The sequence below is a fragment of the Acipenser ruthenus genome, chromosome 4 (genome assembly GCF_902713425.1).
Source record: "Acipenser ruthenus chromosome 4, fAciRut3.2 maternal haplotype, whole genome shotgun sequence".
NCBI classification, from domain to species: domain Eukaryota; kingdom Metazoa; phylum Chordata; class Actinopteri; order Acipenseriformes; family Acipenseridae; genus Acipenser; species Acipenser ruthenus.
The window spans coordinates 3,350,001-3,473,488 of record NC_081192.1 but is presented as its reverse complement, the minus strand read 5'-3'; the positions used below and the strand labels follow the sequence as shown (position 1 = coordinate 3,473,488).

At 43.1% G+C, this 123,488-nt stretch overlaps 2 protein-coding genes and 1 long non-coding RNA gene across 3 annotated transcripts; all 3 read left to right on the top strand.

Moving 5' to 3' along the window:
* The first annotated feature begins 10,427 nt into the window (after positions 1-10,427).
* On the top strand, positions 10,428-54,928 carry LOC131733282 (neurotrophin receptor-interacting factor homolog). Its single transcript, XM_059021161.1, has 2 exons — positions 10,428-11,103; positions 54,924-54,928. The coding sequence occupies exons 1-2, from the start codon at positions 10,428-10,430 to the stop codon at positions 54,926-54,928; spliced, it is 681 nt and encodes a 226-aa protein (XP_058877144.1).
* Positions 54,929-62,426: 7,498 nt separating this feature from the next.
* Positions 62,427-63,542, top strand: LOC131734664 (uncharacterized). The gene is made up of 3 exons (XR_009327063.1): positions 62,427-62,570; positions 62,669-62,719; positions 62,806-63,542. It is a non-coding gene; the product is annotated as an uncharacterized LOC131734664 (long non-coding RNA).
* Positions 63,543-83,760: 20,218 nt separating this feature from the next.
* On the top strand, positions 83,761-117,308 carry LOC117400645 (epiplakin). Its single transcript, XM_059021358.1, has 2 exons — positions 83,761-83,852; positions 93,616-117,308. The coding sequence occupies exon 2, from the start codon at positions 93,659-93,661 to the stop codon at positions 116,912-116,914; it is 23,256 nt and encodes a 7,751-aa protein (XP_058877341.1). The 5' UTR covers positions 83,761-83,852; positions 93,616-93,658; the 3' UTR covers positions 116,915-117,308.
* Positions 117,309-123,488: the final 6,180 nt, after the last annotated feature.

Sequence of the window (123,488 nt, the reverse complement as noted above, 5' to 3'; positions counted from 1 at the left end):
GCGGGGTATGGGACAGGACGTAGAGAGAGGACAGGGCAGCAGGAGTAACAGTGTTATCGGGACAGCCAGGTTTCAGTGAGAGCAAGGAAATCGAGTGAGAGGTGGGAGGCAAAGGCAGAGATGAAATCAGCTTTGTTAGCAGAAGAGTGACAGTTCCAGAGTGCACCAGAGAGTGTGCGGGAGGGGGGGAGAGGCAGAGAAATTAGGTTAGAGGGGTTGGAGGAGCAGCAGCGGAGGGAGGGCAGAGGACGAGGACGGGAGGACAGAACAGGGATGTGAGAGACAGTCATAGCAGGACAAGCAAGACAAAAGGCACAGTAGGAGCAGTAGGGTGGAGGGTACAGACCTGACTAGTAGATAGCTTCTTCTAGAGGCCCGTTAGGTTCGGATCTAGTCGAACAGCGTCTCTGCGCAGGCCACCCCTTGCTGGACTCCCACAGCTAGACTCCCGGCTCTTTTGTTGAGGCTCTTCAGTTTGCTGGCGCTTCGTGCTGGCGCCGAAATAAGCTGCTTGATTAAATGTTACACCTGCTTGGCAAATGAACCAACTAAACTGTGTGGAAACCAATCAAATAGCAAAATCAAATGCTAATCAATTTAGCCACTCACCTGGTACTACTCACACACTAACTCAGCCAATTCAAACACCACCTTACAATGTCACCAAATGTAGTTCGTTAAAATTACTAGAAGCAGGAACTTATCTAATCTGCCTCTGTCCCTGGTTACCTGTAGACTGAACTAATTACTAGATGCCCACCCTTAAATAACTCCCTTCACTTAGCAAGGGAACTAGCTGCTAACTTCTCTGGAGACAATAGTTTCACACACTATGATGGGATCACACAACTACAGGAGCTGTGTGGAGACCAATTCAAATGCAAACTGCTCTATTCAAGTTAAACCACCCTCCCTGATACAATTTACAAATGTATTACTCAAATAAACACACTGCCTGGGATAAAATCACACACTCCTCCCCAAATAGGAGCACCAGATAATGATACTTAAATAGTTAATTCAAAAATTACTAGGAGCAGGATCAATTACCTATCTTGCTTCAGACGCTGGTTACCTGTAGACTCCCACAGCTAGACTCCCGGCTCTTTTGTTGAGGCTCTTCGGTTTGCTGGCGCTTCGTGCTGGCGTGTTGGGTCCTATTTTCTTCCAGTTGGTTTGATTTATATATTTACTTTGATACTTTACTGCTGTTACGGGACAACGGAACGAGAGAACATATTCAAGCAAATGGCGACTCCCAACATTGTATGAACTGGAGGACTTGCACACGGATTCATTACAACCGGGTGAGATCGATCCTTTTCTATTGTTTGCTGCAGCTCGAATTACAAATATTTTTTTGAATGGCCATTCAGGTTTTTTGTTTGAAGAGCGTTCTTGTTGGGATTGCTGGATTGTTGTGTTGTTTTTCTGGAACTTTATTGGTTTGTTTTGTTTGTTTTGTTACTTTTTGGGTGCGTTTTAATATCAAGCCCGGGACTGAAACTTTTAAGTACTCATACACTTGGATATAATTATTGCAACTGCGTGGGCCATAGAATGAACAGCCTGATTATTGGTTGGCCTGCCTCTATTTTTTTGTTGTCTCCTTCCCTCTCTTTCTTTTTTGTTTACTCAAGTTCCAACAGCGAGGCAGATTACACTATGTAACACAATGTTTGTTCCTGGGTAGTAAGTTTTATTTCCTAATTGCTTATGCCTCAAAAGTATAGAAAATGGCTATTATTCCCCACGAACTTTGCTTTTGTGACCAGGACAGTGATATTTGAAATTTACCTATTTCCAATGAGAAAACGGGCGAATTTGTGTCTTTTCGTTCACATAAAGTCAGAAAAAAACAACATATGAATCCAAATTAACATGTATTTATACTAAAGTAATACAAAAATGACTACAAAAGATTTAGAAGCGAGTACTTTTTCAAGATTTACGATTATACTGTAAATCACTTTCACGAATCAGCCCCCAAATGTAGTCTCCCATCATGTTCTCGTTATACTGTCCTTGGTAGCGGCGTTCAAAGTCCAGTATATCCTGGTGGAAGCGCTCGCCTTGCTCCTCTGAGTACGCTCCCATGTTCTCCTTGAATTTATCAAGATGAGCATCAAGGATATGGACTTTGAGGGACATCCTACAGCCCATTGTGCCGTAGTTCTTCACCAGAGTCTCAACCAGCTCCACATAGTTTTCGGCCTTGTGATTGCCCAGGAAGCCCCGAACCACTGCGACAAAGCTGTTCCAAGCCGCTTTCTCCTTACTAGTGAGCTTCTTGGGGAATTCATTGCACTCCAGGATCTTCTTTATCTGTGGTCCGACGAAGACACTGGCTTTGACCTTTGCCTCAGACAGCTTAGGGAAGAAGTCTTGAAGGTACTTGAAGGCTGCCGACTCCTTATCTAGAGCTCTGACAAATTGTTTCATAAGGCCCAATTTGATGTGCAGTGGTGGCATCAGCACCTTCCGGGGGTCCACCAGTGGCTCCCACTTTACGTTGTTCCTCCCCACAGAGTACTCTGTCCGCTGTGGCCAGTCCCGCCTGTGGTAGTGCGCCTTGGTGTCCCTGCTGTCCCAAAGTCAAAGATAGCAGAGAAACTTGGTAAAACCGCCTTGGAGACCCATCAGGAATGCCACCATTTTGAAGTCTCCTATGACCTCCCAGCCGTACTCATGATACTTCAAGGCGTCCAGCAAGGTCTTGATGCTGTTGTAATCCTCTTTGAGGTGCACCGAGTGAGCCAGGGGAAGAGACGAGTACTTGTTACCATTATGGAGCAGCACGGCTTTGAGGCTCCTGGATGAGCTGGCAATGGAGAGGCGCCACTCATTCTGGTTACAGGCGATTCCGATTGCCTCGAATAGACTGGTCACATTGTGGCAGAAGCAGAGCCCATCTTGACGGGTGAAGAAGCTGGAAAAAGGTTGGTGACGCTTCCTCTGATCTGCGACTTGCACACTTTCATCCAACAAGTTCCACTGCTTGAGCCTAGACGTCAAAAGCTCGGCATTGAACTTGGTGAGATCAAGACCTCAGAAAAATGCATATATGTATCCACTTAGGCAGCTGGAACTAAACTGAACTGGTGGGCTTAAGGCCCCTGTATTTATACTACTATTTATATTACTGGAAAGTTCTAGAAAGTTCTAGAAGTTACTCCAAGTTTACTCAGCACTGAATCTATCTGGAATGTTCTGGAAAATAGGTAAATTTCAAAATATCACTGTCCTGGTCACAAAAGCAAAGTTTGTGGGGAATAATAGCCATTTTCTATACTTTTGAGGCATAAGCAATTAGGAAATAACACTTACTACCCAGGAACCAAAAAAAAAAAAAAAAAAAAAAAAATTGTTACACGGTGTTATTAATGGTTTTGCATTAGTATTGTAATTGTATGTATCGGTCCAAAGGCCTGTGCATATGATATATATATATATATGTGTGTGTATATATGTTTATCTTTTCCAATTGCCATGTTTATATGATTAGCATTGCAGTGTTGGTATGCTCCTTGAAGGGTTATCTGAAGATATACTGGGTAGATCCTTCTACTAATAGTTTTACTTGCTATTGTTCGTTCTACCAACCTGGATGGTTAGTTTTCTTACCATTGAGTCAGGGTGGATATTTGCCAGGTTTCTTATCTTAAGACTTACTGTTCTGATTACTCCAGGGTACACCTGTTCTTAGTACTATATACAAATAGATATAATAAACCTATCCTGTTTAAAATTTACTCCCTTGGTTCTCGTGAAGTCCTTGTTTTTTGCTGTACTGATTTACCTGCTGGGACTGTAGTATTGAATGTTTTATGCTCGGTGCTAGTATACACTTATGGCCTAGGTGTTTGGTTATTGTACACTAGGTAAGTTTGTTACAGTACTAGTGTGCAGGTATAGAGGTGATGCAGTGCCCAAACAACGACAACAAACAGTGTTCAAGTTCCAAACAGTTATTTAATTGTTTTCATGGTTTGGCACCTTTAAATAATAATGCTGGCAACTACACAGCAATATGTAATTGCACAGCCAAACAATACAGGGGTTAAGTCCGGAAATAATAATACAAGAATACAGGCAGGGCTCCGCGTCCTTTCTCGCGGTGCTCCAGTGCTGGTGGTGAATACAGTTATTTTGTGACTCGTGCAGTATTTGGAATCCAGGTGCTGCCTGGAACAGTAATTAACAAAGCAAATACAAACACTTATGATTTCGTTTTATGGTTCTTTCAGCGCTCCGTTTCGCAACCATTACAAAGGAACAGATCGCTCGGCCACATCATCTGATATACCTTCAGTCACGGCCCTTTTGGCCCTTTTGGTGCAATCATGTCACGTTACAATCATTTTACTTCATTTTCGACTCCCAGTTCCCTTCCCTCACTTTATGATTTTATTTGGTTAATTACTGTACAAAAATAAATGGTTTGAGCTTTAAATTTCATCTACTCACAGCTTCAGTCTCATTTCTGTCCCAGAAGAACCCCAAAACACTACATTGGTGTCAGAGTGTAATGCAGGTACCCAGGCATGCACTTGGAAGCCTGTAGCCTGGTGAGCAAGTCCGAGGGCAGAATTGAGGCTGGCAGTGGAGAGTGTAGCATGGGGTCAGGGCTGGTAGGTGACACAATCAAATATGGCAGCAGCTGGCTCATTTGTACAGCGGTATCGGCGCTATGCTTCAGAGCGGGAGGTCCTGGGTTCGCGTCCCACTTCCACCTGTAAGAAACCCCTGCCTGTGGGAACCGCGGTTCACCACATTGTTGTCAAAAGAAAGTGGGATAGGAATGAGAAGGTTCAGAAAGCTAGCCCTGGCCTGGGGAGAAGACTGAGGAGGTGCCAGACAGTTGGAGCACTGGGTCCGCTGACCCACAGTGACTCTGAGATGGGGAGGCTCCCGACGTGAAGCCGAGAAAGGCAGAGACCAACAAGCCTGAAGCCAGGGACCCTGTTTGACTACCGCGTGTACTGGAACTGCCACTTGGAAGCCCAATGCCCCCAGTCACCACGGGCCCAGGGGCCTCACGCTCCGCCGGCAGCAAAAGACCACGTGTCAGCCTAGGAGAGTGGAGGCCGGCCCGCAATATACAGCTTACTCCCACAATGAACCAAGACACTGTGACGGTGGGCCTAGTTGGAGGGAGCAGCCACATGCATGTGCCCTGCATGATCGGTGGGGTAGTGTGCAGAGCCCTGGTCGACACCGGTGCCACCATCACACTCATTCGGCCGGGAATGTTGCCATACTGTGGAGAAGCCAGCGAAGCCTTGTGGGCCCTGACTGAGGTCAGGACAGTTTCCAGCCAACTTGTGGCCATGCAGGGCCTTCAGGAGCTCGAAGTTAGCCTGGGGGGCATCATGTGCCAGCACCAGGTTTGGTTCGCAGACATCGGGGAGGAGTGCATTCTGGGGTCTGATGTCTTAATGGCCATGGGGACCACTCTAGACCTAGGATAGTAAGAACTGTGGGTAAGAAGGGGAGGTTGGCCAGCTACTGATGCAACCCAGGGGGGAAGAGGCCTACCAAGCCAGGGGCATCGCTCCGGCAATCACCAGCCCACCGGCTCACCAGCTCACCAGCCTTCTCACCAGCTCACCAGCTCGCCTGCCTTCTCACCAGCTCACCAGTCCAGCAACTCGCCTGCCTTCTCACCAGCTCATCGGCTCACCAACTTGCCTGCCTGCTCACCAGCCCACTGGCTCACCAGCTCGCCTGCCTGCTCACCAGCCCACTGGCTCACCAGCTCGCCTGCCTGCTCACCAGCCCACCGGCTCACCAGTTCACCAGCTCGCCTGCCTTCTCACCAGCCCACCGGCTCACCAGCTCGCCTGCCTGCTCACCAGCCCACTGGCTCACCAGCTCACCAGCTCGCCTGCCTTCTCACCAGCTCACCAGCTCGCCAGCTCACCAGCTCGCCTGCCTTCTCACCAGCTCGCCAGATCACCAGCTCCCCAGCTCCCCAGCTCACCAGCTCACCTGCCTGCTCACCAGCTCACCGCTTCACCAGCTCGCCAGCTCACCAGCTCGCCTGCCTTCTCACCAGCTCACCGGCTCACCAGCTCGCCTGCCTGCTCACCAGCCCACTGGCTCACCAGCTCGCCTGCCTGCTCACCAGCCCACCGGCTTACCAGCTCACCAGCTCGCCTGCCTGCTCACCAGCTCATCGCTTCACCAGCTCGCCAGCTCACCAGCTCGCCTGCCTTCTCACCAGCTCGCCAGCTCACCAGCTCGCCAGCTCACCAGCTCGCCTGCCTGCTCACCAGCTCACCGCTTCACCAGCTCGCCAGCTCACCAGCTCGCCTGCCTGCTCACCAGCTCACCGCTTCACCTGCTCACCAGCTCACCAGCTCGCCTGCCTTCTCACCAGCTCGCCAGCTCACCAGTTCGCCTGCCTGCTCACCAGCCCACCGGCTCACCAGCTCACCAGCTCGCCTGCCTTCTCACCAGCTCGCCAGCTCACCAGCTCGCCTGCCTTCTCACCAGCTCACCGGCTCACCAGCTCGCCAGCTCACCAGCTCGCCTGCCTGCTCACCAGCTCACTGCTTCACCAGCTCGCCAGCTCACCAGCTCGCCTGCCTTCTCACCAGCTCGCCAGCCTTCTCACCAGCTCGCCAGCTCACCAGCTCGCCTGCCTTCTCACCAGCTCACCGGCTCACCAGCTCGCCTGCCTGCTCACCAGCTCACCAGCTCACCAGCGCACCTGCCCTCTCACCAGCCCACTGGCTCACCAGCTTGCCTGCCTGCTCACCAGCTCACCTGCCTGCTCACCAGCCCACTGGTTCACCAGCCCACTGGCTCACCAGCGCGCCTGCCTGCTCACCAGCCCACTTGCTCACCAGCTCACCTGCCTGCTCACCAGCCCACTTGCTCACCAGCTTGCCTGCCAGCCCACTGGCTCACCAGCTCGTCTGCCTGCTCAGCAGCCTACTGGCTCACCAGCTCGTCTGCCTGCTCACCAGCTCGCCTGCCTGCTCACCAGCCCACTGGCTCACCAGCTCGCCTGCCTGCTCACCAGCCCACTGGCTCACCAGCTCGCCTGCCTTCTCACCAGTCCACTGGCTCACCAGCTCGCCTGCCTGCTCACCAGCTCACCTGCCTGCTTAACAGTCACCCTGGCTCACCAGCTCACCACCTGCTGACCAATTTCTCTTTGCTGCCTCTAAACTGCTCTGCACTTTTCTATGAAACACTTCTCCCCGCGCAGCCGCTGTTTGAACTGCCTTGCATTTGGCTGTGCTCCGGAGCCAGAGCAGAGCTGGAATGCTAGAGCTGGAGCAGAGCTGGACAGTTTTTTTTAGCTCTGCTCCGGAGCCAGGGAGGAGCTGGAGCTGGAGCAGAGCTGGATTCAGGCTCACCAGAGTGCTTCGGAGCCTGGAGCCGGAGCTGAGGTCCTGGAGCTGCTCCACTCTCTACTACTTTACATTAAACACTCAGATATATTAAGTACAGTTTACTTGAACTAACAGAATATGTAACTTCATAGGTAATGTTATGTGTTGGGGGTGATGAAATAAAAGCAGTTCTTAGTTCCAGAACTGATTCTATCATCTCAGTGCACATCTCTTGTAAAACGCTTGCAAAAGAAGGCAAGTCTATTTTCACTCTTCACTCTTCTAAGTATTTTCAAATGATGTAATTTTAACCAAACTCTTGCTCTGCCTAAATTCACCTAATTCTACAGCAATGTGTTTTCAGAAATGATGTGCTGACTTTTGATTGTCCAAAAGTTGGTTGCCAGGGAGTTAAGGTGACATGCTGAAGTCATGGGAGACCCCTGCACTTGAATTGCCACAGAAATTTGGGCAGCAATGTAGAGTAGTGGTTAGGGCGCTGGACTCTTGATCAGAGGGTCCTGTGTTCAATCCCATGTGGGAGACACTGCTGCTGTACCCTTGAGCAAAGTACTTTACCTAGATTGCTCCAGTAAAAACCCAACTGTATAAATGGGGAATTGTATAAAAAAAGTGATATCTTGTAACAATTGTAAGTTGGCATGGATGAAGGGCGTCTGCTACGAAATAAGTATTAATAAATAAAAATAAGGCCTCGCCTTCACTACTTGTTTACTTAAGATGAGAGACCTGTCTTTCAACTTTTGAGTGACAATCCCATTAGCCCCCACCCACAGATGCTCCAGTTTAACATGTTGCATCAGTACCACTTAAGTGTTCTCCATATGAACATGGCTGAGGCACAGGGAGAGCAAACTGAGGAATGTAGTAAAGATGTTGCCAGTTGTTTTCAGCATTTACAGCAGGGCAAAACACAGTGCAAACTGTGCTATGAGAATCCGAGTAGTTTGAAAATGTCATCAGAAAAACAAGATGTTGACAAAGCTATACTGGAGTGGATGACTCTTAATCTGCCACCATTTTGTGCTGTAGAAACACCTTCATTTAGGTAAGAAGTTGTAAATCACCTCACTTTATTATGTTAAAGATCTTTTTTATATACTAAATATGCCCAGTTTTGTGAAAGAGATACATATAGAAATAAATATTAAGAATGATATTATAATATTAATTAATATTGAAATACTCAATATACAGTATTGTTACATTATTATTACTGGCAACAGTATTCAATCAATTAATCAATCTATTTTATATAGTGCCTTTCATAGTGGCCCACCATCACAAAGCGCTTTACAAGATGCAGTAACAACAAGAAAATCCATAATACTTTAAATACAGAGAAATGTATATACATACTATACAGTAAAAAAAACAATGCACAATACATTAAATACAGTGGAAAGTGCATACTACATGATAGTAGCATAATACATGAAATAGTACATTAAACACAGTGGAAAGTGCATAATACATGAGATAGTAGCAGCAACACAGCAGCTAATAGCAGATATCAGGCTTAAAGAGCATGGAAAGCAAAGAGAACAGGCGGGTCTTGAGAGTTGATTTAAAGCGAGCGACGGTGGGAGCATCACACACCAAAGCTGGGAGAGAGTTCCAGAGAGTCGGGGCCATGAAGCTAAACAAGCGTTCTCCAAGTGAGGGGCACTTTTGCTTGGGGATAACAAGCAGGCCAGTCGGAGGACCTCAGCTTGCGGGGAGAAATTCAGGCCTCGATGTCTTGAATGCAAGCCGAGAGCCGGACCATGGCAGAGGGGCTTCTAGGGTCGAGTTTTAAGTAGAGCTGGGTGTCGTCAGCATAGGAGTGAAACATGAGGCTGTGTTGGCTGACGAGATGTCCAAGGGAAGCATGTAGATGTGGAAGAGAAGGGGCCCAAGAACAGATCCTTGGGGGACACCACAAGTGACCGGTTTTGCAACGCCACAGCGTCCAGCATAGAAAACAGACTGCATGGGTCCGGATAGGTAAGAGAACATCCAGGAGAGACAGGTTCCAGAGATTCCATTAGTGTATTAATTGTTCACAAATCTCCAGAGCTTATTTATTTAAAAACTAAATTGAGATGAAAAAGGTGCATTTTTTATTACATGTAAAAGTCTTTAAAGGTATGAAATCTGATTCTAAACAGTGTACATTAGTAAAAGTAAACCAACTGAAAAAAACAACACGAAATTGTGTTGGTCAATATGAAGTAGTTTAATTTTACTTTAGAACTTAGAATATAAGTACTTTATTGAAGATGTAAAACACACCAGTGTGGATACTGGCTTAATGTAACAGGGGGAGACCTGTGCTGACTCTGCTGGCGTGTTCACAGTGCTGCAGGAAGAGGGCAGCAGTCGTCCAACAGCCGCCTGTCAGTCATGGCCGTGACACGGGGAGGTGGGAGTGTGTGTGTGTGGACTCTCCCTCTCTCTGAATGGCTGGGAGGCGGGTCTTGGGGGGATTGTTGGCCCTATAAGATAATGCTCTACTGTTTCCTCAGGTCTGCCAGATTTTAATGAATGGGCCAGCAGAGACCCTACGGACGGACAGAGCGGGGCTGGAAGAGAGCCGCGCGCATCTTGAAAGAGAAAAACAAAGACGCCGCGCACAGAAAGAATAAGTGTAGCGGGGAACATAAATGGGCAGAACCCCAAAGTATATAGCGTAGCGAGGGAACAGTGGGAGTGTAGGACGGAGTCCCGGGCCGTGCGGCTAGCGACGGTTGGGGTTTGTTTTGCTGCTGAGTGCAGTACTTTATTTTGTAGGTTTTGAGTATTTGTTTTTGTTTTCGTTTGCCTTCTGTTTCTTGTGATTTATTGCCATGGCGTGTGCGCCATAGGTGAGCGCTGAGACACCTTTACCATCGTTGGTAACAACGGCGTCTCAGTGCCACCTGGTGGCGAGAAATAAATAGTGCACCCAAGGGGTGTTTAGAACCCAAAACTTTCTGTCTCCGGTGTCAGTGATTTCCCCCACCCTTCCACACGTGGTGTCAGAAGTGGGATTCACTGGCATTGCCCATTAAAAGCAGTGCAACCACAGGAGGTGCCAACATGGATGCCACACAATTTGCGGCGATGATGGACTTGTTACGACAGACCCTCACTGCTGCGGTGCAGGGGGCTGCTAGACCCGCAGGTCCAGATCCCAGGTTGCAGAGACCCACCAAAATGACGGCTGATGATCGCCCTGAAGCCTACCTGGAGGTGTTCGAGGCTATGGCGATCTCGGCCGGGTGGGACCAGGCACAGTGGGCTACCTGCCTCTTACCCCAGCTGACGGGAGAGGCACAGGCAGCCGCGAGGGCGCTGTCCCCGGAACAAATGCTGGATTACCCCACCCTAAAAGCGGCCATCCTTAATCGGGTGGGGGCCACGCCAGAGGGATATCGGCGAAAGTTCCGGGAGGCGCAGTTTTCGGCGGAGGAGCATCCCAGAACCATAGCCCACCGCTTAAAGGATTACGCTCTGGGCTGGTTGAACCCGGACGCGACCACCAAAGCCAGGTTGGTGGAGGTGATCGTGGTGGAGCGATTTCTGGAGTGCTTGGCTCCGGGACCTCGGCTATGGGTACAGCGGCAGGCCCCTGCCACTTTGGACCGGGCGGTTGAGTTGGCAGAGCAATACCAGGCGGCGGAGCCAACGCCAGCGAAACCGTCTGGACGAAGTGGGGCTACCGGATCGTTCCCTCAACTGGCCCCGGAGAGGGCGAAGGGACTGGGGGGACGGGGTAATCGAGTATTTGGTCGGGGGGTGTCGGCGGGCGCTCCCGGCCCGGGAACTGGGGCAGGGTGGGGTTACCCACGGGCTGCTGCGGTGTCGGACCGGGGTCTCGCGCGGACACCTTATCGGCGAGCCCCTGTTATGGCTCCGGTATTTCCACCTGCTGTCGAAGCCTTGGGGAGAGAAACTAGCCCACCGAGGTGTTGGACGTGCAGGGAGGTGGGCCACCTCGCCCGGGACTGTCCGGTGATGGAGTGTGACCTCGGCCGACCAGGTAAGCACGTTCAATTACCTCAGTCACTTCAGCACAAGGGTTTTGTTATTCCTGTGACCGTGGATGGTGCAAAAACCCAGGCTCTCCTGGATTCAGGGTGTGGTCAGTCTCTAGTACAGGAGAGCCTAATCTCACCGGGGCATAAACATATACTGGGACGGGTGCATATTAAATGTATTCATGGGGATGTACGCTCCTATCCCAAGATCAGTGTGAATATGACGATTGGCCAGCAAGTGACGCAGGTGCAGGTAGGATTATGTCCTCAATTGCCAGTGCCGGTAGTTCTGGGACGGGACTGTGAGCAGTTTAAAGATTGGTTAGCTGCCCTGACAGCCCCGTCCTCCTTATTGGCTAAGAAAGAGGAAGTAATTGGAGAGATTTTTCCCTTTCATGATCCGGAGTGGTTTTGTCATAAATTTAAACCCCGTAAAACTAAACGGGAGCGTCGGATCGCTAAGAATGAGGGCTGGCAATGGAGGGGGTCGGAGAAGTTTCAGGTGGGGGCGGTTGGTGAAGAGTCTGGGGGGGAGACCGCGGAGCCAGCGCAGGGGTCTGGCTCGGCTGCCTCGGCTCGGGACCGATCTGACCCCGAGTTGGAAGCCATGGGAGCTGATTTCTTAGCTCGCTCCCGTGACTTCCGACTCGAGCAAGGGCGTGACGACGTGCTGGGCAGACTCTTTGACCAAGCAGCGGTGGTTAATGGTCGGGTGGTCGAGCCCAGATGCGCCGCCACGTACCCTCACTTTGAAATCAATCGAGACCTTCTGTACCGGGTTGATAAATTACCCCAGACCGGGGAAGTGCGTCATCAGTTGCTCATTCCTCAGCCCTTTAAGGAGGATTTGTTGCAGCTTGCTCACGCTATTCCCCTGTCTGGTCATTTGGGAAGGGACAAGACTAAAGCGAGGCTCGTGACACGGTTCTATTGGCTGGGGCTGGATGGTGACGTCAGACGTTTTTGCGAACGCTGTGGGGAGTGTCAGAAAGCTAGCCCTAGAGCCGTCCCACGCGCCCCACTGGTGCCATTGCCCCTAGTGGAAGCTCCGTTTGAGCGTATTGGAGTGGATATAGTGGGTCCGTTAGAAAGGAGTGCGGCGGGATACACACACCTATTGGTTATTCTGGATTACGCTACGCGTTATCCCGAAGCCATTCCCCTCCGATCTGCGTCCGCTAAATCTGTTGCCAACGAGCTCGTGAAGGTTTTCTCCCGGGTGGGAATCCCCAAAGAAATACTGACCGACCAGGGTACCAACTTTATGTCTCGGCTAGTCCGCGGAACATGTAAACTTTTGGGTATTAAGACCATTAGGACCTCGGTTTTTCACCCTCAGACTGATGGTCTTGTGGAGCGATTTAATAAGACCCTCAAGAACATGTTGCGCAGATTTATTGATAGTGACGTGCGCTACTGGGACCAGCTGATTCCGCCCCTTCTCTTTGCTATCAGAGAGGTACCCCAGGCGTCCACCGGTTTTTCGCCATTCGAGTTGTTGTATGGACGGAGACCACGGGGTGTACTCGATCTGGTTAGAGAGATGTGGGAGGAACAGCAGGACAATTCGACTAATACTGTCCGGTATGTGTTGGACCTGCGCAAACGTCTGGAGTCGGTGGGAAAGTGGGCGCACGACAATTTGCAACAGGCTCAGCACAGACAGGAGACCCAATATAACAGGGGGGCTCGGTTACGCACGTTTCAGCCGGGGGATAAGGTGCTTCTATTGTTACCCAGTTCAGAGTCCAAACTCCTGGCAAAGTGGCAAGGTCCGTTTGAGGTTACACGCCGGGTTGGGGCGGTGGATTATGAGATCTGCCAGCCGGAGCGACGGAGAGAAAAGCACATTTACCATATCAACCTGTTGAAGCCGTGGTTACAGCAGGAGGCTTTGTTAGTGGCGCAAGCAGATGACGTCACGGACCTGGGACCTGATCTTTCTGTGTTGGCGAAAACAGGGTCGGTACAGATTGCAGAAAATCTGACACCAACACAGAAATGTCAGGCTCGGGCGCTAGTGGCGGAGTTTCCTGACGTGTTTTCTCCCGTCCCGGGGCAGACTCGAGTAGCCCATCATCACATTGAGATTGAGCCGGGGGCGCCAGTTCGCCAGAGGCCGTACCGCATACCTGAGCGTAAAAGGCAGGTAGTGAAAGCGGAGATTGATGAGATGCTTAGACTGGGTGTAATAGAAGAGTCCCAGAGTGACTGGAACAGTCCGATTGTGTTAGTGGATAAGCCGGATGGATCAACTCGATTTTGCATTGATTTCAGGCGAGTTAATGAAAAATCGAAGTTTGATGCTTATCCCATGCCCCGAGTAGATGAATTGCTGGAGCGTCTTGGTACGGCTCACTTTATGACGACACTGGATTTAACGAAGGGGTACTGGCAGATACCCCTGACTCCGGAATCCAGAGAGAGGACGGCGTTTTCGACTCCCTTCGGGTTGTACCAATTCAGGACCATGCCCTTTGGGTTGCACGGAGCACCAGCCACTTTCCAGCGGATGATGGATCGCATTTTGCGGCCCCATCAGCAGTACGCCGCTGCTTACATAGATGACGTGGTGATCCACAGTGAGGATTGGCCGGGTCATCTGTGTAAGGTAGCGGCGGTATTGCAATCCTTGCGGGAGGCTGGGCTCACTGCTAACCCAAAGAAATGTGCCATTGGGAAGAGTGAGTCGGAGTATTTGGGGTATCGAGTAGGGAGCGGCCAGATCAGACCGCTGATTGCTAAGGTGAAAGCCTTGGCTGACTGGCCGGTCCCTACGACCAAAACCCAGGTGCGCTCTTTCTTGGGACTGGCGAGCTATTATAGGAAGTTCATCCCGAGCTTCGCTACGCTCGCTGCTCCCTTGACAGACCTCACCCGGAAGGCTGCCCCAAATACGGTTCAGTGGACGGAGCCGTGCCAGAGGGCCTTTCTCGCCTTGAAGCGAAGGCTGTGCAGCAAGCCAGTGCTGTGCAGTCCTGATTTCGGCAGGAGGTTCACCCTGCAGACGGATGCGTCAGAGACAGGTCTCGGGGCAGTGTTGTCTCAGGAGGTACGGGGAAGCGAGCACCCGGTCCTGTATATCAGGAGGAAGCTCCTGCCCCGCGAGAAAAACTACAGTACCATCGAGAAGGAGTGTCTCGCGGTAAAATGGGCAGTCGAGTCACTCCGGTACTACCTCCTGGGACGACACTTCACCCTGATTACAGATCATGCCCCCTTAGCATGGCTTCACCGGATGAAAGATAACAACGCCAGAATCACGCGGTGGTACTTGGCCCTGCAGCCCTATGCCTTCAGGGTAGTCCACCGAGCAGGGAAACTGCATCAAAACGCAGATTTTTTCTCTCGGGAAGGCATGGGGTTGTAGGATTTTCGAATGGACCGGTGGTGCCATTCTGGGGGGGAGGATATGTAACAGGGGGAGACCTGTGCTGACTCTGCTGGCGTGTTCACAGTGCTGCAGGAAGAGGGCAGCAGTCGTCCAACAGCCGCCTGTCAGTCATGGCCGTGACACGGGGAGGTGGGAGTGTGTGTGTGTGGACTCTCCCTCTCTCTGAATGGCTGGGAGGCGGGTCTTGGGGGGATTGTTGGCCCTATAAGATAATGCTCTACTGTTTCCTCAGGTCTGCCAGATTTTAATGAATGGGCCAGCAGAGACCCTACGGACGGACAGAGCGGGGCTGGAAGAGAGCCGCGCGCATCTTGAAAGAGAAAAACAAAGACGCCGCGCACAGAAAGAATAAGTGTAGCGGGGAACATAAATGGGCAGAACCCCAAAGTATATAGCGTAGCGAGGGAACAGTGGGAGTGTAGGACGGAGTCCCGGGCCGTGTGGCTAGCGACGGTTGGGGTTTGTTTTGCTGCTGAGTGCAGTACTTTATTTTGTAGGTTTTGAGTATTTGTTTTTGTTTTCGTTTGCCTTCTGTTTCTTGTGATTTATTGCCATGGCGTGTGCGCCATAGGTGAGCGCTGAGACACCTTTACCATCGTTGGTAACAACGGCGTCTCAGTGCCACCTGGTGGCGAGAAATAAATAGTGCACCCAAGGGGTGTTTAGAACCCAAAACTTTCTGTCTCCGGTGTCAGTGATTTCCCCCACCCTTCCACACTTAATGTTCTGCAAAACAATATATTTACCAATACTTTATTTTATTTCTTTTTTAGTTATTGCTGTAACTTATCAGTACTTTTGGAATGTAAGTAGTTTGAAAGGATTACTGAAAAAACTTTCAGCCCTATTATTAATCAGTTGTTAACAGAAAATTAACCATAAATATTAATTGTGAAAAACTAATTTTCATTTGTCATTTTTATCTTTAGATGAAATTAAGATTTTTTTTAAAGTTTATTATCTCTTTTTTGTTTACTTTAGAAGGATAGAACTAGACTGTTATTGAATATTTTATCATTACATTTAACTTTTTTTTAAATAAAATTTGCAAAGCTTTTCAATAGGAATTACAGTATTGTTAAGCATAGTTATATTGCACAAAACAATTCTAAGCATCACCTTCATATTTAATGTATTACTGTTACTTATGAAAGCATTGTTTTTAAAGGACAATTTTCTAACTTTCATTTTGCATAAGAGATTTTGTAGAACGTGTTTGATTGGAACTTTAATCTTTTCAGTGCTTGGTATCCTGCTTTGTCCAGGATACCAAGCACCCTCAGGAAAAACAGTTTCCGGAACATTGCTGAGCAATGCATACTCGGCATTGTGGGTACTTTAAAACAAGAACGAACGTCTACATTACATGTTGCCATTACTTTTGATCTTTGGACCTGTACCAAAAATCAAATGCAGTTTCTTGCAATGACATGCCACTTTCTGACCAGGCGTGGAATTTAACTGTAAAATGTATTGGCTGCATTCCTGCTGATGAGTCCCATACTGGGGAGAACATATCTATGCAAAATCTGCTGCACTCATTTAACTTAAAGCAAGTGGTATGTGCTGTCACTGACAGTGGAGCCAGTGTTGTACGTGCCTGCAGTCTCTTGAAGTTGAACCACTGCTGTTGTTTGACACAACTCCCTCCACCAAACAAAGGATCCCCCCCCCCCCCCCCTTTAATCCCACGTGGCTGGAGCCTAATTAATCATCAATTATTCAATAAAGGCTCCAGACACATTCTCACATGTTTTTGGCATGGATAGGAAATTAACTCCATCCCTGCCAACCACCACCAAAACACCACAAACAATATTATTTGGGCCCTGCCACAGAAGGAAAGCAAGTTTCAGTAAAATAAATCTCTTCAGTGATTGGAAGATGTCGGTCCATAGCTACCCTTTTTAAGACGTCACCGAGTGCTTGGCATGCTTATGCTAAAGGGTATCTGACTGAAACTGGATGTGATCCACAGAAAATCCCAAGGGACTGTGTTACAAGATGGAAAAAGTGGTCCAGCAAGCTGAACAATTAGAAATTGCAGCTGTGAAACTGAAGAGACCAGCACTAAACATTACTACTGAACATAAGATGCTCCTAGAAGAAGTGTGTGAGATGCTCAAGCCATTCCAGGAAGCCACCACAACTCTCTCTGGAGCAAAGTATCCAACTGCATCTCTCATTGTCCCGAGGTGGTTGGAATTCACAGAGCACTTGGAAAGCTTGAAACTAAATCTGAATCTGGCTTGAAGGTGAAAGACTATCTTTTGAGTCAAATCTCAACAAGGTTATCAAGCTTAGAGAATGACCTTGATTGTCAGATATTAACCTTTCTCGATCCACGGTTTGCTGAAAGTGATCCAGTTCCACCCAAGAGAGCACGTACATCTGAAAGCATCTATGAGCTTTCTGACTGCAGCCATGAAGATGCTGATAACATGCAAGGATCTGCAAAGGTAGCGCTATACATAAGAAATAGTCTTCAAGCCCAGGTGTTACATCATGACAAAGAAAACAATGCTGAATCAATATGGGTCAGAATAATGGACACAAATTCAAAGGGCATAATAATAGGAGCATGCTATAGGCCGCCAAATTCAGATGCTGAGCAAAATAATCTGTTGTACAATGACATTCGAAATGCATGTAGAAAAGGAGAAGCCATACAAATGGGTGATTTCAACTTCCCCTGTATAAATGGGAAAACCCGATGGGGGGCAAGACGGATGAAATTTAAATGGTGGAAATGACAAATGACTGCTTCCTAACGCAATTTGTCAAGGCACCGACTAGAGGGGAGGCATGCCTTGACTTGGTCTTTTCAAATAATGAAGACAGAATAACTAAAACAGAGGTCAGAGAGCCATTGGCAAACTCAGACCACAACATGGTCTCATTTGAAATATTTTTTAAAACCCCAAAAGTAATGACTAAGGTTTACAATTTTAGAAAAGCAAACTATGAAGGTATGAAATAGAGACTAACAGAAGTAGATTGGAGTAAAATAGAGAAAACATCCACAGAAAAAGGATGGCTGTTTTTTAAAAATGTAGTACTAGAAGCACAAAACAATTACATCCCAAAAGTAGACAAATCTAAATCTAAAACAAAATGGACAAAATGGTTTAATAGATCAATTAAAAAAAATATTCAGCGAAAAAAGGCACTTTACAGAGCGTTTAAAAGGGACCAAAAACAAAGTACACAGAAACAGTACTTGGAACTGCAAACACAAGTCAAAAAGGAAGTTAGAAAGGCCAAGAGAGAGATAGAAATCAATATTGCTAAGGGGGCTAAAACCAATTCCAAAATATTTTTCCAATATTATAACAGCAAGAGAACATTCAAAGAGGAGGTTAAATGTCTAAGAGACACAAATGGCAAAATCATAGATGAAGGAAAAAAATAGCAAATATATTAAATGATTACACTATGTAACACAATTTTTGTTCCTGGGTAGTAAGTGTTATTTCCTAATTGCTTATGCCTCAAAAGTATAGAAAATGTCTATTATTCCCACAAACTTTGCTTTTGTGACCAGGAGTGATATTTTGAAATTTACCTATTTCCAATGAGAAAACGGGCGAATTTGTGTCTTTTCGTTCACATAAAGTCAGAAAAAAACAACAACATATGAATCCAAATTAACATGTATTTATACTAAAGTAATACAAAAATGACTACAAAAGATTTAGAAGTGAGTAGTTTTTCGAGATTTACGATTATACTGTAAATCACTTTCACGAATCAGCCCCCAAATGTAGTCTCCCATCATGTTCTCGTTATACTGTCCTTGGTAGCGGCGTTCAAAGTCCAGTATATCCTGGTGGAAGCGCTCGCCTTGCTCCTCCGAGTACGCTCCCATGTTCTCCTTGAATTTATCAAGATGAGCATCAAGGATATGGACTTTGAGGGACATCCTACAGCCCATTGTGCCGTAGTTCTTCACCAGAGTCTCAACCAGCTCCGCATAGTTTTCGGCCTTGTGATTGCCCAGGAAGCCCCGAACCACTGCGACAAAGCTGTTCCAAGCCGCTTTCTCCTTACTAGTGAGCTTCTTGGGGAATTCATTGCACTCCAGGATCTTCTTTATCTGTGGTCCGACGAAGACACTGGCTTTGACCTTTGCCTCAGACAGCTTAGGGAAGAAGTCTTGAAGGTACTTGAAGGCTGCCGACTCCTTATCTAGAGCTCTGACAAATTGTTTCATAAGGTCCAATTTGACGTGCAGTGGTGGCATCAGCACCTTCCGGGGTTCCACCAGTGGCTCCCACTTGACGCTGTTCCTCCCCATAGAGAACTCGGTCCGCTGTGGCCAGTCCCGCCTGTGGTAGTGCGCCTTGGTGTCCCTGCTGTCCCAAAGGCAAAGATAGCAGGGAAACTTGGTAAAACCGCCTTGGAGACCCATCAGGAATGCCACCATTTTGAAGTCTCCTATGACCTCGATGCCATCTCAGAAAAATGCAGATATGTATCCACTTAGGCAGCTGGAACTAAACTGAACTGGTGGGCTTAAGGCCCCTGTATTTATACTACTATTTATATTACTGGGAAGTTCTAGAAAGTTCTAGAAGTTACTCCAAGTTTACTCAGCACTGAATCTATCTGGAATGTTCTGGAAAATAGGTAAATTTCAAAATATCACTGTCCTGGTCACAAAAGCAAAGTTTGTGGGGAATAATAGCCATTTTCTATACTTTTGAGGCATAAGCAATTAGGAAATAACACTTACTACCCAGGAACCAAAAAAAAAAAAAAAAATTGTTACACGGTGTTACTTTTCACAGGTTTTTACAAAGGAGGACATGGACAACATTCCCCACATGTCGACCTGTTCCTATCCAATTTTAAATAACTTTAGCATAACAGAGACAGAAGTGTTAAAGGGACTAGGAGCTCTTAAAATAAACACATCCCCTTGGCTGGATAAGATCCTCCCAATAGTACTCAAAGAAATTAAAGAAGTTATTTACATACCGCTAACCAAGACCATGCAACAGTCTCTTGACACAGTGGTTGTACCGACAGACTGGAAAATAGCAAACGTAATACCGATCCACAAAAAGGGAGACAAAACCGAACCAGGTAACTACAGACCAATAAGCCTGACTTCTATTATATGTAAACTTATGGAAACTATAATAAGATCCAAAATGGAAAATTACCTATATGGTAACAATATCCTGGGAGACAGCCAGCATGGTTTTAGGAAAGGAAGATCGTGTCTAACTAACCTACTTGACTTTTTTGAGGATGCAACATTGGGCAGCAGTGTGGAGTAGTGGTTAGGGCTGTGGACTCTTGACCGGAGGGTTGTGGGTTCAATCCCCAGTGGGGGACACTGCTGTTGTACCCTTGAGCAAGGTACTTTACCTAGATTGCTCCAGTAAAAACCCAACTGTATAAATGGGTAATTGTATGTAAAAAATAATGTGATATCTGTATAATGTGAAATAATGTATAATGTGATATGTTGTAACAAATGTAAGTCGCCCTGGATAAGGGCGTCTGCTAAGAAATAAATAATAATACTAATAATAATAACATTGAAAATGGATAACTGCAACATTGAAAATGGATAACTGATTAGAGGAGAAACCTCAAAGTGGAGTGAGGTAACCAGTGGTGTACCACAGGGATCAGTATTAGATCCTCTGCTATTCCTAATCTACATTAATGATTTAGATTCTGGTATAGTATGCAAACTCGTTAAATTTGCAGACGACACAAAAATAGGAGGAGTGGCAAACACTGTTGAAGCAGCAAAGGTCATTCAAAATGATCTAGACAGCATTCAGAATTGGGCAGACACATGGCAAATGAAATTTAATAGAGAAAAGTGTAAAGTATTGCATGCAGGCAATAAAAATGTGCATTATAAATATCATATGGGAGATAGTGAAATTGAAGAAGGGAACTATGAAAAAGACCTAGGAGTTTATGTTGACTCAAATGTCTTCATCTAGACAATGTGGGGAGGCGATCTGATTCAAACATTCAAAATCCTAAAAGGTATAGACAATGTCAACCCAGGGGATTTCTTTGACCTGAAAAAAAAGAAACAAGGACCAGGGGTCACAAATGGAGATTAGATAAAGGGGCATTCAGAACAGAAAATAGGAGGCACTTTTTTACACAGAGAATTGTGAGGGTCTGGAACCAACTCCCCAGTAATGTTGTTGAAGCTGACACCCTGGGATCCTTCAAGAAGCTGCTTGATGAGATTCTGGGATCAATAAGCTACTAACAACCAAACGAGCAAGATGGGCTGAATGGCCTCCTCTCGTTTGTAAACTTTCTTATGTTCTTATGTTCTTATGCTTTGCACAATGAGCTGAAGGTGTATGCAGCAAAGAAGAACGAGCCTTTGAACTCCTGCCCTTTGGCTTATTGGAAAAATTGCAAAGATTCACTGCCTTTGTTGGCACAGCTGTCACATAGTTTCTTTTGTGTGCAACATCAGTGCAAAGTGAAAGACTGTTCTCCAAAGCAGGGGACCTGATCGTGGATATGAGAACAAGACTGAATTCTGCAAGTGTTGAAAAAATCATTCTGATAAACCGTAAACCTATCTTTGAGTAAGGACTGAGAAAGAGGAAACTCGAAAAAAGTCACCTCAGTGTCAGTCAAAGGGAGTGACTGCTAGAAGGCACCATAATTGTGAACATGAGTGTACAAAAATAACAGGTCAAACTAAATGGAAAAAATGTATATGTTTAATATTCTGTGTTACTATTTCCAATTAATAATGGCATATAAATATGTTCCTTTCTCTAGTATTTAATATTTTACTTACCCCTAACATTTAACAGGAAAAATATTTCACTGTTTTTTGTTTCTCTTTATTTATTATACTAATGTTTGAACAGTTAAACAGATGTTTTTTATGTTATAAATAGGTTTATTTTGTCAAACAGGCACCTAAAAAAGTTGCACAAGAAAATAAAACACTGAAGCTTTAAAACCAGACTTATCTCTTATCTCTTTTACTCAAAAACACATTTAATCATCTTGGAATATTTATATTTATAGCCAAGAAACATCAATTAAAAAAACTAATAAATAATGATACCACACCGACAGGAAGCTTCTCCCTGACACACACCGACAGGAAGCTTCTCCCTGACACACACCGACAGGAAGCTTCTCCCTGACACACACTGACAGGAAGCTTCTCCCTGACACACACCGACAGGAAGCTTCTCCCTGACACACATCGTCAGGAAGCTTCTCCCTGACACACACCGACAGGAAGCTTCTCCCTGAGACACATCGACAGGAAGCTTCTCCCGGACACACACTGACAGGAAGCTTCTCCCGGACACACACCGACAGGAAGCTTCTCCCGGACACACACCGACAGGAAGCTTCTCCCTGACACACACCGACAAGAAGCTTCTCCCGGACACACACCGACAGGAAGCTTCTCCCTGACACACACCGACAGGAAGCTTCTCCCTGACACACACCGACAGGAAGCTTCTCCCGGACACACACCGACAGGAAGCTTCTCCCGGACACACACCGACAGGAAGCTTCTCCCTGACACACATCGACAGGAAGCTTCTCCCTGAGACACACCGACAGGAAGCTTCTCCCTGACACACACCGACAGGAAGCTTCTCCCTGACACACACCGACAGGAAGCTTCTCCCTGACACACACCGACAGGAAGCTTCTCCCTGACACACACCGACAGGAAGCTTCTCCCTGACACACACCGACAGGAAGCTTCTCCCGGACACACACCGACAGGAAGCTTCTCCCTGACACACACCGACAGGAAGCTTCTCCCTGACACACACCGACAGGAAGCTTCTCCCGGACACACACCGACAGGAAGCTTCTCCCTGACAAACACCGACAGGAAGCTTCTCCCTGACACACACCGACAGGAAGCTTCTCCCTGACACACATCGACAGGAAGCTTCTCCCTGACACACATCGACAGGAAGCTTCTCCCTGACACACACTGACAGGAAGCTTCTCCCTGACACACACTGACAGGAAGCTTCTCCCTGACACACATCGACAGGAAGCTTCTCCCTGACACACATCGACAGGAAGCTTCTCCCTGACACACACCGACAGGAAGCTTCTCCCTGACACACATCGACAGGAAACTTCTCCCTGACACACACCGACAGGAAGCTTCTCCCTGACACACATCGACAGGAAGCTTCTCCCTGACACACACCGACAGGAAGCTTCTCCCTGACACACATCGACAGGAAGCTTCTCCCTGACACACACCGACAGGAAGCTTCTCCCTGACACACACCGACAGGAAGCTTCTCCCTGACACACACTGACAGGAAGCTTCTCCCTGACACACATCGACAGGAAGCTTCTCCCTGACACACACTGACAGGAAGATTCTCCCTGACACACACTGACAGGAAGATTCTCCCTGACACACATCGACAGGAAGCTTCTCCATGACACACACTCAAATAAACTGGTTGGGATTAAAATCCCCTAAATGATCTCCTCTTCTATGTTGCTGTTACCCCAGTCTACACAGTGATAACTCTCAATTGTGAGAGTTCACTAAACCACAAAGAATTTGCTTTTCCAGACCACTTTAAAGCAAGTGGCCAGGGGCTGACTCACAATCAATTCATCAATCAACACCTGTCCACTTTACACATGTGGATTCAGCCCCTGCCACAATGAGCTATATCACCACAGCATTTAATTGTGTGTGAATGCATCACTGAGAGGGGCGGGAGCAGATTTGACACGACCAGTCAGGGATAGGGAGTGTTGGACCAATGAGGAACGGGGAGGGACTTGGGAGTGTGTGTGGAGAAGACAGTCTAAAAGAGAGAAGCGGTGTTTCATGTTGTCTGTTATATGTATTGTAGTGGTGCACAGAGTGTGGGTTATGTAGCACAGGTGATGTAAAATGTATCATTGTATTTAGGCACAGGGTTTGCACACATTAAGTTCACATGCGGGGATTCAAGTGATAATTAAGTAGTAAGTGAATCCTGGCACAGTTGTAGATATAGATGCACAAATCACTTACTTGCGGTTGGGTGTACAGTGAGGACATGAGAGAGAGAGAGAGAGAGAGAGAGAGAGAGAATTAAAAAAATAAAACTAACAATTGCTACTCCTGCTGACATAGCTCAGCACGATACTTGTTTGTTTCGTGTTCGTCCAATGTTTGTTGGTTTGTCTATTTATTTTGTTTGTTTATTAAACTGCACAAGCAGCACATCCACATTCACTCGCAGTGCTGTGTGTGTGTTGCTTCCGGGTCTGACGTCACTGCACAAGCCAGCTAATGACCCAACAACAAAATGAAATCAAGATGCTACCCATGTACACAACTACGTAAAACGTGAAAGGCAATGCAATTCAGCAAAAGATTTAAAAAACACCAGTATTCAAAATTGCAGAATATAGTGCCTGATAAGGCCCTAATGTCATAGTTCACTTGCAAATTAAAATGCACAAAAGCAACTAAAGATCACAGATCTAAAAAAAATACATCACAGCATCTAAAACTGTTTAATGATTAACTGTTACATTACCATAGCTTGTCTCATTCACTTTGTTTCTGCTGCATTTTTGTCAGCTGAAATTGGAGGAAGCGCTGTGTAACTGCACAATAGACAGACTGATTTGGCAAGCCAGAAAAAAAGAAAAGAAAAAAACATTTAAGAGATGGGCTTTGTATCAGAAATATGTTACATATATACAGTATATATAATGGGGATTTGTTTTATTCTTAATACAAGGGTGGTAAAACGCGACTGATGTGTATCTGGGTAACGGCTATCCGAGTGCTGACTGTAGTTCACCTGGAAAGGGAAATTGGCCCCACCCATTTAGAGCTGTCATTCCTGTCAGTAACCAACCAGCTTCTTTTCCCCCATGCGTTGCAGCAAGTGAGGTGCTTTGACCCCAAAGACATTTCTGTGGAGCAGCAATAGACTTCCTGGAAGGCAAAGCAAGTGAACTGAAAGCTTTCTTTAGCCTAGTGTTGTACCAGATGTCAGGGTTTAAAAGGAAAACACCTCTTTGCTACAGCAGGTGCTTCTTGAGACCCATGTAGTGAATGGAAGGGCACGTCAGATAAGATCCATGATGTTATTTTCTTCTCTTCTGCCACTTTATTGTTGCAGAGAGTGTGTTCTCTATCATTCTCTACTGTGGTTTCTGCTTGGATCATTTACTAACTTACTAATATTCCAGCCCCAAAAAATTAGCTTTTCAACCACTGCTAAAAGCTGGATTTATGTATTGCATACATGCCAACAGTCCCTATATGGTTGGGACAGTCCCGCTTCCCTAGGAAATGTCCCGCATCCCGATACATAGGAAAACCACACGCTGTGCTCTTCGTGCGGCTGACACATCTGCTGATCACTAACTTACTGGTATACAAAGGTAAGAACGCTTCATTGTGTCTGTGTTTACTGTCATGCTGGAGTGTTTTTTGTGTGAGTATGATGTGTATAACACCCCCCCCCCCGCCCCCCCCCGATGATGAGCGTCCCGTTGAACAGTTTCCAAGTATGGTATTGGTGTGGTTTGAAGCAGTACCAATTAAAGATAAACACATATAGATTTGTTGGCAACATCTATTTATTTATTTTTCTTACTGGCACGACCATAGAGGGATTGATTATGAAAGAAATTCCAATTTCAATAAGCATTTGGGGATGGGTTCTTTTCATCATATACTGTAATCATCCTAATTGTCCACTTCTTGGCACAATGCAGATTAGGGTTACAGGAATCCTATAATTAACCTTTATTATGATTACACTATGGTGGCATATTCATCTGAGCTTTCTTATCATTTTAATGTGTTATTGTTCCTCTAAGACACCCATCCATCTCTCCACCCTGTAAAGCTAAAATGGCATGAGAGAGACATTCATACAGTGGGTGGACAGATGCTGTATAATCCCCATTGTATAACAGGCAAGAACCAAGCAAATGCTAGTTTTAATTATTCACACCCAGCAACCAACTCATACTAACTTTTGAAAACATTTAGCAACAGTTTTGCTACTTTTCAGAAATTATTTATCAGCCAATAGAAGAGGTATGCAAATGTATAATGGCACATAAATCTGAAATTAAAGATAATTTGTAGTGTAGCAGAGAAATGGAAAAAAGTCAAATATATCAAGAGAGGAGGCTCAAGTGAAAAGCAGCACTCTTTGAATCCAACTGGATTACAAAAATGCTAACAATTAAGAAAAAATTCCAAAGGCTGCAATGCTTGCCATGTTTCAAATACAGATGAAGCAGCCCTGCAAGACACTTCACACATATCCATTTCAAATACAGTGTAATTAATTGTATTTATATTGTGCCTTGTAAACCACAGTATCTCAAAGAGCTTTACTTTTCAATTAACATAGAACAAAAGTATGCAGTATCAAGAAGTAAAAATGATAATATTAATAATAATGATACAAAAATAAAACAATTGAAGAAAACAAGAAATTAATAAGAATGATAGCTAAAATACAAAAATCATATAAATAAACAAATAACAGATCAAAACAATTATGTTTGTAAGTCAGGTTAAACGGCTAAACTATAAAAGTAAGTCTTTAATCTTGACTTAAAAATATTGACTGCTGCAGTATTTCTAATTGAAAAGGGTAATGAGTTCCACAATTTTGGGGCATTATAAGTACAACTAAATGTACTTTCTCCTCTCATTTTCAATTTACCTTTGGGAGGCACAAAAGGCCTGAATTAGCTGACCTTAAAGGGCAAAGAGGTTTATATGGGTCAGAATCCCTCTTAGGTAATCCTGTGCCAAGCCATTCAGTGCTTTCTATGTCAATAATAAGATTTTAAAATCAATTCTAAAACACACTGGAAGCCAGTGTAGTATGGCCTGCTTCTGCTTCTGATCCTGTTTCTTTGTTCTAGCGAGAACCCCAGCAGCTGCATTCTGAACAAGCTGCAAATGCAATAAGGCATATACCTGGAAGCCCAGCAAATAAAGGATTGCAATAGTCAAGTCTAGATGAAACAAAAGCACAAGTTAAATTCTCAGCATCAGACAAAGAAAGAAAAGACCCAAGTTTAGTAATGTTTCAAAGACACTAGTAATTTTCTGAATATGAGGTTTAAAACAAATCAGAATCAAAGATAACCCCCAAATTTCTCACATCAGATTTTATATTAGAGGCCAGGTTGCCTAAATCTATTTGTAAGGAATTTGCAAGCTCTAGTTGTTGCAGAACTTATCTGAGTTCAATTGCAAGATATTTTGAGACATCCAGCTTTTTACATCAGCAAGACAACAGTAATGCTGAAATAGCAGTGGTGTCACCAGGTTTCACAGAAATATAAAGCTGTGTATCATCAGCATAACAATGAAAATTCATACTGTGTTCATGAATGATCTCACTCAGCATCTATACAGAAGATAATATGGGACCAAGAACAAGACCCCATGGGGTTCAGCACATGTAGATAATCTTGTCTGTTAGTTAGACATGACTTAAACCAGTTTAGAACAGCTCCAGTCAGACCAACCCAGACCAACCCAGCTTTCAAGACAATCAATTAAAGATCCACAAATGCAGCGCTGAGGTCTAAAAGAACCATTTTGGATATAGAGTTAGAGTCTGCACTCGTCAATAAGTCATTCACCACTCTGACAAGGGCAGTCTCTGTACTGTGAGCAGATAGAAACCCTGACTCAAACTTCTATCCAGAAATCTGTTGAGCTGTTTCACAACTATCTTCTCAAGAACCTTAGCAAAGAATGGCAAGTTAGAAATGGGTTTAGAATTACTCAGACAGTACAATCTAAGTGAGATTCTTTTGAGTAAAGGCTTAACCAAAGCAGTTTTGAGGGCAGCTGGAACTATTCCAGTTGACAGAGATCTATTTATTAACAAGAACATAATTACAGAAATAACTAAATACATGCTTAAGTAATTTAGTTAGTACTGGATCCAGGGCCGTATTAAAGGACGTGGGGCTCCTATACCAAGCCATATTTTGGGGGCACCTACATAATCACTCTTCCACAACAACCAGGGTGCTCAAGGTATGAGGCTTGTTAAACTATTGATGCCTTTATTGCCTTGTACCATACGACAGAACTCGCATGCCAGTGATAATAATTAAATCTCACTGCTGTTAATGATAATTAAAATTACTCACTCTTCCCCAACAACCAGGATACTCGAGGTATGAGGCTTGTTAAACTATTGATGCCTTTATTGCCTTGTACCATACGACAGAACTCGCATGCCAGTGATAATAATTAAATCTCACTGCTGTTAATGATAATTAAAATTACTCACTCTTCCCCAACAACCAGGATACTCGAGGTATGAGGCTTGTTAAACTATTGATGCCTTTATTGCCTTGTACCATACGACAGAACTCGCATGCCAGTGATAATAATTAAATCTCACTGCTGTTAATGATAATTAAAATTACTCACTCTTCCCCAACAACCAGGATACTCGAGGTATGAGGCTTGTTAAACTATTGATGCCTTTATTGCCTTGTACCATACGACAGAACTCGCATGCCAGTGATAATAATTAAATCTCACTGCTGTTAATGATAATTAAAATTACTCACTCTTCCCCAACAACCAGGATACTCGAGGTATGAGGCTTGTTAAACTATTGATGCCTTTATTGCCTTGTACCATACGACAGAACTCGCATGCCAGTGATAATAATTAAATCTCACTGCTGTTAATGATAATTAAAATTACTCACTCTTCCCCAACAACCAGGATACTCGAGGTATGAGGCTTGTTAAACTATTGATGCCTTTATTGCCTTGTACCATACGACAGAACTCGCATGCCAGTGATAATAATTAAATCTCACTGCTGTTAATGATAATTAAAATTACTCACTCTTCCCCAACAACCAGGATACTCGAGGTATGAGGCTTGTTAAACTATTGATGCCTTTATTGCCTTGTACCATACGACAGAACTCGCATGCCAGTGATAATAATTAAATCTCACTGCTGTTAATGATAATTAAAATTACTCACTCTTCCCCAACAACCAGGATACTCGAGGTATGAGGCTTGTTAAACTATTGATGCCTTTATTGCCTTGTACCATACGACAGAACTCGCATGCCAGTGATAATAATTAAATCTCACTGCTGTTAATGATAATTAAAATTACTCACTCTTCCCCAACAACCAGGATACTCGAGGTATGAGGCTTGTTAAACTATTGATGCCTTTATTGCCTTGTACCATACGACAGAACTCGCATGCCAGTGATAATAATTAAATCTCACTGCTGTTAATGATAATTAAAATTACTCACTCTTCCCCAACAACCAGGATACTCAAGGTATGAGGCTTGTTAAACTATTGATGCCTTTATTGCCTTGTACCATACGACAGAACTCGCATGCCAGTGATAATAATTAAATCTCACTGCTATTAATGGTAATTAAAATTACTCACTCTTCCCCAACAACCAGGATACTCGAGGTATGAGGCTTGTTAAACTATTGATGCCTTTATTGCCTTGTACCATACGACAGAACTCGCATGCCAGTGATAATAATTAAATCTCACTGCTGTTAATGATAATTAAAATTACTCACTCTTCCCCAACAACCAGGATACTCGAGGTATGAGGCTTGTTAAACTATTGATGCCTTTATTGCCTTGTACCATACGACAGAACTCGCATGCCAGTGATAATAATTAAATCTCACTGCTGTTAATGATAATTTTAATTTACATTCAAACATTTGTGGGAACATAGAACACAAAATGATGCAATATGTATCACAGACATAGAAAAACAGCTTCAGTCCCAGGCAGTAAATGCAAAAGCATTAGCAAGTGCCTAATATAACATCCACTGAGGTTAATGGGCCAGTGGTTTTGTTAGTTTACCAGAAAGTCCAGCAGCTATTATACAACAGCAGCAGAATTATATCGGTATATAGCAAAACAAAACCTTTTTTTTTTTTTTTTTCCAAACCTGTTCGTAGATTCCTTTCAATATAACAAAACAATCTAGTTTAACAAAACAAGGGAATAACTTTTCTGTCCTTTACTTCTTTCTTTTTGTAGCTATAAAGGGAGAGAAACAAACACTGTGGACTTAAACCATTCTTGCCGGCTGCAGACATCCACATTTGAATTTCTTTCTGCCTCCCGCATTGTGCATATTTACCTACCATTTTTTTCTAAAATTCCAACCCCCTAATTAAAAAGGAAAGCTTCTCAAATTTAAAAAGAGTCATACTGTGCACATTTGAGACAGGACATGTTTTTAAATTGGCCCTAAAACTGAAATAAATGAATACATAAATTGAGCATGATTTTATCCTGCAGACTGATGCCTCCGACGGGACTAGGGACTGTACATTAGCAGAATGGCTGGAAGCTGCTGCTTCTTCTTCGGGAAACCTTTTGTTATTGCAGGAATTATTTTTTCTTTCTGCAAAAAGTTGCTTGAAAACTCATCAGACTCGGTAGGTTGGTAGATGTTAATTGAACATATGTCGTAGGTCACATGGTTTGGCCGCCATATTGGATTGAAAAAAACATTTTGTCTGGTGTTCATAAGAAGGTTGTGTGGTATGGAGGCCATGCTGCATGATCTCAAAATCGCATGGTACAGACGTCATAATCACAAACTACAAAGATCTTCTCCCAAACCACTAGTCTGATTGAAACAAACCCAATGGCACATATGATCATTGTGTGGTTGTCTTTAAAGGGTGTTAAAGGGAAGCTGCTACAATAAAGTTGCTGGCAACTCTAGTTATTATTATTTTCTATTTTTCCGCCACCAAAATGGACCAAAATCAAAAGTCTCATTTTGAAGAAACTACAAGAACTATTGCAGCTATTGCCCTCAAACTTCACACATATGTTGATGACGGTATGTAATTACACATATCGCTTTTTGGGCACGTGACGCGTAGCCAGCATTCTGGATTTTACATTTTTGTCTTGAAATGCAACTCCTCCAGAACCGCTGGACCAATTAAACTGAAACTTTGCAGATATCTTATTAAACATAAGAGCACCAAAAGTTATTAATCTGGTGAGTTTTCGTCAATCCAAGATGGACACTGACACTCAGTACTGCATCTCCAGCCTCGCCCCACCCCTTGTTCGCTGTATTTTTCACATGCCTCTTCATAGTAGTGCATACCGATAAATCATCTCCTGATCAATCGTTTTATCACCAAACTCCTCAATAATGTGATCCAAGTCATTATTTTATTACTATAACATCTAAAAAAAAACTCTGCAAATGTCTATGATATTCTTTGAGCGCTGGATGCAGAAGCAGCTATCTTGTTTGTTTATGTCTGTGTTATCTATGTGGTGTCGGGGCTATCTGTATTCATTAGATATGCCCTTTTTTCGGCTTCTCTTGGCTCCTATCGGTCTCACTCGGCCATTGAATGGTTTTCTCGGCTTTTTCTGGAGAAAAAACGACTAGAGACCTGTTTTTTGCATCTTTTTGATGATGTTGGACAAATGTCCGAGATTGGACTGGAAAGGGAAAATTGCAATGTCGGACCAAGTCCGACATAGGACAGCAAAGGGTTAAGTTTTCGTCAAACCAATCGAAAATGTTGCTCAAAATATCACGAGACTTCATACATGGGTAAAAGCCTATGAGGACATGAACCTGAGTGAAAATGGTGCGGACATGTCACATGGTATGGCCGCCATATTGGATTTTCCAAATGCATTTTTTGACAATATTCAAAGATCTTCTTCTCAAAAATGGCTTATTGCATAGATGTGAAACTTTGTGTATAAAGTCATATACTATTGTACATTAATTGTTATAAATAAGAAATTTTCGTAACACATTTACTCTGTGTGAATAGTTGTAAGCTACTGATAGTAAGCCTACGCTAAAATACTGCAGCTTTCCTTGTTCAGGGTGGGTTTTCAGGAAGGAGGAACTGTGCAAGAGAGAGTGAGAAATGAAACGAATTGAAAGTAAAGAATAACAATTGCTACGTGTGCTGGAAGCACCAGCACGGTACTTGTTTGTTTGTGCTCGTGATTTGTTTTTGTTCAACTATTTATATTGCTCTGTGAGCAGTGTATTTTTAATTCAAATATTTATTTTATTTTTGTTTAATAAAAACAGCGCCGCAGAGTGTTTTCACCCAAGTACCTGCCAGTGTTGTCTCTGTCAGCTGTCTGGTCTGGGAACGTCAACCCTCGGCTACCCTGTCACACCGTCATAAAAGAACAAAATTAACCGAAAGCAAGCTTCTGTGCGCCTCTCTTCCTGTGTGTGTGGGCCTGCCCACCCACATGCAGTTTTTGTAAAATGTCTCAAACAAACGGTGACCTTGCGGGGGCCCCAGTTCTGCTGGGGGCCTTGCGCTATAGCGTAATTTGTGTATAGGTCAATCCGGCCCTTGGATTTAAAGTTATAAGTGTAAAAAGTTGTCAGGATGTCAACAATAAAAAGAGAAAGTGCAGGTAGTTTATTTAAACATTAGCAACACGTATAGAGGTATAATGATATTATTTTTTCGGAAACCCGCTACTTTATTACTTTAATTGTTGGTAAGGGTGCAGCTTCGTTAATGGTATTTCAGTTACTTGCAGGAGTTGTCATTATGCGTGCATTTTTTCATCTTAATTATTAATAATTGAAAATGTTTATTGTGAAAAGTGTGAGCCTAATTTCAAAAGTATTTGACTTGATTTCCTTACCTTAATATTAAACAATTTTAATAATAGGGATCAAATTCCTGAGGATGGTTCCTGTTTGAATGTGCCCACAAAAAATACTGATATAACCTTAAGATTAGGGCTTCTGATTTTCGATTTTAACAAAGAAAACACTGGAAACAGTTACTGAATTCACATGGACTTCAACCCTTTCCCATTAAGAAAAATGCAGCTGGTTAATGTCCCTTCTTCCTGACTTGTAACTATCATTGATTTGTTCTGAATACTGTAGCGATCCATGCGTTTGTGTTTTTGTACTGTATTTCCTGTACTGTAATTGTGTTCCCATCCCACACTGTATTTCCCGCCGTTGGCATGTTTGCCTTTTTCTTAATTCCAAGCCTGCGTGTGGTGCCTTTGTGTCTCCCCTGTGATTGGTTGTTGTTTGTCTGTGCCCATTGGTCCTAGTGTGCAACTGAGGACCAATGGGATGTGTGTAAGATCTGGTGCACTATTAGCATAAAGGATCAGAGCTAAGGTTGTAAAAGGAGCTGTGCCGCCATTTTATGTGTTGTTGTTGTTTGGGTTACCATGGTTCATGTGTTCTTGTGTAAAAGTGAATGCTGTGAAGTGGACAGAGCAGTTGACTCTGGCAGGTACTGAAATAGTGTCTGAGAGTTTGTATGCTGTGAAGCGGACAGCGCAGTGACTCTGGCTTGGGTGCTGAGCGAGCGTCCAGTGAAGAATAATTAAAAGAATGTTTGGAACCAAGAACAAGCGTGTCTTCTCCTGTTTCCTGCCTCCTGCGAAACGCTACAACGCTACTTTAAACTCACCCAACTACTGTGTGGCAGCAAATTCTTCATTTCTATTGGAGACTCCACTTGCAAGGTTTAAAATGAGATTACAATTACAGTAGAAGGCTTGTTCGCGCAATTTAAAGCTATATTACAGTTAGATAGTGAGAATTTAAAACAGAATTGCAAATTGTGGTGAAATGTAAAAAGATGCCTAGACACACAAAAACCCCAGAAGAATGTGCCCGTGACCATAAGGATTTTGTTGTGGAAGACAGCAAAGGAAAGAAAGTACAACTAAATGTGCAAATACTGTCTGCCGAGTTACTACTATTGTGACAGAAAAAAATGCCCAAGCATTTTGGAAAGTAACCAACAAAGCGAAAGCCCCGAAAAAAACAACATAATTTACATAAAACTCAAAAATAGATCAAAATAAGCACCGAAAAATGAAAAAAAAAGACCTATGTGGAAGGGTGTAGGTATTCACTGACACAGGAGACAGAAGGGTGTAGTTGAAACACCGCACAGGTGCCCAGTTTTTTTTATTTATATATATTTTTTTGCAAGTGTTTGTTTTAGCCCACGGAGGGCGCTGCTGTCCATGGCCTGAATACCAGCAATGGTAGACAGGACCACGGAAATACCCACAGGTAAAAAGTCCCGCTGAAGCACTCGCAGGTGCTCTCAAATAATAATAATAATAACAAAAGACAAAATCAAAAAGAGAAAATAAAACACAGTAATCACAAACTACAAAGAAAACGTGCTGCAGTGGGCAGCGTTACCCCGACCGTCGCTACCTGCACGGCCCGAGTCCCCGTCCTACACTTCTCAGCTCCCTCAGTCTGCTTTTTATGCACTTTATGGGGTCTGCCCAAAGTTTCCCCATTACCAATATTTTTTGTTTCTTCTCTTTGGGTTTCTTTTTTCTTTTTTTTCTTTTACCAACCGCTCTCGGTCCTGGAGCAGAGCTTCCGCTAGCTCGTTAGTTCGTCTTTCAGAGGCAGAGCTGAGGGAACAACAGAATGTTATTTATAGGGCCAGCAAGCCCACCAATGCCAGTCTCTCAGCCACTCAGAGAGAGGGAAAGCCCACACACCCTCTCTCCCACCTCTCTGTGTCACTGCCATGACTGACCGGCGGATATTGCAAGGCTGCTGCCCTCTTCCTGCAGCACTATTATTATTATTATTTATTTCTTAGCAGACGCCCTTATCCAGGGCGACTTACAATCGTAAGCAAATGAATGCACCAGAAGAGTCAGCACAGATTTCCCCCATTACACCCTACTTAAGATCCTTAGCATTACATTACAGAGCATATACACTTAATCCTTAACAGTAAATGGTGTAACATGAAGCCAGACCTCCTGCCGTGTTTACTAAGTGTCCAGATATCTGTTTGTCTATGTATATAGTTGTGTTTAAAGTGCTCGTGCTGATCAAAAAAACTTTTAAATGTTCAGGATTTTTTTGTGTTTCACCCAGTTTCTCAAGTTGCCCCAATCCTTGGACAATGTTATTATTATTATTATTATTATTATTATTATTATGATTATTATTATTATTATTATTTATTTATTTATTTCTTAGCAGACACCCTTATCCAGGGCGACTTACAATTCTTACAAGATATCACATTATTTTTAATACAATTACCCATTTATACAGTTGGGTTTTTACTGGAGCAATCTAGGGGCAATAATTAATCCTTGGACAATATCCTGGGAGACAGTCAGCATGGTTTTAGGAAAGGGAGATCGTGTCTAACTAACCTACTTGACTTTTTTGAGGATGCAACATTGAAAATGGATAACTGCAAAGCATACAACATGGTTTATTTAGATTTCCAGAAAGTTTTTGACAAAGTCCTGCATAAAAGATTAATTCTCAAACTGAACGCAGGAGGGATTCAAGGAAATGCATGCACATGGATTAGGGAGTGGTTAACATGTAAAAAACAGAAAGTAATGATTAGAGGAGAAACCTCGAAATGGATTGAGGTGACCAGTGGTGTACCACAGGGATCAGTATTAGGTCCTCTGCTATTCCTAATCTACATTAATGATTTAGATTCTGGTATAGTAAGCAAACTCGTTAAATTTTCAGACGACACAAAAATAGGAGGAGTGGCAAACACTGTTGCAGCAGCAAAGGTCATTCAAAATGATCTAGACAGCATTCAGAACTGGGCAGACACATGGCAAATGTGAAATTTAATAGAGAAAATTGTAAAGTATTGCATGTGGGCAATAAAAATGTGCATTATAAATATCAAATGGGAGATAGTGAAATTGAAGAAGGGAACTATGAGAAAGACCTAGGAGTTTATGTTGTTCAAATGTCTTCATCTAGACAATGTGGGGAGGCTATAAAAAAGGCTAACAAGATGCTCGGATATATTGTGAGAAGTGTTGAATTTAAATCAAGGGAAGTAATGTTAAAACTCTACAATGCATTAGTAAGACCTCACCTAGAATATTGTGTTCAGTTCTGGTCACCTCATTACAAAAAGGATATTGCTGCTCTAGAAAGAGTGCAAAGAAGAGCAACCAGAATTATCCTGGGTTTAAAAGGCATGTCGTATGCAGACAGGCTAAAAGAATTGAATCTATTCAGTCTTGAACAAAGAAGACTACGCGGTGATCTGATTCAAACATTCAAAATCCTAAAAGGTATAGACAATGTCAAACCAGGGTACTTCTTTGACCTGAAAAAAGAAACAAGGACCGGTGGTCACAAATGGAGATTAGATACAGGGGCAATCAGAACAGAAAATAGGAGGCACTTTTTTACACAGAGAATTGTGAGGGTCTGGAACCAACTCCCCAGTAATGTTGTTGAAGCCGACACCCTGGGATCCTTCAAGAAGCTGCTTGATGAGATTCTGGGATCAATAAGCTACTAACAACCAAATGAGCAAGATGGGCTGAATGGCCTCCAACTACCTGTTGGCTGCGAAAAGTTATATTTTTCAGACAGTAACACGTGTTTTTTAAATGTCTACATAGCCCTGAAGAAGAGACTTTGAAAGTGGAACTTAAAGAAGCAGCCGTTATTTACAAATCAGAGGAGTCTACAAGTAGACGGTACCGATACTCTAAGCTTTCGATGCTTCGTTCCACTTCTGATGGCAACATTAGATCTTAATTCACACAGAACAACCATCTTGAAGCAGAAACACAAGTGGCACAAAATGACAGGCTTGCTGTTGATCTAAATACTTCCGCTTCTGTGGGTCTAATATTATGCCATGGTTTCATTTTGTAGTCTAGTTATTTATTTTACAGTTGGGATGTTTGGTCAAAATAAAAGTGCATTTTATATTAGCTAAAAATAAAATATATATGTATATTTATTCCAGAAAACTGTTGCTACCCCCAACGCCCTCACCCATGGCTCTTGCCCCACACCCCACACCCCACACACACTTTCAGAAAGGCTCCGGCGAGGTTGACTGCAGGCATAATGATTGTATGTCCATGCTTCATTTAGCGTTCCTATGTAGTATATACAGTATATACATATGATAACGTACGGGAGAGGTCGTCACAGCCTGGAACATTTCCAAAGGGGGGCCCAGCAAAAAAATGTTTGAGAATCCCTGCTTTAGTGCACTGGGGTTTCAGATCTGTCCTCTAAATCACAGCAGGAACAGTGATTTAAAAAACAAAAAAACATAACAAGTTATCTGGTTTTTCTGTTCTGCACCACATCATGGATCGTTTTTGCTGTGTTACCTGTTTGACAATGTGGGCAATAATCCTTGAACTATTAGTGCACTAGATCGGCCATTTTGAAAAGAGCTTTGAAACAGATTTTAAAGTTATAATAAGTGTAAAAATTGTCAGGGTGTTAACAATGAAAAGAAAAAGTACATGTAAGTTACTTAAACATTTGTAGCAACACCTGGGTATGTGTAACACTACTTACTCTTTAAGTTGTGTTAAATTATACCATTGTCATTTCATTTAACAGCAGAGGTCTATCCACAGTATAATTTTACTATTTAGATCAAGACCAAGTAAAAACAAATGTGCCTACACTTCCTGAATTCCTGGTGAATGTGAACATGCAAATTACCTTTGCTGCATTATAAGAAAAACAAGTTCCACTGGCCTTAGACAAATAGAAAAGTCAAACTGTAACCATATTATGACAAAGACTGAATGTGACTTCTCATAAGACAACCTTTGGTCATCTTTTGTGACAATTAATATTGACAGCCACCGAACAGGAGAGGTGAACAAACACATAATATATTATATTTGGTTGCTCATGTGTTTAAGCCTCTCTGGATGATATTTGGCTGATCATGTGTTTAAGCCTCTCTGGAGTCTGGAATCTCGCATCACATTTTAAAGATCATTTCACAACTAAATGACGGGTGCTCTTGAAATGTAACAGGCAGCTCACAGAAGTAGGAATAATGTCCCACTAATGCACTCTCTTTATGTCATATACCTCATGCCTGCTTTAATAAACTGCCAAGAATCATTTAAAACATCAAGTCAAATAAAGCAATACATTATCATGCATTAGCATTGACATTCAAACTGTCAGGCAGGTCAAGAAAGAAATGGCTTGGCAGGAATGTTCTACTTCTACAGCAGTATTCAAAACAGCAAAATAAATGAAAAGTGTATTAGAAATGCTTGGGTGTCAAATGACTTATGAATATGCTGGCACCAGTAATCAGTCATTACATTTCCTTAAATGCATGCCCTGCAATTATGGGCATTTTAAAATAATTGTGTGCTGTATGTACACATGTATTGAATACTCAGGCCTGGCAGAGTGTGTGCTGCGATCAGTCTGGGATCTGAACTGTTGAACATTGCACAACAATGCTCTTAAGTGTCATTGCATGAGAAAACCAGGCAAAATCTGGAAAATCAGGAACATGGGGGTCAGCCAAATCCATCCATATTTTGTATTTAGGGTAGGTATGGGGAGCTATGATTAACCATATAATATAATGGTTTTAGCATGGTTTTAGGAAAGGGAGATCGTGTCTAACTAACCTACTTGACTTTTTTGAGGATGCAACATTGAAAATGGATAACTGCAAAGCATACGACATGGTTTATTTAGATTTCCAGAAAGCTTTTGACAAAGTCCCGCATAAAAGATTAATTCTCAAACTGAACGCAGTAGGGATTCAAGGAAATGCATGCACATTAGGGAGTGGTTAACATGTAGAAAACAGAAAGTACTGATTAGAGGAGAAACTTCAAAATGGAGTGAGGTAACCAGTGGTGTACCACAGGGATCAGTATTAGGTCCTCTGCTATTCCTAATCTACATTAATGATTTAGATTCTGGTATAGTAAGCAAACTCGTTAAATTTGCAGACGACACAAAAATAGGAGGAGTGACAAACACCGGTGCAGCAGCAAAGGTCATTCAAAATGATCTAGACAGCATTCAGAACTGGGCAGACACATGGTAAATGACATTTAATAGAGAAAAGTGTAAAGTATTGCATGCAGGCAATAAAAATGTGCATTATAAATATCATATGGGAGATAGTGAAATTGAAGAAGGGAACTATGAGAAAGACCTAGGAGTTTATGTTGACTCAGAAATGTCTTCATCTAGACAATGTGGGGAAGCTATAAAAAAGGCTAACAAGATGCTCGGATATATTGTGAGAAGTGTTTAACTTAAATCAAGGGAAGTAATGTTAAAACTCTACAATGCATTAGTAAGACCTCACCTAGAATATTGTGTTCAGTTCTGGTCACCTCGTTACAAAAAGGATATTGCTGCTCTAGAAAGATTGCAAAGAAGAGCAACCAGAATGATCCCGGGTTTAAAAGGCATGTCGTATGCAGACAGGCTAAAAGAATTGAATCTATTCAGTCTTGAACAAAGAAGATTGATTCAAACATTCAAAATCCTAAAAGGTATAGACAATGTCAACCCAGGGGACTTCTTTGACCTGAAAAAAGAAACAAGGACCAGGGGTCACAAATGGAGATTAGATAAAGGGGCAATCAGAACAGAAAATAGGGGGCACTTTTTTACACAGGGAATTGTGAGGGTCTGGAACCAACTCCCCAGTAATGTTGTTGAAGCCGACACCCTGGGATCCTTCAAGAAGCTGCTTGATGAGATTCTGGGATCAATAAGCTACTAACAACCAAACGAGCAAGATGGGCTGAATGGCCTCCTCTCGTTTGTAAACTTTCTTATGTTCTTAAGTTCTTATAAGATTTCATATGTTTTTAGTTTCTGAGATCTGGGAGCCTCCCTAGTGGCCATCGAAAATATACATTTTCAGATCTTAAAATTTCATACTACTGTATGACTTGAGCTCCTGCTTTTAATGTTAGTATCAAAGGAGATCTCCAACCATGAACATTTACAGCCCTGGTTATTAAATTATGGTGGTAGTATCAGTGTTCAAAGTTGGGATAAAAAATCTCAAAACATATTTCTGAAAAATTGGCTCATATTGAAGGGAGCAGGATGCTCACTCACAACAACTCCAAGAAAAAAGCTTGGCAATTTTGAATAAAGGCTTGTTCCCTCTTTTAATAGAAACCTTAACATACATGGGATGTTAATACAGTGAGGGCTTTACAGGGGGCTCTTTGGGGGACACTTTTTGATTTTGGGAAGAATACACATATCTGAAACTGGGTGTGCTGTGGGTAAATATCTTACAATTCAAATTAAAATCACTTGTGGTCATGACCTTTATTTAGAAATATCAAATGAATAGCATTGGAATCAAGAATGCTGTGATAGTGGTGTACCAGGGTGTTACAACAGTAATTCTGTATCTAAATGTCATTACACCTTAACATAACCAAAGTTGGACCTTTTAATAATTTCAAAGGCACCCCACATCACATTTTTACATATTATAATAATTTTCAACCCATCATGGGTAGCAACACACTAAATTGGACTCTATAACATTTACATTGGACTCTATAACAACTCTATAACAGTCACTGAAATTATGACGTGATTTGTTGAATGTTTGCTACTTTTTTTTAATAATAATAAAACCTTTGTGCCCTTGAACATCAATCTTTAAAATTGAACACACCAGTAAATAACAGAAATGGTGGCCTGTCTGTCTATCAACCACAGACAACAGAGGTATGCAAGACACAGACAACAGAGGTATGTCCTGAAATTGGGAGATGATAATGGTCTACAATGTCCTTTAACTGCTTCTTTACACCTTGTCTTGGCTAAGTGGCAGAGATTGGTTTGACCGTACAAGAGAGGGTGACTAATGTCAATTTGGTCATAGACTGCCTTGCGCCGTGTATGCCAATCCTCCTCCTCTCCCAATGCCTCCAGCTCTTGAGGGTCATCATAATCATCAGAGTCAGGTGTTTGTTGACACCTCTGTGCAGCGGCTAGTCGTGAAAACTAGCCACTGATTTATCTGGTTGTTCTCCACTCCTCTGTTTTGAAAAGCAGTTGTCCTTTGTCATTTCTGGTATGTTTCATGTCCCTGGAAACTTGTGTTGGATCTGCCTTTTGGCCAGTTTTGGCCCCCTGATTGAAAATGTCAAGCAGATACTTTAACATTTTCTGACCGTTCACTGTTGAGCGTATAGCCCAGCCTTCCTCTTTGGATTTGCCTGGGATGGTGGATTGTCCTATTGACAATTCAAAGCTGAGTTTCTCTGGTCCAAACAGAGAAATTCCGGCTATAGTTTGAGCCCACTTCTTTCGAATTTTATCATAGGTGGGTTCCCTCTCCGTTTCTCGACAATGTTGTCCAACAACCATGTGCTCTTCCTGCTCTTCACTTGTTGCAAAGCCTGCCACACATCCAGTTTCAGGACACTGAAATAGTGTCTTTGTACCCAATCTTTTGGATGACATTTGTCCTTGAAAAGAATGGGAAGGACCAAAACGGTTGACATACAGTTAGCGATGTGGCCTCCTGTGACATCCGGGGGAATCTCTAGTAGGGGAATAACTCCCCTTTGCCAATATTGTAGCCTTTCCATGCCCTCACACCTTCTACTTCCAGTCCCTGACCACATTCCGGCGCCTCCTTAAGACTCACCTCTTCAAACAGCACCTGTAGAACTCCTCTGTTTGTATCCTGGGACGCTATCACCCTTCATTTAAATGTGCTTTATTTTGCTCTTATCTGACCCCTATTTTACTGCATTTAATCCTGTACTTCAGAATACTGTAATCTGCCAAGTGTTTAACCTGTAGTATTTTGTATTTAATCACATCCTGATGTAACTATCACTATTTAATCATATCCTGATGTAACTATCACTGTTATCTGCTGTACTGTTGAATTGTGGTTTGTCACACTTGTACTTTGCTTGAACAAAAGTTATTGTATTTCTTGCTCTTATTGTATTACTTGTATTGTAACACTTGAAATGTATTTGCTTACGATTGTAAGTCGCCCTGGATAAGGGCGTCTGCTAAGAAATAAATAATAATAATAACAATACTTCAAACTGGAAGTTATTCAATGCCCTGATTCCCTCCAACCTCTGCTCTCTATGCCCTTTGCCTGCCATCACCTCCATAACCGCTATTCTGCAGCCTTTAATACCACAGTGCGATTCTAGGGCTTCTTTCATGTCCTCTGCAGTCAGAACATTGCGTTTCTCACTCACATACTGTCTAATGTGCATTTTCATGGATGCAGTCTTTCTGTCACAAATGTCCTTTCCAGCTTGAGGGTCTGAGAAATCATAGCGTGAAATGGATATGCCTGTCCTTTCACCCATAGATGGCAAGGATAACAGTAATGAAGCACTGTGATAACAGCCAGCATCTGCTCTCTGTATTGCATAGGCAAAAACTTCATTACCCAATCCATGATGATCAGAACAGAATGGTTATCAAGCTGCTCTAGCACAACTTGCTTTGCAAACTCCTGATTGACCACATGCACCAAATGAGCCTTCCAATGGTGTATAGCAATTGACTGCTCAAAATCAAACTGAATAGGACTTTTCTGCTCCTCTGTCAGAAGCCCTTCCTCCCTCATCATGTTTTCCATCTCTTCAAGGCAGTTGTCTATATCAGAACATCTACAGTATCACAATCAGCATCATGGTTGTGGTTGCATTGTATAGCAAATACCTCCTTCCCTTTCTCACTCAGAGAAAATGCTATACAGTGGTCTGTGCTTATATCTTCTATGCTGACATGGGTCTTGTAGTCTGTCTTGAGGTAGCGTTTGCCTGATTTCAGATGTTGTTTTATAGCCATTGCCCATGCTGCTGGGGCCCCGTTCAACATGAGAACATCAACAACTTCAGAGAGCATGTCAAACACTTCAGCTCCATCTGATGAGATATAATCCAGACCTTGTAGTGACTTTTGCTGATAAGCAGCACATACTTCAATCATTCTGAACAGTGTTCGCACACGAAGAGGTTCAAAACCAATGCTTTTGCAATGTTGGATATATTGTTGGATTATCCTTGAAGATATTAGGGTCCGTATGGCTGCAGGAATGATGATGTTTTCTCCGGAGTCAAGGTGCAAAGTTTTGATTCCATACGCAAAATCCTGAAGGAGATGAGGCCTCATCAGGACAGCCAGAAAGTCTTAATTGGGTCAAGGCGTGTCCTGTGTATTTTACTGCCACCTACTGATTTTCCTGGCCCTGCCTCTAACGCATGTGCTCTACCCCAATCAATGTGCCACTTTGTTAATCCAGGGATAAGCTCTTGTAACTCCTTCTTGGTGTAGTCATCAAAAAAAACAGACAAGAGTTGTAATCTGGTATGTGACGTTTCTGCTTGGAGGTAGGCCTTGATCAATGTTTGGAGAGTTTGTTTGTCCTATATAGTGATAAGTAGTCCCAGGTGGTTGAATAGCACATACTGCACCTGCCTATCTGTTCCTGAATTAAGACTGTATACAGTTAGAAATTGCAGTGTTTTTATTTTCATTGATCCCAATGTTGATGTTCAGTAACACACAGCCCTGTATAGCTTTTGAAAAATAAGCATTTAAATGATTTAAAATATGTTCGTAATAACTGTGTTGTACATAATTAATACTTAATGTTACTACTTGTTTACTCAATGTTGTAGTAATGGATACTTTATGAAAGTATTTCATCAACCATGTATTTGTACTTTTGAAACAGAGTTCAGCAATAAAGTTTTTTTTGTTTTTTTTTAATTGCATGTTTTGGAAAAAAGTGTAGTTTGAATCTACTAAGTATAAAATAATATTACTTCTAGTAAACTAAAAGTAAACTTCACATATACTACCAGCATACCTAAAGTGTTCTTCAAACATACTTTAAGTATAGACTTAAGTTTATAAAAAGTATATAAAAGTATACTTCTTTTCACATACTTAAAGTATACTTTCCTTGCACTTCCTAAATAATTTGTTAAACTATTTTGGTCCTAAATTGGCCCACTTTAGTATACTGTAAGTATACTCATATGCTTTACAAGTATATTTTAAGTATACAAAAAAGTACACTATTAGTATGCTTAAAGTATATTCAAACTACGCTTCACTTTACTATTTTTGTATACTTAAAATATACTTGATTTTTTTTTTTTTTTTGCTACCTTCTAGTTCATTTAATTGTTCTTCATCCAAATCGGCATGTCTACTCACTACTTGTGGGATATTTTTGCTGGTAATTGGACACTCAGTTTCATAGTTGGAGCTGTACATCTGTACGTCTGTAACTGTAAACAAGACTTTAAATTCTGTGAGGCAGCGTAGTGATAATCTGTTATAAAAAGAAAACATATAGATAAATTCATGCACCTCAAGTTTGTATTTCATCTATTATTCGTACTGATAAAACAAGGAAGTTGTTACTTGGATCATGGTAAAGCTATAACTATTTGTGCCTGTTTTTTATTTATTTTTTCGTAGTCATGAAGTAATAATTATCTGCCTATTATGTGTTCATTTTTTGCGTGGGTTAACATTATAACAAAACCGGAGCCACCATTCTATAGACACTGAATAAACTTAATATCCTGTTCGGTCATTGCTTGTTGTCTTAAAAAATCACAATGTTTTTCCAGTTTAATTTACTTTTGGGCTATAAAATCAACTTCATACCTTGAAATTGTATCCACGTTGTGATTAGTGACAGTATTTGTACTTCACTGTTCAATACGATTTGCATTGTTTTGCCTTGCGCATATCTAGATGGGGCGGCACAAACCTCACAAAGTGTCACAAAGACGGCCGGAGTGGGTGGCGTCAGACCAGAAACAGGAACACAAACGACAGAGAGATGTGGAGTTTGGTGGAGCTGAGCGAATGCTTTCGCTCAGCATTTAATGAATAAACAGACAGAAAATAAACGTTTGTAACAAAACACAAAAACACGGCACTTGAGCCAAAATAAACAGACAAACAAAACGGACTACACAGACAAACACGGTGAGCTTCTTTTACTACTTATTTTGCTTTACAATACCCTCCGTCTCCTAACCCGTTCTCCACTCACCGAACACCAACCCCCAGTGAGTGAAAACATGCAGCTTTTATGCAGTTGTACCGAGACTCGATTGCTAGTCAATCATTCAATTGGAATCTCGGTACAACTGCACGTGAATTAATTAAAGTGCAATTCCCCGTGCTCACATATTACTTTTTACTTGCACGTGATGTGATGTGCCATCCCCGTGCCTAAATACAAATATACAATTTACACACACGTGAAACACAGACCGCTTATATCCCGTGTACCAATGCCTATACACCAACATTTACACACAACACGTAACATATAACATACACAGGGGGGGCACTTTGCCACACTCAGTCATCTACAAATAGGAAAGCTCTATTAGCAATGGTTTCCCACTTAATGAAAGATAATGTACATGTTTAAAAAAACAATACTGGTAATTATGTACATGTTCACTCAGGGTCGGGCCTATAAACTTCAGCTTAAGGTATCAGAAAAATGCTACTGCATTAAAAAAAAAAAAAAAACTAGTAGCAAATTATGAGTTTTGGGTAACAAAAAGCTACCAAATATACATTAGCTTCGAGTTTTGTGTAATATATATATATATATATATATATATATATATATATATATATATATATATATATATATATATATAAAATGGACAACTTTAGATTTCAGAGTTGTAGCTAAACAGACTACAATACTCTGAAAATATTATAATATTTATTGGACCCTTTAGGATTTTCTCTTGCGTTAAAATAGTTAGCACAAGCATATCCCTGTATTTACACCCTTCAACAGTGAAACTAAACCAGCCTTTTCAACTGAATTACATAACCCACATGTGCCTCCGGCATCAGGTTTCCTTTAAGACAGCCTTATTTGCATATTCTATATGATATGAATGGTTTTAAGATGAGTTTTGTAATCGGGCAACACACCCAGCAGTTTCTTGGGATTGTGTCAACCACAGTCCCTCTGTCCCTTGCAGTTTTACACACCCCTGTCTCATTTCCATGTTGTATTTCTTCCTGTAAATATTCATTTTCATTATCTGATTTTAAGATGAGTTTTGTAATCAGGCAACACACCCAGCAGTTTCTTGGGATTGTGTCAACCACAGTCCCTCTGTCCCTTTCAGTGGATTCCCACACCCTTTTTACACACCCCTGTCTCATTTCCATGTTGTATTTCTTCCTGTAAATATTCATTTTCATTATCTGATTTTAAGATGAGTTTTGTAATCAGGCAACGCACCCAGCAGTTTCTTGGGATTGTGTCAACCACAGTCCCTCTGTCCCTTTCAGTGGATTCCCACACCCTTTTTACACACCCCTGTCTCATTTCCATGTTGTATTTCTTCCTGTAAATATTCATTTTCATTATCTGATTTTAAGTCAGTTCAGTTCACTACCTTTATAGTTGCTTTTCTATTTTATTCCCTTCCCTATCAGGATTTGTAAATACTTTGTCCTGCAAGATCTCTGGCACAAGATGGGTCGTTAAAAGCAATTAATAAATTACTAATATTAGCATTGCCAGAAGACAGAAACTACAGCACAATGAGAAAAGGCACACAACCAAACAGACAACATTACTAATTAGTTTCTTTTAACATAAACGTATAATTATTTACTTTGAAAAAACAGCAACCCTTCTATACACCTCCACCTTATTTACACATTATTAAAACATCCCAAACTATGAATATTTTTCCAAAGAGGTTAATCTGTTTCTACTGTACATTATTTATTTATTTTTTTACAAATATAAATTACAAATACTGTAAATATACACACACCTCTGACTGCTGCTGATACAAGCACTGAAGCCTCAGCAGCAAACTTTCCAAACTCTCCATACTGCTCAGTCAATAAAGCTCTAAGATCATAGCATTGAATCCTGTTGTAAAACAACTTCAATAATAAGTGTAGTGCTCCTCCAAGCTTTACTCCTGGCTTCTGCTGTAATTCACCTACATCCTAATGTCGTTTTGATACCACCCTTTTTACCGTGATAGTGGGACCCTTATCTCCTTCAAATAAATTGTCATGTGTAATACCCATAGCAGGCTATAAGCACATCAGAATAATAGCTTGTATTTAAAAAGCCTTTTCTTTAAATAAAAATGGCTCAACGAGGGAGCAGATTTAACTTTCATTTTCTAATATAAGTTTTTTTTTCTTTTGAGTTGTATTTCTGTTATTTTCAAGCAGTAATGTGAACTGTATTATTACAGGCTGTGTACGATTTCCTGCGACTAATTGTTTGTTGAGTGAAATAAAACATTTGAATAGTTTTTTTCCCTTATGTGATGAGGCACAGAAAAAATGTACATCTGATATATTAGCATTCAAAAAAACCCTGACATAGTTAAAGTGATTCCAATTTCACACCATAATTAATATTGTTTTAGTGACACTACCTGTATATTAACAGGGAGTGGGTGAAAGACGGATCAAGACAAAATGAAAACTATACCACAAAATGACTCCTTCTCTATAGTCTACTGTGACAATGTGCCCTTGCCCCTGTGTGCATATTATGTGTTGTATGTTGCGTGTGTTAATGTTGGTGTATAGTCATTGGTACACGGGATGTAAACGGGTCTGTGTTTCACGTGTATTTAAAAATGTAGATTTGTATTTAGGCACAAGGAGGGCACAAATCACTTCACATGCTGGTTAAATGTAATATGTGAGCACGGGGTTGCACGTAATGAATTCACGTGCTGGGATTCAAGTGAATAATTAATTAGTAATTGAATCCCAGCACAACAGTATATATAGAGACACGTAGCATTCACTCGGGGTTGGGTGTTCGGTGAGTGGAGAACGGGATTGGAGACGGAGGTATTTGTGGAAAGTAAGAATAGTTAAATCTGCTCACTGTGTTTTGTTCGTCTGTCTGTGCACTGTCTAGTCCGTTTTGTTTGTCTATTTATTTTGGCGCAAGTGCCGTGTCCTGTGTTTTTGTTTCAAACCTTTTATTTTCTGTTCTGTTTATTAAATGCTGAGCGAAAGCATTCGCTCAGCTTCACCAAACCACACCTCTCTGTCTGTTTATTTCCTGCTTCTGGTCTGACGCCACCCATTCCGGCCGTCTTTGTGACACGTGGTATCCTGCGTGGGATCTACAGCGCCGCCAGGACTCAGGCCAGAGCAGGAACCGCATTTTTGGATTAAAAAAAAAAAAAGGAAAAAAAAAAAATGGCAGAAGACGCCATCAAAGTGCGGGACTGGATCCTGGAGAATGCTGGGCGGGAGGCCCAGTCTATACCGGTAGCCGTCCGGTTTCTGCGGTTTATGGACAGAGAACGATGGGAGGCGTATGAGAGGGAACAGACCGTAAGCACCTGGGAGGAAGGTGTGGGGTTGGTCCTCAGCTACCTGGAGGCAGTTATAAGTGGAACAGCAGCCCAGGTAGCAGGTCCACCAGCAGAGGAAGAATGCCTGCTGGTTTTGCCTCCACAGCCCAAGCGGGAGGAGCCTGAGCATCCACAGCCCGAGCGGGAGGAGCCTGAGCGTCCACAGCCCGAGCGGGAGGAGCCTGAGCGTCCACAGCCCGAGCGGGAGGAGCCTGAGCGTCCACAGCCCAAGCGGGAGGAGCCCGAACGTCCTACGCCTGAGTGGGAGGAGCCCGAACGTCCTACGCCTGAGTAGGGGGAGCCCGAACGTCCTACGCCTGAGTGGGGGGAGTCGGTGCGTCCACAGCCCAAGAGGGGGGAGTCGGTGCGTCCACAGCCCAACAGGGAGGAGTCGGTGCGTCCACAGCCCAAAAGGGAGGAGTCGGTGTGTCCACAGCCCAAAAGGGAGGAGTCGGTGCGTCCACAGCCCGAAGAGAGGGAAGTCGGGGCTTCCACAGCCCTAGGACCCAAGCTGCCAGCAGAGGGACAATACCTGCTGGTTCCACCTCCACCAGCAGAAGAACAATGCCTGCTGTCCCCATCTACACCAGCAGAGGAAGCATGCCTGTTGGTGCACCTGCTGCTGCCATCCCGAGAGCTAAAGGGGGAGGAGCCATCGCTGCCGTCCCAAGAGCCAGAAGGGGAGGAATTGCAGGCTCAACCCCCTGAATATTTCTGGGGGGGAGAAGGGCAGGATGCTGGTGTCCCCCAGCAGCCTCTATTTATGCTGCTGAAGGGAGCACGGCGCACACCAGCCCAGCCGCCACAGCAGAGGGAGCCAGCACCGCCACAGCCTCCCTCTGAGTGGCCAGCATCAGCCCCATGGCCTCTGCCTCCACCGCAAGGAGCAGAGTAGCAGGAGCCATGGGCCCACTGAAGCCGTTGAGGCCATGTGTGCTTTGCACAGGGGGGGGTATATGTGGCAATGTGCCCCACCCCTGTGTGCATATTATGTGTTGTATGTTGCGTGTGTTAATGTTGGTGTATAGTCATTGGTACACGGGATATAAACGGGTCTGTGTTTCACGTGTATTTAAAAATGTAGATTTGTATTTAGGCACGAGGAGGGCACAAATCACTTCACGTGCTGGTTAAATGTAATATGTGAGCACGGGGTTGCACGTAATGAATTCACGTGCTGGGATTCAAGTGAATAATTAATTAGTAATTGAATCCCAGCACAACAGTATATATAGAGACACGTAGCATTCACTCGGGGTTGGGTGTTCGGTGAGTGGAGAACGGGATTGGAGACGGAGGTATTTGTGGAAAGTAAGAATAGTTAAATCTGCTCACTGTGTTTTGTTCGTCTGTCTGTGCACTGTCTAGTCCGTTTTGTTTGTCTATTTATTTTGGCGCAAGTGCCGTGTCCTTTGTTTTTGTTTCAAACCTTTTATTTTCTGTTCTGTTTATTAAATGCTGAGCGAAAGCATTCGCTCAGCTTCACCAAACCACACCTCTCTGTCTGTTTATTTCCTGCTTCTGGTCTGACGCCACCCACTCCGGCCGTCTTTGTGACATCTACATATAAAAGAAATATCATTGTAGGATTTCTCTTTATTATTATTGTTATTATTAAATGCTTTGAGCTGCTGCAGCTGAATTGCATTTAGTTGAAGAGATTATTATACAGTATTTGGAATGGTAGTGTAACGGTTTAAATATTTATTGCATGTTTTTGTTTTATCGTGTACTGTATACTATTCTGTGAACTGTGTGTACAATGATTAGCTATTAGGATTGTTTAACAATTGCTTCATTCCAAGACTGCTTGTTGTAGGAACTACAATCCCTGAATATGTTTTCCATTTACCTGTCAGAGTTGCTGTAATTATACATTTGCATGCCTGCAATGCAAATCCGTCAACATTTCTGCGTGTTAGAATGTGTTGAATGTGTGTTTTCTACCATACCTATTTAGCTGCTGAGATTGCATTTGTTATTAACTGAATCTTGTTAAATATAGTTAATACCACAACTAGAAATACTGCCTTTTGCTCTTCTATGCAATTATATACCAATCAATGGTTGGTTGTTTGGAAGCACTGATATTTTTTACTGCTGTATATCATTACTGATTAGGACCTTCACTCTGTAAACCAAGTTAAAAAAAAATAAAAAATAAAATAAAAAACATGTTTGCCTGGTGAATGTGAGCATGCAAATTACCTTTGATACATTACAAGAAAACAAATTTCCACTGGCCACAGACAAATAGAAAGGCCAAACTATACCAATATTTTGAAGATGACTGAATGTGACTTTCATAAAACAATTTTTGGTTATCATTTGTGACAATAAATATTGACAGCCACTGAACAGGAGAGGTGAACACATAATGGAGGCGATCAAACATATAATATATTATATTTGTTTGATCATGTGTTTAAACCTCTCTGGATTATATTTGTTTGATCATGTGTTTAAACCTCTCTGGATTATATTTGGTTGATCATGTGTTTAAACCTCTCTGGATTATATTTGTTTGATCATGTGTTTAAACCTCTCTGGATTATATTTGTTTGATCATGTGTTTAAACCTCTCTGGATTATATTTGTTTGATCATGTGTTTAAACCTCTCTGGATTATATTTGGTTGATCATGTGTTTAAACCTCTCTGGATTATATTTGGTTGATCATGTGTTTAAAACTGTCTGGATTATATTTGGTTGATCATGTGTTTAAACCTCTCTGGATTATATTTGTTTGATCATGTGTTTAAGCCTCTCTGGATTATATTTGGTTGATCATGTGTTTAAACCTCTCTGGATTATATTTGGTTGATCATGTGTTTAAGCCTGTCTGTAATATGGAATCTCGCATCACATTTTCAGATCAACATTTTAGTTCATTTCACAACTAAATGACGGGTGCTCTTGAAATGTAACAGGCAGCTGACGTATGTAGGAAGAATGTCCCACTAATGCACTCTCTTCATGGCATATACCCACATGTGTTCATGTACTTCTCTGCAATTAGTTTACTTCCTTTCTTTTATCTGTTTGATATAAAATAATTCATTTCCTGATTTCCCCTTTTAAAGAAACATGTCTCACAGTGCACAGTGAAATGGGGTGTGGGATTGTAGTCCTGGGCAAGATTTGACCTCGACAAAACAACTACATCTTCCAGTATACAACACCACTAGATAATTCGGTCAGGGCAATTAGCTCTTAAGGTGCAGTAGGGCTAAGGAAGGTTCGTGCGTCTGTGACGAATCAGCAATTGCTAGTTTTGCAACATGTTTTGCTTTTTCTTCCAAAAATGTTGCTTTCAAGCGACTTTTAAACCACTCAATGCCATTGACTGATACTCAGTTACATAGATGAGTGCAAAGAAGGGAAAGGCAGCTTTTCCTATTGTTAAATGAACACATTTACCTTCCGACACAGAGAACATCGTAAGGGAATTGCTTGGAAATCTGAGTATTTGCACAGCCCTGCAACTCACATATCAAGAAAATACTTTATTGGTTAAAATAAACAGGCTACAAAATAGACAAAGGACTGGCAAACTTCATCCATTCCCATAACAAGCAAATTAGCAATCAATTTGTTAGAGCTACATAGTCAATTGTTACAAAAAAAATAATTGTATTAGAAAGAGTTACACGATTAGGATTATTACACACAAAAAAAAATCCTTTATACTTAATTCTTCTTTAGTCTTTTGTAGATGTGAAACCTAAAAAGTTTGCGAATATCTCTAATCCAATATATATACCCCCCACCTTGGTCTTAGTTCAATTTTTCAATGGCCACGTATCTAAAGGTGGAGATGTAATGTCCTTGCTCTGTCTAGAGTCTAGACACTGGACGTTTTTGATGTTGCCTGCGAATTGTTTCTTCTGTGCTCTGCGATTCCTTCTTTTAAGCTCCACAATGTATTATACCTGCAGCTCCATGTCTATTTAGCCTATTACTTAAGTCTTTGGACTGGCCTGGTTTGGGATGAGTTTGATTGACAATTTGTGATATTTGTTTTCTAGCATGCGGATAGCTTTGTAAAACCACTTCAGATGAAAATTCATACTGAGCAAATAATCTCTACAGCAGACTTTCAGCATTTACTGTACCAAGCCATCCAACACTGGCCATATAACAACACATAACAAATTCTATATTCACATTTGTCAAGACTGTGGTCATATCATAGATACCTGTCACTTTTGCCAATTGTTTATTTGTACAAGCGAAAGACCAGTTTATCAGAGCTCATAATGACGGGTCAAAGGTCAGAGGTATTTAAACCATTAAGATTAAAACTGCAGCTTATTTTATATACAATATCATTGCATGTGAACCTAATAAAATACAGGTTCTTATTGTGAAGTTTTTACATGGCCAAGGCAGTGACTTATGCCTCATGTCCTCGGCTGGTCACGGCCGTTAAAGATGCGTTTCCACTGCTGGCTACAACAGCCCTGGCCAGCCACGGATGATTTTTCTGGCCTGCTTTGCTTTATTGTACTCGATATGTCCAGACTGCTGACACAGGAAATACAGCTGACACTGAGCTGCAGGGTCTTTTGAATAGTACCTGTGTGGAGAATGCCACGATGGAACAGCACGCTCTACATTTAGTAAACCAGAAGCTTATAGAAGCTGTTTTTCTTTCTTGAAGATAAAACATGCATGTGACGTTTTTGTAGATACATACATATAAGCTTTACTGTTCTCTCGGAAAGCAGGAAACTGTGTCTGCTAACAGTAATCATGCTTCGGTAAACATTCAGAGCTCTACAGTGATTTCTAGAGTAAAGTGTGTCTTGGGGGTTGTTACAGGTTTACGGGAGAGATCATGGTATTTTTTGCCAGGTAAAGCAACAACAACAAAACCTAGCTGTTTGTTTTGGCTGCTGTCGCCCCTTTTTGGAATATTTTGTTTGCATTGAGCCAATGTTAAGATTGTTTGTTTCAGGGCTCACGAGTGGCACATCCAGTAAAGTCACTCTGCGTGGAGTGCAGGATGCGCCCTGTTATGGAGTGAGATTACTGTCAAAAATACTAGAGCGCAGAAACACAATTTGTACCTGTAAAATGCAAAAAATACAACCTCTCAAAAAAAAATGTGCTTGCGTTTTTATTCTACGCGCGCTCGAATCCCTTAGTTTACAGTTCTATTCTAAACTTCAACATGTAGGGAACATGAAAAACAATGTGAACAAATTGGATAATAAATAAAGGAATTCTGGCCACACATGCACAAGGGACCAAAAGCAAGCAAAAAAAAAAAAACTGAGTGAGAGGACGGCTATTTAATAACCATTAAAAAAAGCCTATATTTATACGGTTTAAATTAGTCTTACTAATTATTTACAATGTGTCCCGGTTTTGAGCTTTGAAAAGGTAATTGACCAGTAAGTACTTAACGATTTTGCACCTACGTATGTACAAGTGTCAAAACTAAAATAAAATGGCATTATGTACACTTACGGAACATTAAACCATATAAAATGATGGAAATCAAATACCTCAGTCTGTGAAGCAGCTGGTACAGTACTTGGTTTTCCGTCATGTTTGGGTTGAAATGCTCATCGAGGCTGCCTCTACACATCTGCAGATTTTTTGGAGTGAATAACTACTGTCAATTTGAGAGCGAGCAGAGAAAAGATTTGTAAGCATAGAAAGGGAATCAAGCACATGCAGAATAGAACCGTAAGGGTAAAATAAAAACGCAAGTGAATTTTTTTTTTTTGAGAGGTTGTATTTTTTGCATTTTATAGTTACAAATTGTGTTTCTGCTCTCTCGTATTTGACAGTAATCGCACTCCATACCCTATAGCCTGGAGATCGCAGGTTCGAATCCAGGCTATGGCATTGCTGACCATGACCGGGGGTTCCTAGGGGGCGGAGCACAATTGGCTGAGCGCCACCCGGGTATGGAGGGATTAGTTCAGCAGGGCAATCCACGGTTCACTGCACACCAGTGACCCCTGTGGCTGACAGGGCGCCTGCGGGTCTGCGGTGGAGCCATTCAGATCTGTGCTGGAGTAGCTTCACTGTGGATCCACAGTGTGAAAAATGGCGGATTGGCAGGAACATGCAAGCCCCAGTCTGGCGCCCGGCCAGTCTACAGGGGTCGTTGGTGCGTGGTGAGCCAAGGACACCCTGGCCGACCTAAGCCCCCCCTCCCCCTCCCTCCCTCCCTCCAGGCGGCGCTCGGCCAATTGTGTGCCGCCCCTGGGGAGCTCCCGTCTACGGTCAGCAATAGAATAGACTCGGACCGGTGACCAGCGGGCTATAGGGTGCATCCTACCAGATGCGCCACTCAGGAGCCCCTAACATGGGATGTTTTTAACATGGGAGCTATCAGATTCACTTTCAATCCATCTTCTTTTTGGTTTGGAAAATTGTTTTTTGAGAACGCCGTCTACAATCATGTATAGTCTGAAAATAAAAATAGAGACAAAACTTTTTTCAATTGCAGCTCCGCGGCTCGGGCAGTTTCTTTCCCTGAACTTCGACTGCTACGGGTTTCTTTAAAACACAGCACATCAATCCCACAATCCCATGCAGCACAACACAGTCCCACAATCCCCCAGCGACCTGTAAATACAGGACAACAACTTAAGGATTTGGCCACGTTAGTAACAAACACAGAAACGCGTGTCTGTTGGCTTGGGTTGGCCAGCACCAGCCCTGGCCCGCAGTGGAAATGAGGCATCAGAAAAAGCATATGTTAAGCAGAGGACACTGGGAACTGTTTACACCAATTTCAGGAGAGCCACCTGGCAGATAAGAGACACAGCAATGATGGGATTAGGCAGAACTTCGTCTGTTATTGGCGAGAAATACGAGAAGGAAAAGTCTTATTTTTTTTCAAATCTGCATGTGGAAATAATGTGTAGGTGTGTTGTGTATGTGGTTTTGCAGGATGAGCCATACATCAGAGGGGCCCTATGTCTTTGTACTGTAGGTATTGAGCATGTTGCTATGCCAGCACACACTGACATATTATTATTATTATTATTATTTATTTCTTAGCAGACACCCTTATCCAGGGCGACTTACAGTCATAAACAAAAATACATTTCAAGAATCACAGTACAAGTATTAATACAATTAAGAGCAAGATAAAATATTATCACTTTGGTTCTAGTAAGTACAAGTATATGACAAAATACGATTCAATAACGGAGCAGATAAGTGTCAGTGATAGTTACATCAGGATATAATTAAATACAAAATACTACAGATTAAATAACACTTGACAGATTACAGTACTCTAAAGTACAGGGTTAAATGCAGTAAAATAGGGAGCAGATAAGAGCAAATAAAGTGCATTTAAGGAAGAGTGATAAGTGTCCAGATGGAAAAGAGGAGTTTCTACAGGTACTGTCTGAAGAGGTGAGTCTTGAGGAGGCGTCGGAAGATGGTCAGAGACTGGGCAGTCCTGACATCTGTAGGAAGGTCATTCCACCACTGCAGAGCGAGGGTGGAGAAGGAACGGGCTGTGGAGGCAGGGGAACGTAGAGGAGGTAGAGCCAGTCTTCTAGTGCAGGAGGAGCGGAGAGGTCGAGTGGGGGTGTAGGGAGAGATGAGGGTCTGGAGGTAGCTGGGTGCAGTCTGGTCAAGGCATCTGTAGGCGAGTACAAGAGTCTTGAACTGGATGCGAGCGGTGATCGGGAGCCAGTGGAGTGAGCGGAGTAGTGGAGTTGCATGGGAGAAGCGAGGCAGAGAGAACACCAGGCGAGCAGCAGAGTTCTGGATGAGCTGGAGTGGATGCGTGGCGGACGCAGGGAGGCCAGCCAAGAGGGAGTTGCAGTAGTCTAGGCGGGAGAGTACCAGGGCCTGGACCAGGAGCTGGGTGGTGTATTTGGTGAGGAAGGGTCAGATTCTTCATATGTTGCTCAGGAAGAATCAGTGCGTGCCAGGGTGGAGATGTGCTGGGATTAAGAGAGGCAGGGGTCCAGGGTGACTCTGAGGTTCTTAGCTGAGGAGGAGGGAAAGAGTGTGGTAGATTCCAGAGGAACAGAGATAGAGAGATCAGAGGAGGGGGAGGAGGAAGAGGAGGGAAAGAAAAGGAGGTAGTGGGTCTGGAGTACTTGCAGTACATTTTACTTCAGGAACAAAATGAAATGGAATTACCTATGGTGTGCATCTTTTTCAGAAGCGTCCCTATCATTATAGCCCCTTTGGTCATGATTTTTTCAGAAATCTTAAAACAGTTTGTATGAACTGTATGGAGTTCAAGAAGTTGCCCTGCCAACAATATATATATATATATATATATATATATATATATATATATATATATATATATATATATATATATACACACACACACACAGTGCCTTGAAAAAGTATTCAGACCCCTGACCAATTCTCTCATATTACTGAATTACAAATGGTACATTGAAATTTCGTTCTGTTTGATATTTTATTTTAAAACACTGAAGCTCAAAATCATTTATTGTAAGGTGACATTGGTTTTATGTTGGGAAATATTTTTAAGAAAAATAAAAAACTGAAATATCTTGCTTGCATAAGTATTCAACCCCCGTGCTGTGGAAGCTCCCAGTTTACACCGATGAAAGAAATTGCCCTAACAAGGACACAGTTACCTTACCATTGGCCTCCACCTGTGAACCATTAAAGTTGCTGTCACATTTTCTGGATAAAAACCCCACTGTTGAAGGATCATTGGTCAGGCTGTGAATCTGAAGGAAAATGAAGACCAAAGAGCATTCTACAGAAGTTAGAGATAAAGTAATACAAATGCATAGATGAGGGAAAGGGTACAAAATAATATCCAAGTGTTTGGATATCCCAGTGAGCACAGTTGGATCAATAATCAGGAAGTGGAAGCTGCATCACACCACCCAGGCACTGCCAAGAAAAGGCTGTCCCTCAAAACTCAACGCTCAAACAAGAAGGAGACTTGTGAGAGAAGCCACAGAGAGGCCAACAATCACTTTGAAGGAGCTACAGAGTTCAGTGGCTGGCAGTGGAGTAATGGTGCACCAGTCAACCATATCAAGAGCTCTAGGTAAACAGTGATAGGGAAACAGTGATAGGGAAACAGTGGCTTGGCTCTTCTAACGTGGATGTAGAAGACTCAGCACCCTAGAGAACACTCCCCATCAAGTTTATTTTTCATTTTAGCGCTAACTTGTCTTAAGGTGCTAAAATGGCAGAAATGGAGCAGTTGAGGGAGCAGTTGCAGGCGCTGAGGGCAGCTCATGATACCCTGGCTGCTAGACAGCAGAATGTACTTGCAGCTGTACCAGGAGAAAGCCCTGGGTAAGACCATGGTTGGTGGATTGTCTATTGATGATTGGGTGGAGGAAGCACGGACTAGCATTAGGGCCCGACATATGTCTAAAGTAGATCAGGCAATTTTTTTATATGACCATTTAGAAGGGGAGGCTAGAAATGAGATAAAATACCGATCCAAGGAAGAAAGAGAGGATCCTGAGAAAGTATTTAAAATATTGATTGAATTATATGGCTGTTCTCAGTCCTATGTGGGTTTGTACAAGCAGTTTTTTGAGCGAAGGCAGAAAGAGGGGGAGTCTCTTAATGAGTACTCCCATGCATTAATGTCCTTACTCGAAATGGTCTTGCGGAGTAATTCTAACGGTATTCCAAATTCAGAGATTGTGCTAAGGGATCAATTCGCAGAGAATGTGCGAGACAGTATGTTGCGCCAGGAGTTAAAAGGTAACGTACGTCGAGACCCACAGATTACTTTAATAGCCTTACGTCAAGAGGCAATTAGATGGGTTCAGGAAGGGGAACAGGGATCAATTAGTGCTGTTCATGCTCCCCCAGCCCGACTCGGTAGTATCCAATCAGAGGTCCAAGGCAGTTGTGAAGCGGTTGCTGTATTAAAAACACAGGATATTGAGTTGGAGGAAATTAGAGGGATTTTAAGTAGTCAACAGTTGCAAATTGATCACTTATTACAGCTCTTAGAACAGCCACGGGCTATTAGTAAAGGACAGGGGGCATCTCCGAGCCTTTTTAGGTATTGGTATGATTCAGAAGGGAGGCCCATTTGTAATCGGTGCAACCTGGCTGGCCATATTGCGCGGCGTTGTGTGCGAGAGCAGTCACAACATGGGCAAGTGCCTGGTAGTGATGGGGGGAGGTTAGAGCCCAGTAGCAGGACTCTGCCATCGGAAAACTAGGGCCCGCCAGTGTACAGAGCCATACATTGGTTGGGGGCAGTGTAGGCTCCAGTGCTACTCCAGATAGCGCCACTGCGGTATCATGTTTGTTAGGCCGTTGTCCGGTGGTGAAAGTCTATATGAGTGGGGTCTTAGTGCCTTGTGTATTGGATACTGGTTCAATGGTTACTACTGTTACAGAAAGTTTCTTTTCCCAGAATTTTAAGTTTAGATGTGGAGGGAAGCTTAGAGATTGTTGTTGGTTAAGCCTTCAAGCTGCCAATGGTTTAGAGATACCGTATGTGGGCTATTTGGAGTTGGATGTACAAGTATTGGGGAAGTTAATTCCCAGTCATGGGGTTTTGGTTGTTAAAGACCCCCCAGGCATTGGGGCCAAGTGTTGTAGAGGAGAGCTACCAGGGCTTCTGGGAATGAATGTAATTGAGGAGTGTTATCGTGAATTATTCTCACAACATGGGCCTGTGCTTTTTCAGGTCCCTCCTGTTGTTAATGCAGGTGTAGATTGGCAGAAGGCACTTCATTTTTGTCGACGCGTGGTGACTGGCACATCCCAGGTGGGTAAGATAAAAGTGCAGGAAGCTGGGTTAGTCAGTATTCCTGCTGGCACGATGGTTATGGTTCAGGCTACCGGCCCTCAGGGTGGTAGTATGTTGCCATGGACAGCACTATTAGAACCCTTGGGGCCAGGTGAAGGTGCCCTACCTACTGGACTCCTATTGCCTTCCGCTGTAGTAAATATAGTAAAGGGGCAGGTACAGGTACCGGTGGTAAATGTAGCCTATTTACATCCCCGTGAAGTTTTGGGGACAGCACATTGGGTAGAGGTAGTGCAGGAGCCTGCTACCGGTATCCAAATTGAGGAGGTAGGGGCCCCTGAACATGTTGCAATTGTTAATGTGCAGGGTGTACCATCTGGTAACATGGGCTCCTTATCTGATTTTTCTGGCCTTGATTTATCTGGGTTAACCTTAGTTGAACAGCAGCAGGTGCAGCAGTTGCTACACAAGTACCATACTGTGTTTGCTGAGGGTGAGGGTGATATAGGGTGTACCAAGGTTATTACCCATGAGATCCCCCTGGTGGACAATGTGCCAGTCCGCCAACGACATAGAAGAATACCCCCTTCACAATATGAGGCCGTAAAGGCCCATATAAAGCAGCTGTTGGAAAGCCAGGTTATTCGTGAGAGTAGTAGCCCTTATGCTTCTCCTATTGTGCTGGTGCAGAAGAAAGATGGCAGCCTGCGTATGTGTGTTGATTACAGGCAACTTAATGCCCGGACCCGGAAGGATGCATACCCCCTACCCCGTATTGAAGAATCCTTGGATGCCCTCTCAGGCGCGCGTTGGTTCTCCACACTTGATTTAGCAAGCGGATATAATCAAGTTCCGGTAGCAGAACCTGATCGGCATAAAACTGCATTTTGTACCCCTTTTGGTCTGTTTGAGTTTAACAGGATGCCTTTCGGACTCTGTAATGCCCCTGTAATGACTGTTTGGAGATCAGAGCTGCCAATCTCTCCTCTTGTACTTGGATGATGTGGTTGTGTTTTCTTCGACTGTGGAACAGCATCTGGGACGTCTAGAAATGGTCCTTAGTCGCCTTCAACATCAGGGCCTTAAGGCTAATCTCAGTAAGTGCTGTTTCTTCCGTACAAAAGTTAAATATCTGGGGCATTTGGTTTCCCGTGAGGGTGTAGCCACTGACCCTGAGAAGATCACTGTTGTTGCAGAATGGAAGCGGCCTAGAAGTCTTGTTGAGCTCCAGTCATTTTTGGGATTCTGCAGTTACTACCGTAGGTTTGTTGAGGGATTTGCAAAGTTGGCGGCCCCCCTTCATCAGGTAGTGGCTGAGTTAGCAGGAGCTGGTAAAAGAGGACGGAGAGGCCCAGGGGTTATTACGGAGAGCATCTGGACTAGGGAGTGCAATGCATGTTTTCAGGCATTAAAAACTAAACTTGTTTCTTCGCCAATTTTGGCTTATGCTGATTTTTCAAAGCCTTTTGTTTTGGAGACAGATGCCAGTCATCAGGGGCTAGGGGCTGTATTGTCCCAAGAACAAGATGGAAAATTGCGTCCCATTGTCTTCGCTAGTCGCGGGTTGAGACCAACAGAGCGGAAAATGGAGAAGTATAGCTCCATGAAATTGGAGCTACTGGCCCTGAAATGGGCCATGACGGAAAAGTTCAGGGAGTATTTGCTCGGACAGCATTGCCTGGTATACACTGATAATAACCCTCTCAGTTATTTGCAGACTGCCAAGCTGGGGGCACTAGAACAGCGATGGGTGGCACAACTGGCATCGTTCTCTTTTGAGATTAAGTATCGCCCTGGTCGACTCAATGGCAATGCCGATGCCCTGTCTCAGCAGTATGAGGAGGATGTTATGGTTGCTGAGGCTGGAGCGGCAGTGGGATCTCGTCTTCCCCTTGTTCTACGACGGTCTCAGTCAGGACTTCAATGTCAGGACGTGAAGCCAGGGGAAGCAAATCAGCGTACCATCACGGCTCTGCCTATTCGGCAGAAAGCTGATTTGGCCACCTTGCAGGCCCAGGACCCTGTAACTGGATGTTTCTGTGATTTTTGGAGACAGGGTTATGGACCGGACCATATCGAGAGAACACGGCTGTTAAAGCCAGTGTTGGAACTGTTGCGTCAGTGGGAACGGATTGAGCAAAAGCAAGATGTGCTGTATCGTGCTGCATATCCTTCAAGAGGAGGTAAGAAGTTTTTACAACTTTTACTCCCTGAAATTCTTAAGAAAGAAGTGCTTACTAGTTTACATGATGACCATGGCCATCAAGGGGTGGAGCGAACTATGCACCTGATTCGACAGAGGGTATTTTGGCCAGGTATGGGGAAGGATGTTAAGCACTGGTGTGAACAATGCATTCGATGTACATTGTCCAAGGCGGTTCAGCCGAAGATGCTTGCTTCAAGGCCCCTAGAAGTGTTGGCGATTGACTTTACTGTATTGGAGCCCTCTAGTGATGGTAGGGAAAATGTTTTAATCATGACAGATGTGTTCTCAAAGTATACGCAGGCAGTACCAACTCGGGATCAGCGAGCTAGTACGGTGGCTAAAGTATTAGTCCAGGAGTGGTTTTATCGTTTTGGAGTGCCTGAGAGAATTCATTCAGATCAAGGAAGAAACTTTGAGAGCACCTTGATTTACCAGCTCTGCCAACTGTATGGGGTGCAGAAGAGTCGGACGACTCCTTACCATCCTGAGGGGAATGGCCAATGTGAGAGGTTTAATCGCACTCTCCATGACCTCTTGCGGACACTCCCTCCAGAGAAGAAACGTCGCTGGGCTGTTCATCTTCCCCAAATGTTGTTTGCTTATAATACGTCGGTTCATCAGAGTACTTGTCAGTCTCCTTACTATCTGTTGTTTGGAAGAAAACCTCATCTGCCTATAGATTCCCGGCTTGGAGTTGGAGAAGTGGAGCCAGCCGGGGGTACTGTGGAGGACTGGCTAGCGGAACATCAAGAGAATTTGCAAACAGTTTTTGGGGAGACTCGAAAGCGCCTGTTGGATGCGGCACAGCGGAGGGCGAGAAGGCATAACGAGAAGGTCCGGGATGTGAGGATAGAGGAAGGGCAATTGGTTTACTTGAAGAACCACAGCAGCAGAGGACGGAATAAAATTCAGGATATTTGGAACCCTATGGTGTATAAAGTGGTACGGTCCCCTAAAGGACAGGGGGCAGTTTATTCTGTTGCCCCTGTGGATGGAACTGGGATAGTTCGGCATGTCCATCGAGGGGAGTTAAGACCACTTCATCCCAATGTGGTGGAAGTAACGTCACCTGCTGTAGACCTTGATTTTGGCCTGTTCCCCTCACAGTTTCCCATTGCAGGAAAAGATACATCATCAGAGGATGGGGAGAGTGTGGTGTGTAGCAGAGTCCCAGTACCTCAGGAGGCCCCTATTCTATCATCTGAGGAAGAGGAACTGGGACAGCAGTCTCTAGTGGTGCAGGAGGAAACTGCCCCAGTGGTAGAAGAGGTTTTGCGACGGACCGTACGGAGTACTGCAGGTTATCATTCTAATCCCCACAACCTTCCTAGGTCTGTAGTCCAACACATCGAAGACGTTCCAGGTCTAGCAGTAAGGGCTGCGAATCTTACTAGGCCAGGCACCGACAGTTGCATAGTCGAGTCACTACCTGGTATTTCGGGCAGTGGTTGTTAAAAGTATTGGCGACGGGGGCGTCGACGCAAAATAGGGGGGGTAGAATGTAACAGGTGGGACCGCGGGAACCAGGAAGTGTTAATTGTTGGCAGTATAAATATCGGCACCATAAGGGTGCAAGAGAACCAGGTAGTCGATGTGCAGCTGTGTTTTGGTGTTCCTGTGTTCCCGTGGTTCCCCCTGTGACGAGGTAAGCCGGTTGCACTATTGTTTTGCTCCCTCTTAATTTTTATGTGCAGTACTCTTTTGGTGTCCTGGTTTTATGGTATTGTTATTGGTATATTGTAGGGCGAGTCGGCGGATATTCTTTTGGACGTCAGTATTCCGGACTCTCCCGAGGTAATGGAAACTGTGTTTTCAATGTAACTGCTGTGTTAGATTTGTTGTGGTGGTGCGGCGTAACAAGGTTTCTTTTGTTGTTGTAGGAAGTGGAACGCCGCCAGCCACTGTTTCTGCTAGTTGTCTTTCCCTGTGTTTATCTTGCACATTGTTTTTGCTTATTATTGTCCCTTGTTTGTTTTAGTTTGTGTACGCACGTTTTTATTTGTCTTTACAGTTTTAATAGTATCGTGCAGCGTTTAGCTAGCTTTTAGTGTGTGTCTATAGGAGCTGCGAGGGAGAGCGTCGCTATTGTAGCTGCTCTGCTCTACAGAGCATTGAACGTTTAGTCAAGTAAGGTGCTGGGTTGTGTTTTCTTTTTGAATTGTGCACTATTATGTTTGGTGTGGTGATTTTGTTTATAGTTACACTTTTAACATATTTACTTTAATAATTCACGTGTGGTTTCTTTTTGTTTATTTTATCACAGGTGGTGGTTGACTGCCCTTCTGGGCTTTGGTGGGTGGAGCAGCCAAATATTTATTAATTGGATGGACGTTTCTCTATCTCTCCTCTAGGTGTCGCTGGGGACAATAAATAAGCAATTATTCTATTGTGCAAGATATATGGTTAGGATTGTGTGTAATTGCACTGCAGCAATTGTGGGTTTTAGTGTTGTTGTTGATAATAAAGATTTTGTTGGCACAACCAATTTCCATTCTTTTGTCTTTTCATTTATTTGAGAGGGGCTCTGTGTGGGGTACCCAAATATTGCTGCTAGATTAATAAGGTTATGTGAGGTTCTATTTCTCGTTAAACTATAGATGGCATAGTCTGCATCGCGACCTGTACAGTTAAATAGAGAATAGGTCGTGGACGCCACACTAACGCTGCCCATGCCTCAAGACACACCATCCCTACAGTGAAGTATGGTGGTGGCAGCATCATGCTGTGGGGATGCTTCTCATCAGCAGGGACTGGGCATCTTGTTAAAATTGAAGGAAGAATGGATGGAGCAAAATACAGGGAAATACTACAAGAGAACCTGCTTCAGTCCGCTAAAAAACTGAAGCTTGGGAGGAAATTCACCTTTCAGCAGGACAATGATCCCAAGCACAAGGCCAAAGCAACACTGGAGTGGCTCAAGAACAAAAAGGTGAATGTCCTACAGTGGCCCAGTCAAAGTCCTGATCTCAATCCCATTGAGAATCTGTGGCACTATTTGAAAATTGCGGTCCACAAGCGTCGTCCAACCAACCTGAACAACCTGGAGCAAATCTGCCAAGAAGAATGGGCCAAAATCACTCCGACACTGTGTGCAAAGCTGGTACATACTTACCCCAAAAGACTTAAAGCTGTTATTGCAGCGAAAGGTGGCTCTACCAAATATTAATGTGTGGGGGCTGAATACTTATGCAAGCAAGATATTTCAGTTTTTTTATTTTTCTTAAAAATATTTCCCAACATAAAACCAATGTCACCTTACAATAACTGATTTTGAGTTTCAGTGTTTTAAAATAAAATAACAAACAGAACGAAATTTGTAATTCAGTAATATGAGAGAGTTAGTCAGGGGTCTGAATACTTTTGCAAGGCACTGCATATATATATATATATATATATATATATAGTGGATACATCTCAGACTGCATTTTTAGGTCTTATTTAAAAACATGTTATGTAGCATTTTTTTTTAAACTGTGTAATTTAAATGCTATTTTCTCTGAGCACTGTCCGCGACGCACGCGCAGTAAATACAGTTGCTGCTGATCGCACATGTCATCAATGATAATATTTAATCGACAGCTTTGTGAAGCAGGTAACAGGAAATTTAAAAGCTATATCATATCAGATATATTTTATTACTATTTTTATGTATGATAATTATTTGTGAAATCATTATATAACAAATATACGGAAGAACATTACCTTTTTTTTACCTACTTTTTCCAAGTAGCTGCCGGTAGTTTGTTTACCGTACTATATTGCTGTGTCTTGATAATATTTTATGTTGTTATGTATTTCTAAAGTAACCAGTGTTACCGGACTGTTAAATGATTTAATCAATACACTTATTTAGAGCGATGTTTCTGCGCATGCGCCAACAAATGGGACAGTGCTCGGAACATAACGTTTTTCATAATTACAGATTGTCATAACTTGCTAATGTTGCCGTTTTCTTCAAAAGGCTTTGGGCAAATGTGAAATCTTCTTCAAAAATTTGATGGATTTTTTTAACATCGCGAAAACCAGCAACATTTTATGCTTCCATTGACTCTCCATAGTTTTTTTTTTTGTCGAACCCTCTGTGTATACCACAATGCTTTGCGCGCAGTGAGACACAAGTCGCCATTGAAAACACCGTGTAACAAATTTTTTTTTTTTTTGGTTCCTGGGTAGTAAGTGTTATTTCTTAACTTATGCCTCAAAAGTATAGAAAATGGCTATTATTCCCCACAAACCTTGCTTTTGTGACCAGGACAGTGATATTTTGAAATTTACCTATTTTCCAGAACATTCCAGATAGATTCAGTGCTGAGTAAACTTGGAGAAACTTCTAGAATTCCAGTAATATAAATAGTAGTATAAATACAGGGGCCTTAAGCCCACCAGTTCAGTTTAGTTCCAGCTGCCTAAGTGGATACATATCTGCATTTTTCTGAGATGGCATCAAGAGGCTGCAAGCATCCGGCAGACGCATTTTGCTATGTCTGCACCCAATTTATCAAGACAAGAGCGAAAAAGTACTCCGTGGAGGCATCTGCTAAGATGTGTGAGGCCTACAAGGCATATTTCGGCATGCCTGTCGGGGATCAAGACAAACCCTGGGCACCTCATTTCACCTGCGAGCACTGCAAAAAAACTCTGGAAGGTAAGATGGACAATTGTTGCTCGGATTTTATGTTATAAAATTTGTTAATTTTTAAAATTGTAAAAGTTTTTAATTTTAAAATGTTTTACAATTTTCAATGTTATTGAAAAAATATATCATATATGAAAAATGTTGCGAGAATCTCTTACACATTAGTCATGGGTGAAATAAATGTATTTTTGTAGGATGGTACAGAGGGGAAAAGAGAGCCATGAAGTTCGCTATCCCAAGAATTTGGCGGGAACCCACTGACCACTCAAGCAACTGCTACTTCTGCATGGTGGACCCTTCCAAGCGGACCGAGTTCTCTGTGGGGAGGAACAACGTCAAGTGGGAGCCACTGGTGGACCCCCGGAAGGTGCTGATGCCACCACTGCACATCAAATTGGGCCTTATGAAACAATTTGTCAGAGCTCTAGATAAGGAGTCGGCAGCCTTCAAGTACCTTCAAGACTTCTTCCCTAAGCTGTCTGAGGCAAAGGTCAAAGCCGGTGTCTTCGTCGGACCACAGATAAAGAAGGTCCTGGAGTGCAATGAATTCCCCAAGAAGCTCACTAGTAAGGAGAAAGCGGCTTGGAACAGCTTTGTCGCAGTTGTTCGGGGCTTCCTGGGCAATCACAAGGCCCGAAAACTATGTGGAGCTGGTTGAGACTCTGGTGAAGAACTACGGCACAATGGGCTGTAGGATGTCCCTCAAAGTCCATATCCTTGATGCTCATCTTGATAAATTCAAGGAGAACATGGGAGCGTACTCGGAGGAGCAAGGCGAGGGCTTCCACCAGGATATACTGGACTTTGAACGCCGCTACCAAGGACAGTATAACAAGAACATGATGGGAGACTACATTTGGGGGCTGATTCGTGAAAGTGATTTACAGTATAATCGTAAATTTCGAAAAACTACTCGCTTCTAAATCTTTTGTAGTCATTTTTGTATTACTTTAGTATAAATACATGTTAATTTGGATTCATATGTTGTTTTTTTCTGACTTTATGTGAACGAAAAGACACAAATTCGCCGGTTTTATCATTGGAAATAGGTAAATTTCAAAATATCACTGTCCTGGTCACAAAAGCAAAGTTTGTGGGGAATAATAGCCATTTTCTATACTTTTGAGGCATAAGCAATTAGGAAATAACACTTACTACCCAGGAACCAAAATTGTGTTACATAGTGAAATCAGCGGAGTCAAGTATCTCTTGTTCAAAGAATATCTTTTGAAACGCCCTTCTAATAAACTGTAATATTATTGGCTCAAGCAGTTTTGAGTGAGGCTGGATTTTCATTGGTTAAAATATTAGTGTGTGCTCCCATTGGCTAGAAAGGTTGCAGTGTTTTCAGCACAGTGCGAGATTGACAGTTGGAAGTTTGTCTGTTTGTTGGAAGTTCGACTGGTTGATTAGAAATGTGCAGGTCCGTACAGCCTTTCGTATTAATGAATTGATCAATTCATTTGTGAATTATTAGATGAATTAACAAATACGTTTATGAATTACTGTATGAATTGACGAATTGCTGGACAAATTCACCAATTCCTGAATTGACAAATGAATAGCTGGATAGTTTTGGCACAAATGGCGCTCCATATATTACAATACAATGACACTTGGTGTGACTAAAGGAAGGTTGCACGAGCAGCATTAAAAAGCGGCTGTACAGCGCATGCAAATCTGCAGAATTACTGAACAGTCAATGTTCATATTTCCAACCAATCACAGAGAATTTCGGGTGGGTTTATACACCGACTTATGCTAAAACAAACTATCGGCTATCCTCGCCAGAATCATCACTCTCGCTGCGTGAAGAGGTTAGACTACTGTAAATAATAACACATACAGGTACTATTTGTACTGTGCTGGAATGTTTCTCGTTATCCATGATGATTGTATATCTGTGTGCAACCGACTTTGCTTCGTGTGTAGCTATAGGCGACAATTGCGGAAATGAAAGCTGTCATGTCACATTACCGTCCCATGTTAACTACGCATTGAAGCATCTCGTGGTTATAACACCTTGTGCATTAGAATAGCCCATCAGAATAGGAGGGGCTGTAAAACATTAATACAGAAGTATCTGGAAACATATTTTCTATTGAATTAAGTTTATATTCACTTTCAGTTCACATGTACCCTCTGAGAAACATATGTTCGTGAATAAGTAATTTATTAACTAGTTATTTTCACATTTGTGAAATTCAGAACATGTTTTATTTATTTTATGATGATGTTTTTAGCAATAATGACATACAATAGTTTCAGGTCTTCAGGTGCACATTTAATTTGTTAAATATTTACATTGATAGTTGAGTACTGTATATGATACAAATACTTTAAAACAATTACAAAAAAAGAACCACGTCCTCGTTTCATTTACCTTTCTTTAAAAATAAGTAAATAAGCTGTCTTAGAGGCAGGATACTTCTCTAATTTGGTGACCCCTTATTTTTATGCTAAATGTGTTATAGAAGTATATTTTATCCTGGTTTTACTGCCACCACCTTTTTATCATCAGTAAGGTCCGGTACTGCAGATAGAAACAGAAAATAATTATGATTATATTTATACAGCGAATCAATGCAGGGTAAGAGGAGAACAGTCAATTTAATAAACAATAGTTAAAACAATGCTCCACGACAATTACAGTAAACAGTATAGGTCAGAGCTAGTCTCTGACCCTCAACAACAAAACAAATATAAACCACTTCAATCGAAAGCAATAAAATGTCAAGATATGATAAAGCAAACAATGAGAAAATAAACAAAGAACCAAAACAGTAAAGCTAAACTACTAATGTCGAATACCACTCGATAGAAAATGAACACAACAAGTTAAGTGTTTAGAGACCAGCCCTAACATACTCTAGTACCACTTAAATTAGCAATAAGGGGGACGGGAGACTTAAATGGGCAATAGCTTTATGTAGTAAAACCATCTAATTTAATTAATTACAAAGAAGAAGAGAATATATGATTGTTTAAAATGTCCATATTCAATTACAAGCAGTATAATATATACGGTAGCGTTCAATCTTTAAAAAAAGTGATTTAAATAAATGAAAGACAATAAATATCCGTTATGTAATTAATATAAACAATACAAAAGGCAAGTTCAGAATGTGCACATATGCAATTATAAACTGACGTAGGTTCACAGAGTATGCATAATAGAGAAGATTTCACAGAGTCACTTTCCTGAATTTGCAGACTTCGCTGTCTGGGCTCCAGCAGCAGGAATGTGAATCAATTTCAGCTTGTCGTTTCAGTCTCAACACGGCGATCAGGACGGCAACCACGCTTTCTCATACTGCGGTATGAGAAAGCGGCTCCTGGCAATCTGAAAACCTCTGCGCATTTTACATAGACTTATGCTTATATTAAGACAGATTAAATAATATTCATATTTAATAAAGAAGTGACAACATTTCATTTGAGCAAAACAGGAATACGATTTAATCTTATTACACATTGATCCATGTCTCAGCCTATACTGTTGACTTTAAAAAAAATAAAAAAAAAACTCGACAAGATCAGCAAAGAAGTTAGCCTTAGTAAAATGTATCTAATTTAGATTGTCAGAAAACGGTTTCTCATGATCATTGATTGGTACCAAAAATGGAATAGGTAGGAAACTTATATGCAAGTTAATACCAATTGCAACGAGCTTGGCAGCTCAACATAGTCCCCAGCTGCGTACTGAAATTTACCTCAATTGCAACGAACCCCAAATAACTGCTGCTGCCCTCTAGAGGATACTAAGTGCGTGCCAAATTGCAGTGCCTATGTAACCCCACTTCCCACGTACTCTGCGTTGACACTTGTTTTCCTCTTTTTTTCGTAAATCAACAGCTTTTATTAATTTGTACATGCAGCGTCGGGTCTGAAAGAAGCAAGCCCGGAGTTAGCATACAAAAATTATTTTAACATTTTTTCACAACACATAATGCTCTATATGTGTATCTTATAACATAAACATATATCTACCGATCAATAGTTTAACAAAATACATGTAAAAATCAAAATGATATTATTATAAATCAGAGCACCTCAAACACGCAGCCTCACCTGAAAGAAGCAAGCCCGGAGTGACTTGCTCCTGCGCAGATGGGCTCTTACCCTTGACCTCAAAACGAGGCACTATTGAACAAGCATATAAAAATTTAAAGGAACAGTGCAAATTCAAATTGCACCTGTTACATCTCACCCCCTCTAAATTTCAACAAATTTCCAGACTGATTACACTACATGTAATGTTATCAATTTCTTCAAGAACATTACAAAACATGAAAAAGAAACAAGGCCTGGGTTCTATACCCAGTTAGATGTACCAACTTGTAGTTATTCTTGACGAATTGTGAAATTAAAGAAACTGGCCAGGTTACAGTTGCTCTCACAGAGTTGAAATGTGCCGATATACACATTTCCTACACCTTTCTTATGCCTTGTTAAAAAAACCACTTCTGAAACAGGTGATTCACAAAAACAAAATAAGAAAACAGTTGTATTACAAAATACAAACAACTTACAAAAATTGAAAAAAAAAACACACATATTCTCAGTATTAGTCCCTTTTTTTTTTTAAACTATCTCCACTACGAAATTATTTTTTTTTTGTGCAAAAAGAGACCCAACAGACATACTCATACTGCATATTAGTCTATCTACAGACTTCACTATACGCCCTGCTCTGGTTCTAGTAACTGTCTGCTCTGGCTCAATCTCTACGATTTGTCTATTTGCTGTTTCTGCAGTAACGCTAACTGGACTCAGCCCCTCATTAACTTCAGAAAGACTTGGGCTTCTTTCGGGAGAGTCACAGGACTCTTCTACTCTGTTCCCACTCGGTTCTTCATCTTCAACAGAGTTCTGGTTAACGGGTTCAGGAATTGGCTCTTCATCATCACTTTCAGCATCACTTCCATGTGAAAGGTTTTCACAGGACCCTTCAGCAGCCATCATTGACATTCCTTCCTCTAAACTGCTTTCCAGTGATTCATTTTGTTCTGCTCCCTGAGATACCCAGTTCCTGGTTCTGGTCTCCACATCTTCCATCTCAACTTCACTTACAGAGCTTCTTTGTCCCTCTGAGGATTCTCCTGAAGAAAGAATGTCCACATCCCCTTCACAGTCAGTATCTAATGGTAGGAAGTTCGCCTGCATGATCAGGTTCCGATGAACAGTTTTCTCCTCCCCTGTTCCAATCCTGCGGATTTGGTAAATGGGCAGTTTTGCATCTTTCTTCACACCTAACTTCATACAGAGCTGACTCCCATTTGTCAGCTAACTTTTTTTTTTCCTCTTTCAGTCTTATTGGCCAGGAGGACTCGATCCCCTTCAGCAATGGCGGTGCCCTTGACTTTTTTGTCAAACTGACGTTTCTGGTGCGCTTGCTCTCTCAGTGCATTTTTCTGTGCAACATGGACAGCTTCCTTTAGATCTCGTCTCAGCTGGGACACATAAGCATCGTAATCCACCACGTTCTCATCTGTCAGCACATTGCCGAACATCACGTCAACAGGTAGGTGAGGTATCCTCCCAAACATGAGGTAAAACGGTGCATAGCCAGTCGTCTCATGGGTTGTGCAGTTATAAGAGAATGTCAGCGTGTTAATCATTTGTGGCCACCTATGCTTAGTTCTCGGGGGCAGCGCTCTTATCATTGCTCCCAACGTACGATTAAATCGTTCAACACTGCCATTCCCAGCCGGGTGATAAACTGTTGTACGAGATTTTTCTATATGAGCTATATCAAGCAATTCCTGCACCAGCTGTGACTCAAAATTAGAACCGCGATCTGAATGAATGCGTTGTGGGAAACCGTATACACAGAAATAATCATTCCACAAGCGCTTGGCTACCTGTTTAGCTGTTTGGTTTGTACAGGGAAAAGCATGTGCAAGACGAGTAAAATGGTCAGTGACCACAAGAACATCCACGTTGCTATTTCTATGATCCTCAGCTGACCAGAAGTCTATGCAAACCAATTCAAGAGGAGAAAAGGTTTGTATGGATTCAAGTGGAGCCCTAGCTTCAGGTTCAGGAGACTTGCTCAAAACACATCTCCTACACTTCATCACATAGTCTTTCACCTCCTTTTCAATGCCAGCCCAGAAGAATCTTTGGCGTGCTAGTTGCAGCGTTCTAAATTGCCCTTGGTGTCCAGCCTCATCATGAACTCCTTTTAACACAATAGATATCAACACTGAAGGTACAATAAATTGGTACCTTTTCTGACCAGAGACAATGTCTTTTGACACTCTATACAGTATGCCATCTTTGATTTGGAGTTTTCTCCATTGCTTTAACAGCCTCAACACTCGAACACCTTCATGACACCTTTCACGTCTGGATGGACGTCGCTTCCTTTGCACGTAGAACATCACCCTGGATACTATGCTGTCTTCTTCTTGCCTTCGTTTAAGGTCGTTATGGGAAAAGGCCGGAATGGTCTGCTGAGAATGAAGTGCGACACACTGGTTGTTTACTGCCAAACTGACTGCTCTGTCCGGCACTGTGCACCCCCATTGACAATGTACATCCAGAATAGCTGTCACCTCCTCAGCTGTTACCATACCTGCCAACTGTTCACTACCTGTTGAAGTAACCAAAGCTTGAGTGTTGACCGTTAGATGGAAAGCATCATGAACATCTTTCTTCTGAATTGACTCTGACTCGTCTACAAGAGCCTGGTATGGCTCCCGGGTGAGACGCTCCGTCACACTTGTTTTCACAAAGGGGGACCTGCTCAGACGGTCTGGAATTACATTTTTGACACCTGGGACATATTTCAAATCAAAATTGTATGGAGCAAGTCTTGACACCCACCGTTGCTCACAAGCATCAAGTTTGGGCTTTGTTAGTATATAAGTCAATGGGTTATTATCTGTCCATATTGTGAAGGTTCTTCCTCTCAACCAGTGACTAAACTTGTCACAGACTGCCCACTTTAAAGCAAGGAACTCAAGGCGGTGTGCTGGATATTTCGTCTGTGCCCGATTCAAAGATTTACTTGCAAAAGCCACAGGCCGGGCCCTCTGTTCTCCATCTGCCACTTGACTCAAGCAGGCACCTAAACCATAGGAAGAGGCATCAACTGACAAAACGAAAGGCTTATCAAAATCAGGGTGAGCCAAAACCACTGTTTGTAGGAGAGCCTCCTTTAAGCTTAAGAAAGATTGCTGACACTCTGTTGTCCAGTCTTCAGGACTCAGTTTCTTAAACCTGACTCTCTTCGAGTGACCCTTTGAGCCTTGTTCAGCAGTCAGCTTGTACAGCGGTCTAGCTTTCGCAGAGAAACCCTCAATGAAATGATTGTAATAATTCAACATCCCTAGAACAGACCTGACTTTCTTAGGAGAGGGTGTGCAGCCATCTTCCAGCATTAAGTCTCTCTCAGTGAGATTAGCTATTACTGCCACCTTGTCTGGGTCGGTGGAAACACCCTCTTCACTGACCACGTGCCCTAAAAATTTCAGCTGTCTTTGCAAAAAGTGACATTTCTTTGGAGACAACTTAAGACCATGGTTTTGGAGACGACTAAACACCATTTCCAGCCTCTGAAGAGCTATCTCCTCACTGGGTGCAAACACCAGTAAATCATCAAGATAACACAACAAGCTAGTGTAATTCTGGTCACCAAAAATAGAACTCATAATTCTCATAAAAGAGCCTGGAGAATTACAAAGACCCTGTGGCATTCGATTATACTCAAACAAGCCAACTGGTGTAGTACAAGCTGTATATTTCTTGTCGCTTTCGTGCAATGGAACATTATAAAAGCCAGAAGTAAGGTCCATAGAGCTAAACAAGGAATTGCCTCCAAGAGCAGCTAAAGCATCTGACTGATGAGGCAATGGATAGGCATCCTTAAAGGTGCGTCGGTTCAGTTCACGGAAATCAGTACACACACGCACATCCCCTGATTTTTTCAACACAAGCACCAACGGTGAAGCCCATTCACTATTTGACTTCCTAATAATGCCTTTCTCTTCCATATCATTGAGAACCTGCTTAAGCCTGTGATAGTCTGCAGGTGAAACCCTACGATAAGGTAAACGGAAAGGACGCTCATCTTTCAGGTGTATCCTGTGTACAAAGTCTTTAGCTTCACCACAATCCAGTTTGTTCCTTGAAAAAATCTTCTCGTATTTAACAACTAAATCTCTAAGCTTAGTCTTCCACTGATCGCTTACTTCACATGAATTCAAGTCTAGTCCAGCACGTTCCAACTCGGTGACAATGGAGTTTACATTACGTGTACATTGGAAATTCATTTGAATGCCTTCCGTCTCAGTTCTGCTATTAACATGGGTGCTGTCCATACCGAGTCCCCAGTCAAAATCCTCAAGAGCAATACATGGGTGCACATCTGCAATTTTTGTGTTACGTCTCAAAGTCAATGGCTCACTCAAAGAGTTAATTACTTTTACAGGGACCCACCCATCTCCCCACAAAGGTGTAACAACTCGACCGACCAGTACATTTCTGTTGACAGCTCTTGAAGTGGAAGATTCAACCACAACAGTACTACCAGCTGATATTTGGACTTTATCTGGTAGCTTACCCCATAACACGTGCTCACTGTGAGGTTGGAGGACCACGGTCTTCCTCAATTTTGCCGTTCCCACCTTATTTGGAATGTGATCTCCCCTCCATCGCACAAGGTTGGCCATTAGAGTCATAAATCTACCACTCTCACCCATCTCTCCTTTGTCAGGTTCTTTCAGGAGCCTCCAGTAATTGTCATTGCTTTTCATAACCTGAATGAGATGTTTTATCACATTAGTACCAATAATAAATGCATCCACTTGTCCTGGTACCACTAAAACAGGAACAATCATTTGATAGCCATACAGGGTTATTTCAAGGTCATAAATGCATTTGGGTTGAACCTGGAGCCCCCCACAACCTATAAGTGTGACATTTGCCTCTCTACTATCATTAACACTGAGCTCACTGCGTTCTATAAGCTCAATCTCTGTCTGCACACTAATGGTGCACGCCATCGAGCCACTGTCCAGAAGAGCAGGAAACTTCAGGTCTGCACCTATGGAAACCATGGTATAAAATAGGCTGTCACTGTCCACCAATTGTTGTGTTCTTTGAAAAATAGCTTCCTTGTTTTTCTGTATTTTGCCACAATGGTTGCTATATATGGATTTGAGATCATCAGTATCTAAGGCTGGGGGGTTTATTGTATTGCCCACACAGTCCCCCTTCAAGTGTGGACAATCTAGTTTTCCTGCTGACTATCGGATTTCGGAGCAGCCACGGGATCAGTTACCTGGTTACTGACTGGGCAGTTTCTGCAGCTGTGATCCGACGAAAAACATGTGAAACATAGACGGTCACGTATACAATGGGTCTTCGTGCTATGATCCCTCCCATCACATATCTGACAATGGTTTCTCGGTCTGACCTTCCAATTCTGTTTTTGAGGTCTCCCACCCACATTGTTAAGAGCCTTTGCAAGCAGATCAATTAACTTTGTCAGTGTGTCTTCATTTTCTGAACCTTGTCTGGCACTGGGCTGCGAACACTTGTGTTCAGGCTGCACATGGGTCACATCAGAAGCTTCCTCTTTGGCTTGTTTGCTTGTTGTCCTAGACTCAACAGCAATATTACTCTGACCTCTTGTAGCACCAGTGCTAAGCCAGTTACTTTTTAATCTTAGCTCTCGTTGGTGGCTATCCAGCATATCCTGTACTTCTTGGACTGACCATTTTTCCAGTGGTCTGGTCTTAAAAGCACTAGCCAGTTGTGCATCGGGGCAGTGTCTAATGAACAGCATTGCAACCTCTAAACCTGGGTCATCAACCTTCCTACCCCTTCTTTGCAAACAGTCAGTCACAAGATCCATGGACTTGTTAACCCTGATCCAATAATTAAATGCACTTTCATTGGGCCGAGGCAAAGTAGCATAGAAATCGGCCAGTGGAGTTGTAGACGAAATTGCATCACCAAAATGCTGCTTCAGTATGCTAAAGATCGCTTCAGAATTTGTTTGCAAATCTACGTTACTATTTCTGACTGCAATTTTCACAACGTCTTTAGCTTTTCCTCTTAATTTTTCCATAATTTCACGTGAATGCACCTGAACTTCAAAGTCTTTCTTTCGCAAATAATTTTGCATTACTTCTTCCCATTCATAAACATTACACTTATCGGTTTCATCGCCACGAAATGTAGGTGGTTCCTTAACCTCAGACTTTACAATCACATTGAGCTTCGACAAATCAAGTGTGCTAGCAGTTTCAGAAACCCTATTGTGTTCTTTTAAACCAACACTGTTATCATCATGTGAACTGTCATGGTTTGGGGAATTTACACTCTCTACTAACTTACTATTAACTAATTGAGAAACAATAGATTCTCCAATTTGTTGTCCCAACTGCACAATTACTTGTGTTAGCATCTCCCCTGAAAGTCCCTGATGCTCTGTTTCACAAGTAGCATTATTTGAATCAGATACACAAAAGGATGGACAAGACTGCTGCATTTCTGCCATTTTGACACCCAAAACACCAGATTCAACACTGTGAGTGTTTGGAGTGCTAAACATTACATGCTCTCTGGCGCCCCCTGGTGGAATTTGCATCGCCGGTACATTTCTAGTCCACCCCCTTCCCATTCCTGCTGTACTGAAACCAGCAGCTGCAACAGGGCTGAACTCGCGCCACTTTTGCTTAGGCTTTACTGACTCGCATTGTTCTATATTAACAGTCTTATCACTCCAGTGTGCCATTGTAATTCTATAAAATACAATATAATAGTTCAAAACATTGAAATGAAAACAACATTAAAGAAAGAAAACCACGTTTCTTTACATAAACTGAACAGGAATCACGTTACACATTCGACTTCAAATTTAAATTGTAGACATCAATGTACATTGCAATGCGGCGTATATCGTATTTATTTTCCACTACTCTGCAATTACACCTTCCCTATACCCGTCTGCACTATCTTAGGACCTGAATCACACGCTTGTCCCACGGCGATCGGCTGAGCTGATCTTAGTTCCATCGGAGTCACGGCACCAAATGTAACCCCACTTCCCACGTACTCTGCGTTGACACTTGTTTTCCTCTTTTTTTCGTAAATCAACAGCTTTTATTAATTTGTACATGCAGCGTCGGGTCTGAAAGAAGCAAGCCCGGAGTTAGCATACAAAAATTATTTTAACATTTTTTCACAACACATAATGCTCTATATGTGTATCTTATAACATAAACATATATCTACCGATCAATAGTTTAACAAAATACATGTAAAAATCAAAATGATATTATTATAAATCAGAGCACCTCAAACACGCAGCCTCACCTGAAAGAAGCAAGCCCGGAGTGACTTGCTCCTGCGCAGATGGGCTCTTACCCTTGACCTCAAAACGAGGCACTATTGAACAAGCATATAAAAATTTAAAGGAACAGTGCAAATTCAAATTGCACCTGTTACACCTACAAAAAGTACCACGAAATGTTTTTGTCAGGACAACTGAGGAGGTCAGCACCTCCGGTAACAAAAACGCTTATTCACTGCCAAACATGAACTGCTTTAGATGTGTAATGGCTGCAGTATAGGATACTGACCTTAGGTTTAGGGTTTCGGTGTTGGGAGAGGATTATTCATTGTTTTTATTAACAACAATATGATAACCAATCAGAGTGCAGTGTCCTGACAGGAACATTTGGTGGGACCTTTGTAAGGACAGCGTGGTGTAACCCTTTCTGTAGACTAATGATTTATAGTACTGTACTAAGTGGAACAAATGTGAAAAATCCCCAAATGTATTGACAACTTTTCAAGTGAACTATTCATAGCCACAAATCCAGCTATAGTTTACCTAAATTTGACGTATGAAAAACATATTTACATATAGCCTATAATACATATACATATAGATAGATAGATAGATAGATAGCCTCATGTAGCTTGAAAATAGCCTAGGCCTATATGAAAATTTCCTGCAGGCTACGACTTTCAAAATAGTCCCAATTCTCTCCCGGTGTTTGTAATTAAAGCACAATTGTATGGTGGTCTGTTTTAAATGAGTAGGCTACAATTATTGTGTAATTATTCAATGAATTGTTTTTAACCACCTGTTCCCCTTTACAACGTGGCCTCAATGCACCCGATCTCGAGATCTGTAAAGATGTTAAGCCGTTACCAGAGAGTTTTCTATGCGCAGCGATTACAATCTGCCTGAATAAGATCCAGGCATTATCGCTGTTTGCGTGACCCGTTCACTAGATACAATAAACAGGACTTTAGAATGAGGTATCGCTTTTACACAAATGGTGCCAGAAGATGAGTTGAGATACTGGGAGCACGGCTTCGATCCAGGGGAAGAGGGGAGCCTCCCGTTGACCCCACACTGCAGGTTTTGTTAACCCTGCATGTTTTTGCCACTGGATCTTTTTATTGCTGTGGGGGCGATTTAACCAATGTACACGAGAGCACTGTTTGCCGTACAGTTCATAAGGTCACTAAACTCATTGCAACGCTACATGAATCGTATATTGTCATGCCAATTGAAGAGGAGCAGTGGGACATCTGCACAGCCTTTTACACCAAAGCAACAATACCAGGTGTTGTTGGAGCTGTTGACTGCACACACACATCCACATTCACTTTCTCAGGCAACATAAGGATCCTGCTTACATTAACAGGCGTGGGTATGCCTCTATGAATTGTCAGATGGTTTGTGACTATGACCTTATGCAACGTGGTAGCAAGATGGGCAGGCAGTACACACGATGCTCGCATTTTCGACAACAGCCTCCTTAAATCCAGTTTTGAGGAAGGCTTGTATTGTGGAGTCCTCTTGGGTGACCATGGTTATCTAACACCTGTGCGCAATCCTACAACACCAGCAGAGCTGCGATATAACAGGAGTCACAAAAAAACAAGAACCCACATAGAAAGAACCTTCGGAATTTTAAAGCAACGTTTTGCTCGTCACTCCTTTGGTTTGCGCACCAGTCCAACAAGATCCAGCAACATCATTGTTGCATGTGCGGTCCTCCTTAATAATAATAAAAATAAATAAATAATAACAATAATAATAATAACAATAATAATAATATCTTTATTTTTATACAGCGCCTTTCATAGTGGACCACCATCACAAAGCGCTTTACAGAGGTAGGCTGTGAACTGTGCATTATATGCAGAGTCACTTACAATAGGACACAATGTTTCTATCGACTGGGATGAAGGAAGGAGGATACCCACCACACCCAGAACAGTTTGACAATGTTATAAACAAACAAGAAAGAGAAGGACTGGTATTTCGAAGAAATGTTATACGTCATCACTTCTAAGGAGACCTTGTGAAGACATGTAACCTCCTGTAACTAACAAAACACAATTAGATAGCCCATATTGTAAAGCTTCCGTCCTATCGCAAAATATGCTCCCATACGTAAAGAAAATACATTTTTAATATCTCTTTAAAATACAGTTTCAATTTATAGAAAATATATATTCAATATGGGAGCATGTCAATTCATCCTGCGACAGTTGGTGCCGGCGATAATTGGGGACCTTATCCAGGGCGACAATTGTTACAAGTTGTTAATAACTACTTCAGAAGGAAATTCCTGTTGCAATCAGGGCAGCTTCTAAACAAAACTCAGAAAAGCTGATTAGTGAGCTTCATTTATTGCACACATTTCATCATCTTTAATAACAATAGTTTAATAGTAGGAAGTGTCGGAAAATAATTCCTAGTATCTATTAGTCACGGCACTCTAATGATCCAAGCAGGAACTGCAATAGAAAAAAATATACAGAACAAATGCCATGTAATATTAAATGGTAAGTGTGACAGGGTCTTCCTCGTGTCACGCGTGTGGGTAGCCGCTGTTCAAGCATACAGAGAGACAGAGGTGGTGTTGTTGAAAACGCCGGCACAGGCGCGCAGGTTTTATTTCACAAACAAAGAAACAGAAAACGAAAGTAAAATAAAGATGGTCATGTGACGTTACCAGCGATGGTAACGCACAGAGGACCAGTACATCAAGCTGTACAAAAAGTGCAAAATAAAACACAATACCCCAAACTATAAATCAAAGGTGCCGTGAAAACGGCAGGCCTTGCAGCAGCCCTGAACCATCTCCCGCGGATGTTTTTAACCTGACGGACACTCGATCAAGACCCGCCCACCTGCTGATTGAGGTCCAGCCCAGCCAATCACCTGCTGCCCTTCCCCTCAACCAAGCCTAGCAGGCAGCAAGTCTCAATCGAGCGTCCGTCTGTAAACAATAATTCAATTAAACAAATCAGCTCCCAAAATGACACAAAATAAACCCATTCCCCATACAAATTATATAACCAACACTAAATACACACGTGCAGGGCACTCGCCCTGCTACATACCTCCCTCCTTAGGATGAACCCTAAGGGTTCATCCGACAACACCATTTAATATCACTATCATTACATATACATTAGCAGACATCTTACAAAACCCACACAGTCTAAACAAAACCAAAAAAAAAAAATTACTTTTTATATCTACTCCCCATCCCCCCAATTTATTTATTTATTTATTTTTTAATATACTATTCTAACACATATGGGCGGGTGGGAGGGAACATTAGAGCCCAGTCAGCCTCAACCAACCACCAGACAACTAACTGGCTCCAATGTTAAATCACAATTATAACTATACTTTATCATTCACTATTATTTACCATCATTATTATTTATCAGTATTCCCATCACCATAAGTATCACTATAAATTTAACCATAATCCTTATCACTATCACCTTCACCATACACATCACCAGTTCACTTCTTAGTATAATTTATCATCATTATTATCACTATTTAACTATTATTATTTAACCTTAATTTATCATTCCTATAATTACTAATTATCACTACACTAATCATTTCACGTTGCTAATAACTATCATTCATATCATAAATCATTTACCAATAATCAACTAACATTTACCAACAATTAATTTACAACTTATCACCAACACTTATTCTCACCCCTGGGCTTCTATGCGGGGCGCCCATTCAACCCCGCTTACCCCCTAAACCCAGTGTCCCTTCACGGGGCTCCACTTCGAAGGATTGCCCCGCCTCCTTCTGAGACGATCTCCCACGAACGACAGGTCCTCCTTCGCTGACGCTCGGCAGGCAGTTCCTCCCGCTGGCTTCCCGGGCAGGCAGTCTCTCCGGCTCCTCCCTCGCCAGCTTCCAGGACCGGAACTCCTCCTTCTGCAGCTCTCGGGGACGGACCCTCCTTGGCCTCTCTGGCGTTCGGGATCTCTCGGCTCCATTAAGGACAGCGGCTCCATCCATCTCCTTCAGCAGCCCCTCAGGGTTACCTGCGGTCTGCCCTTGTCCCCCCCAAAAAAATTCAGGGGCTTGTTCCTCCTGTCTCTCCGTAGCCATCTAGCCTTGCTTCGGCAGGATGCAGCGGAATCCCCTTCCGACACCATATGTGACAGGGTCTTCCTCGTGTCACGCGTGTGGGTAGCCGCTGTTCAAGCATACAGAGAGACAGAGGTGGTGTTGTTGAAAACGCCGGCACAGGCGCGCAGGTTTTATTTCACAAACAAAGAAACAGAAAACGAAAGTAAAATAAAGATGGTCATGTGACGTTACCAGCGATGGTAACGCACAGAGGACCAGTACATCAAGCTGTACAAAAAGTGCAAAATAAAACACAATACCCCAAACTATAAATCAAAGGTGCCGTGAAAACGGCAGGCCTTGCAGCAGCCCTGAACCATCTCCCGCGGATGTTTTTAACCTGACGGACACTCGATCAAGACCCGCCCACCTGCTGATTGAGGTCCAGCCCAGCCAATCACCTGCTGCCCTTCCCCTCAACCAAGCCTAGCAGGCAGCAAGTCTCAATCGAGCGTCCGTCTGTAAACAATAATTCAATTAAACAAATCAGCTCCCAAAATGACACAAAATAAACCCATTCCCCATACAAATTATATAACCAACACTAAATACACACGTGCAGGGCACTCGCCCTGCTACAGTAAGAAATTCAATATTTAGAAAAAAATAGATTCCATGAAGTAACCATTTAAAATTGAAATATAGAGATATGTCATGTTTTCATACAGGAAGGGCCTGGTTTGCAGATTGGACACTGGAGAGGATAGCAGAGATGGAGATTAGAGCTAGAGATAGAGCCAGATGGAGAGAAGAAATCAGAGAGAGAAGATGCAGTTTCTTAGGCAGGAATGGGACTAGATTTGCAGCAGTAATCAGCAATAAAATAGAATCTCGGAATTCGATATACTTGTTGTATAGAAATGACATTACAAAGACAATAAGATCATTTATTCATAAAAAAAATTGAAAGTAAAATATTCCACTCTGAATATCACCATGAGTCTCTGCATTCACTTTCAATATGATCAGATCAAACATGGTGTGGCAAAGTAATAGCCCCCATATGTATATTGTATATGTGTGCTGTTATTATTTATTGTATTATAATTTGTTGTTTGGCAGCATGGATGGGGTTAAAAGCCCCATCATAAAAACCCTGTGCAGAAGGTGACCATCTCCCGAGTTAATTCATTGATTAATTGTTGCTAATCGGGAGATGGTCACCTGTATAAAAAGCCTGCAGTTTTCTGCACTCTGGGTGGAGAGTAGTGGAGAGAACGAGAGCAAGAGAAGGCGTCCTGAAAACGAAAGAAACTAAGAAATCAAGGATCAGTGAAGGTTACTGCCCAGCCTGACTTGTGTTGCTTAGTGTTCATGATTTTGTTTTGTTTAACTGTTTATTTTTACTCTGTGCTTATTTTTTGTGCCAACCTTTTATTTTATTTGTTTTGAAAATAAACGTCGCCGCAGCAGTTGCTTCTGCGTGTGTTCCTGTATCTGGCCTGATGTCACTACTCGCCATTCCTGTGACACATGGCCAAAGTGAAAATAAAAACTTGAGATCTTCCCTGTAGCTTGGACGTTGGAAGTTATTCACAATATTTCCATACTGTCCCAGTTTAATATATTAATATATTAATGTTTAGCTAAGCAAATTTGTGGCCAATCGTGTGCTGTCATGTAGACATAAAAAACAAAACATACAAAAAAAACAAAACACATTCACATAGACACACCTTGATAGGGGTTTGGCATTTCCCATAGAGTGTCACTGTAATGAGCAGGCATCTGAGCCCATTTAATTGAATGAAAAGTTCTGCAATCTGTTTGCTGATGTCATCCCTGTCCTAGAGAAGATAATGTTACTTGACAGGCACATTAGTTCAATCCTCAAGGCTTTTTTTCTGTCTGGAATCCATAAAAGACATCCCTAATTAATAAACTGCTGTAAAAACAACATGTTGAAGATAATGTTCTGAGTGGGCTGTGCTGTCTGATTAATGACAATAAGCTCACTTGCAAATCTTTATTATTTGCACCAAGAGGGAAGTGTCTTAGGACAGTAATTAAGTAAGTAAATGCTATCTGCTGTTGCTGCCTATTCGGCCTTAATCCTATTACCCAAGATGTTTTGTGACATTCAATGTATGGAATTCTGAGTGTATTGAGTATAGAGTAACAGCTCACCCCTACCTAAATTCTGGCATAAACATGACAGACTTAAGCTGGGCTGTATTTTTTAGGCACAAGATCAAGATGAGATAATATACATCTTTCTACACACATTACATACACCTGCCTATTTTTTTTTAAAAGCACGAAAAACAGGTTTTTAATCCAACATCTCGCTACAGCACTGTAACAGATTGGGTTACAGTGCCCAGTCCAGCAACACTAAATATATACAGTTAATGCAGGGTGCCTGTTTACCTGTACCTACCCTTACAAAGCTACACAAGGGACACAGCCCCCCATCGTTACCAAACCTGATTTGCCATACCAGCTACAGCAGTGTTTACAGTGCCATAAGGCAGTCTCCTCTGTCTACCCCACTACAGGGTCAAAGAATGAAGACAGCCTCCAATGTGAAGTATATCTCCTGAGAGCCCCAGAAATACAGCAGTCACTGTGCACACCCAGGCCAACAAGTTAGTCTGTTCTTTGATGTGATTGGAGTTTGGCTCAAGATAGTGGCTATCACTGTGATTGGTGGCAAAAGTTTTAAGAAAATACCAGTGGGTGGGGATGTGGGTGGGGTTGGAGTCATTCAGTATTAAAGCACACTGGAATCACTCTGCCTAAGTTATTGGCACAGCCCTGCAGCAACAACACAGCTTCTTCAAGTTTCTCTGGGGGCATTTAGACAGTGGAAAAGCCTGAGAACGCACATACCCACTCATCTCTTAAAGGTATGTTATATTTATATGCCACTTCTACCACTTTCTTAAAAACAGACCCGAACCAATCCACACAGGACTCTTACCTCTGTGCATATCTAGTGATATATTGTATAAGGTTTAGAATAATTTAAATACTATAGTTTAGTCAGTTATATTGTTCGGTCTGTTGTACTGTAGATTCTGCTTAAAAACATACCTGACAACCTGCATTTTCATGTTTACTGTGTCAAATTGAAGCACATTTAATTTTAATAACTATAACTGCAACTTACTGTCTTTCTAATATATTCATGGTTCTTAAGTAGTTAGTTTGTATATATATATATATATATATATATATATATATATATATATATATATATATATATATATATACACACACAGTCACAGACAAAAGTATTTGGGCAGTTTAAAAAAAAAGAGAAACACCAAAAAGAAACATTTCTAATTGTTATATTAAAATATATAAATGAATGTAGATTCAGTTTTATAATAAAATAACAAATTATTACATAACATGCATAACATGAAAAATAACATGCAAAAACTAATTTCATACTTTGACAAAAGTATTTGGGCAATCAACATATTTCATATGAAACCCATTTGTTGCTAATTATTGACAATTTATCATGGTTGAAAACCAACACCTGGTGATAATTATTGTATTAATATATACATAATCATCAAGTGCTGAAAAATAAATTGGAAACGTGTGATTCAAAAAAGCAACAAAAATGGTTAAAAGTCCAGCAACGATCTCAAAATGTCAGCGATACAACTAAACGATAAAGGAGAAACTAGCAGAAAAAAAGCAGAAAGACTTGGTTTACTGAAAAAGCACTATGTGAGCTATTATTGACAAACACAGGAGAGCAGGAACTACTGCAACTAGCTCCAGGTGTGGAAGACCAAGAAAGATTTCTGCAAAATCTGAAAAAAGAATCATTCAAGCAGCCCGGCAAAATCCTCAGATGACTGCAAAAGATTTGACTCAAGAATAGAGGTCGATGGTCAAGAAATTCAAAGATACCTTAACAAGATAAATGTCCATGAGTGAAAACCACATTTTATGTACAGACGAATCCAAATAGAACTTTTTTCACCAAGAAAGCAACAATATGTTTGGAGGAAGAGAGGAGAAGAATTTAAAGAAAAGTTCATCATGCCCAGTGTTAAACATGGTGGAGGGTGTGATGGTATGGGCTTGTTTTTCTTCCTCAGGCACTGATGATTGTATTGTAGAAGGATTAATGAATGCTGCAAAATCTCAAGAAATTTTACACTTTCATTTGTTACCCAGTGCTAGAAAGCTTATTGGACGGAAGTTTGTATTCCAGAAGGATAATGACCCGAAGCATCGAGATGTTGTTGATTGACTTGAAGGCTGCTGTTGCAAAAAGGAAACCAAAGTCGATTGCAGAACTCAAAGCAGTATGTGTTGAAGAATGGGCAAACATATCTCCGGAAAGATGCCAGGAACTGGTTTCAAAATACAAAAAAAGACTGCAAGCTGTAAAGGAAGCAAAGGGTGGGCACACACAATACTAATGTAAGGGTATTCAAAATTCACTAAAGAATCATGCAAAAAGCTCATTGACAAATATCCTGATCATTATAAAGAGGTTATTATTGCTAATGGTGCCTCAACTAGCTATTAATTTAATTTTCCTTGTCAGGGTATGAATGCTTTTGAATTAACATTTTTTTTTAGTTTTGCAAAGAAATTGCAAAAATATCCGCCCTGTCATATTTGTTTACATCGTCCAGTTGAATTTGTTTGAATTTCAGAAAGTCCCAAAACAGTGACAGTGACGTTTTAATCACCATTTTAGTGTTTGGAGCATCTTTCTTTTGCAGTATGTTTTGTAATTAATTTTCTGTTAAGTCATAGAATCGGAGTTCAGCCATTTACTCTTGTGAAAAGTGCAGGGGAGAAAGGGTAGAAAAGGGGTGGGACTGACAGTGATGTGAACCAATCACATGACAGACCGGTGGTATAAGAATGTTAGGGCAATAGTTAAATCTATTTTTCCTCCTATGATGAGGTTTTAACCCATCACAGGCCAGGATTCCCAGTGAAGTCCTAAATTCCAACTTCCACTGCCTCAAAGTGGCAGGAGGGTGACAACGGGTTCTCAAGATGAAGTACAGCGGGGTCCCCTGACTCTGGCAGGTTCAACCATGCTGTGAAAGCTTGAGTAACATACTCGGCCAAAGTGGAAGGGGCACTTACCAACCTGCCTGGCCAGCATGGTGTTATGGCCAACCCCCCCATGATGAAAGCACAGACAAAAACACGGCCCTCATTCCCCGGCTGGATTGCTGCCAACCAAGGCACCCCACTACAGGACTTTGTTCCAATCAGATCATTATTAATTGACCTCCAACAGGGATACCCGGGTCTTTTTCAGAATGATTAAAAAAAAAAAAAAAATCACATATATTAATGTTTTAAGTGCAAGCTACATATATTTAAATACTATATAGTGCACATACATTTAGTCCATTCAGATCTGTAGACTTGTGTAACCTTTTTCAGCACTGGAAACATTGGAATAATAATAATAATAATAATAATAATAATAATAATAATAATAATAATAATAATAATAATAATAAACGTCTCAGTTTGAATACAGTTATTAATGTTAAATGCGCTTCATGCTGTGAGATTCTTTACGACATCTATTGGCCATTCCGCTGTTGTTTTTGTCGTTGTTGTTGTTGTTGTTAACATGGCATCCAAGCAAAGGAGCTTTGTGTGGAATTTCTTTACCAAAGCAAGAAAACAGAATTTGCAAACTCTGACAAGGAAATATTTCAGTCAAAGGAGGAAGCACTAGCGAGTGAGTAATGTTTTTTCTCATACTGGTCTAATTTTTTTATTTTTTCACCAACACATTTTGGAGTGCGTATACTTTTTCTTAGTAAATCTACTTCATTAAAATATATATATTTTTTGCACTTTTTATATTTTTTTTCTGGGGTACACCGCTCACAATACTGTATTTATTTATTTATTTATTTATTTATTTTTAAATAAAGGCTACTTATTTGATATATTTGGTAAGAAACTATATCTGCGCAATAACTGTAGATAAAGCATTCCGTATTGGAAGCCACACGGTTATTATTGTTAATGGATCACAGAGTTATCACGAACATAAACCCAACAGGATGTTGTTATGTTGATTTCTTTCTGATTTAGTTCCTGAGAAGAACAGTCACTGCAGTTATTATTGAGGTGTGCTTGCCGCTGTGTGTTATTGTTTTGTGTAAAACCTTGATATCCTGTCAGTTAAGAAAAAGGCTTAATGCAAAGCTTGTTTTAACGTTGTCTTTATTACATTTTCATTAAATTCTCAAATTAATAATTGATACCCTGGTAGTAAACAGAGACCCTGGTCGGGTAATTTAAAAGCCGACGTGTACCCAGGTTTTCGGGTACCAGTGCCAACCTCTAATCTCTCTCTTACGGTATCGGTACTATGCTTTAGTATGAGAGGTCCCGGGATCCCACCCGTCCTCAACCTGTGTGTGCATAGCGTCGCTCTGTGTGATGCGCCTGCCTGCGTTAACCGAGATCGCTACAATATATATATATATATATATTCATTGAGAAGCTGCTAACACACAACCTTGTAGCAGCATCATAACTCAATTTAAACATTCCAGCAACTTTGTTAAAAGGTTGTGTGTCAGTGGGAACCAAGTAACAGTTTTGTTTTATAACAAAATTACATTGTATTGTACACCCTCAAGTATAAAGTGAAAGTATTATTACAGTCTTTTTATATGCACTGGCTAACAAGGATACGGTATGGAAAACGTTGGAAAATGAACAAGCAGAAGTATGCCATTGATGATGATAATAATAATAATAATAATAATAATAATAATACAAACTTTTAAAATGTTTTTAAAAATAAAAGCAATATTGGTAAAGACCTATGCAGACTTGTACCTCCTTGAAAATGGTGCTATTGGGTCACATGGTATGGCCGCCATATTGGATTTGCGTGAGGTGATTTTCAAAACTCTTCTCATGAACGGAAAATAGTACAGCGTGAAACTGTGTCTACATAGACCTCTTGTGTCTATGATTGATTCTATATAAGGAAAAATGGATAGGTCACATGATGTGGTGGCCATGTTGGATTTTGCATGAAACACTTAAATGACAAGTACTCAGGAAGCCTTTGGCTGATTGACGTGAATCTAGGTATACTTTAACTATCTACTGTCCTCTATCAGTGTTATTAAGGAAAAGTTGCTACATAAAGAAAAAACATGGCTGCCATGAGCCAATCAAATTGCAGCTTTTCTAAATGTACATATAGTGGCATTTTCGCTCTATTTTTTCTGCGGTAGAGTGTTCTATTATTATATTTCAGGATGTTGGAGGCTTTTGGAATGTTGTGTCTGTGAAAATGAGGGCGATGGGTCACATGATTTGGTGGCCATAGTGCGTTTTTCAAAAATGCACCAATGTCTCATTCTCGGACACAGTTTGACCAATTGTTGTGAAACTTTGCAATCATAAAATTAGTAACACCCTTTATCATTGTTACTGCATAAAACAACATCCTATGAGGACATGAACCGGAGTGAAAATGGTGCGGACATGTCACATGGTATGGCCGCCATACTGGATTTTTCATGCAAAAAAATGAACAATTTTAATATATATTCTTCCGCTTTTTAGAAAAAATAATCCGTCAGACAAGGTTCTATTTGCCGGAAACATTAAACTGGATGTTTTAAACATTTTCATTTATTGTAAAATGTTCCATTGAAAAAGGAAAACATGACGAATTAATGAAACATCCACTAGGAAGGGCAATAGAAAGTGTTTTCTCCTTTTTGTCCTTAAGTTTTGTGGTAGGAGGTGTGGAATGAACTGAACTCCACTGCTTTAGGTTTTCATCCGAAGCAGTCCAGTAGCTTCTTAAACTGGATTCTGCTCTGTGACCAGTAACTGACGTTATTTCTCTCGCCTCCAAGCCAGCTTCGCTAAGTAGGTGCTCAGCAGTGCTTCTATGCTGTGGTTCATGTAGCGACGAGACAGCGCTGCTTCCAGTGATAAGTGAGGCATCACTGAAGCAAGGTGATTCCCTCCCATTGGTTTTAGAGTATACCAGATAGCTTCATCATTTAGGGCAAAGGGGATTACCAGGCATTGCATACATACACCCACGGTGGCTCTCTATTTATTTCATTAAAAGCTTTGTGATTTTTTGTCTCTTCGTTGTAGTTTAAGGATACAAATTCCAGTCCATTTTCATCTGTAGTGACAACAAAGCTGTGAGGTTTAAAAAGACGCTGCCCTTCTCTGCCATGCCTGGCCATGTGTAAGTGAATATCCAGCCAGACTTTCTGCACAGACCAGAGGGTGTGGTGCTGGAGAGAGCAGCTGAGTTTTGTATCTTCTCCAGGTCAGCAGTAGTAATGCGTGGATGCTGAACTGCGGTGGCTTTGCCTGCTTTTCCTTATCTTTTCATTATTGACAAAAGTACATTATTGGCATTTGAATGCTTGGCCGCTAACAATGCTAACATTGCGGTTTATGTCAGTGCCGTTTCCATAGTGATTGAGACCAGCACGGAGGCTAACAAACCTAGAAATGGAGTATTCTTGACCAGCTGAATTACACATTCAAGCATAGAATTCTCCTGTTTAAAATTCCAAAAGAAACTGTTTTTAAGTCGATTACCATTTATTTTTGTTTCATCCAATCAATAAAAACACCAGCAGCCCAAGCAGTTGTTTTTTTGTGTTTGCTTCATTTTTGTTTTCTTCAATTTCTTTAAGTTGTTGACTTGTTAGCTTTTTTTTTCAACACAGGTTTTTCTTCAAATTCTAGCCACTTGTCTACTGACATGCCTCCGAAAAGATCAAATGTGATAACAGGAATCTCACTCATATTTAAAAGCTTTAAAAGACATTTTACAACAATGTACAAATACTTAAGGCGAGTTTAATATATTGTGTATTGATAACACTATGTAACACAATTTTTGTTCCTGGGTAGTAAGTGTTATTTCCTAATTGCTTATGCCTCAAAAGTATAGAAAATGGCTATTATTCCCCACAAACTTTGCTTTTGTGACCAGGACAGTGATATTTAGAATTGTACCTATTTCCAATGAGAAAACGGGCGAATTTGTGTCTTTTCGTTCACATAAAGTCAGAAAAAAACATATGAATCCAAATTAACATGTATTTATACTAAAGTAATACAAAAATGACTACAAAAGATTTAGAAGTGAGTAGTTTTTCGAGATTTACGATTATACTGTAAATCACTTTCACGAATCAGCCCCCAAATGTAGTCTCCCATCATGTTCTCGTTGTACTGTCCTTGGTAGCGGCGTTCAAAGTCCAGTATATCCTGGTGGAAGCGCTCGCCTTGCTCCTCCGAGTACGCTCCCATGTTCTCCTTGAATTTATCAAGATGAGCATCAAGGATATGGACTTTGAGGGACATCCTACAGCCCATTGTGCCGTAGTTCTTCACCAGAGTCTCAACCAGCTCCACATAGTTTTTGGCCTTGTGATTGCCCAGGAAGCCCCGAACCACTGCGACAAAGCTGTTCCAAGCCGCTTTCTCCTTACTAGTGAGCTTCTTGGGGAATTCATTGCACTCCAGGATCTTCTTTATCTGTGGTCCGACGAAGACACCGGCTTTGACCTTTGCCTCAGACAGCTTAATGAAGAAGTCTTGATGGTACTTGAAGGTACTAGAGCTCTGACAAATTGTTTCATAAGGCCCAATTTGATGTGCAGTGGTGGCATCAGCACCTTCCGGGGGTCCACCAGTGACTCCTACTTGATGTTGTTCCTCCCCACAGAGAACTCGGTCCGCTGTGGCCAGTCCCGCCTGTGGTAGTGCGCCTTGGTGTCCCTGCTGTCCCAAAGGCAAAGATAGCAGGGAAACTTGGTAAAACCGCCTTGGAGACCCATCAGGAATGCCACCATTTTGAAGTCTCCTATGACCTTGATGCCATCTCAGAAAAATGCAGATATGTATCCACTTAGGCAGCTGGAACTAAACTGAACTGGTGGGCTTAAGGCCCCTGTATTTATACTACTATTTATATTACTGGAAAGTTCTAGAAAGTTCTAGAAGTTACTCCAAGTTTACTCAGCACTGAATCTATCTGGAATGTTCTGGAAAATAGGTAAATTTCAAAATATCACTGTCCTGGTCACAGAAGCAAAGTTTGTGGGGAATAATAGCCATTTTCTATACTTTTGAGGCATAAGCAATTAGGAAATAACACTTACTACCCAGGAACCAAAAAAAAAAAAAAATTTGTTACACGGTGTAATTTATTATTCAAACTGTAATTAGACAAAAAGTTCAGCCGTGCATTATGTTATGTGTGGGTTATAGTTCATTACAACAGTTAATGTTGCATTCTGGTTAAAACAAGGGAACTTGGGATAGGTACTGTAAAGTGGGAAGGAACTGGACTTCACGTGAGAGTGGATTGCATGGAGGGATACGACAGTAGGCAGTTTTACCTCTGTGTGTTGAGTGTTAATAAACAGCACATTATTATTTGTTTATTTAGCAGACGCCTTTACCCAAGGCGACTTACAGAGACTAGGGTGTGTGAACTATGCATCAGCTGCAGAGTCACTTACAACTACGTCTCACCCGAAAGATGGAGCACAAGGAGGTGAAGTGACTTGCTCAGGGTCACACAATGAGTCAGTGGCTGAGGTGGGATTTGAACAGGGGACCTCCTGGTTACAAGCCCATTTCTTTAACCACTGGACCACACAGCCTCCTTATCTTTGGTTATGTGATGAGGTTTTAAACAATCACATACCAGAATGTCAAGGGACTGATTCATGTACCGTATTACTTTGGATTAACACCGCTGCATTAATTTTAAATTGCTAAAAACAGCTGCGGCGCTTATTCAAGGGCGGAGGTAAGAAATACTATGGTTTTTGAAAGGCGCAATTTTTTATTGCTTTTTTTACGGTATTTGAGGGAGGCGTATATTGAAGTTTATTTCTGTGGATACAACTTGATCAGGATGGCAAATAAGTCCTACAACTTTAAACTGAAAGCTGTTGAGCTTGCAGATCAGTCAGTGTTTGACTAGGTGGGGACACATACCAGTGTAGCGTGGAGAGGGAAATAACAACAAGAGAGAAATGTCAATTCAACACCGGTGGTTTATTTTCCCTTTCTTTTCTTACAGCAGTTTCTTAGAGTCGCAGGGCTGAACTATTTAATATACGGTGCGTTTCTTTCTCTTCAACCAGGAAGACAACTAATCACTCAGTCTCCTGATCCAGGCAGGGCTTCTGTGAGGAAGATGAGTTGATCCCGTGGCTATCCCCTAACAGCAACGCCACAGTGAGAGCTACACTAGCTTCTGCTCCCCATTGGCACTCCAAAACACCACACACACCCCTCTCCGAAGTTCCTGTCTGGATTAGCCAAAATACTGTGCATACAACCAAAACAGAAATGCATTTAAGAAACTTAAATAATGATCATACAGCTCCTGCATTACAACTAAAATGTATTACTTTTTTGCTAATTCATATATATATAAGTGCTGCTCTATTTATTTTTACATCAGTATCAGTTCATAGTGCTGTGTACCGATGGTATTCTTTTCTTGTTTCGGTTCCATAAACTTTATAGTAAAATACCGGCATGCTCCAGTGTGTAATTGTATTCTTTTAAATACATTTTATTCAAGTTTATTCAATTAATATTGTTTTTATTTGTAATGTTTTATCATACTGTGTTTTTTATGCATTTCTTTATTAAGTGCTGCATTTATTTGAGCTGGGATAGGGGAAAAAATGTACATGTTTCATTATTTAGAGCGGCATTAAATCGAGGATGGCATCTATTACAAATCTGATATCTGAATGCAGTGCTTATTCAAGGGAGACGATAATATGGTATTGTAACGGGGGATCTGTGCTGACTATCTGGCGCATGCGTAGTACTGCAGCAAGGGGGCAGCAGCCTTGTAGATCCACCTGTCAGTCATGGCAGTGACACGGAGAGGTGGGGAAGAGGGTGTGTTGGCTTTCCCTCTCTCTGAGTGGCTGAGAGGCGGGACTTGGGGGATTGCTCGGCCCATTACTGCGCTTGGTTATGCATTCAGGTGGCCGTGACTGGGAATACACAGAGATGCTGGCTGAGGGGGCCAGTGTAAACATAGACCAGGCAAGAATGCCAGTGGTTGGAGCGAGCAACCAAAACAGGCAAGCACGGAAGACAGCGAGCAAAAAATAAACCATTTATTAAAATATATTGTTACATACCCGAGGGGGCGTGTGTAGTGATAGGGGAATCTTGGCCACCCCAGTGTATGTGCATAACAGTGTAGGATGGAGATCCCGAGCTGACCGGCTTAGCGGCAGTAGGAGCGCTGCGTAAGCAGCACCTTTATTTGTAGTTTTATTACTGTGTTTTATTTTCCCTTTTCATTTCAGCTTTTGTTTTCATTATTATTTTGAGCAACTGTGAGTGCGCCAGCTTTTAACTGTTTAGCAGTATTGGTATTTCTGTGGTCCTGTTTACCATTGTTGGTACTCAGGCCACGGACAACAGTGCCCTCTGCCGGCTAAAAGAGAAATATCCAAAATAATAAAACTGTGCACCTGTGCGGTGTTTTCAAATAAAACTTCTGTCTCCCGTATGTGTCAGTGAATTGCCCACGACCCTTCCACAGGTATATATAAATAGGATGTTTCTAACTTCATCCATCTTTTTGTTTAATTGCAGAAAAATAAAAACAGTAGAACACATTTCTGAACTAAACAAGACAATGGCAAACCAAGGAAAGAGCAATACCCATCTGACAAGCATCATGGTTGAAAATAAGTACAGCAATGGAGAGCCTAGTTTTAATCAAAAATTCCAAGGTCTCAGAAGACAGGTCACAGCCAGTCAGCTATTAGATGCTGAAATCATTAAGAAGGAGCTGTTTGATCAACTGAATCAAGGAACAGTGACCGTTCAAGAAGTCAACAAAATGGATTCGGTGCAGAAGTACCTGCAAGGGACCAACAGCATTGCAGGAGTGCTGGTGCAGTCCTCCACAGAGAAGATGAGTATCTACCAGGCCATGAGGAAAGGGATTCTGAGACCCGGCACTGCACTGGTTCTCCTGGAAGCCCAGGCCGCTACTGGATTTCTCATTGACCCGGTGAAGAATAAAAAGCTGTCCGTAGAACAAGCAGTGGCTGAAGGACTGGTGGGCACAGAACTGAAAGATAAACTCTTGTCAGCAGAGAGGGCTGTCACTGGGTACACTGATCCTTACACTAAGAATACAATTTCCTTGTTCCAAGCCTTGAAGAAAGACCTGATAGTAAAGGATCACGGGATACGCCTGCTGGAAGCTCAGATCGCCACTGGGGGCATCATTGACCCGATCAACAGCCACCGTGTGCCTGTGGAGGTGGCCTACAAGCGGGGATACTTTGATAAAGAAATGAGTCAGATTCTCTCTGACCCAAGCGATGACACCAAAGGCTTTTTTGACCCCAACACTCACGAGAATCTCACCTACTTGCAGCTGCTGGAGAGAGGTGTAAAAGATCCAGAAACCGGACTCTGCTTACTTAGCCTGGTTAAGAAAGGAGGACAGTATGTTTACAATGATGAGCAAATGCAGAGTGCCCTCAAATCAGCTACAACCAGCAAGGTAGCAGGGAAGTACAAGGGCCAGACAGTTTCCATCTGGGAACTGCTGTATTCTGAATACATCTCCGAGGAGAAAAGGAGAGAGCTTCTGCAGCAGTACAAGTCGGGAAGTTTGACAATTCAGCAGTTCACAGAGACCGTCATTACCATGGTTGAGCAGAGTATTAAAACAACAACCACGACAACAACAACAAAAACAACAACCACAAAAACAGAAACCGACTCACAATTCAAAGGTCTCAGAAGACAGGTCTCAGCCAGTCAGCTATTAGATGCTGAAATCATTAAGAAGGAGCTGTTTGATCAACTGAATCAAGGAACAGTGACCGTTCAAGAAGTCAACAAAATGGAATCGGTGCAGAAGTACCTGCAAGGGACCAACAGCATTGCAGGAGTGCTGGTGCAGTCCTCCACAGAGAAGATGAGTATCTACCAGGCCATGAGGAAAGGGATTCTGAGACCCGGCACTGCACTGGTTCTCCTGGAAGCCCAGGCCGCTACTGGATTTCTCATTGACCCGGTGAAGAATAAAAAGCTGTCCGTAGAACAAGCAGTGGCTGAAGGACTGGTGGGCACAGAACTGAAAGATAAACTCTTGTCAGCAGAGAGGGCTGTCACTGGGTACACTGATCCTTACACTAAGAATACAATCTCCTTGTTCCAAGCCTTGAAGAAAGACCTGATAGTAAAGGATCACGGGATACGCCTGCTGGAAGCTCAGATCGCCACTGGGGGCATCATTGACCCGATCAACAGCCACCGTGTGCCTGTGGAGGTGGCCTACAAGCGGGGATACTTTGATAAAGAAATGAGTCAGATTCTCTCTGACCCAAGCGATGACACCAAAGGCTTTTTTGACCCCAACACTCACGAGAATCTCACCTACTTGCAGCTGCTGGAGAGAGGTGTAAAAGATCCAGAAACCGGACTCTGCTTACTTAGCCTGGTTAAGAAAGGAGGACAGTATGTTTACAATGATGAGCAAATGCAGAGTGCCCTCAAATCAGCTACAACCAGCAAGGTAGCAGGGAAGTACAAGGGCCAGACAGTTTCCATCTGGGAACTGCTGTATTCTGAATACATCTCCGAGGAGAAAAGGAGAGAGCTTCTGCAGCAGTACAAGTCGGGAAGTTTGACAATTCAGCAGTTCACAGAGACCGTCATTACCATGGTTGAGCAGAGTATTAAAACAACAACCACGACAACAACAACAAAAACAACAACCACAAAAACAGAAACCGACTCACAATTCAAAGGTCTCAGAAGACAGGTCTCAGCCAGTCAGCTATTAGATGCTGAAATCATTAAGAAGGAGCTGTTTGATCAACTGAATCAAGGAACAGTGACCGTTCAAGAAGTCAACAAAATGGAATCGGTGCAGAAGTACCTGCAAGGGACCAACAGCATTGCAGGAGTGCTGGTGCAGTCCTCCACAGAGAAGATGAGTATCTACCAGGCCATGAGGAAAGGGATTCTGAGACCCGGCACTGCACTGGTTCTCCTGGAAGCCCAGGCCGCTACTGGATTTCTCATTGACCCGGTGAAGAATAAAAAGCTGTCCGTAGAACAAGCAGTGGCTGAAGGACTGGTGGGCACAGAACTGAAAGATAAACTCTTGTCAGCAGAGAGGGCTGTCACTGGGTACACTGATCCTTACACTAAGAATACAATCTCCTTGTTCCAAGCCTTGAAGAAAGACCTGATAGTAAAGGATCACGGGATACGCCTGCTGGAAGCTCAGATCGCCACTGGGGGCATCATTGACCCGATCAACAGCCACCGTGTGCCTGTGGAGGTGGCCTACAAGCGGGGATACTTTGATAAAGAAATGAGTCAGATTCTCTCTGACCCAAGCGATGACACCAAAGGCTTTTTTGACCCCAACACTCACGAGAATCTCACCTACTTGCAGCTGCTGGAGAGAGGTGTAAAAGATCCAGAAACCGGACTCTGCTTACTTAGCCTGGTTAAGAAAGGAGGACAGTATGTTTACAATGATGAGCAAATGCAGAGTGCCCTCAAATCAGCTACAACCAGCAAGGTAGCAGGGAAGTACAAGGGCCAGACAGTTTCCATCTGGGAACTGCTGTATTCTGAATACATCTCCGAGGAGAAAAGGAGAGAGCTTCTGCAGCAGTACAAGTCGGGAAGTTTGACAATTCAGCAGTTCACAGAGACCGTCATTACCATGGTTGAGCAGAGTATTAAAACAACAACCACGACAACAACAACAAAAACAACAACCACAAAAACAGAAACCGACTCACAATTCAAAGGTCTCAGAAGACAGGTCACAGCCAGTCAGCTATTAGATGCTGAAATCATTAAGAAGGAGCTGTTTGATCAACTGAATCAAGGAACAGTGACCGTTCAAGAAGTCAACAAAATGGAATCGGTGCAGAAGTACCTGCAAGGGACCAACAGCATTGCAGGAGTGCTGGTGCAGTCCTCCACAGAGAAGATGAGTATCTACCAGGCCATGAGGAAAGGGATTCTGAGACCCGGCACTGCACTGGTTCTCCTGGAAGCCCAGGCCACTACTGGATTTCTCATTGACCCGGTGAAGAATAAAAAGCTGTCCGTAGAACAAGCAGTGGCTGAAGGACTGGTGGGCACAGAACTGAAAGATAAACTCTTGTCAGCAGAGAGGGCTGTCACTGGGTACACTGATCCTTACACTAAGAATACAATCTCCTTGTTCCAAGCCTTGAAAAAAGACCTGATAGTAAAGGATCACGGGATACGCCTGCTGGAAGCTCAGATCGCCACTGGGGGCATCATTGACCCGATCAACAGCCACCGTGTGCCTGTGGAGGTGGCCTACAAGCGGGGATACTTTGATAAAGAAATGAGTCAGATTCTCTCTGACCCAAGTGATGACACCAAAGGCTTTTTTGACCCCAACACTCACGAGAATCTCACCTACTTGCAGCTGCTGGAGAGAGGTGTAAAAGATCCAGAAACCGGACTCTGCTTACTTAGCCTGGTTAAGAAAGGAGGACAGTATGTTTACAATGATGAGCAAATGCAGAGTGCCCTCAAATCAGCTACAACCAGCAAGGTAGCAGGGAAGTACAAGGGCCAGACAGTTTCCATCTGGGAACTGCTGTATTCTGAATACATCTCCGAGGAGAAAAGGAGAGAGCTTCTGCAGCAGTACAAGTCGGGAAGTTTGACAATTCAGCAGTTCACAGAGACCGTCATTACCATGGTTGAGCAGAGTATTAAAACAACAACCACGACAACAACAACAAAAACAACAACCACAAAAACAGAAACCGACTCACAATTCAAAGGTCTCAGAAGACAGGTCTCAGCCAGTCAGCTATTAGATGCTGAAATCATTAAGAAGGAGCTGTTTGATCAACTGAATCAAGGAACAGTGACCGTTCAAGAAGTCAACAAAATGGAATCGGTGCAGAAGTACCTGCAAGGGACCAACAGCATTGCAGGAGTGCTGGTGCAGTCCTCCACAGAGAAGATGAGTATCTACCAGGCCATGAGGAAAGGGATTCTGAGACCCGGCACTGCACTGGTTCTCCTGGAAGCCCAGGCCGCTACTGGATTTCTCATTGACCCGGTGAAGAATAAAAAGCTGTCCGTAGAACAAGCAGTGGCTGAAGGACTGGTGGGCACAGAACTGAAAGATAAACTCTTGTCAGCAGAGAGGGCTGTCACTGGGTACACTGATCCTTACACTAAGAATACAATCTCCTTGTTCCAAGCCTTGAAAAAAGACCTGATAGTAAAGGATCACGGGATACGCCTGCTGGAAGCTCAGATCGCCACTGGGGGCATCATTGACCCGATCAACAGCCACCGTGTGCCTGTGGAGGTGGCCTACAAGCGGGGATACTTTGATAAAGAAATGAGTCAGATTCTCTCTGACCCAAGTGATGACACCAAAGGCTTTTTTGACCCCAACACTCACGAGAATCTCACCTACTTGCAGCTGCTGGAGAGAGGTGTAAAAGATCCAGAAACCGGACTCTGCTTACTTAGCCTGGTTAAGAAAGGAGGACAGTATGTTTACAATGATGAGCAAATGCAGAGTGCCCTCAAATCAGCTACAACCAGCAAGGTAGCAGGGAAGTACAAGGGCCAGACAGTTTCCATCTGGGAACTGCTGTATTCTGAATACATCTCCGAGGAGAAAAGGAGAGAGCTTCTGCAGCAGTACAAGTCGGGAAGTTTGACAATTCAGCAGTTCACAGAGACCGTCATTACCATGGTTGAGCAGAGTATTAAAACAACAACCACGACAACAACAACAAAAACAACAACCACAAAAACAGAAACCGACTCACAATTCAAAGGTCTCAGAAGACAGGTCTCAGCCAGTCAGCTATTAGATGCTGAAATCATTAAGAAGGAGCTGTTTGATCAACTGAATCAAGGAACAGTGACCGTTCAAGAAGTCAACAAAATGGAATCGGTGCAGAAGTACCTGCAAGGGACCAACAGCATTGCAGGAGTGCTGGTGCAGTCCTCCACAGAGAAGATGAGTATCTACCAGGCCATGAGGAAAGGGATTCTGAGACCCGGCACTGCACTGGTTCTCCTGGAAGCCCAGGCCGCTACTGGATTTCTCATTGACCCGGTGAAGAATAAAAAGCTGTCCGTAGAACAAGCAGTGGCTGAAGGACTGGTGGGCACAGAACTGAAAGATAAACTCTTGTCAGCAGAGAGGGCTGTCACTGGGTACACTGATCCTTACACTAAGAATACAATCTCCTTGTTCCAAGCCTTGAAGAAAGACCTGATAGTAAAGGATCACGGGATACGCCTGCTGGAAGCTCAGATCGCCACTGGGGGCATCATTGACCCGATCAACAGCCACCGTGTGCCTGTGGAGGTGGCCTACAAGCGGGGATACTTTGATAAAGAAATGAGTCAGATTCTCTCTGACCCAAGCGATGACACCAAAGGCTTTTTTGACCCCAACACTCACGAGAATCTCACCTACTTGCAGCTGCTGGAGAGAGGTGTAAAAGATCCAGAAACCGGACTCTGCTTACTTAGCCTGGTTAAGAAAGGAGGACAGTATGTTTACAATGATGAGCAAATGCAGAGTGCCCTCAAATCAGCTACAACCAGCAAGGTAGCAGGGAAGTACAAGGGCCAGACAGTTTCCATCTGGGAACTGCTGTATTCTGAATACATCTCCGAGGAGAAAAGGAGAGAGCTTCTGCAGCAGTACAAGTCGGGAAGTTTGACAATTCAGCAGTTCACAGAGACCGTCATTACCATGGTTGAGCAGAGTATTAAAACAACAACCACGACAACAACAACAAAAACAACAACCACAAAAACAGAAACCGACTCACAATTCAAAGGTCTCAGAAGACAGGTCTCAGCCAGTCAGCTATTAGATGCTGAAATCATTAAGAAGGAGCTGTTTGATCAACTGAATCAAGGAACAGTGACCGTTCAAGAAGTCAACAAAATGGAATCGGTGCAGAAGTACCTGCAAGGGACCAACAGCATTGCAGGAGTGCTGGTGCAGTCCTCCACAGAGAAGATGAGTATCTACCAGGCCATGAGGAAAGGGATTCTGAGACCCGGCACTGCACTGGTTCTCCTGGAAGCCCAGGCCGCTACTGGATTTCTCATTGACCCGGTGAAGAATAAAAAGCTGTCCGTAGAACAAGCAGTGGCTGAAGGACTGGTGGGCACAGAACTGAAAGATAAACTCTTGTCAGCAGAGAGGGCTGTCACTGGGTACACTGATCCTTACACTAAGAATACAATCTCCTTGTTCCAAGCCTTGAAAAAAGACCTGATAGTAAAGGATCACGGGATACGCCTGCTGGAAGCTCAGATCGCCACTGGGGGCATCATTGACCCGATCAACAGCCACCGTGTGCCTGTGGAGGTGGCCTACAAGCGGGGATACTTTGATAAAGAAATGAGTCAGATTCTCTCTGACCCAAGTGATGACACCAAAGGCTTTTTTGACCCCAACACTCACGAGAATCTCACCTACTTGCAGCTGCTGGAGAGAGGTGTAAAAGATCCAGAAACCGGACTCTGCTTACTTAGCCTGGTTAAGAAAGGAGGACAGTATGTTTACAATGATGAGCAAATGCAGAGTGCCCTCAAATCAGCTACAACCAGCAAGGTAGCAGGGAAGTACAAGGGCCAGACAGTTTCCATCTGGGAACTGCTGTATTCTGAATACATCTCCGAGGAGAAAAGGAGAGAGCTTCTGCAGCAGTACAAGTCGGGAAGTTTGACAATTCAGCAGTTCACAGAGACCGTCATTACCATGGTTGAGCAGAGTATTAAAACAACAACCACGACAACAACAACAAAAACAACAACCACAAAAACAGAAACCGACTCACAATTCAAAGGTCTCAGAAGACAGGTCTCAGCCAGTCAGCTATTAGATGCTGAAATCATTAAGAAGGAGCTGTTTGATCAACTGAATCAAGGAACAGTGACCGTTCAAGAAGTCAACAAAATGGAATCGGTGCAGAAGTACCTGCAAGGGACCAACAGCATTGCAGGAGTGCTGGTGCAGTCCTCCACAGAGAAGATGAGTATCTACCAGGCCATGAGGAAAGGGATTCTGAGACCCGGCACTGCACTGGTTCTCCTGGAAGCCCAGGCCGCTACTGGATTTCTCATTGACCCGGTGAAGAATAAAAAGCTGTCCGTAGAACAAGCAGTGGCTGAAGGACTGGTGGGCACAGAACTGAAAGATAAACTCTTGTCAGCAGAGAGGGCTGTCACTGGGTACACTGATCCTTACACTAAGAATACAATCTCCTTGTTCCAAGCCTTGAAAAAAGACCTGATAGTAAAGGATCACGGGATACGCCTGCTGGAAGCTCAGATCGCCACTGGGGGCATCATTGACCCGATCAACAGCCACCGTGTGCCTGTGGAGGTGGCCTACAAGCGGGGATACTTTGATAAAGAAATGAGTCAGATTCTCTCTGACCCAAGTGATGACACCAAAGGCTTTTTTGACCCCAACACTCACGAGAATCTCACCTACTTGCAGCTGCTGGAGAGAGGTGTAAAAGATCCAGAAACCGGACTCTGCTTACTTAGCCTGGTTAAGAAAGGAGGACAGTATGTTTACAATGATGAGCAAATGCAGAGTGCCCTCAAATCAGCTACAACCAGCAAGGTAGCAGGGAAGTACAAGGGCCAGACAGTTTCCATCTGGGAACTGCTGTATTCTGAATACATCTCCGAGGAGAAAAGGAGAGAGCTTCTGCAGCAGTACAAGTCGGGAAGTTTGACAATTCAGCAGTTCACAGAGACCGTCATTACCATGGTTGAGCAGAGTATTAAAACAACAACCACGACAACAACAACAAAAACAACAACCACAAAAACAGAAACCGACTCACAATTCAAAGGTCTCAGAAGACAGGTCTCAGCCAGTCAGCTATTAGATGCTGAAATCATTAAGAAGGAGCTGTTTGATCAACTGAATCAAGGAACAGTGACCGTTCAAGAAGTCAACAAAATGGAATCGGTGCAGAAGTACCTGCAAGGGACCAACAGCATTGCAGGAGTGCTGGTGCAGTCCTCCACAGAGAAGATGAGTATCTACCAGGCCATGAGGAAAGGGATTCTGAGACCCGGCACTGCACTGGTTCTCCTGGAAGCCCAGGCCGCTACTGGATTTCTCATTGACCCGGTGAAGAATAAAAAGCTGTCCGTAGAACAAGCAGTGGCTGAAGGACTGGTGGGCACAGAACTGAAAGATAAACTCTTGTCAGCAGAGAGGGCTGTCACTGGGTACACTGATCCTTACACTAAGAATACAATCTCCTTGTTCCAAGCCTTGAAGAAAGACCTGATAGTAAAGGATCACGGGATACGCCTGCTGGAAGCTCAGATCGCCACTGGGGGCATCATTGACCCGATCAACAGCCACCGTGTGCCTGTGGAGGTGGCCTACAAGCGGGGATACTTTGATAAAGAAATGAGTCAGATTCTCTCTGACCCAAGTGATGACACCAAAGGCTTTTTTGACCCCAACACTCACGAGAATCTCACCTACTTGCAGCTGCTGGAGAGAGGTGTAAAAGATCCAGAAACCGGACTCTGCTTACTTAGCCTGGTTAAGAAAGGAGGACAGTATGTTTACAATGATGAGCAAATGCAGAGTGCCCTCAAATCAGCTACAACCAGCAAGGTAGCAGGGAAGTACAAGGGCCAGACAGTTTCCATCTGGGAACTGCTGTATTCTGAATACATCTCCGAGGAGAAAAGGAGAGAGCTTCTGCAGCAGTACAAGTCGGGAAGTTTGACAATTCAGCAGTTCACAGAGACCGTCATTACCATGGTTGAGCAGAGTATTAAAACAACAACCACGACAACAACAACAAAAACAACAACCACAAAAACAGAAACCGACTCACAATTCAAAGGTCTCAGAAGACAGGTCTCAGCCAGTCAGCTATTAGATGCTGAAATCATTAAGAAGGAGCTGTTTGATCAACTGAATCAAGGAACAGTGACCGTTCAAGAAGTCAACAAAATGGAATCGGTGCAGAAGTACCTGCAAGGGACCAACAGCATTGCAGGAGTGCTGGTTCAGTCCTCCACAGAGAAGATGAGTATCTACCAGGCCATGAGGAAAGGGATTCTGAGACCCGGCACTGCACTGGTTCTCCTGGAAGCCCAGGCCGCTACTGGATTTCTCATTGACCCGGTGAAGAATAAAAAGCTGTCCGTAGAACAAGCAGTGGCTGAAGGACTGGTGGGCACAGAACTGAAAGATAAACTCTTGTCAGCAGAGAGGGCTGTCACTGGGTACACTGATCCTTACACTAAGAATACAATCTCCTTGTTCCAAGCCTTGAAAAAAGACCTGATAGTAAAGGATCACGGGATACGCCTGCTGGAAGCTCAGATCGCCACTGGGGGCATCATTGACCCGATCAACAGCCACCGTGTGCCTGTGGAGGTGGCCTACAAGCGGGGATACTTTGATAAAGAAATGAGTCAGATTCTCTCTGACCCAAGTGATGACACCAAAGGCTTTTTTGACCCCAACACTCACGAGAATCTCACCTACTTGCAGCTGCTGGAGAGAGGTGTAAAAGATCCAGAAACCGGACTCTGCTTACTTAGCCTGGTTAAGAAAGGAGGACAGTATGTTTACAATGATGAGCAAATGCAGAGTGCCCTCAAATCAGCTACAACCAGCAAGGTAGCAGGGAAGTACAAGGGCCAGACAGTTTCCATCTGGGAACTGCTGTATTCTGAATACATCTCCGAGGAGAAAAGGAGAGAGCTTCTGCAGCAGTACAAGTCGGGAAGTTTGACAATTCAGCAGTTCACAGAGACCGTCATTACCATGGTTGAGCAGAGTATTAAAACAACAACCACGACAACAACAACAAAAACAACAACCACAAAAACAGAAACCGACTCACAATTCAAAGGTCTCAGAAGACAGGTCTCAGCCAGTCAGCTATTAGATGCTGAAATCATTAAGAAGGAGCTGTTTGATCAACTGAATCAAGGAACAGTGACCGTTCAAGAAGTCAACAAAATGGAATCGGTGCAGAAGTACCTGCAAGGGACCAACAGCATTGCAGGAGTGCTGGTGCAGTCCTCCACAGAGAAGATGAGTATCTACCAGGCCATGAGGAAAGGGATTCTGAGACCCGGCACTGCACTGGTTCTCCTGGAAGCCCAGGCCGCTACTGGATTTCTCATTGACCCGGTGAAGAATAAAAAGCTGTCCGTAGAACAAGCAGTGGCTGAAGGACTGGTGGGCACAGAACTGAAAGATAAACTCTTGTCAGCAGAGAGGGCTGTCACTGGGTACACTGATCCTTACACTAAGAATACAATCTCCTTGTTCCAAGCCTTGAAGAAAGACCTGATAGTAAAGGATCACGGGATACGCCTGCTGGAAGCTCAGATCGCCACTGGGGGCATCATTGACCCGATCAACAGCCACCGTGTGCCTGTGGAGGTGGCCTACAAGCGGGGATACTTTGATAAAGAAATGAGTCAGATTCTCTCTGACCCAAGCGATGACACCAAAGGCTTTTTTGACCCCAACACTCACGAGAATCTCACCTACTTGCAGCTGCTGGAGAGAGGTGTAAAAGATCCAGAAACCGGACTCTGCTTACTTAGCCTGGTTAAGAAAGGAGGACAGTATGTTTACAATGATGAGCAAATGCAGAGTGCCCTCAAATCAGCTACAACCAGCAAGGTAGCAGGGAAGTACAAGGGCCAGACAGTTTCCATCTGGGAACTGCTGTATTCTGAATACATCTCCGAGGAGAAAAGGAGAGAGCTTCTGCAGCAGTACAAGTCGGGAAGTTTGACAATTCAGCAGTTCACAGAGACCGTCATTACCATGGTTGAGCAGAGTATTAAAACAACAACCACGACAACAACAACAAAAACAACAACCACAAAAACAGAAACCGACTCACAATTCAAAGGTCTCAGAAGACAGGTCTCAGCCAGTCAGCTATTAGATGCTGAAATCATTAAGAAGGAGCTGTTTGATCAACTGAATCAAGGAACAGTGACCGTTCAAGAAGTCAACAAAATGGAATCGGTGCAGAAGTACCTGCAAGGGACCAACAGCATTGCAGGAGTGCTGGTGCAGTCCTCCACAGAGAAGATGAGTATCTACCAGGCCATGAGGAAAGGGATTCTGAGACCCGGCACTGCACTGGTTCTCCTGGAAGCCCAGGCCGCTACTGGATTTCTCATTGACCCGGTGAAGAATAAAAAGCTGTCCGTAGAACAAGCAGTGGCTGAAGGACTGGTGGGCACAGAACTGAAAGATAAACTCTTGTCAGCAGAGAGGGCTGTCACTGGGTACACTGATCCTTACACTAAGAATACAATCTCCTTGTTCCAAGCCTTGAAAAAAGACCTGATAGTAAAGGATCACGGGATACGCCTGCTGGAAGCTCAGATCGCCACTGGGGGCATCATTGACCCGATCAACAGCCACCGTGTGCCTGTGGAGGTGGCCTACAAGCGGGGATACTTTGATAAAGAAATGAGTCAGATTCTCTCTGACCCAAGCGATGACACCAAAGGCTTTTTTGACCCCAACACTCACGAGAATCTCACCTACTTGCAGCTGCTGGAGAGAGGTGTAAAAGATCCAGAAACCGGACTCTGCTTACTTAGCCTGGTTAAGAAAGGAGGACAGTATGTTTACAATGATGAGCAAATGCAGAGTGCCCTCAAATCAGCTACAACCAGCAAGGTAGCAGGGAAGTACAAGGGCCAGACAGTTTCCATCTGGGAACTGCTGTATTCTGAATACATCTCCGAGGAGAAAAGGAGAGAGCTTCTGCAGCAGTACAAGTCGGGAAGTTTGACAATTCAGCAGTTCACAGAGACCGTCATTACCATGGTTGAGCAGAGTATTAAAACAACAACCACGACAACAACAACAAAAACAACAACCACAAAAACAGAAACCGACTCACAATTCAAAGGTCTCAGAAGACAGGTCTCAGCCAGTCAGCTATTAGATGCTGAAATCATTAAGAAGGAGCTGTTTGATCAACTGAATCAAGGAACAGTGACCGTTCAAGAAGTCAACAAAATGGAATCGGTGCAGAAGTACCTGCAAGGGACCAACAGCATTGCAGGAGTGCTGGTGCAGTCCTCCACAGAGAAGATGAGTATCTACCAGGCCATGAGGAAAGGGATTCTGAGACCCGGCACTGCACTGGTTCTCCTGGAAGCCCAGGCCGCTACTGGATTTCTCATTGACCCGGTGAAGAATAAAAAGCTGTCCGTAGAACAAGCAGTGGCTGAAGGACTGGTGGGCACAGAACTGAAAGATAAACTCTTGTCAGCAGAGAGGGCTGTCACTGGGTACACTGATCCTTACACTAAGAATACAATCTCCTTGTTCCAAGCCTTGAAGAAAGACCTGATAGTAAAGGATCACGGGATACGCCTGCTGGAAGCTCAGATCGCCACTGGGGGCATCATTGACCCGATCAACAGCCACCGTGTGCCTGTGGAGGTGGCCTACAAGCGGGGATACTTTGATAAAGAAATGAGTCAGATTCTCTCTGACCCAAGCGATGACACCAAAGGCTTTTTTGACCCCAACACTCACGAGAATCTCACCTACTTGCAGCTGCTGGAGAGAGGTGTAAAAGATCCAGAAACCGGACTCTGCTTACTTAGCCTGGTTAAGAAAGGAGGACAGTATGTTTACAATGATGAGCAAATGCAGAGTGCCCTCAAATCAGCTACAACCAGCAAGGTAGCAGGGAAGTACAAGGGCCAGACAGTTTCCATCTGGGAACTGCTGTATTCTGAATACATCTCCGAGGAGAAAAGGAGAGAGCTTCTGCAGCAGTACAAGTCGGGAAGTTTGACAATTCAGCAGTTCACAGAGACCGTCATTACCATGGTTGAGCAGAGTATTAAAACAACAACCACGACAACAACAACAAAAACAACAACCACAAAAACAGAAACCGACTCACAATTCAAAGGTCTCAGAAGACAGGTCACAGCCAGTCAGCTATTAGATGCTGAAATCATTAAGAAGGAGCTGTTTGATCAACTGAATCAAGGAACAGTGACCGTTCAAGAAGTCAACAAAATGGAATCGGTGCAGAAGTACCTGCAAGGGACCAACAGCATTGCAGGAGTGCTGGTGCAGTCCTCCACAGAGAAGATGAGTATCTACCAGGCCATGAGGAAAGGGATTCTGAGACCCGGCACTGCACTGGTTCTCCTGGAAGCCCAGGCCGCTACTGGATTTCTCATTGACCCGGTGAAGAATAAAAAGCTGTCCGTAGAACAAGCAGTGGCTGAAGGACTGGTGGGCACAGAACTGAAAGATAAACTCTTGTCAGCAGAGAGGGCTGTCACTGGGTACACTGATCCTTACACTAAGAATACAATCTCCTTGTTCCAAGCCTTGAAGAAAGACCTGATAGTAAAGGATCACGGGATACGCCTGCTGGAAGCTCAGATCGCCACTGGGGGCATCATTGACCCGATCAACAGCCACCGTGTGCCTGTGGAGGTGGCCTACAAGCGGGGATACTTTGATAAAGAAATGAGTCAGATTCTCTCTGACCCAAGCGATGACACCAAAGGCTTTTTTGACCCCAACACTCACGAGAATCTCACCTACTTGCAGCTGCTGGAGAGAGGTGTAAAAGATCCAGAAACCGGACTCTGCTTACTTAGCCTGGTTAAGAAAGGAGGACAGTATGTTTACAATGATGAGCAAATGCAGAGTGCCCTCAAATCAGCTACAACCAGCAAGGTAGCAGGGAAGTACAAGGGCCAGACAGTTTCCATCTGGGAACTGCTGTATTCTGAATACATCTCCGAGGAGAAAAGGAGAGAGCTTCTGCAGCAGTACAAGTCGGGAAGTTTGACAATTCAGCAGTTCACAGAGACCGTCATTACCATGGTTGAGCAGAGTATTAAAACAACAACCACGACAACAACAACAAAAACAACAACCACAAAAACAGAAACCGACTCACAATTCAAAGGTCTCAGAAGACAGGTCACAGCCAGTCAGCTATTAGATGCTGAAATCATTAAGAAGGAGCTGTTTGATCAACTGAATAAAGGAACAGTGACCGTTCAAGAAGTCAACAAAATGGATTCGGTGCAGAAGTACCTGCAAGGGACCAACAGCATTGCAGGAGTGCTGGTGCAGTCCTCCACAGAGAAGATGAGTATCTACCAGGCCATGAGGAAAGGGATTCTGAGACCCGGCACTGCACTGGTTCTCCTGGAAGCCCAGGCCGCTACTGGATTTCTCATTGACCCGGTGAAGAATAAAAAGCTGTCCGTAGAACAAGCAGTGGCTGAAGGACTGGTGGGCACAGAACTGAAAGATAAACTCTTGTCAGCAGAGAGGGCTGTCACTGGGTACACTGATCCTTACACTAAGAATACAATCTCCTTGTTCCAAGCCTTGAAGAAAGACCTGATAGTAAAGGATCACGGGATACGCCTGCTGGAAGCTCAGATCGCCACTGGGGGCATCATTGACCCGATCAACAGCCACCGTGTGCCTGTGGAGGTGGCCTACAAGCGGGGATACTTTGATAAAGAAATGAGTCAGATTCTCTCTGACCCAAGCGATGACACCAAAGGCTTTTTTGACCCCAACACTCACGAGAATCTCACCTACTTGCAGCTGCTGGAGAGAGGTGTAAAAGATCCAGAAACCGGACTCTGCTTACTTAGCCTGGTTAAGAAAGGAGGACAGTATGTTTACAATGATGAGCAAATGCAGAGTGCCCTCAAATCAGCTACAACCAGCAAGGTAGCAGGGAAGTACAAGGGCCAGACAGTTTCCATCTGGGAACTGCTGTATTCTGAATACATCTCCGAGGAGAAAAGGAGAGAGCTTCTGCAGCAGTACAAGTCGGGAAGTTTGACAATTCAGCAGTTCACAGAGACCGTCATTACCATGGTTGAGCAGAGTATTAAAACAACAACCACGACAACAACAACAAAAACAACAACCACAAAAACAGAAACCGACTCACAATTCAAAGGTCTCAGAAGACAGGTCACAGCCAGTCAGCTATTAGATGCTGAAATCATTAAGAAGGAGCTGTTTGATCAACTGAATCAAGGAACAGTGACCGTTCAAGAAGTCAACAAAATGGATTCGGTGCAGAAGTACCTGCAAGGGACCAACAGCATTGCAGGAGTGCTGGTGCAGTCCTCCACAGAGAAGATGAGTATCTACCAGGCCATGAGGAAAGGGATTCTGAGACCCGGCACTGCACTGGTTCTCCTGGAAGCCCAGGCCGCTACTGGATTTCTCATTGACCCGGTGAAGAATAAAAAGCTGTCCGTAGAACAAGCAGTGGCTGAAGGACTGGTGGGCACAGAACTGAAAGATAAACTCTTGTCAGCAGAGAGGGCTGTCACTGGGTACACTGATCCTTACACTAAGAATACAATCTCCTTGTTCCAAGCCTTGAAGAAAGACCTGATAGTAAAGGATCACGGGATACGCCTGCTGGAAGCTCAGATCGCCACTGGGGGCATCATTGACCCGATCAACAGCCACCGTGTGCCTGTGGAGGTGGCCTACAAGCGGGGATACTTTGATAAAGAAATGAGTCAGATTCTCTCTGACCCAAGTGATGACACCAAAGGCTTTTTTGACCCCAACACTCACGAGAATCTCACCTACTTGCAGCTGCTGGAGAGAGGTGTAAAAGATCCAGAAACCGGACTCTGCTTACTTAGCCTGGTTAAGAAAGGAGGACAGTATGTTTACAATGATGAGCAAATGCAGAGTGCCCTCAAATCAGCTACAACCAGCAAGGTAGCAGGGAAGTACAAGGGCCAGACAGTTTCCATCTGGGAACTGCTGTATTCTGAATACATCTCCGAGGAGAAAAGGAGAGAGCTTCTGCAGCAGTACAAGTCGGGAAGTTTGACAATTCAGCAGTTCACAGAGACCGTCATTACCATGGTTGAGCAGAGTATTAAAACAACAACCACGACAACAACAACAAAAACAACAACCACAAAAACAGAAACCGACTCACAATTCAAAGGTCTCAGAAGACAGGTCTCAGCCAGTCAGCTATTAGATGCTGAAATCATTAAGAAGGAGCTGTTTGATCAACTGAATCAAGGAACAGTGACCGTTCAAGAAGTCAACAAAATGGAATCGGTGCAGAAGTACCTGCAAGGGACCAACAGCATTGCAGGAGTGCTGGTGCAGTCCTCCACAGAGAAGATGAGTATCTACCAGGCCATGAGGAAAGGGATTCTGAGACCCGGCACTGCACTGGTTCTCCTGGAAGCCCAGGCCGCTACTGGATTTCTCATTGACCCGGTGAAGAATAAAAAGCTGTCCGTAGAACAAGCAGTGGCTGAAGGACTGGTGGGCACAGAACTGAAAGATAAACTCTTGTCAGCAGAGAGGGCTGTCACTGGGTACACTGATCCTTACACTAAGAATACAATCTCCTTGTTCCAAGCCTTGAAGAAAGACCTGATAGTAAAGGATCACGGGATACGCCTGCTGGAAGCTCAGATCGCCACTGGGGGCATCATTGACCCGATCAACAGCCACCGTGTGCCTGTGGAGGTGGCCTACAAGCGGGGATACTTTGATAAAGAAATGAGTCAGATTCTCTCTGACCCAAGCGATGACACCAAAGGCTTTTTTGACCCCAACACTCACGAGAATCTCACCTACTTGCAGCTGCTGGAGAGAGGTGTAAAAGATCCAGAAACCGGACTCTGCTTACTTAGCCTGGTTAAGAAAGGAGGACAGTATGTTTACAATGATGAGCAAATGCAGAGTGCCCTCAAATCAGCTACAACCAGCAAGGTAGCAGGGAAGTACAAGGGCCAGACAGTTTCCATCTGGGAACTGCTGTATTCTGAATACATCTCCGAGGAGAAAAGGAGAGAGCTTCTGCAGCAGTACAAGTCGGGAAGTTTGACAATTCAGCAGTTCACAGAGACCGTCATTACCATGGTTGAGCAGAGTATTAAAACAACAACCACGACAACAACAACAAAAACAACAACCACAAAAACAGAAACCGACTCACAATTCAAAGGTCTCAGAAGACAGGTCTCAGCCAGTCAGCTATTAGATGCTGAAATCATTAAGAAGGAGCTGTTTGATCAACTGAATCAAGGAACAGTGACCGTTCAAGAAGTCAACAAAATGGAATCGGTGCAGAAGTACCTGCAAGGGACCAACAGCATTGCAGGAGTGCTGGTGCAGTCCTCCACAGAGAAGATGAGTATCTACCAGGCCATGAGGAAAGGGATTCTGAGACCCGGCACTGCACTGGTTCTCCTGGAAGCCCAGGCCGCTACTGGATTTCTCATTGACCCGGTGAAGAATAAAAAGCTGTCCGTAGAACAAGCAGTGGCTGAAGGACTGGTGGGCACAGAACTGAAAGATAAACTCTTGTCAGCAGAGAGGGCTGTCACTGGGTACACTGATCCTTACACTAAGAATACAATCTCCTTGTTCCAAGCCTTGAAAAAAGACCTGATAGTAAAGGATCACGGGATACGCCTGCTGGAAGCTCAGATCGCCACTGGGGGCATCATTGACCCGATCAACAGCCACCGTGTGCCTGTGGAGGTGGCCTACAAGCGGGGATACTTTGATAAAGAAATGAGTCAGATTCTCTCTGACCCAAGTGATGACACCAAAGGCTTTTTTGACCCCAACACTCACGAGAATCTCACCTACTTGCAGCTGCTGGAGAGAGGTGTAAAAGATCCAGAAACCGGACTCTGCTTACTTAGCCTGGTTAAGAAAGGAGGACAGTATGTTTACAATGATGAGCAAATGCAGAGTGCCCTCAAATCAGCTACAACCAGCAAGGTAGCAGGGAAGTACAAGGGCCAGACAGTTTCCATCTGGGAACTGCTGTATTCTGAATACATCTCCGAGGAGAAAAGGAGAGAGCTTCTGCAGCAGTACAAGTCGGGAAGTTTGACAATTCAGCAGTTCACAGAGACCGTCATTACCATGGTTGAGCAGAGTATTAAAACAACAACCACGACAACAACAACAAAAACAACAACCACAAAAACAGAAACCGACTCACAATTCAAAGGTCTCAGAAGACAGGTCTCAGCCAGTCAGCTATTAGATGCTGAAATCATTAAGAAGGAGCTGTTTGATCAACTGAATCAAGGAACAGTGACCGTTCAAGAAGTCAACAAAATGGAATCGGTGCAGAAGTACCTGCAAGGGACCAACAGCATTGCAGGAGTGCTGGTGCAGTCCTCCACAGAGAAGATGAGTATCTACCAGGCCATGAGGAAAGGGATTCTGAGACCCGGCACTGCACTGGTTCTCCTGGAAGCCCAGGCCGCTACTGGATTTCTCATTGACCCGGTGAAGAATAAAAAGCTGTCCGTAGAACAAGCAGTGGCTGAAGGACTGGTGGGCACAGAACTGAAAGATAAACTCTTGTCAGCAGAGAGGGCTGTCACTGGGTACACTGATCCTTACACTAAGAATACAATCTCCTTGTTCCAAGCCTTGAAGAAAGACCTGATAGTAAAGGATCACGGGATACGCCTGCTGGAAGCTCAGATCGCCACTGGGGGCATCATTGACCCGATCAACAGCCACCGTGTGCCTGTGGAGGTGGCCTACAAGCGGGGATACTTTGATAAAGAAATGAGTCAGATTCTCTCTGACCCAAGCGATGACACCAAAGGCTTTTTTGACCCCAACACTCACGAGAATCTCACCTACTTGCAGCTGCTGGAGAGAGGTGTAAAAGATCCAGAAACCGGACTCTGCTTACTTAGCCTGGTTAAGAAAGGAGGACAGTATGTTTACAATGATGAGCAAATGCAGAGTGCCCTCAAATCAGCTACAACCAGCAAGGTAGCAGGGAAGTACAAGGGCCAGACAGTTTCCATCTGGGAACTGCTGTATTCTGAATACATCTCCGAGGAGAAAAGGAGAGAGCTTCTGCAGCAGTACAAGTCGGGAAGTTTGACAATTCAGCAGTTCACAGAGACCGTCATTACCATGGTTGAGCAGAGTATTAAAACAACAACCACGACAACAACAACAAAAACAACAACCACAAAAACAGAAACCGACTCACAATTCAAAGGTCTCAGAAGACAGGTCACAGCCAGTCAGCTATTAGATGCTGAAATCATTAAGAAGGAGCTGTTTGATCAACTGAATCAAGGAACAGTGACCGTTCAAGAAGTCAACAAAATGGAATCGGTGCAGAAGTACCTGCAAGGGACCAACAGCATTGCAGGAGTGCTGGTGCAGTCCTCCACAGAGAAGATGAGTATCTACCAGGCCATGAGGAAAGGGATTCTGAGACCCGGCACTGCACTGGTTCTCCTGGAAGCCCAGGCCGCTACTGGATTTCTCATTGACCCGGTGAAGAATAAAAAGCTGTCCGTAGAACAAGCAGTGGCTGAAGGACTGGTGGGCACAGAACTGAAAGATAAACTCTTGTCAGCAGAGAGGGCTGTCACTGGGTACACTGATCCTTACACTAAGAATACAATCTCCTTGTTCCAAGCCTTGAAGAAAGACCTGATAGTAAAGGATCACGGGATACGCCTGCTGGAAGCTCAGATCGCCACTGGGGGCATCATTGACCCGATCAACAGCCACCGTGTGCCTGTGGAGGTGGCCTACAAGCGGGGATACTTTGATAAAGAAATGAGTCAGATTCTCTCTGACCCAAGCGATGACACCAAAGGCTTTTTTGACCCCAACACTCACGAGAATCTCACCTACTTGCAGCTGCTGGAGAGAGGTGTAAAAGATCCAGAAACCGGACTCTGCTTACTTAGCCTGGTTAAGAAAGGAGGACAGTATGTTTACAATGATGAGCAAATGCAGAGTGCCCTCAAATCAGCTACAACCAGCAAGGTAGCAGGGAAGTACAAGGGCCAGACAGTTTCCATCTGGGAACTGCTGTATTCTGAATACATCTCCGAGGAGAAAAGGAGAGAGCTTCTGCAGCAGTACAAGTCGGGAAGTTTGACAATTCAGCAGTTCACAGAGACCGTCATTACCATGGTTGAGCAGAGTATTAAAACAACAACCACGACAACAACAACAAAAACAACAACCACAAAAACAGAAACCGACTCACAATTCAAAGGTCTCAGAAGACAGGTCACAGCCAGTCAGCTATTAGATGCTGAAATCATTAAGAAGGAGCTGTTTGATCAACTGAATCAAGGAACAGTGACCGTTCAAGAAGTCAACAAAATGGATTCGGTGCAGAAGTACCTGCAAGGGACCAACAGCATTGCAGGAGTGCTGGTGCAGTCCTCCACAGAGAAGATGAGTATCTACCAGGCCATGAGGAAAGGGATTCTGAGACCCGGCACTGCACTGGTTCTCATGGAAGCCCAGGCCGCTACTGGATTTCTCATTGACCCGGTGAAGAATAAAAAGCTGTCCGTAGAACAAGCAGTGGCTGAAGGACTGGTGGGCACAGAACTGAAAGATAAACTCTTGTCAGCAGAGAGGGCTGTCACTGGGTACACTGATCCTTACACTAAGAATACAATCTCCTTGTTCCAAGCCTTGAAGAAAGACCTGATAGTAAAGGATCACGGGATACGCCTGCTGGAAGCTCAGATCGCCACTGGGGGCATCATTGACCCGATCAACAGCCACCGTGTGCCTGTGGAGGTGGCCTACAAGCGGGGATACTTTGATAAAGAAATGAGTCAGATTCTCTCTGACCCAAGTGATGACACCAAAGGCTTTTTTGACCCCAACACTCACGAGAATCTCACCTACTTGCAGCTGCTGGAGAGAGGTGTAAAAGATCCAGAAACCGGACTCTGCTTACTTAGCCTGGTTAAGAAAGGAGGACAGTATGTTTACAATGATGAGCAAATGCAGAGTGCCCTCAAATCAGCTACAACCAGCAAGGTAGCAGGGAAGTACAAGGGCCAGACAGTTTCCATCTGGGAACTGCTGTATTCTGAATACATCTCCGAGGAGAAAAGGAGAGAGCTTCTGCAGCAGTACAAGTCGGGAAGTTTGACAATTCAGCAGTTCACAGAGACCGTCATTACCATGGTTGAGCAGAGTATTAAAACAACAACCACGACAACAACAACAAAAACAACAACCACAAAAACAGAAACCGACTCACAATTCAAAGGTCTCAGAAGACAGGTCACAGCCAGTCAGCTATTAGATGCTGAAATCATTAAGAAGGAGCTGTTTGATCAACTGAATCAAGGAACAGTGACCGTTCAAGAAGTCAACAAAATGGATTCGGTGCAGAAGTACCTGCAAGGGACCAACAGCATTGCAGGAGTGCTGGTGCAGTCCTCCACAGAGAAGATGAGTATCTACCAGGCCATGAGGAAAGGGATTCTGAGACCCGGCACTGCACTGGTTCTCCTGGAAGCCCAGGCCGCTACTGGATTTCTCATTGACCCGGTGAAGAATAAAAAGCTGTCCGTAGAACAAGCAGTGGCTGAAGGACTGGTGGGCACAGAACTGAAAGATAAACTCTTGTCAGCAGAGAGGGCTGTCACTGGGTACACTGATCCTTACACTAAGAATACAATCTCCTTGTTCCAAGCCTTGAAGAAAGACCTGATAGTAAAGGATCACGGGATACGCCTGCTGGAAGCTCAGATCGCCACTGGGGGCATCATTGACCCGATCAACAGCCACCGTGTGCCTGTGGAGGTGGCCTACAAGCGGGGATACTTTGATAAAGAAATGAGTCAGATTCTCTCTGACCCAAGTGATGACACCAAAGGCTTTTTTGACCCCAACACTCACGAGAATCTCACCTACTTGCAGCTGCTGGAGAGAGGTGTAAAAGATCCAGAAACCGGACTCTGCTTACTTAGCCTGGTTAAGAAAGGAGGACAGTATGTTTACAATGATGAGCAAATGCAGAGTGCCCTCAAGTCAGCTACAACCAGCAAGGTAGCAGGGAAGTACAAGGGCCAGACAGTTTCCATCTGGGAACTGCTGTATTCTGAATACATCTCCGAGGAGAAAAGGAGAGAGCTTCTGCAGCAGTACAAGTCGGGAAGTTTGACAATTCAGCAGTTCACAGAGACCGTCATTACCATGGTTGAGCAGAGTATTAAAACAACAACCACGACAACAACAACAAAAACAACAACCACAAAAACAGAAACCGACTCACAATTCAAAGGTCTCAGAAGACAGGTCACAGCCAGTCAGCTATTAGATGCTGAAATCATTAAGAAGGAGCTGTTTGATCAACTGAATCAAGGAACAGTGACCGTTCAAGAAGTCAACAAAATGGATTCGGTGCAGAAGTACCTGCAAGGGACCAACAGCATTGCAGGAGTGCTGGTGCAGTCCTCCACAGAGAAGATGAGTATCTACCAGGCCATGAGGAAAGGGATTCTGAGACCCGGCACTGCACTGGTTCTCCTGGAAGCCCAGGCCGCTACTGGATTTCTCATTGACCCGGTGAAGAATAAAAAGCTGTCCGTAGAACAAGCAGTGGCTGAAGGACTGGTGGGCACAGAACTGAAAGATAAACTCTTGTCAGCAGAGAGGGCTGTCACTGGGTACACTGATCCTTACACTAAGAATACAATCTCCTTGTTCCAAGCCTTGAAGAAAGACCTGATAGTAAAGGATCACGGGATACGCCTGCTGGAAGCTCAGATCGCCACTGGGGGCATCATTGACCCGATCAACAGCCACCGTGTGCCTGTGGAGGTGGCCTACAAGCGGGGATACTTTGATAAAGAAATGAGTCAGATTCTCTCTGACCCAAGCGATGACACCAAAGGCTTTTTTGACCCCAACACTCACGAGAATCTCACCTACTTGCAGCTACTGGAGAGAGGTGTAAAAGATCCAGAAACCGGACTCTGCTTACTTACTTTGAAGATATAAAAAATTATAATAATAACTGATGTGGAGTAGAAATTGAATATGTAATATAATGGGGACCAGGTTTATTTTGATATTTTCAACATTTATGTTTTGTATCCTATCCTTGACTTTTCATAGAAAAAAAAATTATATAAAAATGTATACAAAATTGTTCACTCCTACATGAAACTATTCCAGGTTATGCTCTAAAATTTGCAGTTTGTCTTTTTAAGATATCGCAACATATCCACAGTAAAAACTATTTTCTATTTGCCATGGGGAAATTAATTGATTTAAACCACATATTAACATAAAATGGGTTTAACTTTTTTGAATGGCAAGAAAGATGTATTGAATTTGACAGGTGTTTTGCTAGCTTTCTAAAAGTATACAATAAATTGAACATTTTATTTCACTGTGGTTTTTCGTTATATCCTCTTATATAACTTATAGTTATAGACCCAATCAAATTTACAGTGTCTGTTTAACCCCTTTTACATTATGTAAACAAAGTTGTACACCCTTACATTGTTTTCCCAATATATTTTTTCACTTTTAAATGTACATGATAATATGATTTCTTAAGATATACAATTACTGATTAATATACATATATCCTCCCTACCACCAGGATATCACTTCACTTATTCAATGTTATACTGATAACTGTCAAGTCAAATTTGGTATTAAACAAATGCTTTTTAATTTCCTTTGACAATCTCATTTTACAAATTGCAAAACAACTGAAATTCAAGTCACAGGTGGCAAGAGATGTTAGTACACCTTGGTAAATAATATTTTAATCCAATACCACAACTGTCTTATGCAAATAATCAAGAAACATAAATAAATACATTTCTCACGCCTTAAATAAAACAAACAAGCCAATTCTCAAAGCTAAAGGATATGCAACTTGTTTCTCTCAACATAATAACGTAGTACTTTGCAAAACACAGACGTGCCAATTTTGTTACACAGTATTTGTAGTACACTACCACCCCTTGGTAAAAGATGATACATAGCTAATAATGATAATGCATTGGGAAGGCAAATGTTTATGTTGATGAAAATCATTTTCTGGACTGTCGACCAGAGGCTAGGGAAAAAAACAAACAACTCCTCACCCAAAAGACCTTCAAAAACAATGTCATGTACAACAGCAAACAAAAGGTTTTTCCAAACTCATAACACATTTTTTACAGGCACCTTTTCCCCCTCCTTTCGGTCACATTCAAATACGACGATAAATGATATACTGCAGAACGTACTACAGCTTGTCTGGGAATTTTTCATTGAAAATTAGACTTGCGAATAATCCTCTCTTACATCTAGGGTTATGGATAACAAGTACTGATAACAAAAATGATCAATACTGCAAAACAGATAAAAAAAATATATAGGAATACCTGCAATATTTAATAGAAACCATTAGTCTGTTGTTCTAAATGACATGTACTCTGTTAAAAATGTTGCTTAAATGGTCCAAACACTGGCATTATCACTAGCAGTGGAAATAATTAGCTATGTTTTCAACAACTTTCGAAGCCAAGAATGGAAATCAATTAGTGAGGTACAGATTACGGGGGCATTGGCGATCTGTTTATGAAGATACTGCTGGGAACAGATAATGAATGAAAGAGCTAAGGTTCTGTTTCTGGTTAGAGGGGTACAGGACAGTGCAGTGAGAAAGTAAAGATTCAGAATAGTGGCCTCTTGTAAAGGAAGACGACACGTTGAAATTGTTTGACAGCCGAAATTTGTAGGAAACATAAACATATTATTAGAAAAAGGCCTTTTACTTTCACTAATTTACTCAAAAAAAAAAAATACATCACTGCACCTGTGTCACGATAATTATTGTATTAGCACCATGAACACGACAACACTCACCCAGATTTGTGTGTTGTGCATGTACTATTGACTGTGTTTATTATTTGGGACTGCAACCTGTTTATTTATTCCAGTGCATTACACATTGCTGTGTATTGTTTGGTCAGCAGACCCGGATTATAATTATAAACCTGTTCAATGTGGATTACAATGGTCTGTCTCCAGATTACGCACCGCCTCATTCCTGCACCTGTACACTGCAGCCACTGTGCCACAAACACACACACACACACACACATATATATATATATATATATATATATATATATATATATATATATATATATATATATATATATATATATCAGTTTTTAACTATTTTTTTTCATTTACTGGTTATTTATTTTCAAATTATAGTAACACTAAGAGAAACTTACAAAATTAAACAACAAACATTCTGGCTATACATTGTCTTTAATGTTACATTTATTTTTTCTTGCTGAATATCCACATAGCTCTTCTGTTCCCAGGAAATCAGACATCTACCAAAGTTCAACTAATCACCTAGTCAATGCCCGCTGACGTTCCAATAGTACCAGTTTGATAACAGGAGTCTTGGAAGAAGGAGGGTTCACCCGAGCCTTAAGCCCAGCCCGTGGCGTGCTGCATCAGGTGAAGGAGGTTTCACCCGAGCTTTAAGCCCAGCCCGTGGCGTGCTGCATCAGGTGAAGGAGGGTTCACCCGAGCCTTAAGCCCAGCCCGTGGCGTGCTGCATCAGGTGAAGGAGGTTTCACCCGAGCTTTAAGCCCAGCCCGTGGCGTGCTGCATCAGGTGAAGGAGGGTTCACCCGAGCCTTAAGCCCAGCCCGTGGCGTGCTGCATCAGGTGTTACACCTAAATGACTTTCTCCAGTTCTCAGTTCTTCATATTTCAGATAGATGGGTTACTGGATACCACTTCCTGCCACTGTCCTCAATGCACTTCCCTCAGTCATCCAGGTCTACTTGTGTGCTTTTTAGCAGCCTGTCATACAGCAGCTGGATGTCTTCCTGCCCTCGATAGGCCCTTTTCAGCCCACAGGGACGATAATTAGGGTTGCCACCTGTCCGGGTTTGACCCGGACAGTCCGGGAATTGGCATCTGTGTCCGGGGGGCAGGAATTAACAAGCTCGGACGCCGTAATGAAATTGATGCGATCAGAGACCGAGGCAGTGTAATACACTGCGCCTGCTACTGTGGTACCTGTACGACTGCTCTTTTTTTGTTACATGGGGTTAATTAAGTAGCAGCCAAAATTGTAACAGAATGTTGCAAATTTGCATTGAATTGTTACTGTCGATACATTGACTATTCAGACACCCACTGTGCTGGTATCGCAAAGTCCTTAAACAATATCTTTTGCTCCTTATAAAACTGATCTGATTTTGCCAGTGCTTGCTGGTCTATAAACCAGTTTTAAATTTAAAGCATTTTCGTTTTTGATCAATGGTTAAAGTTTTCACACGTGACAATACTGTCCTACAATTACTACATGATACTGTGATCATTCCACTGCGACATGTTAGTGAACCAAGCTACTGGTATCTTAAAATTAAGGGCCATATAAAAACGACAAACAGTATACTGCAGCTACATTAGAAGGCTTTGTTCTCCCAAGTTATTGCAGTGACATAGATGCTATAACCAATTACTGTAAATAAGATACTGTTTTAGCAGACGGGTTTCAGTAAGAAAACTTGTATTTGAATGTTTTTTTTTTAATTGAAAGTAGAACTACAAAACGGTGTTGCATTTTTCTTTGTGAATGTGGTAGTGATGAATGAAAATTCAAAAACCGTCAAAATCTACCAAGGTAGCAAATGCGCCAAATTGAATACCATCCAAAAGTTACTGATCTGTATATTCTACTGTGCCCCAGGCATTTGAATAATGTTTTCCATTAAATTGATCTGTGTGATTAAATACATAACCTTTACAGTAAAATATGGTTTACTTACAATATATAATGATAATTAAACCACATATATGCCTGTGTATGTATGTTTAAATATTTAACAGTAGCCATTTGTAACATTGAAAAACCCTGTGCCAAATTTGAGTACATTTGGACTTACTTTGTCTTTTTACCGACACACAAGCGATAGTGTCGTTGTTTGTTTTAGTTTGTAACATGTATTAATAACGTTTATTAATATTAACAAACGGCTGTAAAATAATTCTGACCGTCAAAAACTGGCTCTATGGTGACTGTCTGGAAAGATTATTTGTGAAACTATAAACAGGCAGCATCACCACAGCTACTTGTCTCAGGTACAGATAGCTCTATGTACCACGATATAGCTACTATTTCTCTTGCTTGCAAGTTCGATTGCTAGAAATATCAAGAGCATGAGTATTGATCTGGTGGTATTGTGTTAAACTGTATTACAGTATACTGCAGTTTTGATAAACCTAGGCTGACTGAGAAATATGTCCGGGTTTGATCTGTGGAAAAGGTGGCAAGCCTAGACAATATCGGCATACAAAATGAACAAACGAGTACCTTTGAAACCACTTCACAAACTTAGTAGCAATCGTCTGTCTGGCACTCTGTCTCTGAGTCTCTCTTCTTCTCCAGCAACCACTTAATGAGCCCAGAATGGGTCTTTTTATACTTAAATTATTTTCAATTCAAAATAATACTTACGTATTATTTTGAATTGTGTGTTGTGGCACCTTGTGAAGATTGTGGCTGGAGCCTTAATGAGGTAATTGATTTATTGATGGATAGTTAATTTTCCAGCCACAATCTAAACAAGGTGCCACAACACACAATTCAAAATAATACATAATGCAAATAAATACAAAAAACTATAATAATAATAATAATAATAATAATAATAATAATAATAATACACAGCACAAATGGCCCAACAGCCACTTCCCCCTTTAAAACTGAGGCTTTGAGGGGCCTACAAATGTCAACATGGACAGAGCCACGCAGGTGACATCCCCCGGCGGAGGCATGCAGATGTCCCCAGGCAATGGCAAGCAGGCGACCCCAGGCGACAGTGAGCAGGCGACCCCAGGCGACGGCGAGCAGGCGACCCCAGGCAACAGTGAGCAGGCAACCCCAGGCGACGGCGAGCAGGCGACCCCAGGCGACAGTGAGCAGGCGACCCCAGGCGACAGTGAGCAGGCGACCCCAGGCGACGGCGAGCAGGCGACCCCAGGCGACAGTGAGCAGGCGACCCCAGGCGACGGCGAGCAGGCGACCCCAGGCAACAGTGAGCAGGCGACCCCAGGCGACGGCGAGCAGGCGACCCCAGACGACAGTGAGCAGGCGACCCCAGGCGACAGTGAGCAGGCGACCCCAGGCGACGGCGAGCAGGCGACCCCAGGCGACAGTGAGCAGACGACCCCAGGCGACGGTGAGCAGGCGACCCCAGGCGACGGCGAGCAGGCGACCCCAGGCGACAGTGAGCAGGCGACCCCAGGCGACAGTGAGCAGGCGACCCCAGGCGACAGTGAGCAGGCGACGGCGAGCAGGCGACGGCGAGCAGGCGACGGCGAGCAGGCGACGGCGAGCAGGCGACGGCGAGCAGGCGACCCCAGGCGACGGTGAGCAGGCGACCCCAGGCGACAGTGAGCAGGCGACCCCAGGCGATGGCGAGCAGGCGACCCCAGGCGACGGCGAGCAGGCAACGGCGAGCAGGCAACCCCAGGCGACGGCGAGCAGTGTAAATGATCAGACTGGAGTCTTGATTTACAGTTTAAAACCGGTGTTGGTTTTATTTTTTATTATTATTATTATTATTATTTGTTTATTTAGCAGACGCCTTTATCCAAGGTGACTTACAGAGACTAGGGTGCGTGAACTATGCATCAGCTGCAGAGTCACTTACAATTACATCTCACCTGAAAGACGGAGCACAAGGAGGTTAAGTGACTTGCTCAGGGTCACACAATGAGTCAGTGGCTGAGGTGGGATTTGAACCGGGGACCTCCTGGTTACAAGCCCTTTTCTTTAACCACTGGACCACACAGCCTCCTATTTCCAGCCGTCCTTTTCTTACAGTGCGGTGGGGAAACAACTGCTAATAAAACAAACAGACAAAATAAACCTTGCTTTCAGTTGGAGAACTAACTAAACAACACTTTGTGTGGTCCCTGTGCATACATGCAGGAACTCATGACATCTAGTGGTCAACCCATTACCCTGCAGGGAACAAAGCTTTAATCCTCAAACCAGCATACTGATTCAGCAGCACTTCATATCGGTCCGCTTTTAAGAATCACTTCTTCGATTCAGAAGATCTTTGATATAGGTTGCGTTCTGTTACCTCCTAGAATCTGCTGCGCCGGCTGCTCTTGGCTGCTGTCTTTCTGACGTCACACGCAGCTTCCAGAGAAACGCCATCTCCAAAACTTGCAGCGCAATGCAGTGACACGCTTGAAACCAAACACAGTATTCCCTAATAACACTTGTATTATGACTTCAAAGTTAGGATTTTACATCTCATTAAACGATGTATGTGTCTGTGTGGAAATTAGATAAATGGGTATTTAGAACAGAAAATAGGAGGAACTTTTTTTTTACACAGAGAATTGTGAGGGTCTCGAACCAACTCCCCAGTAATGTTGTTGAAGCTGACACCCTGGGATCCTTCAAGAAGCTGCTTGATGAGATTCTGGGATCAATAAGCTACTAACAACCAAACGAGCAAGTTGGGCTGAATGGCCTCCTCTCGTTTGTAAACTTTCTTATGTTCTTATGATAAGATGTC

What these genes read in the sequence shown, in the direction of transcription:
- LOC131733282 (XM_059021161.1), top strand. Translation starts at nt 10,428, where the DNA reads ATGGATGCCACACAATTTGCGGCGATGATGGACTTGTTACGACAGACC.
- LOC117400645 (XM_059021358.1), top strand. Translation starts at nt 93,659, where the DNA reads ATGGCAAACCAAGGAAAGAGCAATACCCATCTGACAAGCATCATGGTT.